Source organism: Gallinula chloropus (genome assembly GCF_964237585.1).
Source record: "Gallinula chloropus genome assembly, chromosome: 16".
Taxonomy (NCBI): domain Eukaryota; kingdom Metazoa; phylum Chordata; class Aves; order Gruiformes; family Rallidae; genus Gallinula; species Gallinula chloropus.
Window position 1 is genome coordinate 10233636 of NC_140101.1, and position 131961 is coordinate 10365596.

Below are 131961 nucleotides of genomic sequence, written 5' to 3' on the forward strand. Positions count from 1 at the left end.
GTCAGTAATTGCTGCCAGGTTCTTTGCACTGAGCACACAGATGGGGGTTTGGGACCAAACTCATTTCTGACATAACTTTGGACATGGGTGATGTTTCACCATGGGTGAGTGTGGCCAGTCTTAGGATTGTGAGGTTGACTCACTCGTGAGTGACCCCGCTGAGTCACGGGTCAGTGGGCGAGTTGCATTGGAATATTATTGACATTTCTGACAAATAGGTATTGATTCTTAACATCTTTTAAAATCAGATTCCTTGGGTACTTTCAATGAAAGCATTGCACATTGACTGTGATTTTAATCACCTTTTTATCTGTTTTTTTTTTTTAATTTTCTGTAAAAATCTAAAAAAATGTAATTTAAAAGATCAGCTATTGAAATGGATGGATTGAAAGATGAAAGAGATGATTCTTGGCTTAGGGAAGGTGATTGACCGGCTCCCTGTGCTGGGACAGATTTCTCTGACAGTGTAAACTGGTTGGAGCTGACAAGGTGGACTGGCCCAGGGTAGGGATCCAGCTCATCCCCCCTGCTCCTGTGCTGCTGATAAACCTGGGGCCAGGTGGGAGAGTGGGCAGGGTGATGCTCACCAGCCACAACTGCTGTGGGCTGCGGGGAGTACCCCAGAGTCACCTGCTAGGTGAGGACTTGTGGGGGTTGAACCGAAACTGCCAAAACCAATTGAATGTAGAACTTTGATCAAGCAAGTTCAACGAAATCCTTAATGATTGTGGAAATTGTCCAATAAAGCACAGTTGTTAGCATGTCACATCGTCCTGTTTGCTCTGTAGATCAAGAGGAGAAAAGCCAAGCCCCAGCTTCGCCCCCTGATTTGGGCAGTGGTTGCCCAGGAGGAGCAGGAGGGCAGTGAGCTCTCCCTCCCAGCCTGAGCTGAAGCAGAGCCCTGTTCAGCAGAGAAGTAATGAGACTGGGGGTGGGGGGTGCGCTCCCAGCCCAGCCTCTCAGGGATGCTGCACTAAGCAGGTGCAGCCCAAGCAGCTGCCTTTGCCGGGGATACTCCCTGTCACTGTCCCACTTCCACGGGGCAGCTCCACACCGGCTGCGTTCTGGGTTTGGGCACCATTGTTCTGCATGGGTGCTCCTTGTCGTGCCTTGGAGAAGATGTGCTGAATGGCGAAGGGAAAATTGCTCCCTGCAGTTCCCTTTCCCAGCCAGCCAGCCCATGAACAGCTCGGCCTGGCTGTCCTGGGGCCAGGCAATGAGCTGTACCTGGCGCGGCCAGGAGCTGCGGGAAGGAGCCTCGCAGTCCCGCTGTGGCCAGAGCTGCTGCTGCATGGGACTGGAGTGGGTCACTGGAACAGAGCTGCCTCTGCCCTCGAAGACACACAGTGAGGACCTTTGGATTGCTAATTGTAAGGTTCAAAGGGTAATGTCCAGTCCAGAGCTGTTGCAGATGAAGGGGCTACAGGTTTACTTATGGTCTCAGCTCTGGCTTGGTGCATCCTAGTTGAATCCAGGACTGTTTTAACTGGGCATGAAAACAGAACTGAGACCACGAAGTTTGTGTAAAAGTCTCTAGAAATCACTGCCAGCATCCTGGCATGTCTGTGGCACTGACTGTCCAGAGATCAGAAAGTATTTCACAAGTGCAGCCAGGGAAGGTTGATTACATCTGTGCAGACATGGGAAACTGAGGCAGGGAAGGGACCAGTGACTTACCCAAGGTCACACACCAGGGCCTTGGCAGACCTGGGAAAGGTTTGGAGGAGCATCTGGATGCTAAACCTCTACTTTAGTCAAAGACCTGGCTCTGCAACCTCTATCAGCAGCCTCTGTATTTCCCAGGGCTCCTGAAAGGATCTGGTCCAAGGTTTGTGGGTGACAGCAGTGCCTAGTTCTGCCTTTTCATATCCAGGCATCTGTGAGAGCAAGAGGGGTCTGGAATGCTTGTTTTAATTTATGGTTTTTAAAACAGAGATTTTTAAGATTCAGTATTTCTGGGGTTCAAGGGTGACCTGGCCTCTGTGATTAATTTCTGATTCCATTTATTGTTGCTAGTACTAAAATTTGCCCAAAGCTGCTTTTAAGGGTAAGTAAATCAGCCCTGTGATTCTTGAAGGGTCTGTGATGTGAGTAGAGATAGGAAAATTCCCAGGAAAAGGCATTTCAAGCACTGGACTAAACTTCTACGAGTTGGGCTGTGTTATTTTAAAGGAACTTTGCTTGCCTATGCACTGTTTCTCTAGGAACCTAAAAATCCAACAACCACCACAAAAGCCATTCACATTAGCAGCCTGCTTGTGAATTTTAATTAGCCGGAAATGCCACTCATGCATTGAAATTCAGCATCCAGGACATCTCTACTTTACTCCTTTGATGTTCCCCATCTAATCCCAGACCAACATCCACATGTTCTCCTGAGACACTTGGAGAAAAAAAAAGGTTTGGTTTATTTACAGTAGGGAAGTATTTTGTAGCATCGTTTGTCCCAGCAGCGTTTGAGCTGCTTTACAAACTGTTCACACAGAAGAGCTGCTCTACTGCACAGCAGTGAGTGAGTCCAGGGCTGCACTCAGCCCATTTGCACCCAGCAGCGATGCTGGAAGTTCAGGAGAGAGGGAAAGATTCCCAAAACAAGTGAAAGCCCGGCAGAAAAGGGGAAATTCAGTTGTTGCAGGTTAGGGAGCCCTGGGTCTCTTATGACATTTATCCCTCATCAATCACAGAAAGGATATTGCTGGGAATTTTCTGTATTTCCACAGGAGAGACCTAAGAAGGCATGACCTGGCTGTGTCATCCATTTGCATGTGTTTTTAACAAAGAAACACCAATGGGCTAATCTTTCCCACACCTTCAGTTCCTTGAACTGGCAGAATAACATGATCAGCAGGTGCTGCTGCGATTGCCACAGAGAAGGATCTTCAGCCCTAAATTTTTAGCCCTTTATTTATTAATCTTCTTTGCCTACTCACTTTATTAAGCTGCACAGTTCATGAGCCCCATGCTCTACCCATGATACTCCTTGCGTTGCCCCCTTTCCAACATCGTCACTGCTGCAGCGTTGGCCTCTCACTACAGGGTGAATCTGCAGGACTCCCAGCAAGGGGCTCCTGTTTGGACAGCCCTGAGACCCACCCCAAGAGCACTGTGGCTGTGACAAGGGAAGGGGTTAAAATCTGTGTCCTGGGAGGGTACCAGCTCGCTCAGCACCCCAGGTCAGAGCACAGGTGGGCCATGCTTTCTGCTGTGATACAAATGAATCTCTCTGTTGTCCTCCTGTAGTTACAGCGCGCTCGTTCCAGGCACGTGTCTCTCTTCTTGAGCCCCTACTGTGGTGCTAAAACAGCTGTATCAGGGATGTTGGGAAATTTTAGAGCTTGAGCTCTAGAGAGAACGGAGCTTGTCAAGAAAGCAAAGTCCCTTTATGCCACCCAGGAGCTGGGCCACAGTGTCCTCGGTGACACAAGGTGGGAAAAGGCACCTCGGAGCATCCGGAGCAGACACACCGTACGCATCCCATCACCGGCCGGCCACCTCCTCTTTCTCCTTCTCTCCCTCAGTTTTCCTTAAAACTCTCCCACCCACAGCCCAGCCTATGAGCTGAAGGGAAGCCAGACCTTGAGGCACTTTAGCAGAAGGTGACCGCCAGATGTCACAGTTGCTTCACGGAGAAGCTCGGTCAGGCCGTGTCCTGCTCCCCAGCAGCCCCCGGTTCTTCCCGTCTGTCTACAGACACACACTGTCTTGCTGGCAAAGCAAACCCGTTCGTTGCGTCCTGGGGAAAGCTGGTTCTAGCTCGATTACAGTTTATCCGTTCGGGGTATAAGATATCCTAGGTTTAGCCTCTCCTTACACCGCAGCCCCCCACCCCCCCTTCCTGTCCCTCTTTGGTCCAGATCAATTTTGAGTTGAGCCAAAAGAAAACTCCAGGTTTGGCTTTGCATGCAGATCCTTCTTGGTGCTGCCCAGTTACTGGTCACACACAGCTCCCCAGACTTCAGCTCCCCTTTAATGATGTGGGAGGCTCAGCAAACCCTCACTGCTGTGTCATGGACATGAGGAGGGGGGGTTAGTTCTTTGTGGTCTCTGTCACTAACATTTTTTGCTGTGCAGCAAGCTGCCTGCTTTGCCTGGATGGGGTCTCAGGGACTGATGCAAATAGCAGTTAGCGCTGAAACACCGACAGAAAGAAGTTCAGTCTCAGAAGAGCAACTGAGGAGAACCTGATGAGTTTTGCAGGATACAGCTATGGGCCTTTTGAGGTTGTCCTTTATAGTCTGCAAGCTGAATTCAAGACCTAATTCATGGCTCGTACAGGCAATTGCTATGGATGCTCCAAACAAACAGCACTTTCTTTCACACCCGACTGGCTGGTGCCTCTTCCCAGCTGGAGCCAGTCAAAGTCTCTCACTTGGCATCTGTGCCCTCTGCACAAGCTCCAGGGCACCAGGAGGGAACCTTTGCTCTACCAGCCACATGAGAACAAGGAAAACTTCAGCAATAAAGCAGAGCTGTGGAGTGGAGCAGCAAGGGCGGAAAGGATCTTGTCTGGTACCTGCAGGAAGAGCTGAGGAAGTGGAAGGAGTTTTGCTCTGCCCGCTTGTGCTGATGATTGCGCATCCTCCAACAGCTGATGCTGCCGTGGGTCCCTTCCCCCTGGGGAAGGCACTGCTCTCCCACCACACACTGCAGAGCAGATCCTTGCATGCTCCATCCCCTGGGACAGCCAGGGTAGGCTGACCTCCAGCCCTTTGCCCTCTCCCGCTCAGGGGAGCATGAGAACATCCTGAGAGCCCAGCAGTTTCCATCCCGAGGGAGAGCTCAGGTTGTCTAAGAGTGGGACAGCAGGTCCTGGTAAGGAGTAGACACAGTGGTGGCTGGGTGAGCTGTGTTGCCTTTGCTCACAAGCAGTGGCTTAACATGAGAGTGTCAGGAAAAGGGACAAACCTGGTGGGGCCAGGGAAGGCTCCTGTAACACAGGAGCTTGGTGCAAGGGGGTAAGTACGTGGTTTCTGGTGCGTCAGCTGGTCAGAGGAGGGACAATCCTCTTTGGAAATGCCAACTGAAGAGCAAACTCCATGGGCTGATCCTCATCTCCCAGCAAGTGGGATTGGTGGCTGGAGCTCTGTGCCCTACACATCCCAGAAGTCAGGCGACTTGGTCCCATGGGGACCACCTGTCCTGGCTTGCACATCTGGGAGCTTCTCAGTGCTTTGGGAATCCTGGCTGTGACAGATCTCTCTTTGCAGTGGATTTGCAGGCTATAGGCAACAGGGAAAGATTCTAGTGTGAAGCTTCATCTTCCTCTGCTTGAACTATGAGATGAGCCTTTAATTTGTGTACCCTACACATTGGCTCACAGTTTCAGCAGGGAGCAGGAGCCTGCCAGCAAAGATTAACAATTATCAGCACATGGTCTGCTGGATCCCACATGCCCTTTGTGCCTTGACTGGTGTCTGAAAGAGGGAAAGGTCCCTAACTTTGAGAGAAATCCCCACCTTGCTGCTCACTGGCAGGCAGTGGGAAAAAGATGTAGCTGGGATGAGACAGCTGATTTCCCCATGAGGGATGGTGACACCCCATGTTCCACGTGATGCTTGTTCCATCTTTATCAGTCCATATGTCATTGACTCATATTTTTTTTCTGCTTCGTGTCATGAAAAGAAACCTTCTCTGCTGCAGCAGTGAGATCAGCAGTGTGAAGCCAAAGCAGAACTGTGCATCCCAGCTCTGTGCCATAGTTGGTCTCATCCCCAGGCTTCACACACCAGGTCTGCCCACCGACTCCAGTAATTGCCAGCATTGCTGAATTGCCTGAAAAACATCTTTTCTTTTGAGTCCTGGGTCTCTGGTGCCAGCTGCCTTGGTTTCCTATCCTGTATCTTCCAGCCATTGCATCCAGGATCCTCACTCAGAGCAATAAGGCACTGGAGGATGGAGAGTTTTCAAGCAAGCCTGGGACACCTCTCTGCCACTGGGTATGTAGTGTCTGCTTTAATCCCTCTCTTTGCCTCTGCCTTGATAGCTGTTGAATATTTTTTTCTCACTGAAAAGCCTCCTTTGCAAGTCTAAATTCCCCCTCAAAGGAGAGGCTGCTGTTGGGCAGGGGGAGATAGGGATCGCCTGGCTGGGTCTAATCCTGGGGAGAGGCTGCTTCTGCCCAGCAGGTTTTCTGGTCCCTGGAGAGTCGCTCCAGATGTGAGTCCTGAGAAATTATATCCCTTCCCAGTGTTTGTTTTCATTAGACATTTAAATAGCTTTACAGGATATTTCATCCTGTCTGCAGTGGCCAAATTCTTATCCTTGGAGATTTCTTTTGGCACTGGAGCTTCACTATGAAGCTGTTTTCTCTGATCAGTTCCGTGTTTATCACCCTTAAAACCTGCATATTTTTGTTTGGTCTCCTCTTAAGAGGCAGGGAGATCAGAAAGTCCCACTCAGCTGCCTCTTAGCTATTGAATACCTTGTAATTACAGAGCTGGTCTAACAATTTCCACAGCAGCCAGGAGCTGCCTCTTTCTCCCTCCAGCATCCTCTAAATAACCACTAAAACCACTCTTAGCCACTGCCAACAACTTGACCGCTCTGAATGACTTTATTATGATTTTTATGGAGCAGTGAGATGCTTTCCTGTGCTTGCACCAGAGGAGGAGCTGTCACATTGCACTTGGTATTTGATCTTTCAAGAGATGCCTTAGACTTCCCTGTCCTGCATGCTTCCAGGGAAAAAACAGTCCCAGCTACTCAGGTTAGCAGAGAAGAGGGAGATCAGAAGCACTCAGAGAAGGGTAGTGAAGACCTCTGAGTGATCATCTTGAGAAAGCCCTAATAAGTACATTTCCATACTTCCTCTGCTAACGCCCACATACTTGCACTTTGTACAGGATGAGAGCCCGTGTCTACTGTGAAGATATCCTGTTCCCAAATGTGCACAGGACCATGTCAGACCAGTGGTCCATTTACTCCAAGCCTGTCCCAGCCAACAGCAGAGAGCTGTGGACCTTGCTTCTGCAGTGTTCCTGCATTACAGCGGTGATAGGAGGCCTCTTCTACAACTGGATGTTTGCTTCCCTGGAGTACTCCTGGCACCTGTCCGTTGCCATGGCTGTCTCCTTCAGTCTGCTCCTTCTCCTCACCCTTTTCTTAGTGCATCCTGCCCGTTGTGTCTTCAGCATGATCATGCCAACGTTGGGCACCAAACAAGGCCGGAAGGTTCTCTTGTCAGCCTGCACCATGATAGTTGTGGTCAACATAACACCCAACATCCTAAGCAACATTAAAACCATACTGCAGCTTATTAAGTGCATCTCCAAGAATTCTTCTGAGAGTCTTTTGAACTCAACTGCTCTGCTACAGACAGCTTCCTGGGAGGTTGGGGATGCAATACAGGAAAATATTAATTCCATTAATAGCTATCGGCCTATGAATGGGCATTTTCGGTTTTCACTGCTTGAGAACAGCTCCTGGGTTTACCAACAAATGCACCTTGCTGGTGAGAAAATTAGGAAGGACTTTTTGATTTTTGAGGTACTGGTCAAAGACTCTGTACGAGTAGGCAACAAGCTGTTTGCTGGCTTCTCCATGTTCTACCTCTGTTTTGAGTCCGCCTGGTACTTGAAAAATTATCTCACCAACCTCCACTTTGACAATTGTTACATAACCAAGAAGCTGGAGTGTTTAGCAGGGGACAGAAAAGCAGCTCACCTGCTGGTGGGCTCATCCAAAACCCTCATCCAACCAACAGGCTTGAAGCTGTCCCGGGAAGAAGTGGCGCTGTGCTTCATACAAGCCATGGGCCTCACCGTGGCCCTGATGCTGATGCTGGTGGTCGTGGCAATAGACCACTTTGCCTTCAGCATGGCAGACACTGTGATGAGGAAGACAGCCCAGTTCCCCACGGTGCCTGTCAGTCTCAACGTCAATTACAGTGTAAGTGCTGGGGTCCCCTTCCCTGCACGGGGACCCCGCCGTGTATCACATCCTAAGTGGCAGCAGTGGGCATTGCAGTCTTTGTAGCCTTATTTACACAACCCTTCCTTCCCTCCCCAGCAGCCAGCTGGACAAGCAGCCTAACAGATTTGGAGGGGAGGAGGTAGAGGCACAACTTCAGTTGGTCCTTCCAGAGCATCAAATAGCAGCACCTACCTGCTCCACAATACAGCTCCTTGGGAGCCAGAAGGGGAGCAAATAGTGCCTCATGCTGCAAAGATGTGGTGTCTCTGGGTCCCTGCCCTAAGCAGAGTGGAGGAATGGGCATCCCTGTGGCATTGACCCCCCCCCCTCCCCCCCCCCATCACAGAGTGGGTGCAAGCACAAAAGGACAGGGTAGCAGGTTACTGCACATCTCAGCTGTGAGAAAGTCTCCTCTCCTTATTGCAGTGGCTGTTCTCTACAAAGAAAGCTCTGCTCACTGGCTTTGTTGTCACCCCGTGCAATCCTTTTGACAAGCCTCCCCAGGTTCTGTCTATTTTAATATCCTTTATCTGGACTAGTTTGGGTTTAGTTTTTCAGCTTTCCTGTTCAACCATGGAGCCTCCTCCCCTCCCCAGCCAGAGGGTTCCTTAGCTCGGATACCCACCTAGAGTGAATTAAAGAAAAATAATCAGGGCTTGGGAAAAAAACCCTCAATTCAACTACACAGCCACCAATACCACTGTCTGTGTCACTGTGCCACTGAAAGTCTCTCACAGTGATGCCTGTGTGGTCTCTGCAATAGCAGGTACAGATGGATGGCGTGCAGGGCTGGGGCTCACCATGCCTCACAGTGCCAACACATGCTGCTATTCCCACTCAGCCTGAAGTCTATAGGCACTTCAGTGTCCTTCTCTTATTGCACCCAAAATAGCTGCACAGTGATTCCACACCCCCAAGCTGATGCTCCTGTAGCAACCAGGTTTGCTCATACCCCATTTAACTTTTAACTCTTTATTTCAGGCTAAACTAGAGATCCTGCCCTTTCTTTCGACAATTTTACATCTTCCTTACCAAGAATCGCCACTTCTAGACTTCAAAAGAAGCTACCAGCATTACCTGGTCTTCAGCTCTGCCCGCTGCAGCATCAGCCCCCCGACACCTCCCAACCCCTCTGTGCTGCTCGTCGTGGGGCTGCTCTTCTGCATCCTCTATGCCACCGTGTTCCTGGAGACCTACGCACAGCGCCTGCGCAGGACAATCACAGGCTCCTTCTTCGAGAGCTGGGAGGAGAAGCGGGCACTTCACCTCTACAAGAAACTGTCCAGGAAACACAAGGAGGAAAAAAACCCAGGTACTTTTGGGAATGCAGGGGATGCCTGAGAACTATGGCAGTGGCCAGGCTCAGCCTTCTGGAGTGGGATCATGCTTTTAGTTTTCCAGTCAAAGAAGTGAAGTCTGGGGGGGAAATATATATATATATATACATAAATAAATTGAAATGTCACATTTTGCATTAATTCAAGAAAAACAGGCTAAATTTATTTTCCTGTTCCCCCTATTTATTTATTTTTAATCTAGAAGGTCTATAGTCAGCCATTCCAGGAATGATGAGAGATCGATAGCTCATATGACTTGGAGGATACCTGCAGTATTGGGAAAGGCTAACTGGAAAATCTGTGGGAGCTGAGGTGGGGAAGAGCTCGTTTACCTCCCCCACCACATCCATGCTGGAAAAGTTCTTTCTCAAGTTATCCCTTCAGGCAGCAAGAAAGGAAGCTCATTTGAATGGATTTATTTAATTTTCAGGGAGTTTTTCCTTTCAGGTTCCAAGCACAGAAACCTGGGTTGACTGGATAAGGATTAGCCTTTAGAAGACAGTTTGTTCACCTATAAAGGTCTCATTTCAGCCCACTGAAATAAATTCAAGACCAATATGACCATGACATGCACAAGTATGGGTGATGGTGGAAATCAGAACTTTATAAAATCACTTCACAAGGACTCTTCAAAGTCAAATATACATAAAATAGCTGAAGGACCTGAGAAGAGGATGAGACCAGCCGGTGAAGGTCATTTGTAACTTCATTGGATCACCAGTTGCTAGGTGATCAAGTTGTGCCAGGGAGGTTTAGATTGGATTTTAGGAAAAATGTCTTCATCAAAAGGGGGGTCAGGCACAAGAGCCCAGGGAAGTGGTGGAGTCATCATCCCTGGAGGTGTTAAAAAGACGTAGATGTGGTGGTCAGGGACATGGTTTAGTGGTACAGTTGGCAGTGCTGGGTTAAATGGTCTTAAAGGTCTTTTCCAACATAAATGATCCGGTGATTCTAATCCAGACCAACATCCTGGAGGACTTTGAAAGCGGGAGACAGAAACTTGATGTTTGAGTCAGTGCTCTGCAGGGAACAGGGAAGCAGCAGGGTTTGGAGGGATGGATATACCTGAAGTGAGAGCTGGTTTTATGTGTTGGGTTGTTTCAAACTCAGAAACTGTGGGACTGTATCCAAGACATAAAAATCCATTACTGGGGCAGCATCAGAAACCTGTTACTTTAGAAAGAGAGGCAGGTTGGATGTCTTTGTAAGGGCCAGAGCCAGAGGAGCAGGAGCTAAATCAGTGCCAGGCTAAAAACAAAGGAACTTCATAGATTTATCTCTTCAAACCATCTCTATGATTTTCCTCCCTTCTCCCATTAGAGTCTTCATTAAAGTAATTATTTGACATAATGCACCTCAATGTGATTAAATTACAGAAGTGAAGTGGCAGCTGCAGCCAGATGCACTGAATTCTCTCAGCTTCTGAGGTGCTTGAAACAAAGTCTGGATTATATTTTTAAAAGCATCTATCTGACAAAACCTGGTGCATTCACCTCCCTGGGTTCCTTAATTCCCTGCGCTTCTGATGATTAATCCAAGAACCTTTCTGCCTCTACAGCAACTGGGGGATTCTGTCATAAGGTTTCTGTAGAAAATTTGTTCTGTTAGGTTTCCATGTGCCAATTAAGTAGCCAAAATTACCTGGAGCCAGGGGTTAAAAGCTGGGAGGAGAACTGACGAACCCTTCAGCCAGCAAACCACCCCAACAGCATGTTGCCTCCCAACAAGCAAGTACATCTTTAAAAAAAGTTTTTTTTCTTTCAGGAGACTCATCTTTTTGTCAAGAGATGAGCATTAATCTTTAAGAAATATTTTTTTTATGGCCAGCAGCATTTGGGGACACACCTTCCCCTCTTCTTCCCCCACCCCAAGCAATGTCTGGTTCCTCTCCCTGCCTTCTGAGGGAGGTCTTCATAGGAGATTAGGGCACGGGGCAAGGTGGCAGAGATGGTGAAGTGTTGGGGACTGGCTTTGCTTTAGAGATGGGGTCCCCAGGTTCAGATGGGGATTCAGAGTGGATGAGATGACAGAGACGGAGCAAGAGGACTAAGTACCACCCTGACTGTCCCATTGCATCCTTGAGCCAGGTGCTGCCCAGCCACCAGCCAGGGCAGTGGAGCAGTGTGTGAGGCAGCTCCTGAAACTCTCTTCAGCCTCAAAATATTTATTAGGAGAAGCTGACCCCAGAGCAGTTCTTCCTGTCTTGGCTAGAATCTCCTTCACCTCCCACTAAAGTCTAACTACTAGTCCTGGGTGCTTTGTGCTGCTAAATTGTAAAATGCAGCATCAGACAAGCCTTGATTAGTGTAATTACATCTGCTTGAAAGGATAATAATGTGTGAGGTACTGCTGCTCTGCCCCCAGAGTCGCAGCCTTCATAAGCTCTTCATGAAGGGGAGATGTGCTCCCACTTCCATTTTTTGGAAGAGCCTATGGACAAGGCTTTTACCAAGTTCTTTGGTGTGTGTCACACCAGTTTCCATGTCCCTGAGCCACAGAGCCCTTGTTGTCTGATGCATCTAGGTGTCAATTCTCCTGTCCTCATCTGGCCATCTGCCATAGGAAGCAGTGGATTGTGTCCCATACACCATCCATCTCCACAGCCTTGTGACCCTCACACCTGGTTTTTTGCTTTAATAGCCATGTAGAGATCAGTAAGGGAAGAATTTGGGTTTGGAAGGTGAAGACCTTGTGAAGCACTGGAGATGAGAGTTGGGTAATAGCTGAGGAACTGGCTTTTACCGTACTGATGCTGCAGTTTGTTACTTGGAAAGGATGGCAGTAAAAGTTACATGGTGCTGGGAAGTGCCATCTCATTAGTGTCAGAAGGGGGTTTAATATAGGAAGGAAAAAGTCACTTTGATTCCCATTACAGTTATTTTAGAGGTGAAGTTGTACTGATGTATGTGTATGCTGAAGGCTGGTGTACTTGCACATTGATGAGCAATTGATGCCCATTAAATGGTGATAACACTAGAGTCCCACTGCTGGAGTTGATGTCATCAAATACAGGTACATGTCATGCATGGTTAGGGATGAACCTGTTTTGAGGAGAAAAGGGGTGCTGAAAGCCAAGGGATGCTGAAAGGTGGCTCTTTGCCATTAGGCCACTTAACCCAGAGCCCAGAAACTGTGGCAAACGTGACACTGGAGTGGGAGACTTGGGGCAGGAAGAGCTCTGGGTGGTTTCTAGCCTGCAGAACCAGCAAGAGGGGTCATGGGGAAACCACAGGCATGGAGTTAAACCTCAAGTGTGTGGCAGTAGACAACACCCAGGGCAGCCTCCGTGGGGTGAGCAGAGGGGACCCGCCAGCATGTCTAAGAGCTTAACCCCTGCAGTAACCAGGATTTCCACCTCCCTGGGAGAGTCAGCAGGACCCCAGGAACAGCAATGAGAAGGGAGGCCCTGAGGAGTGGAGGATGCTCCGACAGTCCCTGCTTTGGCAGCACATCAGGCACATTGTCCCCAGCACTGAATTGAGCTGCGATGCTTTCACTGTGCCAGGGGGATGGTGGGAGGCAGAGCTGCTGGAAATTGCTTTGCTCTCCTGTGAGGTGTTGTTCCTCAGCAAGATAAAGGCATGACAAAAGAGAAAATGTCACCTATTACAGATAGTGCCACATTATGTGCTTGAGAGGTAAGCTGCCTTGCCAGCCTCTGCCTAATGGTGCATCAGAGAAATACTGAGCGGATTTAACCAGCAGGCAAAGTTAATTTATTCACATGTTTTCATCAAGTAGGACTAATTTACAAGCATCATTATTTGCTTGGGGATTTTCATCCCTCAGAGCCCCTCCATACTCCCATCCTCACTTCTGCCCATTGCAGCTCTCAGAATCACAGAATGATCAGGGTTGGAAGGGACCTCAAAAGATCCTCTAGTCCAACCCCTGCCAGAGCAGGATCACCTGGATTCGGTCTCACAGGAACACACCCAGGTGGGTTTGAATGTCTCTAGAGAAGGAGACTCCACAACCTCTCTGGGCAGCCTGTCCCAGGGCTCCGGCACCCTCACAGTGAAAAAAATTTCTCCTTATATTCCCATGGAACTTCCTCTGCTCCAGCTTGCACCCCACTGCCCCTTGTCCTATTGCTGCCACCACTGAGAAGAGCCTGGCTCTGTCCTCCTGACTCTTGCCCTTTACATATTTATAAACATTAGTCACAGAATCACAGAATCACAAGGTTGGAAGAGACCTTTGAAGATCAAGTCCAACCATTCCCATCCTATGCTAAACCATATCCCCAAGTACCTCATCAACCCTTTTTTTGAACACATCCAGGGTTGGTGACTCAAACCCCTCCCTGGGCAGCCTGTTCCAGGCCCTGACAACTCTTTCAGTAAAACCTTTTTTTTCTAATATCCAATCTGTCCCTGCCCTGGCCCAGCTTCATGCCATTGCCCTTGTTCTATCTCCTGTCACCTGGCTGAAGAGACCATCGCCCACCTCTCTACAACCTCCCTTCAGGTAGTTGTAGGTGGTGATAAGGTCTCCCCTCAGCCTCCTCTTCTCCAGGCTGAACACCCCCAGCTCCCTCAGCCGTTCCTCATATGATTTGCCCTCCAGCCCCTTCCCCAGCCTGGCTGCCCTTCTCTGGACTCGCTCCAGGACCTCAATGTCCTTCTTATGGTGGGGAGCCCAGAACTGCAGACAGCACTCGAGGTACAGGGGCACAATCACCTCCCCAGACCTACTGCCCACACTGTTTTTGATACAAGCCAGGATGCCATTGGCCTTCTTGGCCGCCCAGGCACACTGCTGGCTCATACTCAGCCTGCAGTCTTGCAGTCTTGTTTCCTTGTTTTCATCCCACACCACCCCTGTGTCTCCCAGGCAGGATGAGGCTGTGCCCTCTGCCACTGTGCGTGTCACTTCCACCCACAAACCCCAGGATGCTGTGTCTGGAGCCCTCGGGGCGGGTCCTGCATGTCCACATCCTCTGCAGGGGAAATTCCTGTTGGTCAACGCTGCTCCTGCACTGGTGACAGTGACTTATGTCCTGCCTCTACATGTTCTCTGTGGGGAGGGATTTCCTCACAGCTGGTTTCTGGTTTTGGAAAATCATGAAGTTGAATGTTTCAGGGTCAGATGTTTGTGTGCAATGAGGCAGAGTGGGGCTGGGGTACTCCAGGTTGGGGGGGGAGGGGGTTGCTCAGCAGCATTTGGTGTTGGGAGCCAAACTCCTTTGCTGTTGCTCATTAGTGGCAATGTTGCTTCTGATTCTGGGGAGCCAGGGCAGCTGGCTGGAGCTGGAGGTGCCCTGCCCTGCTGCTTGCTGTTGTAGAGCTGGATGCTGCAGTATCCCACCGGGGACACAGGATCCAGAGAAGGTTTCTGGAGGGAGGGACCTGCAACTGCCACAGCTCCCAACAGCTCTCCCTGGAGCTCCCATCAGAGTGGGACTTGTTGCTGAGGGTGGAAAAATCCTTTAGTTTGGCCTTGACATGGGGGTGACCCTATCTGGAGCCATGTCACCCACCAGGTCACCCCAAGGCCATTTTTCCCACGTGTTACCACCACGTGCTGCCTGCAGACATGTTTGTTTGGCAGGACATACAGGAGTGGATCACACACAGCTGTTCTCCTCCTTGCACTTGATGGGGTTTGAGACTTCTTAATTACCTAGAGAAAGATGTTAATTACAAGAGAGAAAGGCATGGGGATTACTCTTTCCTCTACCTGACCCCCATACATGGGACAGGATCCACCCCAAAGCTTCCCTTGGGGGTTTGTTGTAATTCCAGGTTTGGAAACTCGGGGGGTTGGACTGGATGATCTCTGGAGGTCCCTTCCAGCCCCTACAATTCTGTGAGTCTGGTTTTAAGCAAATTCCATTTTCATCGCACTCACCCCTGTACAGAATTTGCACTGTAATTGCAACAAAGAAGCAAGAATTACATGCACCAAGCTTCAGAAAAAGGAAATATTAATGAACATAAAGACATGGAGCTGTTGGAGCAAGTCCAGAGGAGGCCACAAAGTTAATCGGAGGCTGGAGCACCTCCCCTGGGAAGACAGGCTGAGTTGGGCTGGTTCAACCTGGAGAGGAGAAGGCTCTAGGGAGAGCTAATTACAGTCTTCCAATACTTAAAGGGGTCCTTAAAGTGGGAGAGGGGCCGCTCACCGGGGAGTGCAGGGACAGGACAAGGGGCGATGGCTTCAAGCTGAAGAGTGTAGGAAGAAATTCTTCACTGTGAGGATGGTGAGGCCCTGGCACAGGCTGCCCAGAGAGGCTGTGGAAGCCCCATCCCTGGAGGCGTTTAAGGCCAGGTTGGATGGGGCTTTGGGCACCCTGGTCTAGTGAGGGTGTCCCTGGCCATGGCAGGGGGGTTGGAACTGGATGACCTTTGAGGTCCCGTCCAGCCCAAAGCATTCTATGGTTCTGTGATAAATAGAAGCATTGTGCACGCTCTGCCCTTGCTCGCAGTGCCCTGCAGCGTACCCAAGAAGCACCCCTCCCTGTGGAAAGCTCCCCCCAGGGTGTGAGGTGCTGGTCATTTGGACCACGGTCAGAGGTGTCAAATGAAGCATGACTTCAGTGAGGGAAAGCAAAGGACTGTTGATGTGAAGCCTTCTAGAAGGGAAGATCTTCTCTTTCTTTGGGTTGACTGCTGAAGTCTCTTGCTTTGCAGAAGCTGATGCTGTGGGCGGCCACGGAAAATGACCAGAGCTGCCATTGCAGCACGGCTGGTGGCACAGGGCCAACTGGCACCAAATGGTGAAAATCATCAGCAGCTTCCACAGAAATGTGAAACACTCCCAGCAGTGATTCAGTACTGATGCATTTTGTCAGCCTAATTCTGAGTGCCGCTGAGATGGGCAAGCCTGAGCCTTCAGGAGCTGTGCCAGGCGCAGGAACAGCTGAGGTCATATTTATTTCAGAGTCTTTTGAGCCCCATCTGAAGGTACTTCTACGTGGCCACCCAGCAAAGGCAGCTTTGGCCCAAGGAATCTACCTTGTAGACAATGTTGGGAGAGACGAGGAAATTCCTTGAAGCCTCAAAGACAGTCAGTACATGGGAAAGCCTCTTTCAGATGGGGTTCTTCCTGCCTTTCCTCCAAGGACAACCTACTCTAACGTCTTGGCTGGGCTGGGAGATGCTGATGCCAAAACAAGAGGTAAGTAAAAGAGGCAAGATTACCTTCAGAAGTAAGAGGTGATAAACAAAGTGCTAAGTACAAAGGTTGCCAGAGGTTGATTTGAAGTGGCAAAGAGATGTCAGCACCATGTTATCCTGAACCGATGCCCAGTACTGGTGAAAAGAGACTGTTTCCTGACATGGGGCTGGAAGCATGGATTCATAAACCCCACCAGGACCACTGCACTCATGCAGTGTCTGGCATCTGCACTGGGCCGGCAGATATGATCCACGACTATCAGGACCAGTAGCTGATGACCTGGCATCCTATCACTCCTTGCTTGTAGCAACTCCAAGAGATTTCATGCAAACCAGGAGCTGGCACCACATCTGGTTCTTGTTCTTCTAAGTAAATTCTCTTAGAGAACAGTGTTTTTTCCAAGGAGGAACAAAAATGTATCAAAATGAGTTGGAGACATGAGACAGCTGCAGAGGGAAGGGGAGAGATTTAGAGACTTGCATTTCCTAGAGAGAGTTTCCCTAGTCCTGCCCCTGTCCAATGCAGATGGTGTCACAATTTCATCTGAACTCACATTTTGCAATAGAAAATTTCCCAATTAGATGTAACAGGCCTTGAGCCTGCAAGTAAAGGGGTGGGAATGAGCAAGAAGCAATGCTGTTTATCCAAGAAGACTCCTAAAAGCCAGGATGGTGGTACAGAAGCCCAGGCACCTTTCTCAGACCCTGGCTGCCAGGACTCTGTGCACATCACTGATTTCTGAAGGTGGTGGGAGATTCAACCACCAGCTCATTCTTCAGGCACTCAGAAGCCCTGAGACACATGATTACAGTCAGTGACTCAGGGCTTCACAGGACGCATGAGGTTTGGGGCACATTGAGGAGATGCTGAGGAAATCGAGTCAGCCAGAGGGTCACCTCCTCCACTTTGCAGCCCATCCCAAGGATCAGGGCAGAAGCATTTCTGGGCTTCTTTAGAGATGCACAACTGAGGAAATTAAACCACCAGAAGAGATGTTTTCAATATGCAAACATAAGGTGGAAAAATGTACCACGTTTACGCATGAAAAATGTGCTGTTCCAGTTGAACCTCCTAGAATTCTTAATCCTAGCTGCAAAGAGCCGGGGAGATGCTTTCATATCAGAGAAGGGGAAGAAGTCAATTAATTCTGTGGATTTATTTCCCAAGAGATTATAATAATAAAACCCCCAAAGCACAGCAGTATGACTTGCTGGGGTGATCCATGGCTTGGAGAGGAGAGTTTCCTTTGAAGTAGATTGAGAAACTGAAAAGGACAAGTTGAGAGGCTGAAAGCTTCCTCTTGCATTAGTGGGCAATACGCTGTGTCTGTTCAGACAATAAAGCAGGAACTCAGCAAATCACAGGAAGGAGAAGGTCATAGCCAAGGGCTCAGCTGAGCTGGGCTGAGTCACCTTTTCTTTTCACCAGGATAGAGAAAAAATTGCTCCATGTGCCCGATGCTTCACGCTCCACAGTACCGGGGCATTGGCAAGCCCAGGTGGGTGTGAGGATGGGGGCAACTTTGGTCCTATCTACCCCTTTCCAAAAAAATAAAAGGTGCCTAAAGCCAGTGTGGATTTTGATGTCCCAGGAGCAGATGATGTTGCACGCGAGGTCCTGGGCTTGGTGGGAGGTGAGCACTGTGCTCTGATGGGGCTGGTGGGAGGAAGGAGTTTTGTCTGGCATTTAAACAGGTTTATCTCAGAGCAGGGAGAGCTTTTTCCTCTGGCTGGGCACTGCGATGAGCAGGAGAAATTGAAAAGTGTTCAAGCAGCTGGAACTCTGTGAAAGCAGTAATGGGGTGGGGGAGCTGCCCAGCAGGAAGAGCTGCTGCCACTTCACCCACTCTGCTTTGGGACTAACCGCAGGGGCAGGATGAGTGGGTACAGCACGATCCGTGCAGCACCGAGGCACGAAGGCAGACGGGTTAGAGGTACTTGTTCCCAGGGAGCATCTGTGACAGCAGGACCAGGAAGGTGAGCATCAGCCAGGCATTCCTCTGCACTTTCATGCCCATGGTGGTTTGGCAGGACGCAGTGATGGAGTTCAGTGATGGAGAACGTTATGGACACCAGTTCAGGTGGGTTCCTGGATATCTGCATCACTGACTAAGAGCTCAGAGCATTTTGCCATCCCCATGGTGGACGTACTGTCATTGCCTGGACACTTCTGCTGGGAAAGGTGAAGGCACACTGCTTGGTGTGGGGCACAATGCTTGATGTGGGCCCCCCCAGTCACAGTGTGAGCCCCCAGACCTGGGGGCAATTTTGACAGAACTTCTCCTTCCTTTTTCTTTCTGAGCAACCAAAACCCATTGCTTTTAACAGACTGACTCATACCCCATCTCTAATAGCACCTGTCAGCCATCAGGATGCTATGCAGAGCCGCTGAGCACCTTCCTCCCCCTCCATGCTGAACTGCAGGGGTGCAGAGGTGGGACCACTTCCTCACAATTGCCAAATTCAAAATTTGGCCCTAAATCCTCTAACCCAGCCCCCTAAAACCACTTGTGGACTCTGTGATTCAGCTTCTCTACGTTCACCAGCACCGCGTGGATGCAGCCTCTGTGCCCCAGCTCTAACAGCAGAAGTTTTATGGGCTTAATATTTGTAGGTTATGAAGCACCAGAGAATGCAGAAGTGTTTATCACAGCTTTGGGTAAGATTTAGATTTCTCCGAGCCTTGATTATCAAATATCCTGAGCCTCTGAGGTGTCTTCTGTTCCTAGGACTAAATGAGCTGCCCAGTGAGGCTGGGTGAGAGGGATGAGCTGCGTGAGTAGCACAGGCAGACACTGAAGCTGGCCCTGAACTTCCTGAGCATCTATCCTGGGTGCAGGGTTGCTAACCCAGCTACCCTTGCCCAGAAACAGCCCTTTCACAGCTGAGCCCAGGAACACAGCCATTCCCATTAAAAAGCTCCCCAGAAAATGAAGATCTCTCTTTCCTGATGTTTCAGGTGGTGGGTGATGGCAGGTGTCCACAGGGGACAGCAGCTCAAGGCAGTGCTAGGAGAGAAGGAAACCTAACATGGAATGTTAGTTAAAAGAATCAGCGTCTTTGAAGACCAAAATACTAAAATTTGAGAAAATATTTTATCTAAGTGCCCAAAAAGTAAGCTGGAGAAATCTTTCCTCTCTTCTGGTTGGCTTCATCTTAAACATCTTGAACACCTTAGCCCTGTCCTGAACGGTGCAGCTGTTGAAGGGGTCTGAATGGGAAGCACTAATCAGTCTTCAGAGCAATCCTGGCCATTTTGGCAACATATCAGAGATGTGTCAGAATCACAGAATCACAGAATCGTAGGGGTTGGAAGGGACCTCCAGAGCCCATCGGGTCCAACCCCCCTGCCAAAACAGGGTCCCTAGGACAGGTCACACAGGTCGGTGTCCAGACGGATCTTGAATATCTCCAGAGAAGGAGACTCCACACCCCCTGGGCAGCCTGTCCCAGGGCTTGTCACCCACACCACGAGGAAGTTCTTCTGCATATTGTGTGGAACTCCCTGTGCTCCAACTTGAGGCCATCACCCCTTGTCCTGTCCCCACAGACACTAGAAGAGGCTGGCCATTTCCCCCTGTGTCCCACCCTTCAGATGCTGATAAACATTGATCAGATCCCCTCTCAGGCTTCTTTTCATTGAGTCCAACTCCATTGTCACCCATGGGCGTGCGTGGCACAGACAGCCCAGCCCCCCTAAGCCTCAGCCTTGGGGTTGGGCACACAGATTTACCTCTGGGACTGGTGCAGGAGGAGCTGCTTCAGCCTGGTGGTTTAATGCTGTTGTTATTGCTGTGCTAATAACTCCTGAATTGCCAGTGCCACAAAGCAAGGTGTCAGGGGAAATAATTATCTGCAACGATCCGACACGATGTTCCAGGTCTGAACCAAAACAAAAACTTTCTCTGGTCTCTGTGAGAGTTGGTTTTATTTTTGTTTCCTGATCACATAAAGCCAATTCCTAGAATGAGTTGGAGGAAGCAGACGAACCCCAAGTTGCCCCTCAGGAAGTTCATGTAGGGTCTGTGCTTCCCCCTCACACGCACGGTGCCACCACGCCGGCAGCTGGCACAGCCCTGCTTTGGAGTCAGGGATGTGCCAGGAATGAGGGTTTTACCCATTGGGAAGAGCAGCTCTGTCTCTCGGCACAACCTGCTGCAGAGGGCTTTGGCAGAATGACTGATGGGCAGGGATCAGCTTGGGGCTGCTCTGCCACGTGCTGCCTCTGAATGCCACATCTAGTGCCTCAGCACATCAAATAGAGGTGAGGAAAGGGCAAGCATCACCTTGTGGTCCAAGCAGAGGACTAAATTGCAAGCTGGGTCTCACTTTCAGCTCTGCTCCTGCTCAGCTGAGAGATCTCAGGGGACTGAAAGGTCTCAAATCCTGGTGAAAAGCAGAGCACTGAGGATGTGGCTGTCTCACAAGTGCCTGTCCTCTCGGAGATGAATTTATTGGAAGCAAGGATTCAGATTTTGGTGCTTGGAGACATCTCTCTGTACCTCTTTTGGTGTCTTTCTGAAAAACTGTGGGAGCTTTTACTGTGGTGAAATTGTGCCTGGAAGAGGAGGGTCTGTTAGACATGAACCCGGGCAGGACTGTCACTCTGTGCAGAGCAGGGCAGCTTCAGTCAAGGTGTGGTCATATCCCAGGGACAGGGGTTCTTCTCCCTCAGAGAGATGCTCTGAACATCTTCTTCTCCCAGCCAGTCCATCCGCTTCTTGAGAACAGGATTTACAGGTCAGAGAATCCCAAATCCAATTGAGATATGTATCTTGTTTTCCATAAGCTCACAAAAAGCTGGCACTAGTGGTTGTATTTCTGGGGCCTCAGCTGTCCTGGCCACAGCCTGCATCCAGAGGACCCCCAGCATCACTACGATACAGCCTGACGAACACTGGAAGCCTGTCTGTATTAGACTCACTCCAGAGCAGTGGAGTATGCAAACCCTCGAATTATATGAGCAAATACACATGCCCACACTCCCCATCCTTCCCACAAACACATGCAACAAGATCAAATCTTGTAATTACTCCTTCATCTCCTGTGATGTGCTGCTTCACAACTAACTCCAAGTGCCAAGCAGCAGCGGAGGCCAGATCCTGACCACCACTGTGCTCAGGCCTGGGTGTTTCCCAGCAGGATCCATCAGGGCCAGAGCTGCTGGCACTGACAGATTACCATCTGTTGAGATTAACTGTGGGCTGACCACAGTGAGTAATCTGCTGGAATAAGGTATTTTTTTTCAGCTTGGAGAAGGGCCAAGGCAGATGGGAGTGACAGTGGAGCCGGGAGGCAACTTCAGAGAGGGATAATGTCTTGCAGCTCTGCTAATGACATGGGATAAAGCAACCAGGATGCTGCACACGTAAGAACCGGGCTGTGCTCTTGCCAGAGGACCGTGATGTTGGTTTTGGTGGAATTGTAGTAATGCCTTTTGCCCAGCAGCTCCCTGAGCCTCACAAAACATGTGTGTGATGGATGCCATCGGGCTGGTCCGTACGTGGAGGCAGGTGATGGGTGTTTCTGTAACGTGTGCTGGAATGACTGCAGGTGCAAGGGCTTGGGTGGTGGGCTCCTGGTGAGAGGCTGCAGGATGATGCAAAGAGAAACAAGGGAATTTGGGCTAAAGGAGGCATTGCCCGGCTCCTGAAGAGGTGACTGCCAGCTCAGGTATGTGAGTGCAGCCCAAATAGTATCATCTCACAGCTGTCATTTCAATGGGGATTTTAAAGTGCATCTATTTTTTAAAAAGGGGGTTAGGGCACCCTTAGCACTTTATCTCTGCAAACACAATTGCTCTTTCAATTTAAAAATGCATTTTCTGCCAGACTGCAGAGATGTCAGGAGCAAGCACAGAGCTGGCAGCGAAGTCTGACTTCTGCTGATCATCAGGGAGGTACTGGATCTCCCAGCCTGACCATCAGGGAGATACCAGACATCCCAGTTCACCACTGGGAAGATAAGGGATGTCCCACGCTGGACTGGGTAAGCCTTTCCCCAAAGGAGTGACACTAATGTGCTTGTTTGGGATGGGGTGGAGGTAGAAAAGATGACATAAAGAGGTCACTAACCCCTGTTTAATGATCCCCAGGGAAGTAATTCCTCTACCCTAGCCCAAGGGAAATGGGAAAGGCCATGGGTCTCCGTGGCATAGCTCTGGTCCCATCCTCCTGAGGATGAGAAAGGATGGAGTCCTTGCCCACAGAGCAACCTGTTGCTCAGCTGGGGAAACAAGGCACCCACAGGCCTGGGTCCTGGAGCAGAACACTTGTTGCTGGGATGCTCTCAGCCCCTGAGCCTCTCCACCCCCTGGGTCTCCAATCTGCTTCCCCCATCCCCTGCCTGAGCTGCTTCTTCCTCCTCCTCCTCTTCGGCTCAGCAGTGCGCTAGGACCCGGCGGGCGCAGGCGGGGAATGCGGGCAGGAGGCTGATGGGGAGGGGTGTCCCGGGGCTGGGGTAGCCCTTGGGGGCTGTCGCGGACGGTCCTGGGGAGGTCCTGGTGGTTCCCGGGGGCGTCTCGGCTCCTGGGAGGGTCCTCGAGGGTCCTGGGAGCTGGGGGTCCTAGGGCTGGGGCTCTTAGGCGGTGATTCTCTGGGCTGAATCACCTCTGAGGGGTGTCCCGGCCGCTCCCTGCCTCTCCCGGTGGAGACTCCGTGGGGAAATTTGCAGGGGAGGTGGGTGCAAGAATCGGGGCGGCTGCCAGACTTGATGTGAATAGGGAAAACAAGGGGAGGGAGGAGCCCGGGCGGGCGGGAGGGCGGGGAGGGGGCGCGGGGGGCAGCGGGGCTCCGCGGCGCGGCTCCCGGCTCCCCGTTCTCCCCGCCGCAGGGTGCGCGGAGCTCGGTCGGGGACGGGGCCGATGGAGAACGGCTCGGCCAGCCCGGGAGCCGCGCTGGGCGGCAGCGGCAACCAGACCCTGGGCAGGATGCCCCGGCAGCCCCTGGAGCTGCAGGTGGTCACCATCCTGCTGGTGCTGCTCATCTGCGGCGTGGGCATCGTGGGCAACGTGATGGTGGTGCTGGTGGTGCTGCGCACCAAGCACATGGTGACCCCCACCAACTGCTACCTGGTGAGCCTGGCAGTGGCCGACCTCATCGTGCTGCTGGCGGCCGGGCTGCCCAACATCTCGGAAGTGGTGGCTTCCTGGGTGTACGGCTACGCCGGCTGCCTCTGCATCACCTACTTGCAGTACCTGGGCATCAACATCTCCGCCTGGTCCATCACTGCCTTCACGGTGGAGCGGTACATCGCCATCTGCCACGCCATCAAAGCGCAGCTCCTCTGCACCGTGTCCCGCGCCAAGCGCATCATCTCCTCGCTGTGGCTCTTCACCTCCCTCTATTGCCTCATGTGGTTCTTCCTGGTGGACACGACCCAGGTCACCTTCTCGGATGGGGCACAGGTCAGCTGCGGCTACCGGGTCTCCAGAAGCCTTTACATGCCCATTTACTTCTTGGATTTTGCCGTCTTCTACATCATCCCGCTGGGGCTGGCAACCGTCCTCTACGGCCTCATTGCCCGCATCCTCTTCATGAGCCCCCTGCCCGCCACCCCTCAGCACTCCTGCCTGGGCTCCACGCACCAGGGTGGCTCCGTGAAGCTTTCCTGCCGGGGCAACAAGGGGGCCCTGAGCTCCCGCAAGCAGGTAGGGCACCCCGCCGGGCTGGGGCATGCTGGGCTGCAGGCAGTGCTGTCAGGGGATTGGTTCTTTGAGGGGTGTCCTGGCAAGGAATAGGGTGTCCCAAAGTTTTTTTTGTGGGGGGTGTGAGGAGGGTTGATTTGCTGCACAGAAGCCCCTCCATCAAGTCCAGTTGGGGTCTGGCAGCACAGATGGGCTCTTCCTGCTTTGGCTGAGCTTGGTAGAGCAGGACAGGGCTCCAGCATCACTCAGAAGAGGCAGGAGTGCAGGGATGTTTGCTGGATAATTAATTACTGACTGCCTCTCTGAGGAGGGGAGCATTGGGTTACATCATGCCAGCAGGAATCACCTCTCAGGCACAGTCCTGGACAGGTGACCTTGCATTTAGAGGAGCAAAGGGAGGGGAGAGCTGGCATGAACCCCGTTCTCTGAGCCCAGCCCTGGCTGCAGCCCCCTGGTCCCTGAAGCTGGGGAAGACACCTTGGTGTCACAGTGGTGTGTTTGCCTCTCAGTGACTCCTCTGTCATTCAGCTGCCTGCTCGGTCCCCATCTCCTTCTCCTCCCATCTCCTCCACTAGTTCCTCCTCTTTCTCTGTCCATGTGGACAATTACTGTGTCTCCCCTCATGTCCTTGAATAGGTCAGCATTTGGACATGGGACACCCTTGCCTGCCCACTGGTCATTGGCAGGAGACCATCCTGCTCCAGTTTCCAACTTTGCATAGGCAGAGACATGGGCTGTTTTAAAGGAAAGGGCTGAATCTGGGAGACTGGTTTAAGTTCCTGAAATCACCACTTCTGTTGTGATTTTGAGTGAGCAGGACCTGATTTCCAAGCAGCCTGAAACAGGCTTCAGACTGTCTTCGAGTCCTGGTTTTTCCAACTCAGTATCTCAGTGCCCGACTGTCACAGGATCCTCCATTCCCCAGGAGGGATGATGCAGTTGCAGAGGGGAAGGAAACAGCCCACAGAACGTGTACTTCTTCACAAACTTCTAAGTCTTTCCAGTTGAGCTTTTTCTCCCTTTTGCTCCAGCGCAGGAAGGTTTGAAGCAGGTCCTGACTTCTGCAAAAGTACTTCCCTGCTCTCCCAGGGCCACTGGCTGCTGTGGGAGCCTCAGGCAGGGTGTTTGGCACAGTGTGCTCCAGCGTCATTAGGACAAGTGGTCATTAGTCCTGATGGGGCTGGATGACAGGCACTTCAGCTCCTGGAAACATCTTGTGCTCTCTTTTCTGTTGCACTGTTTTCTCAGCATCATCATTACCTCCTGAAAGCTCTAAGCATGCAAACACTTCCCTGGCTGGCTTGGCATAGTTAGGAATAAGGACAGCACTGAGTTGTTAAACCATAAAGTGGTTTTGTAGGGCTTCCAGCTCTGGTTTGTTGAATGATTCCTCCTGATTTCACACCAGCAGCTCTTCAAAGCAAGCTGTGTTGAGACAGATGGAGGAAGGAACACTAGTTGTGCCACCTGGCTAGGTGGCAGCACGGGTTGGTGGCTGTGGGATGGATGCAGCACTGCACCCCAGAGGTGGCTGCAATCCAGGTTTTTCCATAAACATCTTTCATGAGTTGGATATGACATAGGACACGATTTCTTCATTTTACATATAACCATTGGGAAGTTTATATGACTGTCCATAAAATCAGAGGGGACAAAACCACGGTCTGTGTGTCCAACTTGAACCATTTGATGTGTTGCTGAGGGGATCTGCCTGATGCTCAGTGCAGAAATAAGTTATCTGTGCCCAGTAAAACCCCACAGCTATTTTGACAAGACTTTTGGGCAGCATGAACAGAAATGCTTGGAGAAAACAAATCCAGGTCCTGTCAGAGCACCCACCTGAGCACTACATGAAATCCAGCCAGAGGTTTTTGCTGGCCGTACGATGGATTGAGGAGCAGAAGCTGCAGTGATTCTGCATCTAGTTATGAGAAAAAAACCCCAATAACCCAACCACCCAGGGATGAAAGGGGCCTCTGGAGACCCCACTGGATTCTGCCTGGACTTTGTCTCCCTGAGCAGGGGCAGCCATGGCCACAGGAATGATCTTTTCAGGGAGATGCTGGGCATGCAGGGTACCAGAGGGGTGATGGGAGTAAAGCAGAGGCAAAGTGTGGGCTGTGTGCAGAGGAATGGGTGCTTAAGCTCATTAAAGAAGAGATTTTAACATGAGAAAGAAGGTAGCTTAACCCATTCATGTCAGCAGAGCTGGCAGGTGGAGAGGCTGGATAGGAGAAGGGGGTTAAAAGTGAGCAGAGGAGAGCATTTCCATGAGCAATGAGAAATGTGGGTGATGGAGACAGAGGTACCTACATCCATGTGAAGGGTAGGGCAGTGTCCAAAGAGCTACGGCTCCCACAACACCTGGGTCCATGGGACACCTTGCCAGCTTGGCCTTAGCAAAGTTGGGAGAGGCATAGAAGGAACCTTAGTGGTCTTCTCTAGGCAAGGTTAATTTCCAAGGAAATCAATGGCAAAAAGCCCCTGTGCAATGCCCCCCTTCAAGAGAGCAGCCTGGACACTGGTGTCCTGTGTTATCTTGGCCAGAAGAAAGCTTCTCCGATTTTCTGATAGCCACAGCATCACTGTCCTCAAAGCCAGAGGAAACTTGCTGAAAGTTGGATCCACAGATGGATCTCAACTCAGACCACTGGACACTGCTTTGCAATAGTTGATGCTGGCTGAGGAGCTCATAAGCAGGTTTTCTTGCTCATTAATCACCACAGCTCAGGTGGACAGGAAAGGACACCCTGAAAGGTAATGCCATGGACTTCTCACACTCTCCCGGAGGAGGCTCTGAAAGTGATACCTGTGCTACCACTGGGGAAAACTGAAATGAGGGTGCAGCTGCTTTAAAATGCAATTGCCATGCAGACTAAACCACTGGAGACACTGTTAGAAATCATGCTTGCAAGTTTGGTCCAAAACAGCCACAGCATTGCTGTCTAACAGGCTTCCAGTGAGCAGCAAGAGCTTCACAAGACCCTGTAGAAGTAGATTGTGTCCCAGTGAGCACGACCTCAACCCAGCAAACACCTTTGAGTTCACTGGTGCCCAGGTCGGTGTTTCTCCTCTGGCTTCTCTTTACAGTCAGAAGAGAACCAACCCTGGGAGTTCTAGGCTCCAGGAACCCAAAAGGGGCTACCCCAGAGGTGTCTCCCTCCACTCTAGAGGGTCTAGAGGGCTGGGGGTGTTTTGCTGTGGAGGTGCAGAGTTTGGCAGTACGATTCTCAGTGTGTACTTGTAAGCCCCGGCGCTGCCCTGCTTGCTTTTCAGAGCATGAAGATGCTGCTGTTCCCTCACTGGTGTCTCTAAAACACCCAGGGCCAGAGCAGGACAACACGAGGTGTGAGGTTTTGCTGCGTTCATCATCCGCAGAAGCAAAGCAGCAGAGGTACAAGCACCAGCCACCTCCGAGCACGCCTCTCTCCTGCCAGACAGGGACCGCTAGAGGGAGCGGGATTCCTAAAAACGGGCGCTGCAGCTCGGGAGGGAGGTGTCTGCACAAGAAGGGGTGACACTGGCCGGGGAGAAGCGCCTGTGGCCTCGGGAACGGGGCAGAGGCTGGGTTGGAAAGAGCGTGCAGGGATGGGAAACACCAAGCACCTCGTATGGAGCGAGAAGGATGCTCGGTGTGGGTTTGCTCTGGGAGTAACGCTGGGCTTGGTCCACTGAGGCACTTGGTGGAAGATGAGACACCCTTTAGCTTTGGTATAAGGACCCAGGATGTAGTCAGAGGTCTGGATAGCAGATATCCTTGGCTATCCAGCAACAACTCCTGCTTACATGCCCAAAACTGGTTTTCAGCTCAATACCAACAATTCTAGTGAAACATCCCTCTGCCCTCTGGCTTTTGCCCGCAGCTGCTTTGCTGGTGTGTGCACACACTACATGTAACAGACAGACCTGCTGCAAACCACTTGTCAGAAAAAATGTTGTTCTTGAACTGGTGCTTCCTTAAGAGATGCTTTGAGGAGACAGCACAACTCTGGGTTTTTTGGGTACAGCTGGTTTTTTGGGACCATGATTCAGGACTAGTCCCATTAGGGATAAATGTCCTCGGCTCTCCTCAGGGCCCATTCATTTCATTTTTCACAAGAGTACCAGGAGTAGGTTCAGAGCATCTCAGGTGTGCTATAGTCACTTGCCCCAGCAAGGCAGAGCAAGGAAAGGCATGGAGACAGGCTTCAGCCATGCATGCAGGTGACAATGGAGATGTCTTTCCCCATGATGGAGACAGGAGGATGAGTTTGGAAGAAACCATTAGATTTTATCCAGAGGAGACATCCTGTGTCAGCACAACTTTGCTAATGTCAACACCATCTGTACAGGTCTTCTAGAAGGCAAACTTACAGTCTTACAGAAAGCTCAGGTATGGCAGCTCATCCCAGCCTGTGGTCCAGATGCAGCATCCTTGGGGAGCACTGAAGGCATTTAGTGAGGCAGAGGCAATACATCCTCACAGTGCTGCTTCCAGAAGGTTTCCCTTCCCAAGACAGACAGCTGTTCTGCAGCACTGTAGGACGTGTAGCACCAAAGAGTCCTCAAATGATGGCACTTTGTAGTCTTCTATGGTCTGCAGGGAGGTGTCAGGATCTTGCAGGAGGTGGCAAGGGCTTGCTGGCATTCCCGTAACAGCCAGCCGAAAAGCAGGGACCGTTATGCCTCAGAAGCAGATGAATCACTGGCTCTTTTCCAGGCTACATTGTTTTGGTCTCAGAAAGGACAGGAATGAACTTGTTTTTCGGCCTTATTAGGATACACTCTCCTGGTGGTGTCACTTGGATGCGGAGTGCAGATCGCTGTTCACAACCATTGTGGGTTCCCGGACACTAAACCAAGGCAGAGTTACAACAGAGAAAAGGCCAAGGGTGTTTCAGTCTCAGGAGCACACAAGTGGTGTGAGTGTGCTTCAGAGGAGACACTTCCCATACAGGAACCTCCCAGCCAGAAGACACCTGTCCCTGGGCAGAGCTAAGGGTGTAAAAGCTCAGGGGTTTATTCTCCCCAGCTTTGCAGGGGGATAAATTTGCGTCTCCAAGACAAGCACTGAGCAAAAGTGCCTGTGTCTCAGGGGGACCCCTGCAGCCCTGCCCTATTTCCCTTCCCCACAACACACCTTGCAGCAATCCTGCTGCTTAGGACTGCTGAAGTTGATGGAAAGACTCCCACCAAACAAGACAGCCCTTTAACACAGACCCTTCCTGGCAGGACAGGGACATGTTCAGTCCCTGCATGAGATGGAAAAGCACCGAGCCTGTGCTCATCTCCCAGGGGGAATACACTGCTTCATGGAGGGGAACGGAGTCCTGAATGAAGTGGTCTGTAGGATCACTTAGCTGAGGAGTTGGTTGCATTTTGCTGTGGGGCTCAGCTATTAGCAGTTTTCTTCAGAACAATTTAATTCAGGTTCTCAGGAAATAAGCCTCGGCTGCATTAAAAATATGGCAAAAGCAATTTTCTCTGCAAACCTGAGCAGCAGGTCTGGGGAAGGCAGGAGGCTGGTTCAGTGCTCCATTGTGACTGTGCCAATTTTCTGTAAAGATGCTTAGAACAGTCCAGAACACAGATCCTGGGCACACACACTGCTCCTGGGGTGTACAGCACTGAAGCAAAACCTGCTCCTTCCTGGGCTAGCTGGTGCCTGGGAGCTCACTGCTCCCTGCTCTCATGGTGCAGACCACAGCAGCACAAACTCACCACTGCTGCCAGCGCTCAGCACCCTCCCTGGATTGCCCTGCCAGCCTTAGTGGTTATGACCATCCTGGTACATAGGGATTTTCTTCATGGTCAACTGTGCACTGGGCAGCTGCTGTCTGCTCCCAGCTTATCTGTGCAGGAATATTTCTGTAAACCAAATTATCAGCCTAGAAATTGCACACAAGATAGGGTGGCTTGAAACCAAAAGCTTGTGAGATGGCTCTCAGTCTTGTGGATCCTGCCAGCCCTTGTAAAAGGCATTGGAAAGCTCTGAAGCTGCCTTCTACTGACGTGACTTGTACAGTCCCTCATATCTTTCCCAAAAGGCAACAAACTGCAGCAGCAAACAAGCTGCCATCCTCACAACAGCCTCAGCACTCACCACACCACTGCAAGATCTTATTCTGGGAAGTGTCCTCACATTTGCATTAAGCCACAAAGCACAAAACAGTTCTATTTTGGCCTCAACCCAGTAACAGTCCCTTTCTTGTAGGGAAAGTTTTGTTGCCACCAACAACCACCCCTGGTTTCCACTCTCAGATTACAGGAAGGCACAGTTTCTTGTGATGAAACAGAAAAAACACTCCAAGAAAAACCAAGAGGCTCTGAGTGGGATCTAAGTGCTTTTTCCACACAGAGCTCAGAGTCATTGCACACCTCCCTTTCTGACGTTTGAAATGCCACTGCCTTAATATGTGCACAGCATCAATGTCTACTCATACTTTGCTCCTTGGGGACACATGTATTCTGTAAGTATTTGTTGGAGGGTGATTGTCACCTCCCAGAAATAGTTGTTGAAATTATCAGGATCACTGGAGTATCAGTACAAACCCCCATTTTCTTAAACAAGCTTGAGTCAGGCTGAGGGCAATTACAGCTGACTTCTGAATTTTCAATATCTTCTTGTTCCTAATATGCTCCTGTAGTACTTCCCTAGTGTGCTGCAAATTAAAATAAGCCATTCCAATTAGCTAGCATTCCACCAGCACAAGTAGGAATTTGTGTAAGACTCCAGAGAGTCTTCTCTGCTCCCAGTGCTGCTCTGTACCAGGAGCCTGCTCCCTGGATGATTATAGCTGATGAAAGAAACCATGAGATCTGAGGCAGAAGATTCAGAGAGTAGCAGCCCCATGGTTTGGGCACCTATTTGACACGCTTAAAGGGAGATGTAAGCAAAGTACAGTCTGAATTAGCTGCCTGTCCCATTTCTCCAGGTAGCAAAGCTCTCCTGGAGATTTAGCATCATCTGACTATTTCTCTTTTTGCATATCCCCACCTGCAAGGTGACCAAAATGCTGGCTGTCGTGGTGGTCCTCTTCGCCCTTCTGTGGATGCCTTATCGCACACTGGTGGTGGTAAACTCCTTCATGGACCCTCCCTACCTGAACATCTGGCTCCTTCTCTTCTGCCGCATGTGCATCTACCTGAACAGTGCCATCAACCCCATCATCTACAACCTCATGTCACAGAAGTTCCGGGCTGCCTTTAGGAAGCTGTGTCACTGCGAAGAGAAGAGTGCCGAGAACCCCACGCCACACACCGCCCCGGTGTACTACAGCGTTACGAAGGACTGTTCTCACGACAGCTCCGATCACAACATCACCCAGCAGGAAGATCTGAACAGTCTCCCAGCACCTGCAAAGAACAAGAAGCCTGCCAAATAAATCCTGGGACCCTGAAAGAGCACAGGCAGCAGGAGCTATGTGGCTGTACACACTGCGGTGGGAGAGTGCCAACAGAAATTACTTTGGCACTGCAGCAAGCTTAATTTAATACCTCTTCAGGGCATTTCACAAAAGAGATTCTTAGAGGCAAATTGATTTGCTTTTCCTTCATGCTAATTTATTCTTGTTTGGTGAAGTGTTAGTCACAGGTCAACATGCAGCATCCTTTAAAACCTGTCGTTAAACGTAGCAGTGCAACGTTATTCTGTGTTACGTGCGAGTGCAACTGTTTGGTGAGTTGAGCCAGAACACTGAAAGGAAATCCAGGAAGAGAAGGGCATTCAAGGGAAAAAAAACCCACACCACCACCTTTCTGTTGGACCAGTTTTCTTGCAGACTGAGGTTCACCCACCCAAATTTATATGCCATTAACACAGACACCCCTCTAGAGTCCTTCCAGAGTAATGGGAACAGTTCAGCACTTCAGAGAGGTCTCATCTCAGAATAGCCCTCTGAGGAAGGCTACCTCAGGAGATGAAGAATGCCTTTGAGATGTGACTATTCTGTCCATTAGCTGTAAAGGGACTCTCTCAGACGGAGACTCTGATGTCTGAACAACTGCAGTTGGGTGCCATGAACTTCTCCCCATGCTTCTGGAAATACCACAGTGCTGGATACATCCAAGGTCCAGACCAGTTGAATTTGTTACAGAAAAATGAACAAACTAATATTGTGTTAAGGATGTTCCTTAAGGTGACAGTAATATTCCCAACACTGTGGAGTGAGCTTCTTTTAAATAACTTTACCTTTTCCTTGCTTCAGCTGAATACCATAGCTCTGTCTTGCATGCCCTGGCGTGGTGTAGCTGTGTTCTGTCAAGCAGCATTGCTCTTTGCCCCAGCTGCAGTTGCATTTCCATGGCAGATGAAGCAATCCTCTTATTTCCTGAAAATAGTTTGTGAAAGTCCATCAAGTGTTTTGTGATGACACGCTGACTGTAAGACATTAACAACACTCACTGCTGCTATCATCTTGTGAGTGAAGTGGATGTTCATAACCTGAAGTGTCCAAGAAACCTGCACAAGGACACTTGTCCCAGGCTTGCAAGAAACCATCTGGACTAGGAGTAAAATGTAGGAGACTACATGTGACCCAGACGCTGAGGCACTTGCCAAATGAAACACGTCTCAGCCAGCAGTAACCCTCAAGTGACTACAAAACTCTTTGGACATCCAATTTGGACTCACTCTTCAACACCATTTTTCACTGAACTGTAGTGTTAAATAACCTTAGAATTTTGCATACACTTTGGAAAATATCTGTGTGACATCGTTATGAACACAAGACAGGCAGTTTCCAGTCAATGTTTATGGGAAATGGCTTCCCTGGGCGAGTTAGAACAGGACCTCACCTCCCACTGATGTGTTTGGAACCATCCCAGATCAGTTTTACTTTGGTGTAGGGTGGCTTTGCATGTATGATTTTGTTGTCAATTATTAAACAATCTATTTTGGCCCCCAAAACTTCTGAAGGATGAGGGAAGAGAATATTGGGTTTGCAATTGCTTCAGACAGCACGTGTCTGGAATTTAAGGCTTCGTGCCATTTTCACACTCTTGTGAATATTGGGAACTTATTTCCTAAGTTCATCTTCACTGCTGTTAAAGCAGTCCTGCACAGACATCTGGGAATGCTACTTGACTAAAACAGAAGTGGGTTTAGTGAGAAAATTGTTCCACTTAAAAGAAACTGGGACACAAAACAATTTGCTTGTTACAATCTTTTCTCTCGTAGAGATGTTTTTCCCCTCCTTCAAACAGGTTTTTCCTTAGCAGCCATTGACAAAAGCATCTGCAGACAAACCAGAGCAGCAAGGACCAGCATGTCTCAAAGTAACACACAAGGTAAGGTGGAGGAGGACAAAGAGGAGCCCTGGGGCAGCTGCTGGTCCCCTGGACATGGCAAAGCCCAGGGCTGAGGTTTGGGTGTGTCAGCTCTTACACAGGCTGTGTTGAGGCTAACAGGAAAAGCTTACTGCATGGCTCAGCTGGGCTCTGCTGCTAATGAGCCCTTCTTCCAACCCATCAGAGTCACCACCTCAAAACACAACAGCTTTTCCCCCTTCAGCCATGTCCATACCATTTAGCCACCACAGGAATTACCTTTATTTTCACAGCCAAATGCAGCTTCCAGCTCCCTGGGTGCCCTGGCACCTCTGGGTGCCCACATGCCATTACCAGCCCCACAGAGACATGCAGCAGCCCACCATCACCTCTTTCCCTCCTTGCCAGCTAATCTGTACAGCTGTAACAGGACAGAGGATGGCAAGGGAGGGAGGAGCAAATTAACTGTTCTTAGCAGTGCAGTAAACTGGTAATGGCCCATAAGCATGGTGGGGTTGAAGAGGAGGAAGAGCTGGGACTCTTAGCTCCATGCCATGTGCTTTGGTACAGTAACCACATCATCCAGCTGCCTTTGGTGCTGAGGGGCTATGAATGATGCAGCCCCCCTAGGTCCATCAAGCATGGACAGTGTTCCTCCTCCCAGACAGTGCAGAGAGCAGCAGGAAAGCCAGCTTTGCCCTGCGGCTGCCTGGGAAGGGGATTTACTGCCAGAGCTTAGAAACCCACCTGCACCCTGACCCAAGGCATTTCTCAGGTCAGGGTTGTGCAGTTTGACAGACAGCCTAGATCACTGCAAACCGAGTAGCAACTCGACTCTGAAGCATCTCTAGCAGGATCTTTTTGCCTACCCATCACATTTCCAGTCTTCACTGTTCTCCTTCATGCTTTTTTACCTCTGACAGGAACATCCTAAAAGCACTATTCTCTTAATTAAATTTTAGCCCCAGGCCAACAGCTAATTGATAGTTGAAATTTTTGTTCAACATACTTGGGATTCAATTAAAGCCCAGTTCTCTTCTCCCCTTTCTGCCCTTATCTGCCAAGAACTGTGTGACCCTTTGTTATCTTTCAAGAAGTAATTGGCAGATAAATTCCCCCAGCACCACGAGATCTCCAGCAAATGCAACAGAGCATTAAACACTGTTGGTAAGGAATGAGTTCCTGCTCCTTCTCCCCACATGTATTCTGACACGTTAGGTGGATTTGAGAGAGTTTTAGGTTGAAGCTGAGGTGGAAGGTCAGTGCTCTGCTTGCTAAGGAGATGCTGGTTGAGAGGTTAGGCAGCTGCATGCTGCTGGGAAAATAAATCACCAACAAAAAGGAATTAAAAGAAATAACTCATCACTGTAACTTCCTCTGCATATCCAAGGTTTGAATAAAACCCTTAATTTCTTATAAGGAATCAAAGATCCCCCTTCAAGCTTGAGCCTGGATTGCCTTGTAGCACTCCACTCTGTTCATGAAGTCTGATGCTGCATTTTACGCTCAGCACTTATTTACCCTTAACAGCACAAACACAGGCTGTGAGTTTATAAATATGGCACCAAATAAAGAATTTATTACTCCTAAATAGTAAGTCAGAGACAGACAGCATAGGAGACACCACATCTAGCATGTTACCTGAATCTAGCTGGTCTGAAAGCATTGGTGGGAGAGGCCACACAGTGATCACCTCTACACAGCGCACAGATGTGTCCCCAGCAAGGGTTACTTATGCAAAACACAGAAGTTTTAAAAACTTACCATACTCTTCAGTTTAAGCCCCAGTCAGGTTGTCTTCTCATCTCTAGATTTCAGCGGTGGAAAAGGTACTTTTGGGGCTGAAAGTAGCTCTCAGGCAACCTGCCACAGGGCTACATTAGCAAGTGACCCAGAAAACACACACAGGTCCACCCCCAAAAAAAACAAGCAAAAAAAGACTACAAGAGCACCCAGCACCTCCCTGCAATCAGAGCAGGCAATCCAAGCTTGGCTTACAACTCTGTGGTACAAGCCTGTAAAGAGCACAAGAGTAAAACTAACCCAGGGGTACCTTCAAATCAGCAATACTGAAGAGGATGCTGAGCAACTGCTTAAATTCACCAGACACAAGAGAGGGTGGAGCACCCATTAGGGAATTAATTCAATCGGTCTGGCCCCCAGGTGCTTCTTTGAACTAAGAAGTTCAAGCAGGCATCAATTAAGGAGCTGCTAATAAGGCCCTGGGGGGATAGTCCTCCAGCAATATTAATGTAATCACTCAGCAGTTATTTGTTTATGTTGCAATCTGTGTTTCCTAAGACTTCTGGAGGGCTCTTAGGCCAGCGCTGCTACCCCAGAACTTGTCTCCTCTCTACTTGCTCAGAGGTTGCTCCTCAGGTCTCTTCAAACCAAGGCATTTTGGGGGCTGCACTGTGATACGCAGCAGATAGAAGCTTGCCAAACCCACAAGACTGACTTTAATTTACTAAAACACCCCCTGTGTAGCAGTTAGCCAGCCCTGCCAGGGTTTAAATGCAGCCCCTGATGGGAGGGTATTGCTGGCATTGTCTGTGCCCCAAACCAGGAGCTGCTTCCAGGGCTGAGAGAGGGAAAGTGATTGCAATGCTACAGGTCCCCCATGCCGTGGGTGATGGGCAGAAGTATTAAGGACAATCTGTGTTTTATAATTGCTGAATTTTCTTTAATAACCACCCTGTGAATTGTGCTCTGAGTGTGCCGTTTCTATAGAGACAGGATGCTGCGAGTGCACCGGCGGCCGATTGTTGTTCCTCCAAAAGGGCATGCCTGAAGCCACAGGCTGGGAGGCCGTTAAAAGCTCTCTGCTCTCCAAGAGAACATCCTGGGGTGGTCCCAGTGCTAATATGATTTTGAGATAGCTCTGGCTGAGCCTGTCTGCCCTCACGGGCACAGCGTGGGTGGCTGCTCAGAAGAAGTAAGATAAAAGCAGCTGTTTTCCAAGCATGTGGTGCCAGTGTCTGTGGCAGAAGAGGACAGGAGCCACCACAGGCTGCTGCCAGTCCTGAGCTGGGCATGGTCTGCCCCTGGCTTGGCAAGGCAGGAGGGAAAAGCCAGCGCTTTCAGGGCTGGGGGCTAAGCCCTGGCCAGGCATAGGAAACTATTTTGCTGGAGCTGCTAATGATGGCTGTTCCCTGATGCATTAATGCTCCTGGGACTCGCTTTGGCTTCCTCCAGGAAGAGTCCCACAGCAAAAGCAGTGGTGCAGAGCCAGCCCCCATTCCTGGCTCCTGGGCCAGAAAGGAGCACAGTAACCCCTCTGCTCCTCCCAACACCTATTCGCTGCTGGGGCCACCTTTGCCCCAGTTCTGGCCCTTCCTCTTGTGTGAAGATGAAGGCCAAGAGAGGGGACTGCTCCCAAGAGCCCCCAAGCCCTGCAAGGGCAGTGGAGGGCAGCACGGCTGTCCCCAGGACGCCTGGGCAGGTCACTCTCAAAGGACACTGGGGCTCAGATTGCACCTTCCCTCCCACCATGGGGGCTAAGGCTGCTGCACTCGGTCACAGGATCAGGCCAGTCCTTTATCCTGCTTCTCACATATCGGACACCTCCCTGCCCATGGCCAGAGATGTTACCCCTGAAACCAGCAGGTCCCAAGGCAGAGACCCAGCACTGTCCCCCCTATCCTGGGGAAGGGACAGGCTTCTTGTTTTGCCTTTATTAATATTTTTGAAACAATACATCACTGCAAACCCACCTTCCTCCCTGCTGCCTTTGCCACACATGGGCCAAAGATCTGCTCCATTCATCAGCCTGAGATTTATGAGGTGCAAAGAGCTCTGGTTACCCTGCTGCCCCCAGCCTCCTCCCAGGGACTGGAATGGGACACTGCAGGTTCCTCCCATACCAGAAGCAAATCAAGCCCAAAAGACAGTTAAAGCCATCATTTCACTGAACTTGGCTCTTTAAGTCTCTACCAGAGCACAAAATCTCCTGCCATGAGACTGTTAGTGTGCTGCAGAAGCTGGGGGAGACCCTGCTGCCCGCAGAGGCTTGGTCCACGCCCTGCCAGACCCTCTGCACAGCCCAGCTTTGCTCATGTGAGACACTCCAGAAATAGAAAAGGGATTGAAGGTTTTGGCTACTCTGGATTCCTCAGGCCCCCAAGCCCTGCTGCCCCTGGCTGGTGCTGAGCTCTGCTCTCCCATCCATCCTGCCCCATAAATCACTCTTCCCCCAGCTGCCATTTCCCTGTCCCTTGTGCCTGGCTTTCCTCTCACTTGGGCCATTTCAAGGGGTTGAGCAAGAGGACGGGCCACAGGTAGAAGAGAATCACTCCTCCCCAAACCAATGAGGACCATGGTGCCAGAGGAGCAGGAGGCAACACACAGCTTGGAAGAAATCCTGGCCACAGCCCTGGGGCTGGAAGGCAGTGAAGGGGCCTGTCAGCGGCTGTCTGCATCACCCAGGCAGGCTTTGGGCCAGCAAGCTGCCTTTCCTCTCACCCCCATGCAACCTCTGGCACCCAGACCTTGCACAGACAGGCAGAGGTGTCCTCAAACATCTAGCACCAAACTTCTAAAAAGCACTAAATGAAAACAATTTGCTTTGCAAAGTAGCCCCCACCAACAAAAACCACAAGATTTTGAAATAGGGATTGTGAAACAGCTAAAAACCATTCAGATGCCACCTATTAAATCCTCCACCACATGTTGATGAGCTCGCCTTGAGGACTGGAGTGAATATATCAACCTGGAGAGAAACACAGAGATTCCCTGCAAAGATCCACATGGATACAGTGAGCAGATAACTGTTTATTATTGCACGTAATCCAGCAGAACAATGGACAGAAAACTCCGGACAGTAGTACACAGATTGTAGTAAACAGCTTGCAAAATCTGTGATGAAGGTATTTTTGTGTGAAGAGTGAAACGTATCTGCATCTTTGTAAGACCTGAAAAGTATAACACAATATCCTAGTCAGTTTTGAAAGCATGCAGTTTGAGGTAAATCTGTTATTTTGCATCTAAGAAAACAAAATCCCTAAGGGGCTAGATATATATGTGTATATATATATCCATATCTCAGCACAGTATGGATATATTTATACACCACATAAAAGCAACTCTACCTACTTTTCTCAGAAGGTTACTAGGAGGAAAGCACATTACCAAGTGCACATCACATGCATAAAAAATTGGGGGATGGGGGGGGGAAGGATTACCTTAGCACGGTGGAAAAAGATCCAATTTTGTGCTTAGTGATAAATAAAAGCCCCTCAGGTCTCTCAATGGAAATTGTCTTGGTGGTTAATAAAAGCAGTTGGCATCTTCAAACTGCAGAGCTGGCGAGCGAGCGCCAGCAAACGGAGATAAAACGTCAAAGGCAGCAGAGCCTGGGGTCTGCGATACATTGATGCTTAAGAAAAAAAAAAGCAGCAGCAAATTGCTACTAAATTATGCTCTGTGGAAGTGTAGATGATGCTGCACAGCTTTCTCAGGACTGGTACAGCCACATGGCTTTTAGGAAGGGATCACATTCACTTCTCCCACAGTTAACACCACGTATTTGCTACTGTGGCAACGTTCCTGAGCTGAATAAGGTTTAAAAAATAAACTTGGTTCACAAAGAAAAGTACTGTATTATTCTCACTTTCTTATGCCATAATTAGAGCAGATAAATTAGGCAGGTTTTGCCCTGTATCTCCAGTCAGTGTAAACCCCTGCCTGTCTGCCACCCCATCTCTGAAATCCTTTCAGATTGACCTTCGGAGCAGACTGGGAATCTGTTTTTTTCCTTAACCATCATTTCCCCATTCTTTCCAGTCCCTCAGGTTTTCCCACCCAGTCCTGTGCTGTGGGACTTCAGGATACACAGAGGTGCACAACCGACTATAAATAACATTTCCGATTATCTTAACATGGGATAGAAAATACACATTGCTCCTAAAAGAAGGAAGAAACATGTCCAAGCACTCAGCCTCACACTAAACTGTTAACTTCATCTGTGCTGACGTTCTAAGCTCGCACTGCTAAGGATCAGAGCAGATCATGGTGGAAACATCTCCTTCATAAGGTCACTCTCTGTCGCAGCTTTGGGAAGAATCGGTGCGTATCACCCAGGTCGCTAAGCCTCACACACAAGAACAGCAGCTAGAATTGCCCCACTGTACTCTGCCACTGCTGAAAGCCTGGCTTTTTGAGTATTTTTTGAGCCTAAAGCCCAAATACACTGGAGTCACTTGGGTCTCTGCACCTTTCCTTTCAGGAATAACGTAACCTCTTCCCGTGACAGCCAGCCTGCATCCTCTGGCTGGAAAGTCTGTTCACTCTGTTGCAATGAGAGAGCCCAGGAGCCTCCCCACAGCCCAGCACACCAAGGGGAGGAACCTGCAGGCCTACGGAGGTATTTTTCACTAAGTTCCTCCTTGTCCTTGTAATTTGCAAGGTTTCCATAGAAAAAAAAGGGGGTAAAGGGACAAATTCAGCACACCTATTTCCTTTCCCATTACAGCAGGGAGTCTCCCACTGCAAGACACATCTGTGCAGAGCATTGCCAGTGGCAGGAAAGCGCTCAGTCAGCGCCTGGTCCCCAAAAATGGGCACCGTATCCACTCACAGAACCCCCTGCACACATGAACCACAAACAACCTTGGATCAGCCAGGCCCTTGCACCCCACCCCATGGCCCCCATCCACGGCACATCCACAGGTGTGGGCAGGACTCTGGTCACACTTCAACAAGCCCAATTTCAACTTGCTCCCTCTCTCAGTCCTCCATACATGGAAAATGATGGGGAAAGGAAAGACTTTTTGTTCGTCCCTTTGGATGACTTCCAAGCATGGAGGGTGACGCTGTCCACCCCTAGCTGTGGCACGGCTCTCATGAGTCATTTTGTTTGCTGTGTATTGCTTCATCTTCATGCCATGGATGATGTTCTTTGAGAAATATCTCGCACTGAGTCAACCAAGGGAGTTACAAAACGCATCAGTGTACACACACAAGACCTTCTCACTCGTTTTCCTACAACTACAGATAAATCCCTCATCCCTGGCATGACAGGACAGTGGATGGCTTCGGTGAGAACAATTTAAGGCAACTGCTATTTTATAACAAGAAGAGAAGGAGGCTGAGTTGCAGAAACCCTGGCTTTTCCTTGGTAGATTGCAGAGGCCAGCCACAGCCTGGGAGCAGGGAGACTGAACTGATCTTCAGGCGCTTTTGTTCAAGGTTGATGTTTGCAGTGCAACCTTGGGATCTCAAGTCCTCCTCTTAGGTGTTTCCAGGTGGCTAAGATTTAATCCCCGCCAAGGTCTGTGGTCTCCATCAGCAGCAACGCCTGTCCCAGACACAGAGGAACGGGAGAGTCAAGGGGGAGCAGCAAAACACACGAGCAACATGTAATCACAGCTGTCTGCAAGGCTTTTGCCTGCACAGGATGTATGGGGACTAGTAAAACAGTGCCCAGAGGAGTGTTTACATCCCCCAGGAAGCCCTGGGAAGGCAGCCCAATACCTCCACAGCGCTTTGAGGGGTGCCTCTCACATTATATTCACATAAGGCCCAAGGGTCAGGTTCAGCCTTGATGCTGGGGTGTGGGGTTTTTTTCAATATTTGAGCCCAAGGCAAGAGAAATCTTGTGCAAACCCATGTTGTGTTCCTGTGTGCAGGCACCCCACAAGCACAAAATACTCACAAGATTTTATTGCCACCAAATCCAAATCCACACCCTCATCCCACTTCAAGTGGAAGACCTGAGCGAGCTCCAGTTTAAGCTTAGTCAGATACACATCTCCTCACCTATTTATCTTCAGTAAACAGCTACACAACAGCAGCAGCAGAGCTAGCAATCAGAGCTGCAATTAGCACTGCAAATTGGAGCTAGCAATTAGAGCTGCAAATTTCACAGTTTCGCATCCCCTTTAGTGCTCCAGCCTCTTGCTGGGCTGACTGACAAGAAATATTGCAATACACAAGTCACTGGGCAGCATCAGCCACCAACAGCAAATTGGAAGCATTTCTTGCAGGAAACAAATTTCAGATTTAACATCACACATTCTTCCACTGGAAGTCCCACTCCATGAATTATGTCTGTCTAGCTAGGAAGGCAAAACTATACTGTGGGATTGCATCCGAGCAACACAGTTCAATCTTTTTAGCTTGGAGGAAATCATTTTATGAATAGACTCGAGAACTATTCACTGAAATGACACCACAAATTTAGAATGGGCAAAGGGTAACTGAGAATTCTCAACACTTGGCACAAGGTAATTGCATCTACTGAATAAATGCCCCATGCATTTTTGTCACAAGGGCATTGTAGCAAAGCTAGTCAACCCTAAAAAATCCACAGTGAGGAGAAACTCCAATGCCTTTCTTACCTTGTCCAAGGGCACATCATGTCAAAAAATGTACAAATAGGATGGCCAGACCAATGTTCAGTAAGATGACCATGCAGATCACGATTGTGTTAGGTCCCTGAGGGAAAAACCCAAAAGAGAGTATTATACACCACAGCTCCAGGCAAGGAGACAGATATAGATTGATTGTGGTCTTCAAAAATACCAACATCACCCGCTCCTGACACATATAAATCTGGGACTTAACCAGTCTGCATTTCAAACTAGCTGAATATCTAACAATCCATATTCCCATTTCTTCCCTGCAATCTCCTTCTAAGGGGGCTAAATCAGGCTTCTTTCTTCTGAGGCTATGTGAGATTAAAAGACACCCTGACTCCAGGCACATGAACTGCTGAACCCATGTCAAGCTGCTCCTCCCATTTCCTTTCTCCAACCCACATTTCCCATGTTTGTTAAGTTACTGGTTTTAACATGTACAAATGCACCCATGTGAGATTTCCCTAATTTCAAACCAAAATATTTCCAAACTGTGCTTTTCTAAAGTCACATCAGAATTATTCATGTTCAAAGGGGCTGCAAGATGAGAGCTAATAAACGTCTGTTTTTACAGCTGTATTTGCTGACAGCAAAACTGAATTGAATTCTGTGATTGTATTTTAAACCTGGGAAATGAGCTGGTGATTTGCTACCACAGCTGAGCTCATGAGGTACCCCTACTGCAAAGGTAAAACCAAAACCCCACTCAGCTTCTTCTTCCCTGTCCTACATTCCCCCCTCAGCTTCTCAGATCCATGTTGGCTGGTAAAGGAGTGGGAAAAGATGGGGAGAAAAGTGTAAGAAATTAATCAGAAGATGCCTGCTCTCCTCAGAGTTGAATTAGGGAAGTGACTGAAAGCAGTGTCTGTCTCGGTGCAGAGATGAAGTTGAAATAAGGGTTGCGAACGCCCAGAGGATCTTTTGGGATCCCAAAAGAGCCTCTGGGCACCATCAGGTGCCAGCAGCAGCCCTGAGGCCACGGGCTCCACATCCCTCTGAGCCCTTCTCTGGACCTGCCAGGGAAAAATAAACAAAAACCCCCCAGAAGTAAAGACAGCTCCCAGGTGTGCCTCCCGGGCTGTGCCCACATCACCTCTTCACACTCCTCAGCCTCCTGCGCTGCTGCTGCCACTGCCAACGGGGCCAGGCCCCGCTTGGCCCCCATCTTGGGCTCCGTCCGCCCCAGTGCCCTGGCCTCAGTCTTCCTGTCGGTGGCTGGCTCAGCCCGGCCCACGGCCCTGCGCTCAGGGCTGGGGCGCTGCTTCGGCTCCTTGGCCCGGGCCGGTTCTGGCTTGGCCTCTGCCTTGGGCACTGGCTTCTCCTCCTGCTCTTGCGGCGGGGAAGAGGTACCTCCCCGGCGCTGGGGGTCCCCCCGGGGCTCAGGGGAGGGCAGCTCGGGCTCGGGGAGCGGCTCCTCCTCATAGTCCGCCGTGGGGGAGACCGAGGAGGTCCGGACGGCGTAGCTGTGGTAGCCCTTGAAGTGCTCGACGTCGGGCTCTCGTGACATCCTCTGCAGTGGTGCGATCGCCATCTGCTCAGCAGGACGGCCCCAGCCTCGGGAGGGTGGGCGGCCCTCGCCCTCAGGGGGTGCGGGGCTGCTGCCGCCCGCCCGTCCCCCTACCTCAGCCCAGCTGCCTGGACGGAGGGCTCCATCCTGGCGGGGGGCTGTCTTGGCCCGCTTGGCTTCAGGTGGGGTGACAGCAGGGCTGGGGGCTGGGCTGGCACGGCGGTGGGCTTCATCCTGCTCATGGAGCTGGGGGCTCTCTGGGGGCGTGGGGGGTGGCGGGGCACCCTCAGGCCGCGGTGCCTCCTCCTCCATGTTGACATTGTGCTCTGCGTTCTCGATGATCTCCTGCAGCAGCTTCCGCTTCTGGTACTCGGGGCCTGTGGAGAGACGGGTTCAGGCAAGGAGCTTCCCCCACGGCAGGAGGGACAGCAGGACACCCCAGCTCCATGCCACCATCATGCCTTTGGTAGCCATGTCCCCAGCCCCGATGTGTTTGGGGACAACCACAAGATGGTCGGGGCTGGAGCCATCATGGCTGGGAGAGGAGCTGCTCCTAAATCATAGCCTGTTTCCAGAAGGGATTTCCCCAGGAGCAGCTGGAGGCTCTGAGCCCCACCTGTGTTGTCCAGCTGGGAAAAGCCAAAGGAACAGGAGCGGACCTCGGGATGAAGGTAGAGATGAGCAAAAACCTGCAGCCCACCTTTTTGAGGTCAGACAGATGGGTTATCCTGGGGCTAAAGAGGCTCAAGCTCCCATCCAAGTTTGGGGTTTGTTTTTTTTTTAGACTCTTCCTTTATTGATGTCTAATAGCATAGCAAACTCACAAGCAATACATGGGATGCCCAATCTCCTCAGGAAGGGCAGGGATCCCCAAAAGACCTTCCTGTCATCTCTCATGATGGGAAAAATACATTTCTCGTGTGGAGCAAGGCTGGCAATCTTACTGGCCTCCTTCTCTGCACTAAGCCCCACAACAGTAGCAATATTACCTGGTACCATCACATGAGGTGACTCAGGGCTTTAGCTTTCATTCTGAGCTCATCTTTCATGCTGGCTTGTCAGCTCTTAGCAACACTTCCTTCACTTCAATTATTCACCTATCATTAAATCTTACTAACCCTAGGCTGTGCTTGCAAAGCAAATCACAGCCCAGCTAGGGCCTGGGGAAGTAAAACAGAGTCAAAACTGAAGATACCCATTGTACTCGGCGGCTGGCTGAGCAAAATCCACCACTGAACAACTGGAAGTATCTTTTGGAATAACAGCCCTGCACACTGGGACCTGTGCTGATCAAGGGGCCCCGCACGTCACCACGATGCTCATAGCAAGTAAAAACAACAACGTGGTCCTTAGGCACAGTGTGAGGTTGCAAAGCAGCTTGTTTGAAAGCAAAGCACCTGCTTTTCAAAGGGGCTTTGGCTTCATTCTGCCGCATTCAAGCGATGCTGAGGGTGGAGATGTAGAGGACTTGGTCTGTGCTCCTGCATGGCGCAGGTCCTGGAGCTACATTGTTCCCAGCTCCTGCAAGGTTCTTCCCCTCATCTCCTCAACCCCAAGGACTAACACAGATTTGAGCCTGGACAGGAAATGGGAGTTGGTGCTCTCCTTTCCCTCTAATAAATCAGCAGTGCAATTTGCACACTACCTCCTGCCCATGCAGGCAAGGTCTCTGCTCAGAGTGGGCAGTGGGGAGAAAGAGAGCACTGATTTTAGCTGCTCTGCCCTGCCTGCACGCTCCTGTCAATCAACAGGTGACCCATTCAGGGCCATTTATTTCTGGCTGCAAGTGGATTATTTGGAAGCCATTTCAACAGTTGTTCAGACTCCTCAAAATAGGCTGCCTGCAGCTCCAGGCTCCTTGCTCTCTCCTGCTGCTTTCTTCTCCTGAATTATTCACACCAAAAAAACCTAACTGCCTGGAGGGCACTGCACAGCCCAATCCTCCTCACCTCCCCACCCCACTTTCACCTCCCAGTAGGATACTTCAGCAAGGACTTTGGCTTATATCCCTCTCCTCTAAGCTATTAGGGTTAATATCCTGAATAAAACTCAGGCTAACTACTTGATAGAAAGGTGAGGCTTGCTGAGCAGGATTGCCATACCAAACCCGGGGATAGCAGGGGGAAACACAGCTGGTGAACACTGCTGGGTTCTCCTGCAGCCAGCATCTCTAAATCCTAGCAAAATCCAAGGCTGGAGTTTTATCAACTTGCTACAGGATGGTGCAGCTATGAAAGGAGAGATACTTCCCCTTGTTGTGCACTTACTGAATTAAAGAGATTTAAGAGAATCATGGAAGAAAAACATGTGCCAGCAGCTTACAAGGCCATTGAGAGAGGCCAGGACCCAAGCAAAGCCCGAAGTAAAAGCAGTGTGAAGATCGAGGAGCAAGAGTGGAGGCCAGGCATTTTGCAGAGACTCTTTCAGTTGTCTCATTCAACTGCCACGGGTGGAAAAAATAATCTGGTCAAAAACCTCGCACCAGGAATTCCAGTTTCCTTTGGCTCCAAGCTATAAATACCCCAGTGTGCAAAGGGTGAATGCAGAGCAGTGAGCGGCAGCTGGGGGGCTTATGTCAGGATAAAGCGCTATTTAGCTATTGTTAATGAAGTGCCACACGCTGGCTCACACCCATGCCTGGGCACTGTGGTGGTTCCCCATGCAAAGCCAGCTCCAGCGGGCCTTGCTGGGCTGTGGGGAGGAATGGGCATGGCCCTCCAGCAAGGCATCTCCCCAGCTTCTTGGTGCAGGGCAAGATCAGGAAGTTTAGGCAAATCTGGCAGCATGATTCTCCCCCTTCCCACTGCCTGCCTGGTGTTGGGGTGTAGTACCAGAGACCTGGAGGCACTGAAATCAAGAGCAGGAGCAGGTGGCAGGTTCTTCTGAGCACCTTTGGCTCCCACCCACTTTGCTACTATGATCCTGCCTCAGCAGCCATGGGGCATTTGTTCCAGGTAACAAAGTCAGATAAGAACAAAGACAGGATAAAAATATAGGCACTTGGATCTTTGTTTTCTGTTTTCATCGATTTGTTTTCTGCTCTGCTATCACCTTTCCTCTCTGGAAGGGAAAGCTTTCCAGGAAGAACATATCTCTAGCTAACTTGGTCTAGGGAAAGGTAATGGCATTCACAATGCTGCTTCTAGTATTACACTTCCTATCTACTAATCCTCAGTGCTTGTCTCACATAAAGAACCTCCCAAGTGTTTTTCAAGCCAAATGATCAGTGGTGACACTAAAAAAATAAATAGAGAATCAGGAAAGTAGTATTTTGCATTAGCAACTTTCTTACCAGGTATTACAGCCCCTAATTAGCCAAGACTGATTGTACCCTCGTGCAGTGGGGGGACCCAAAGGGTAGTGGGTCACGGACAAAGCTGTTCCAAAGAAAAGCCACAAGGGATGTATCTACAGGAGTGCTGCACACAGACCCAAGCTCGCTGTCTGCCCTGCCTGATGGTGGCTGGGCTTCAGCATGTGGAGAAACACAAGGGGAAGTTGAGGGACTGTGGGTTTTTCCTTTGGGCTACAGTAACATATTCCAGCAGGTAGAACAGTGGTGTAAGGAGTACAGCAAATCCTCCAGGGTAGGATGCTTTCTGAGCTCATGCAAAAGAGGATTTAGGATAGACATGAAGGCAATCTGTGGAGTTATAAAGTAGGTGAAGCATTTGAGGTGATTCCCCAAAGAAATTGCAAAGTTCCTCTTACCTGGCTGGTAAAAGTCTGGGGAGAGCTCCCTGGCCATCATCCTGGCTATGCCTGATTCATTGTTAGCTGCCTGAGCTGCCTGCTCAGACCCTTCAGCCTTGGCTTTGGCATGAGCTGTCCTGTGGAGGGAAGAGGGGACCAGTGAGTACCATCTGAGCTGAGATCAGCCTGGCTTGAGCAGCCAGCCCTGTCCAGGAACAAAACCAAATCAGCCTGTCTGGTACAACACAGCATTCAGAGCCTGCCCTCTCAACCCAAAAATTCCGTACTCAAGGAGAATTGATGAGCTTTTCCAATAAGCAAGGGGCACAGATGCTTAAGGCTAAGGCATGGAGGCTGAACTTAGCCACACGAGGAAACAGGGCAGGTGTACCTGCAAACACAAGCACGCTCATGTGTTGCAGTGAGGCAGCAGGTACTCCAAGACAAGCTTCCCACCACGCTGCAAAAGACTGATGCCTAGCTCAGAGCAATGCCCGAAGCATTGTCACAGGCATCTTCAGAGCATAAGGGACAATAACGTGATGGCTGAACATGGCTGTGCTGTCACCAGGCCTGAGCTGCACCTGGCCAGCAGCAGCATGCCCCTGCCCAGCACACCAGAATCATTTTACCCCAAATGCTTCTCCTGAAGCTCTCCAGCAAACAGCAAAGCTCGTCCAAGGGATAACTTTACTCACTGCAGCCCGAGGGGCTGCTCTCACCGCTGCTAGGAAAGGCAGAGCTACTCCCCGGGTCCTCTCTGCTCCTCCCCAGCACATCTACTCCTTGATAGTAGGGCTAGTGGAGTTATTTTGCTGGCTGGCTGTCATATTCCTTGCATGCCTCGCAGTCGGGCCCCTGTGATCTTTATGCTAAAAGCAGGGCTGGCTTTGCAGCCCAGCTGCTCACAGTCTGGGAAGGAGCTGACTTCAAACAGCAAAATCGCACCTTAAAAATAAGGGAGGGCAAAGTGCCGTATGTTCAGCTGCTTTGTTCCACCCGGGGCTTACAGCGAGCTCCTCTCCCCATGCTCTCACTATCACGTTTGCTGAGGCTCCCCACATCTCTCCCTTGCTGCACGTGATGGGGCATACACTGGCTGCACATGCAAACCCACACATTCTTCTGTGGACAGTTAGGTAAGCACTTAGCAGCCCTGCAACGCCAAGTCACTACGAATTACAACCTTTAATGTGGTCTTACGGTGTCTGATGAGCCTGTTTCAGACTCGGGTTGGTATCTGGTTTTAGGACCAAAAAAATGAGGAATGATGCAGTTCTCATCCCTGCAGTGAAAATGCTCCAGAGGAATTTTTGGACTGTCAATCATGAAATCAGGATTCATTCTTTCCCATTAAACCGAGATGCAGTATGCAGACAAGACTAGTGTTAGTCTGAAGAGTTGGTAGGTGCAGTGAAAAGGCGATGGAAATGCTGTTGAGACCCTTAGAAGGTAGAAGATATATGTACACACATATGTAATACATACACACACATACACCATTTTGAATAGCTGTGGGGAAAGAGCTACCACAGGGCATTAATCCCAACTGATACAGGCAACAGCGTGACTTGACAGGGAGCTGAAAACACTGTTCAGGACCCTGCGATAGGGAAGAGGGTGCAGAGGTGCTGTAGCTCAGCCCATCTCTCCCTGGGACGACATCCCGCTCTGCCAGAGCCATGCATGATTCACCTCCCTGCCCACACTCACACGTTATCTCCCCACTTTCTGTGCAGGCTGAGCTGCCTGGGATTGCTGTCATTCTTGGTCTTTTTATCCAAAAAATATTACAGCTCCTGAAAAACCCAGAGACAAGACACGATGAAGCAGAAAACAGCAATTTTAAGCCGCTGCTCGCAAGCAGGAGGTCTGAGGCAGCTCTCAACAGAGAAAGCACCTCCTTTTTTGGTAGCATATAATCAGTGTGATTAATTCCACTATAATCTGGCAGGGGCCAAGGGGGATGTTTCTGTGCTCTCCATGCCTGGGGGACCAGAGGAGGCTGGGTGTGCTGCGCGTGGGGAGCACAGCCTGCCTGGCGCCGGCCCTGGGACGAAGCTTGCAAAGTGAGGATCCAGCTTTTCACCCCAGCAGGACGTGCTCAGACCCCTGGTTTTGTCTTGCTGCTCTTGGAGAACGGAATTCACCATAGAGAGCTAAATCCTCCCTTTCAGCCGCTCACTGAGCCAGGCAGAGGCTATCCCCTGCCTCTGCCCAGCCAGATGACCAGCTCACCAGGGGAGCAGCCACATCTCCTGGTGTGTGGGTGGATGCTTTCCTAAAGGTGACTTCCAAAAAAGCAGTCTGGAAGTGAACTGGACGTGAGGTCTGCTCTCTCTGCAAGTAAGGAGAGAGCCAGATTCATGCAGATGTGTTACAAATAGGGTGCAGATGGTTCCTGCACCTTCTGCTCTTCCCCAGCATCTGGGGCCAAGACAAGGGAACAGCGTGAGGCTGTTGGAGGTATCAAGGCAGCTCCCAGTTGCCCTCTTCTGCCAGAGAGTTCCTTCAGAGAAGCTACTGGATGCTACCTGGCTGCCATGTAGGACTTGGGCACTGCATTTCCTGCAGATGAAGACATGGTGATGCCAGGAAGGCCCCAACCTGGGCTGCAAAGGCTGCAGTGAGGATGCCAAGGGTGGTGAGGGGCTGAGCTGGCTGGGCTCAGCCATTGCTGCAAGCCACCATGGCCTCAAGGCTAGCAGGGCTCTACTAGGAGTCCTGGGCACAGAGGGGTCTGAGGCCATGGGACAGCTCCCAGGATCCACACTGTGACAGCAAGCTGAACGGCATGACTTTGGGATCCCTGACTACCCTGGGGATCTCCCTCAGCAGGACACACCTAATCTCTGCTCCTGTCTCCTGCTTGCAAAGTTGTCTAGAAGCACTTGATCTGGGGGGGACTGAGGTCAGTGCAGCTGCAGCTCCAAATCTGGCACCCCAGCACACCACATGCTGGCCCTGCCTGCATCCTGAGGAAGCCATGGGGCAAGGCTGAGCACTGCCCTCCCCCAGCCAGCAGCCTGGCCCCTGGCAGGGATGCTGACACCCTGCGCTGGGTCCCACCATCACTGAGAACACTTATTACAGCATTATCCAGGTGATGAACATCTGGCTTATGGAGACACAGCATGGTGTTTGTCTTCCCCAGTTTCCCTGGCTGTGCTGTGCATCCCTGGGGTGCACAGGGATGCTGCTGCTTGGAGTCCTCCAAAAACCTGTGCCGAGGGTTTAGTAACACCGTGACAAAGCCCAGCCTGGAGGAAAGGGCCCAGCCATAACAATAACATCCAACTTGCCTGGAGTATTTCTGAACCCATTATTTATCTGCATGGCTGGCAGTGCCTGGGAGCTCAACGCAGAGCAAAACTTGGCCCTGGCTGCAAAGCAGGAGACAAATACCAGCCACCCTGGGAGAGGCCAGTGCGTACAGCCAGCAGAACAAAAGCCACCTCCAGCCCATGGCCCGGGGCCTGCTGGGCATAGTGATTAAATAAAAAGCTCAGGCAGGTCTGAGGGGGTCAAGAAGGTGATCTTCAAACCTTAGACCTGAATCACAGACTGGTTTGGATTGGAAGGGACCTCAAAGTCCATCTAGTTCCACCCCCTGCCATGGGCAGGGACAACCTCCACTAGCCCAGGGTGCCCAAAGCCCCATCTAACACAGCCTTGAATGCTGCCAGGGATGCAGGGGCATCCAGACTTTCTCTGGGCAGCCAGTGCCAGGGCCTCACCAACCTCACCAGGAAGAATTTCATCCTAGTATCTAATCTAAATCTCCCCTCCTTCAGCTTAAAGCCATTACCCTTTGTCCTGTCCCTCCTTTCCCGTATAACCAGTCCCTCTCCAGCTTTTCTGGAGCCCCTTTAGGGATTGGAAGGGGCTCTAAGATCTTCCTGGAGCCTTCTCCAGGCTGAACAAGCCCGACTCAGCCTGCCTCCATAGCAGAGGTGCTCCAGCCCTCTGCTCATCTTGGTGGCCTTTGGACTTGCTCCTACAGCTCCATGTCCTTCTTAGGTTGGGGGTCCCAGAGCTGGATGCAGTTCTCCATGAGAATGGAGAAGAGGGAGAGAACCCCCTCCTTTGACCTGGTGGTCACGCTGCTTTTAATGCAGCCCAGGACACAGTTGGCTTTATGGGCTGCCAGCGTACACTGCTGGGCCATGTTGAGCCCAACACCCCCAAGTCCTCCTTAGAACTGCTCTTAGTCCAGTGAAATCAATGAAGTACACGAGTTAAAATTTCTTCCATGGTAAGATTTGCTCAGACACCAGATCAGCTTTAGCAAAAAGGAAACTGCTGGTCTTTTGTTGTACACATAGAAATCAGATACTTCTTCAGGCTGCACTTGAATCGCTCCCAGCACCTCTGCAGCCAGTGCAAAAAACAGCAGAGGGGAAAGTCTGGACATGGAGGAGGTCGGGGTGAAACTGAAACACACCCAAGAATTTTACAGTACTCAGCATCAGAATCCAATTCAGGGCAGTGCTGGAAAACAAACCACGAACATAAACACATCCCAACACAAAGAGGGGCCTTGACAAGCCAGCACCAGTGCTCCCCGTCCCAAGCCAGGCAGTGCTGCCTGGGATGGGAGCTTCCCAGTCTCACCCTGAGCCATCTTCCCAGGCAGCACCATCAAAAACAGCTCTGATGGATTCTTTGCACAGAGGAGCAGCAGCCCCACACCAAGCTGAGGGGAGATACGTGGGCAATGCCTGCAGCCCCCATCCCAGCCCCGCTGCTTCTGCCTCCTGGAAGTACCGCCTGGGTCATGGTGGCTGCTCCGGGGCTGCCCTGGGCAGGGAGTCTCTGCACCCCGGCTGGACGGGTGGGAGAAGAAGGGTTAAATGCATCTGCTGTTTTATTTGCTCCTCTGGCACAGCTCTAATGCTCTAATTGTTTTTGTACTACTGCAGGACAGAGCAGTGCTCCTGTCCTTCCTGGCTGTGTCCCAGAAACACTGTCCCAAATCATTCCTCCGACTGCTACTAAAATCCCCTGTGGATACACGAGCCGCAGCTGAGCACCGTGCTAACAGGTGAGACCCAAAGCCAAGCCAGCGTGCCCGGCTCTTTGGACAGGTTATGTGGTTTTGCACATCCACATTGGATTAGACTGTAAATGAGATTGGAATTAGCAGAGAATACTGCAAACACCAGACAGGGCTGGGGTGCCCGCAGGTGCAGCGATGACCTTGGGGCTAGAAACAGGGGAAAAGCTCAGCTCGCTGCCCAAACTATTGCACGTTTGCTTGTTAAGGGAAAGACAGATCCAGCCGGAGCTGTCCGTCCTTCCTTCTCCCCATCCCACTGATTCAGCAAATACTGAGGAAGGGCTAACTGAGCACCTTGTTCTTGCCATTCTCAATATCATAAAGTGCAAAAAAGGTCATTAAGCAAATAAAACTCACCAGTCAGCTCTAGGAAGGATGATTTCTGCTAAAGTCCCTTCTCCTGGAAACTTTTTCCACTCCCAGCCAAACTCCTGCTCTAGCAGGAATCATTTTGTCCTTCTGAAGAAACTGAAGATAATTGTGTCTTGGCAGGAATGTTTGCAGCACTCAAAAGGGATAAGGGAAATGTGCACAAGTGCTTTTGCTGACTGTGACATGGTCCCCTCTGTGTTCACACTGCAAAGGGCAAGGGCACAACAGACCCATCCAACACAGACCTGTGCTGATGGTTGGACTGGATGACCTTTAAAGCTCCCTTCCAATCCAAACCATTCTATATGACCTCACCAGGACAGATGCTTTCTGGCTTCTGCAACTTCCACACTATCTTAGAACTTGTGTTACCTCTATAGCTGGAACATCCTTTTCTCCCTGCTCAGTCCCAACCTATCTCCTTTGTGCTTCTCCATGCGCACACGACCCTCATTTCCCTGTAACCAGCCCATGGGACTGAATATCCCCTTTCAGTTCATCACCAGTGCCACACGTTCAAACCCATCCCTGTGTCCCACCCCATGGGTGTCCAGCCCCAAGAGCTGGACATACCTTTTACCCTCCTTATGCTCTTTTTGCTCCCTCACTTGTGTGTACATACCCACTCAGAGATTAGACTCGGACATCCATGTGGTGCATGAGTCTTTGCTGATTACATTACGGACTCCGCACCTGCAAGGTGTGATCTAAGCTGTGAATTAAGACTAGATCAATGTGAACTGCCTCCACAAGGAAACACCTCCATACCATTGTAAAAGAAATCCAGAAAGAGAAACCAGTCTGGCCTCACAGAGCAGCTCTGCCCTCCAGCCTCCCTTCCCTTGCAGCCAGCTGACAAGATGCCCCAGGCTTTTTGCTCATGGTACCAGCACTTGCACAGAAGTGGTGGCATTATGTACACGCTCAGGCTACTTAGCTGGATAATTTGGACCTTTTCTCCTTCCTTCCACAGAAAGGGCACAAACAAGCCGTTCAGCCACGAGTAAAGCATCCTTTTCTGCGCAGTGCTTCAGGAGCACAGGCCTGGCAGAGCTCCCTGCCACCTAACGAGCTCAGCAAGCATTAGCCTTTATGATTACTTGGTGAATTTTTAAAATACCGAAATGTTATCCTCAGCTCTAAATAGCTCAGAGCCACTTGCATCTTTCACCAAGGGATACTTCCCCTCGGAACAGTTAAAGTGATATTAATCTTACAGCAGACAGATCTGCAGCTGTCTTCAATAAGACGACAACCTACACATCCCGTCCCTGCGTACGGGAGATTTGCTCAATTAATCTCCACCACCCTGATTGCCCCGTGAGCCAAGTAGGGCCGGGCTGGCAGCTAGCTGGCATGGCCAAGCCCTGCCAGCCTGCACGGGAGCCCATGGGCTGCGACAAGCTGGCGAGGCCAGCACAGACCACAGCTGCTCCCTGCTTCCCCCACGGCCCTCAGATGCCAGCCAGCAGCTGTCCAGAGACGGCTCTAAATAGAGCTGTGCAAGCCAGAGCCTGTGGGTCCAAAGGCTGCTGGCCACCGGCATGGCTCTGGGGCCACTGCACTGGCCATGGACAGGCAGGACAGGCAGCTCCTTGCCCTGCCAGAGCCCATCCTGCCAGCACAGCCAGGCTGGGAGCTGCTCATGAGAGCATCCATGGATGTATCTTTGAAGGGGAAAAAGGGGAAATCTGCAGCTGCCAACAGGACTCCCTCCTCCTGCACCTCAGTTTTCAGGTCTGGTCACTTCTGTGCTGCCCCGGGTGCAAATCAAGCAGAGGCTGGAGGAGCGAGTCCCCCAGAGCAGCACAGATTTGGGACTATGCACAAACTCCACTAGCTTATTCCAGCTTCCACCACACCATTACCAAGGCACTCAGCTAATGCTCTGGAGACCCCTGTTAAATTAGCTACCACAACAAGTTCAAAGCAGCCATGTTATCCCACCGATAAGCACATAAAATTTCTTTACAGCAGACAGGGATCTGCTGGAAAGGTCTTACAGGTCTTCCAAGACATTTGCTACGTGCCTGCTCCTGCCTCCCTGCCTGCACCTGACTAAGCAGGCAGGGGCTGCTCCCTGCCCTGCCCAGCAGAATGAATTCCCACCCCCAAGTGCAGGCTGCAGCAGTCATTGGTTTCGAGGGAGCCCAGACTGACCGAGGAGCTGTCATCCAGCCCCTCATCCAGCCCCAAGCTCTCCAAGCAGGCAGCATCCACAGTCAGCCTGTTTTACCCAATTGCCAGCTCTGCCACTGCTCAAATGGGGCAGAAAGTGTGTTTTCTCTCCAAGGTTGTTGTTTTCAATGAAAAGTTTTAGAAAGTTTTTCAGATTTCAGCAATCCAAGGCAAAAGCCTGAAGAGCCGCAGTATCTGTTTGGTTCCCTTTTTCTCTTCTCAGTCAAAAAAGGAAAGCAGGAACTTTAATATATATATATATTCTTAAGGAAATGAAAGCAGGCAGATTTCTTAAAATACTTCATTTGGTCAGAAGCCCAATTATTCATCAAAATTCAAGGCAGAAGCATATTTCTCCCAGCTGTATAGGTGTCCTGAGTAGGTATTCATGGATTTGAAGCTTGGGACAAGCAAGAGAGGGAGCTGCAAGAGCTGCCAACCGGCTGCCCCAGTGGCAGCACCCATGTCCTCCGGACCTGCACCCAAGGCTGCTGTGGGCACCCAGGCAGGTGGGAACACCAGGGCCTTCCTGGAACTCACTGAATGCTCAGCAGGCCCAAAACAACAAAATCTTTGACTCAGAAAGGGAAAGGGCTCTGGCTCAGCACCACCAGAAGGAGGGAGGGGCTCTGTATCACAGGTTTTGTATTGAAATCAGACGTTCTACTTAAATATTGTTTTAGTTTTCAGGATAAGCCTATTTCACATGCCACTGGAATGAGGATAACCTCTGAGCAAAGAATCAGATGATTCTAAAGCCCGGCTCCCTGCCAGCTGATTTCAAGCATTTGGATGGCAGTCAAAGCCCTCCTGCTGCAGGCAGCACAGATCAATTGAGCGAGAAGCTACCATTTTCCACAGTCATTTTTACAGATTAAAAATCACACTTTGTTTTTCCCTTTCTGAATTTGTAAGCTGTTGAGACAAGGATTTCCCACAAGGTCAGGACAAACAGCCCATCAATTCCACTATCCCCACCTGGCCAGCTAGCTGAGTCCTGCCATCCCGACTCCGCTCCTCCAGGGATCCCTGCAAGCCACAGCCCCACTTACTTCAACCCCCAAAAGACCTGGGAAGCCCTGGAGAAGGCAGTCTGCTGTCCAACAGATGCTTTCTCCTTGGAGCTACTAAAAGTCCGTGCTCCCTCTTACCCTAATAGGGCATGAAAGCGCCTAAGGAAATTCGTGCGAGGCGGGTGGAAAACAGATAAAGCCGTGTGCACCCTCCTCGAGTCAGAACGCATCAGCACAACGAGCACAGCAGGCCAAAAATGTGTCAGCACTGAGCAGCAGCCAGCCTGGGCTGGAGATGAGGCAGTTCTGGGAAAGGGCTGAAAGAAAGGGGTGAAGGCATCACACCATCCCTCATTTTATGGCACCAACCCCCTCCAGCTCACAAAGCCATGGTGAGACCAGGTATCTGATGCTGCCACTGGCCCCTAACCCTGGGCTCGCTGTCCATGGGACCAGGACCAGAGTGGGGCTCACCTGAACACTGCAGCCTGCTCCCTGCCCAGCTCCAGTGACAGCAGGGTTGAGCTAGGAGGAGGGGAAGTCCAAGGGCCTTTAGGGGTGGGATGAGGGTCAGAAACAGGCAACACTGCTATGGAGCTGGAGACTGGTGTTTTGGGGCAGCAAACCAACAAAACCCCAGCCCTACAAAGCCCAAATCAGCCCTGCTCAGTCCCGACCATGAGGCTCCAGGACAGGAGCTGGATGTCCATCACCTCTGAGACATGAGTAACACAAAGTCCCTGGGTGTGCAGAGGCTGGGGTGGAAGTACTCCTCCTAACTGAACCGCCCGTGGTGACAACACAACACCGCTGCACAAGGCAGCTGAGGACAGTCTTGCCCCAAAAGCTGTGAGGGAAACCCAAGCCAAAGTGGTCCTGGGCACAGTGGCATAGATGAGGCAGGCTTCCCCATGGATGCCTATCCTGGTTACTGACCTTGGTTTAAGGTGACAAGCCTGGTGGAGGAGGTCACACCTGCTCAGGAGCCGCAAGGGGAAAAGGTCTTTATTGACCTGGTTTCATGGGAAGGAGTGAGCGCTGCTGGCACTACTGCTGTGCACAAAGCAGGAGAGGCCCAGCCCCGGCTTTGGCTGGTGCAGAAATAGATGCCAGCGAGTGGGTTTCTATTAACTGAGAGTGAATGAAACAAGATTATCCTCTTTATAAACACATCAAGCTCTGTGAGAAACACCTTGGCTGAAAGAGCAGGACCGAGGAGCGTGTCCTCATCACCATGTCCTGGCACCCAGCTATGGCAGGACCTGCACGGCTGCCCTCATTTCTCCCTGCCCACGTGCACGCCGGCTCTCCCCCAGCCCTGCCTGCGGAAGCACTGAGCTGCTGGTTCCCACTGTGGGGGCTGTGGGGCAGCCAGAATACCCAGATGGCAAGGACCTGCCCTCAGCTCCTGTGCTTGCCTGCCTCCAGGTATGGCTCCACCTTGCTTGGAAGTCTGGGGGACACTTTAATGAAGCCCACTTTGCTCTGTCCCCTGCTTCGCCTGCACCCACCCATCTTTTTGGCCACCCAAGGGCTCAGGCTGCGGCACCTGCAGTGTCTGATCATACAGGTGTAGAGAAGCTGCTCCCAGCTCCCATGTCTCGGGCAGCTCCTGCTCAGAGGCAAATCACAGCCAGTATCCCACCAGGATGGGCTATGCCCTTCTCCTGCCTGCTGCTTCCTCCTCCTCACACACCCATCCATCACACAGGGCTATGCACTCCTGCAGCAAAGAGACCATGGAGCTGGGACGGCAGAGGAGGATCAGCTGCTCTCCCAAGCAGGGACTGCCTGAACCACCTCTGCTGCTCGCTCTCACAGGACTGCCACAAGCATCCTGCCTTCCGGCCTCAGACCTAAAGATCAGGGAATACCCACACCTTGGCTTGTTAAAAGCCCAAGGAAAGCAGAAAGCTAAGGATCTTTTTAAAACAAATCCTAAACCTCTTTCAGAGTGAACTCTGGGCAAGGAGGCTAAACAGACCTGAAAATCCCAGGTGCAAATGGGGATTCTCAGGAAAATCCCAGGCTTGGTCTGCCCCAAGGAAACCAAGCTGCACTGCCAGCCCCAGGATGGCCAAGGTGGCTACCAGCCCAGCTCTGGACACTGTCCGTGTCTCCCCATAGAGGTGCACTGGGAAAACATCCCTTCAGCTGCCCACCTGCCCCAGCCCTGGCATAACCCCTGGGGCGGGAGGGCAGAGCCATGCCAAATAAAGCCCCTTATCGGCGTCAGCACGCAGCCGAGCTCAGCAGCGTGGGCTGCCACGGCCTCGGCGCTCAGCTGTCGCGCTCGGGCAGCGCTGATAAAGCCCTGCTCTGCCTGCCCTTATTTAGTCAGGAGGCTCTGCTGACTCCGGCGATTTCAGGACGTCATTTGCACCACGCACCCGCGTTCCCCGAGGAGACGCTCGCTGCCGCCTGGCCACGCGGGCTGGAAACGCTGAGCGCAGGGTGACGGCGGCAGCGCTGCTGGGAATGCGCCCGGGCAGAGGAGTTGGGAAAGCGATACGGGAGCTGTCGAGCACTCTTGTTATGTGAGGGGAGAGCTAAGCCTGCCCCACAGACACGGGTACGGACAGAAAAATAACTTCAGATTGAAACCGGGGCAGGACCTCACAGCATGAACAGTGCTCGCGTGCTGCTGCTGCCGGGAAGGCGCGCTGACGTCACTTCTGAAGCCAAGTGCCCCCCGCAGCTCCACGGCACTTTAACCCAGCCCAGGCTGACTGTGGTGTGTAAACCCCCCAGTGACAGGAATTACCGCCCAGCATTTCACAACGCTTACGGATACCTACCCGAGCAGCAGTGCCACAGGACCTCTGCAGATAAAACATTAGGAGTTGGACTTGATGATCCTCACAGGTCCCTTCCAACTCAGTCTGTTCTATGATTAACAATAAAAATAAATCCAAAACGTATTCATTTTCAGTTGTAGTCACCAGGCATACAGCACCCAGCTGCGCAGAGGCTGCAGCCATTCCTGCCTCTTACACCTTGCTTTCCCACCAGTCCTGGGACATCTGGGGTGCTGTTTACAGGACATGCATCTGTCAGACGATCTCAGAGCATGGCCAGACCCGTGCCTTGCAGGACACCCAGCCAAGTCCCTCCATTGATTTTGGTCCAAGTCACTAGGAAGCACAACCCCGTGCAGAGGCAGACCACAGCAGACACTGCTGGACTGGGGATTTGCAGCATTTACACTCATTTCATTCCCCAAAAAGCACCCCAGAAGGAAATCCCCTGTGTGAGCTGCCTGCCTACTGAGTGTTTAGCTTTCAAAAAACATCAAGGGTTTCTCCTGCAGCTGGCCCTGCCCTGCTTCTTGATCTTTACTTCATTTGATTAAAATCTGCCCTGAAGAGATGAAAGCTGACCACTTCCACGCTCCTTCTCCTTGCTTTTGGTGGGACCATGCATCCCATGTGACAGGTGGGCAGCACTCCGGGTACCACTGCTCCCCAAGCACACAGGGATGCAGACCACCCTGTTCAGCACCAACCCATGCACCCATGAAACCCCAGGGCAGCCACTACATGCTTCAGGGTGGTTTTTAAATGGCTCACTCACAGCTTGGTGGTGGCTGTCCCTCCTTGTGGGGGCTGGTGGGGCACAGAGCTGCTGGCTGTCCTCAAGCCAGCTTCTCTGCTTAAGCACCAGGGAAATGACATCCTGGCTGCGATCCCAGGTATTCACTGCCCTTCCCACTCACCCCAAAGTTTTTCCAAAGGAGCCCCCAGAAAGGGTGGAGGGTGGGAAAGGGGAAGGCTGGAGGGACTCAGCAGGTGCCTTTACCTGGCACTGCGGGAACAGCTGCGTTCCAGATCTGACAGAAATCCCATGGGATCACAGCAAGAAAGTCCTGGGGCACCAGCAGTACCGGGCACCACTAATGACATCATATGGCACTTGGTAACCCCCATGGCCACCCATGGGTACCCCTGGGCAGGGGCAAAGCCATTACCACTGGCTGCCACAGAGGCTGCACTCCAATGGGACACATCTCCTGAGTGACAGCAGCCTGGGGAGGATTCAGCATAGTGTAACTTCCATCAGCTCCATCCTGTTACCTGATTCCCAGTGCTCTGGGGACAGGCTCTGGGTTCTAACCAGTTGTCTGGGGACTTTACCTGGAGTGAGGGGCCATCTGTGATCAGGACAATGTGTCCCCATGGCAAATGACTGTCACTAAAATCAAGAAAAAAGAATTAAAATAAAAATAGTAAATTGCTGTTCCCTCAGCCAGTGGCGAGGCAAAGCCAGCTCCATCCTCAGCCACTTGCACAACAGGGATGTTGCCAACCCAGGAGGATTTGGGAGGGAGCTGAGGCCGAGGCAGCGCCGCTCGGCTCGACAGGACAGGCAGCATCTGGCACTGCCCGTGGCGCTGGCTGGAAAGCCCGACAGAGCAGGCAGGAAGGGCAGGAGCTGCACATCATCTCCATCCCTCGGCTGCCCTCGCAGCAGACGAGGGCTTGCTGTGGGTGCTGAGCACTGCTCTCCCACCCGTCTCTGCAGGGTGGCTCACAGGCAGGACAGATGCCGGCACTGCCGCAGCCTCCTGCCCCCAGAGCTTGGGTGCGTGCCTGGGATTCCTGTGGTGCAGCTGGAAGGCAGCTCCCAGTGCTTGGCCTTGTTTTCCTCAGGATTTCCATCCCTAAAGAGCCTTTTATGGTGCAAAAGTGTGAAATCTGGTCTTCTCCTAATGCTCTGCCCCCAAGCAGCAGAAAGCTGGTTATGACGGCAGTTCAGCTCTGCACTGGGCTCCCCTGAGAGCCAGAAGCAAATGAAACTCAAACACCCACAGATGACAGCTCAGGTATGTGGAGACAGTCGGGTGCCTGCACGACCCGGCTGCTGCATCCTGCTAATTAGTTCCTAGCAATAATCTTACATGTCACACCTTCCCCCAAAAAGGGTTTGTGTAACCTCAAAGCAATTTCTTTGACACACTGCCATCCGAGGAGCAGGCTAAGTGCTCCATCTCCAAGGCTCCACCTCTCGGTTACGAGCTAGGGCAATGCCAGTGACAGCACAGCCCTTTTATAAACGGTAATCATTGATTTTTCACAATCTGTCTGGAATTACTCTCTGTCCTGGGTGTGGAAACTGAGGCAAGGTTCAAGGCCAAAGAGAAAGTCAGTGGCAGAGCTGGGATTTAACCTAAGAACTCTCTCGAGGCAAAGTTGTCTCTGCTCTCAGCTGCGAAACTGCGCTGAAGGGAAGAGGAAGGAGGGCATGAGGCATTTGCAGAAGGCAGCGGGTAGAGAGCAGCTCTGCTCAGAGCAACACATGCCAGGAATAACGGAAGAACACTGGTGGAAACGGCGAGTTACAGTTTATAGGATGGAGGAGCCCAAACCCTCCTCCTCACAGCAGGTCCGGCTCTGCCGCAGGGATGGGGAAAGCGATGTCCGCTTCCCCTGCCGCAACGCTCAGACCCGGCCTGCGATGGGAGGACTCCCCGGAGGAAACCAGCTTTAACATCTTATTTCCTCCAGCGCCGAGGTTTCCTTAATAGGAAATTCTTCCCCATCCGCGCTGGGGGCGGGAGTGGGGGGGGTGTGCAGGCCCCGGGCAGGGCGGCGAGCGCATTCCAGCCCCTGATGGAAAACACTGCAGAGCCGCTTTTGATCCCAAGTGTAAATAGTGTATAATAAAGAGAGGCTTGTGTAAACCCGCCAGGCTCTCGGGGCGCAGCTTTCACAGCTCCAGCCTCCTTATTTACGAGCACCCAGCGCCGCGGCCACACGCTTCTCCCCAGCACGGCGAGGCCGGTGTCAGGCCCAGCCTGCGCTGCCGGGACGCTCCGGTGGGCCCCACGCCGTCCCAGCCTGTTATTTTTATCCTGGCTGGCCCTGCACAGCCCTTCACTTGCAGTGCCATTGGGTTTTCTCTGCCGGTCCCTGAGGCAACCAGGTTTTGCTAAAAATCCAGCCGCACTCCCGCCCAAAAAACTTTGGAGAGCAGAGCTGGGGTTTCTTGGGAGGGAGGGATGGATGGGGTTTGGGAACAGGTGCCCTCCCTGCTGCTGTTATTTCCCATCTCTGCTTGGTAATGAAGGAGCTTTGAACATTAAACCACACTAGAAAGGAGCGAGGCAGGAGAGCCCTGGAGTAGGGTCCAGCCACTGCCCAGCAGCTCAGCAAAGCCTGCGCAGGGCAGGGAGAGGCAAGGTGAAACCTTGAGGTCTTTCATAACCATGGTTCTCCAAGGGAGAGGAGCAAAGGCTCCAACCCTGCCTGACCATCTCCAGTCTCTGCCAGGCTGGCTCTGAGACTGGCAGAGATGCTGTGGCAGGAGGGGTGTGCTGCTGGCACAGCCCAGACACAGGCAGGGATGTGAGCAGAAGGAGGTTTTCCCCTGTCCTTCCCAGGCAGAGCCCAGACCCCCTCTTATCTCCTCCCTCCTCCATCCCAGGAGGGACAACAGAGCACTTGGTGTTCGGCTGATTTCTAACGCAGTTAATCCTGAGCAGAGCCCGCTGGCCTGTCCCAGTGACCAGGCAGTGCAAGGACAATGCAGAGCCCACATGTGCTGCTGCAAGGGACCTCAGTGCAGCAAGAGATTGCCACATGCTCTGGGCAGCCCCTGGCACAGCCCTCCCCTTGCACACCCCTGCTGCACACATCCCTGGGCACGCTGCTGCTCACTCGCTGCCCCCTTCTCACCCCTGGGGTCTGGTCAGGGCAAACTGGCGGGACAGGAGGAGACAAACCTGACTGACCCCTCCCCAGTTCTTCCTCTCCTGGCACCCCAGAGCATCGCAGGCTGCGGGATGTGGCTGTGTGCTGCAGGATCAGGGATGTGGCTGTGTGCTGTAGGATCAGGCTCAGCCAGCCACCATGGACTCAGCCATCTGTCCTGGCTCTGGCCACCACTTCCCTCATGGCAGAAATGCTTGCTCAAAAACTAGCTGAGGGCACCTGGGGGAGACAGGGCTCCCCATGGCAGCCTTATCCTTGGTTGAGTACCCACCACAGGTCCTTCCTCCTGGTTCACAGTGTCCCCACACAGCATTGCTTGTTTCAGAGAGCCTGCTACACCAAGCTGCTAAAATTAAGCGACCACCCTAATGCATCTCATAAACTCCCCACAGAGATTGGGACCTCCGGGGTCAAGCCATAGTCTGCTGCAGACCCAAGTCACCTAGAACATGTCACAAGTCTGTCGGGTTTACCACAGCCAAACACACAGCAGCTCCAGCAGCCTGGCACAGCACAGTGCTGCTCCCCATCCCACTGGCTCATGCTCCCTATCCTGCTGAGCACTGGGGCTGGCACCAGTGCCTGCTGTCCAGCAGTGCTCCCCAGACCAGGGCTGCAGGGATATAGGAGAAGGGGAGAGAAACAGGACATGTCCTGAACACCCTGGAGCTGCACAAGAGCTCAGCTCTGCTCCTCCAGCACCAAGTCCAAAGAATTAAATAGGAATTGTGAGAAGCCACATCTGACTGCACTGGTGGTGCACAGCAAGGAGACACACAGCAAGGCTCCAGAGGGACACGTGGGATGGGGACCACCACCACCACAGGGACCCATACGTTGGAGACCAAAGCACCTACCTGGATGCCGCAATCTCTGACTTCTGCCGGGCAATGGCTGCAGCCCTCTGAGCCCCCTCAACGCTCCTGTCCACCTTCTGCCGGATCTTGGCGCTCTTGAGTGGTATCACACGCTTCTTCATGCCCTTGATGAGGACGTTGTGACGGTACTTGCCCTCTTCCTTCTTGCCATCGGGCAGCGTGGTGCAGCCGTAGCCGTGCCGCAGGTTGTCCAGCCATTCCCCCTCGTACTTCAGCCCGCTGGAGCGCTCGCTGACGCCGAAGCCGGCGCGCTTGTCGTTCTTCCACTCGCCCATGTAGGTCTCCGTGGTGGTGGCATCAATATCGGACTCAAAGGGGGGGTACTCCTCACCCTCAGCACCCTCACCCAGGCTGACAGTGGAGGTGGCATCACTAGCAGCTGAGCTGATCCCACTCTCGCTCTTGAGGAAACTGACACGGCTCTTCTGGCTGGCCAGGGATGACTTGGACTCGGACTTCTTCAGCTTCCCCAGCAAGGAGCCCCTGCGGAAGAGCCCCCCCTTCTTGGGCTTGCCGGCCTCCACGTCCGCATAGAGGCTGAGGGCGAAGCCCCCGCGGGTGATGGTGGGCGAGAGGGCCAGGTTCTCGGGGTTGGCAGCAGGGGAGTCCTGCTGGGGCAGGGTGCCGTTGCTGTGCTCGCTCCGCAGGGAGGAGAGGGAGGTGCGCAGCGGGGAGCGGACCACAGAGGCCATGCCGTAGGGCACGCTCTGCCGCACGCCGTAGCCGTGCCGCATGCCGTTGGTGAACTGGCCCTGGTAGGTGCCTGCAGGAGAGAAGAGGGATGGTGTGAAAAGGCAGCTCATTCCTGGGTGAGCCAGCAAATGAAGGCAGGCTGGGGGGGTAGCGCTGCCCTGGGGCAGACATACCCACCTTCCCTCAAAGAGAGGAGACCCGACCCAGCTCGTGCTCTCCCACGTGCAGCGTAGCGGTGCCGAGGGAGCAGAGGACACAAGCCCGAGAGAGGCTGTGGCCATGGGAAGGGGCTGGGGCACCAGGGGACTCAGGCGCAAACCCAAAGCCACTTACCAGACGTGGTTTGGATTTGCATCTGGAGGCAGCCCCACGGTGCCAGGGTTTGTGCCGTGCAGGGGTCCGTAGCCCCCACAGACATGCAAGCTGCAGTGGCACAGCTCTCTTTGGCTCAGTGACAGTCCCTTACAGCCCATTCTGCAGTTCATCACTCACGGGCTGCCAGGACTGGCTCTCGACCCCCGTGATAGGTGCCTGGCTGCAGCCCAGCCTGCCCTCATGCCTCCTTCCACCCTGATATACAGCTTGTCCGTGGTCCCAAGACCAGGGTTTGTGCCACACTGCACAAAGTAAGAGATGGGCAAGAAAGGGAGAAGAGGAGCAGAGCACATCTCCAGCTCTGCCCCAAACAACACTGCCCCTCCCACACTCCTCCAGACCCAGCTTGAGAGGACACACAGAGTAGAATGATGGGGGGACACAGGGAGGATCCCCCCATCATATCCATAGCTCCAGGACACAAGACCCCGCTAAGTGACAGCAGAACCTTGGCAGCGACAACCTTGTAGGACTGGGAAAAGCTCATCGCTCCACTCCAGGCCCCTTCCAGAGCTGCACTTTGCAGGCTCCAGAACTGGAGTGAACTGGAGACCACCACTCTGACTTTTCTCACCAGGATGTCAAGAGACTTAACTCAGTAGCAGCAAAGTGCCCTGCAAGAGCTTCCAGAGTGGCAGGAGCCATGCCTGTGGCACATGCACTCCCATGCCAGCACAGTGGCCCCGCAGAGCATCCCCACTGAGCCCTGTCAGCACCAGGATGGGTTGGGACGAGCTGTTTCTGCATGCTGGTGGCCTCCCAGCCTGGCTCTCCTCACTCTGTAGATGCAGTTGCCTCAGGAACCAACCCAAGGAGCAGCAATATTCAGGTCCACTCCATCAGCGGGCAGCAGACCCCCATCCCAGGGAACGGGCAGAAGGTGCTGGGAGAACACCAACACCCTTGGAAAGGCCACCCCACTCCTTTACTCTCCCAGGATCTGCTCCATGTGAGCAAAGGGCCAGCCCTGCCAGAGGCATTTTGACAGGCATCTGTCCTAAAGGTGGCTTTCATTAAGCATTGACCTACCAGAAGACACCAAATTTTGGGGGAGCAAGCACTCCCAGAGTCCCAGGAAGGCTCAGCAGGGATGGGCTGAGGCAGAAGGGGGTGACCTAGCTTCAAGGCATTCATCTACCCCTCAGACCCGTTACTCAGACCAGGGATGACCCTGCTCCCCAGGGAGCAAATCCAGCTCCTTCTTTGGTGATTGTGGGAGTGCATATTTTACGGTCTCCCAAACCACTTCTGCAGCATAATCTCTCCTCCCAAGCTTCAGGTTTCACTGAAATCCTCTTTGGACCTGCCTGAGGGGTGTTAACTTACAGGGCTGGAAAGACAAGAAGTGCCCGAGCAGCAGCTGCTGCCCCAGTGTGAGCCGCCCCCCGCCAGCCCTTGCCCACTGGCAGAGCAGGAGAGGGAGCCAAGGACCATTGTTGGAGATGCCCAGGCATCTGGGCATGTTCCTCACCCTGCTCCCCATCCCCTCTCTGTAAAACCTTGATGAGTTCTTCTACCACAAAATGACATTATGGAGACCCCCGTAGTGCCCCCACATCTCCATCCCCACTTGCCCAGTCAGCGAGCCAGGCTGACACACGATCAGGGTGACATTGGAGACCTCCTCCTAGGACAAGACAACCTCTCACATAGCAGGCTGCAGCCCATACTGCTGCTGTGTTAACCCCCTGGAAAGGTCTCGCAGGTTTAGGGGACTCAGCTGCTCCTGGAGGGTCAGTCAGAGCAGACGCTGCCCTCCAGCAAGTCCTGTCCCCTCCTCCCTGAGCAGCACTGGGGCCAGCTGGATGGGAAGAGCCGTGTGGCACAGTCTTCAGGAGCAGAGACGGGGGTGCCACTTCTCAGGGGTACACGTGCCGCCCTCAACACGAGGCTGCACACCAGCTCTTCAGCCCGGGCTCAGCTGCCTGGTTTCAGCCCCTACAGCACAAGCAACATCGTCCCTCAGCGCCTGGTGTGACCGAATGCCAACCCTGCACCATGCTGCCCAGCCAAGGCAGGGCAAGCAGTCACTGCCACGTCCTGCCACGCTGCAGCCCAGCGCCCAGCTGAGCCTGCTTGCCAGGGCAGAGCCATAGACCACCCCTGGAGTGGAGCCAGAGTGGCTGGAGATGCCAGCGGCCATGCATCAGGGCACAGAAGGTTTGAACCATCCACCCCATCAGGGTGAGATTACTGGGGGACAGGACCCTGATAATCCTTTATTGCCAGTGTTTTTTCATGCTTCAATGATGAAAAATGCTGTTTCCTCTGCAAACCCCTGCTCATCCACTCCCAAAATAAGGACGCTCCCCATCTGCCTGTCTTCAAAAGATGGGAAGAACTAAATTGTGGGATTGATGAAAACTGTATCCTGGTAGCCTTCTCCTCTAAAGACACCAGCTCCCCACAGATGGGCTGGTAGCACCCCCATTTCTTCCTGCCAGCAGCTGGCAGCAGGATGTGATGATGCCCAATGGCATCAGAGGCGATGGCTTCAGCTCCTGGTGCACATCCTGCTCGGCTGTGAGCGCCCGCTGTCAGCAGCATCACACCCCCCCCTTCCCAGCCTGCCCGTAAGCTCCAGTATAATTAGCAGTGAATGTAAATAATACAAACAGCCAGGTAAATAATGCAAACAACTCAAATTGTAGCACTGCCCTACAATCCTCTGCTGTTACACAGATACTGTGATGACAGACGTGTTAGGAGAACTCAGTGTAAAAGGCCAGGGACGTTAAGTCGGTGCACAGCACCGTGTGTGAGACAGGCCAGAGAAAACCTAGTGCTGCTTTTTGGTGCCAACAGGATTATCTGGCAGTTTCTGTTGGAAAAGGAAGGCAGAAAAAAACCCAGGAGGGGGCAAAAAATAATTCACAGGGCAAATTCAGACACACGGGATCTTTGCTGGTCTTTTCCAACCTTGTGATTCTGTGACACAAGCCAGCACCATCTCGGCTCACCCAGAGCCCGTTCCTGCTTCCCTGGCCACAGTCCCACAGGTGCTGCTCCCCCTGCCCAGCCCAGGCCCCTTCCCACCTCGCTCCCCGTGCCCCAGGCACCCAAAGGGCTGACTCAGATCCCATCACCCCACTTTGTCTCTCCTACTAACACACACTTCTGCATTTCTTTTCCCCTGCCTCTGCGGTCTCATGATCACTGAACGCTCTAACAGTTTCCACACGCTATTGATTGACACCACTGGTTTCTCTTAGAGCCCCAGGGACCAAACTGCAGCGTCAGTGAGAAGCTGGGTTTAGGCTGCTTCCATTGCAGGTGAGTTTCCCCACTCCCACGTAGATTTACGTAAGCGGTTATGTGTACAGCAAAGCCTGGTCTTGGGTCCAGAGCCTGCACACTGTGTGACTCTGCATCTACACTGAGATGTGACTGGGTGACACACTCAAGAGAAGCATAAAAGTATCCAAAAAATGAACCCTTCCTTACAGCAGAGACAAATCTTACAGGTGAAAGCCAAATAACTCAGTGTTTACTCATAGCTTAGGTTGCAAAATGACGAGTTGCTTCATGTTGTGCCTTCCACAGCCCCCCAGTCACTGCCAACTTCAGCGAGTGCATCCCGCTGCTGCAAAGGCTCTGAGCTACGCAGCCACATACACACACACCTCAGTTCAGCTTGGACACCCAAGGAAAAACATCTCAGTGTCACTTGCTGGCCGCACCAGGAGCTCCGAACCCCTTGTCTGCCTTCAATCCCCATTACAAAAAGCTCTTTAAGCCATTGGTCTCCCGTAGTTTTCACAAAAATGGGCACTCAAGGGCAGAGGGAAGAAGCAAAAACCCCACACAGTGCCCATGACGAACCTCACCATGAGTCCACTTCTCAGACACCAAAAATCCACCCATGATTTCCAAAAGCTGTGCTGCACATTTGGGCTTTAGTTAGCCACCAACCTCAGCCAGCCACAAGATAAAATACATTTATAGGGTTTTTTGTGATTTTTAAGTGCATTTTAAAGGAGTTTTGGATTGGGTTTTGGTTGGGTTTTTGTGTGTGTGTGTGTGTGTGTGTATATCTAAAAAGTTAATTTGAATTCTATTTTTAACCATTAGAATCAGCTACATCCCCTGAAACCTGCATGCAGCCCAGATATGACAAAAGCTTCTAGGGACCTGGCAAGAGGCACATGTTCCCAGGGCCCTCTTCCTCCTGTGGCTGGCTTCCAGGGGGCTTGGGAATCACGTCCCCTACTCGAGACATGGCAGATTCCCAAGGCCTTTCCAGATGTTTATCTTGGCAACCTCAAAATCAAATTATCATCAGGTGTAATTAACAGCCTGGCCACATCAGGATCTTGCAGATAGTTACTGGGCATGGGTGAGGAGTCAGAACAGGAGTGGATCCTACACGTGAGATCATTCCACCCTGTCCTCCACACACGATGCTGGCCGGTGATGCCCACCTTGTCTTTGGATGCAGCTCTCTGTGTGTTCCCACACCATGGGAAAAGCTGATGTGTTGAAGGGACAGCTTCGCCCAGCCAGGACACGATCGCCCAGCGCAAGGAGCAGCTGGAGAGTACATGGCACAGCCCTCGTGAGCTGGGGCTCGAGGGGGGCTCGGCTCAGCGCTGCCCAGGGTGGCTTTGGCAGGGCACATCTTCAGAGCAGGGCTGAAGTGCCAACCCTGGGCATCACACAGACAGCACGTTCTTGGGCGTGAGACAACGCCCTGGGGAGCACTGTGCTGACCAAAGCAGCGGCTTCTATATCCTTACAGGAGAACAGCTTGACTCGTTCTGTCCCAAGTTTCAGTCCATGATCTAATCAAATTCAAGCTCCTACATGAAGCTTGGCCTCTCAAAATTCTCCTCTACAACGTTAACTGGAAATCCAGCCACCCTGCACCCTTAGAAGGTGATTCATTTTGAGAAGCAGCCATGCAAACGCACAAGAGACCTTGACATCTCCAGAAGGGAAGTCCCAACAGCAGCCAGCACTGACAGGTACCTGCTGGGTGCTTGTTACTCATCAGAACACACCTTACACATAACCTATGCATGAAGTTTGTGCTGTGCACAAGCGCACACGTACACGTTAGCCTGGATTCACGCTGCCGCGGCGCAGCTGGCACAGCTCAGCATGTAACTGTTCCATGGGGCCAGGGAGCTGGGGAGAGAACATTTAAGGAGCTGGAGGGACACATTGGTTTGTGTCTGTACCTACAACCTCCAAGGGCACAAAGGAAATGAGTCAACCTCAAGACTGTATTCCCAGGCTTCAAGCTAGCCAGGGACCGAGCGAACTCGTGGAGAAGTTACGTAAAGCACAGCCCTGCCAGCCCGGCGTGAATCAGTCTGTTTTGCTCATCTCCATTCGCCCCATGTTTTTCATTCTGAAGATTTGTACCATTATCATTATTTTTTCTTCAGAAAGTAACTCTATTGCCTGTCCTAGATAAATATAGATGCAATTCTGATCCATATTTTGAAGGCTATTTCTTTCCAATCACCCTCTCTATTTAGCTATCCTAACTATGGCAGCCTGGAACATCACAGCACTGAAGAGCTACAGAATGACTTGCAGAGAGATTCTTGCAATGTTTCTAACCCCAAGAACACCATTAGACCGAGCGTTTACAGAGCACAACAAACATCTAACTACGTGGTGCATTCATGTACTAGCAGGAGTTGAGAGCTTCCAAGTAATCAAAGGGATTTATTTTAGGGAAAGACGCATGACTACGTATTCCAAACAGCTTAGATGAGCTCAACCAAAACGGTTCAGCAAAGCAGACATCCCGGCAGCGTGTCAGAGACACACGAGCAGTGTTCAATGCATAGGCACAGCTTATATCTGAGGTGAAAGCATTCACAGCTCACTGCCTGGCGAGCGCGTGAGCGGCTCGCTGCGGTCACGCACCGGTGGGGAGTCTCTGGTTTGGTTCAGTGAACTGCAATAACCAGTCCCTGGGGAACCGGGAGTCACAGACTACACAAATCGCCTCTGCTGGTGTTAACTATTGATAGGGACACTCAAGAGGAGCTCCCGAGGGAGGGACAGCAGGGGGGACAACGCTCCTGCTGCTCCTCCCTCGTGTCTGCAGATGGCGAGCTGCACACGCTGCACCCGACAGCCGGGAGCGGGATGCACGCGTGCGTTTATGAGGTGGTTGAACCCCAAGCCCTGTGTCTTGACTGAAGCAGCCCAATGGCTTGCTGCAGACCACTGTGCCTGTCAGGAGTTCACTACTGGGGACAGGATCAGGTCACCCACCGTAGGTGAGGACAACGCGCAGCCTCTGCTGTTGCCGGCTGGGTATCGTGCTGTCCATCCCCCTCCCAGCCCCTCTGGAGCCACCCTTACCTCCGTCAGCGTAGGTCTCGGTGCCATAGCCATCCTGCAGGCCGTTATTCCAGGTACCTTCGTACTTGGCTCCACTGCTCATGCTCTGCCTCGCGCCATACCGTCCCTTGAAGCCATGGGTCCACTCGCCTCTGTAAACCCACCGTCCTTTGGTCTCGATTCCTAAGCCGTGCCTCTTTCCTTGGGACCAGTAGCCTTCGTAGGTGTTACCGCTGGGCCACGTGTATATGCCCACCACTTCAAAGCCGTAGTTCCAGGAGCCCGAGTACTCGCCCTGGCCCTTGGGGCCGGTGCAGATGCCGTGCCCGTGGGCTTTGCCCCCTTCCCAGCCCCCGCAATAGGCGCCTCCATCATCGAAATCAAACCTGCCGCCGCTCATAGTTCTCCCCCCCCCGGTGCCCCCTCAGCCGGGCAGCTCTCCCAGGGGCAGAGCTCCGGGGCGCGGGGGCGGCTGCCGCATCCCCGAATGAGCCGGGCCGGGCGCCGGGAGCGGCCGAGGGGCCGAGGCGCGGGAGGAAGGAGCAATTGGAGGGAGGGGAGAGGGGCGGGCCGGGCCCGAACCCCCCCCCTCCCAGGCAGGGTCAGCCGAGCCGCACCGCTACCTGCCCCGCCGCCGCGGGCATGGAGCCGCGCCCGGGGAGCCGAGCTGAGCCCCGCGGCGAGGACGGGGGTCCCGAGCCGGCCGCTCTCCCCAGCCGCCGCTGCCCGTCCCGTCCCGTCCCGCCGCCCCGCTCCGCTCTCCTCCCCCGCCGGGAAAAAGGTCAGCGCTGCCCTAACAAGGCCATCGGATCCCAGGAGCTGCTCCCAAAAATAACCCCCCCGGAGCCCGGCCTCCGCCTCGGGGCCCTTTTATGAAGGAGGGAAGAGCCACAACCCCCCCGTCCCCCGCCCCGGGCAGGGATCCAGGCGGAGAAGAGGCTGGGAAAGTAGATGTCTGCTTAAAATAGACCCTGGGAAGGGGGCGCGTCGCTCCCTCCACGCCGCCCGCCCGGGAGCACCGGCAGCCGCCCCGGGAGAGGAGGGAGGGAGCGGCCGGGCCGGGCCGGGCACCACTCCGCCCGAGCCCCCGGGAGCGATGGCCGGGAAGGGAGCACGCTGCGGGGCTGCTCGCACCGCCTTTGAGCGGGCAGAGTTAGAGCAGGGAGCGTGACAGCGTACGTCCTACTCACCTACGGCAGCCCAGCTCCCCTCCCTGCCCGGTGAACTTCCAGAGCTGCTCTAAGGCAGGATCCAGAGTCATCCCCCCACCTCCCACACGACACCCAACTCGCCACCCCCCCACCCCCCTCTGTTTAACGACTGGCAGCATAATTTACTATGCGTTTGGAAAAGGAAGGTGAGACCCTGCCCTTGGGCCAGGAGGAGACATGGGGAGTAGCAACTGCCCATCTTGCTTGTAATGAGCCTGGTCATCAAATAGGGATGGCAGAGAGACCAAGGAATGAAGCACCAGGTATCAGGTGAATCCATGCCCTCCCTTCTTCCAGCTGCATCCATCCCATCTCCTAAAGACATTGTCACACCAGAACCTTGCCCTCACTGACCATGAGCTGCCGTGAGGTGAGACTGTGGCATCAGCAGGCTGTGCTCTGCCCTGGAATGAGCTCCTAGGACCCACTGCAAGCTCATGGGCAAAGCTGCCCCAGACAACAGCTGAGTGTCAGGCTCATGTACACAATTTCCAACTTGGACAGCCTCCCCATCAGTGTTTCTACACAGAGGCACAGAAAAAGCCCTATGGTCTCTAACTGCAAGAAGAGCTGGGCACGTACACACAGCACAAACTCCAAAGTACCTGCAGGCACAGGTGAGAAGGACCAACTGCCCACTATAAAAGCAGTTACAAAAGGCCACAGGAAGGAATGGGCACTTCAGAAGGACCTCTGACATGACTGAGAAGTGCTGCTAGGCAGAGCCAGCCACTAATGTGCTTTTTTAAGTCAGATTTTTAAACTGGATTTTTTTAAGCTAAGCTTTTAGACTACTCAGTCATGTTCTCAAGGTTCTCTCTGCACAGTTAAGGGTTGGAAATTCCTATTTTCTCAAAGCAAAACCAGAGGGGTTTGGTTTGTGGTTTCTGGGTAGACCAAAACATCCTAAAACACCCTGTAGTAACAGAAGGGGAAATGTTAAAGCAGCAAGTTGCAGCTACTCATGGTCTTCTATCACTATGGTGTTCCAGCACTTAACAGCCCACAGATGTTGTAACGGGCCTAAGGAGGATGCCAAGCTCAGGACCACGTAATTATTTACTTAGCAACTTCTCCTGACTACACAGCAGAGTCCTGGCCTGACACCACGCTGCTTCAGTGCTAACAGCTTGTGCAGATGGTGGCAGTAAACGAGCTTTTGCTGCCCGTGAACACAACCACTCTCCAGAAAGCTCTGAGCACCACCCAGAGCTGCTCCTCTTCATTTCTTCTGTTTGGCAAGGAAGAGAATCCAACATCCTCTTGAAAGGGAGACGACGCTCCGAGGAGCCCACTGCGCCCACCGGCCTGGGAGTGACCTCTAGCGGCCCAGCACCGCACCATCCCAGTCTGCACCAGTTCACACTGCTGCCCGGCCCAGTTTGCACCAGTTTGTATTTCTACTCTTTTTTTGTTGTTGCTGGGTTTTTTGGGGGGTTGTTACTATGTTTTGGGGTTTTTTTCCCCATTTCTGCCTGGCTCTCAATCCACTCTCTGTAGCACTGAGCACCTGATGCTGCAGCCCTAAGCCCTGTCTGCAGTAACCAGAAAGCAATACAGTGTTGAAAGGCATTCTCAGCCCCCTGAGGGTGCTGTGGCTGTTGCCTGCATGCATTTGGGACAGTAAAGTGTAGTTATTTGAGAATTAAGGTCATTTTGCACTTTGCAGCCCATTCCTGCAGACAACAGTTACCCAACAAGTGCCTTGAACTGAGAACAGAGGGGGCAGAAACTCAGCTACTGCAGAGCAGGGACACTGAAGGGAGGTGTCAAACCCAAGCGTGCTCAGCACGGGGCAGATGACACTTCAGAACTGGCACAACAGGTTAATTTGCACTTAGCTCTAAGGTACTAGGGGCTGCCAGAGAAAGGACAAAGCCAACCCCAAACCTCAAGCATAACACCAAAGGATTTCAGAGAGAAAGGTTTGTCTCCATTGCTTCTCCAGACCTTACAGGTCAGAAACATTTCGGTACTCCAAAGAGCAAAGGCAGACTACACTCACCTCTCCCTCAACAAATCACGTTATTTGATGGGATGCTCTGAAGTGAGCAAATGCTGGTTTGACCTTCATAAAACACATGGGGCAGAGTTCATCTCATTTTTCCTTTGGTTACCTGCAGAAGCAACTCCCCTGAAGAAAACGGGGTCTCTCTCCTGCTGCAGACAAGTCTCTAAGGGCTGCTGGACATCCCATAAAAACTTACACTTGCTTTATGTTTTCCACTAACCAACGCTAGTGAGATCAGAATAACCTGAAACAATCTTGCTTTGATCATCTGGGTTTCTTTTCTCATCAGGCAGCCCAGCAAGCAAATGTTACGTTAACCTCACAGCATCTGACATTACCAAAGGTAGGGCAGGATCAGAAATAAAGCTTGAGAGGCTATTGGCACAAAGAAGTAACAATGCCTCCACCCAAGAAGACACACCTGTGTCCCCTGAATTTGCCTAGAGCAGTTATAGTAACAAGGGGAGTGAGAGATGATCACACTCCTTTATGAAATAAAATCAGAGGCAGAAGTATTCCAAAATACAAGCATAAGTGTTACAACCTGAGGTCAGAGTTTTCAAAGAAGCTGAATTAGACCGGGTTTCTCTCAATAAAACCTCTAATCACCAAGCAATCTAGAGACTTTTCCTCCAACAAACTGAAAAAAGAGGCTTCTGAAAACAAAGCAGCATTTCCCAAGTGCCAGATCTCCTCAGATTAGGCAGATATGCCCTAAACACGACCACTGTGTTTACTTCATTATCCAAGCTTAAATTATAATGCTTCAGCTAAACTGTTTGTCCATCTTAAATAACAAACATTAGCTAAGATGCAGAGAAGTGTTTTTATTGCAAGCACAGAGAGCAAGGAGTGGGTTGCATCTCACACCAGTGTGACGGAGGGCAAATTTAAACCACCCAACCCTTCTGTTTTCAGTGCTCACTGCTGTCAGGTGTACATCATTTCTGCCATGTGAGACATTTTCTTGGGAATATACAGGTAGTACTCCATGTATCCCGACAGATCTTCAATTGTCACATCATCCACAAAAGCCCTGGCTTGCTCAGAGCAAGAGCGTGGAGAACTTGAGGGAGTTCTTGATGACAAAGACTGGGAGTGATCCTCAGAAACTGTTCTTCTATCAGGTGCCAGTGGAAGGGTGTTCTGCAAGCCAGAGAATTTGTACACCTCCATTTCCTGCCATCGTTTGCACTGACAGGCTTTACCTGCACACGCACACGGCTCGTTCGTGTTCAGCCTGGACATGGATCGGAAGTCAGAAAGCTCTGCAGTCGTTAGGCTTGATTTGGATACCAGAGAAACAGCAGCTGGAGGGTTCTCCTGTCTGATCTCTGACACCAACCGTGTAACAGAAGATCCCAGAGACTCCACGTCGGCTCCGTTCTGGCTGTCGGGAGCCACGCTGCATCGTTCGTGCACACAAGGTTCCTTTGGGAGCGGCATCCCAAACCCGTTGCTGTCATCCTGGGCATCGATCTGGCTCTGGTGCACGAGCTGGTTGCACGTGGAATGTGATTTTGTGCTGCAGTGGATAAACTTTGGGGGATGGAGAATTGGAGACTTGGAACGTCTGCGACGCTGGGTTCTCACGACTCCTCTGGAAGGCTTCTTCACAGACCTACCAGGGAAAGAAGGGTATGAGAGGGAGTGAAGAGTCACTGAAAGACTTATTGCCAGATCACCAACAGCATCAGGCAAAACCTCTCCTGCATTTATATCACATGCAAGAGCTTTAAACTCAGAATATTTGCTCAGGGTACTCTGCTGTCCTGGAACTTGACTTAGTTCTAGTCAAGCAGCTGTATAAAATATAAAGGAAACACATGAGAAATGAAACCCAAAGGTCAGAAAATGAGTAAAGCATGTGAAACATGACAAAATAACCTCAAAGGACAAAGCACAAGGGGACAGCACAAAACTGATGAATCAAGGGCAAAGGGTGGCTTTGTTTCAGAAGGAGATGAGCGTGAAGTTCTGCATAGACACTCCAGAAACCAATTCTTTATTCTCATCTAGCTCCCAAGGCACAGTGACAGCTTCCACAATGTCACACGACTGAAAGAGATGCATTCATGACTGACTTGAAAAAAGCAGTTCACTTTTATATTAAGAAACATCTATAATGCTTAGCAATCTATAGCTGAACAGCATTCCCTTTCACGTCACATAATCATAAATAATAGTAGCAATGTATGAACAGAAGAAGGTGGTGTGGAGTATTTTAAATAGACCTTTAATAAAGAAAACTCAGGCCCTCTGTTTAGGGGTGTAGTTACTAAAACCTTGTCTATTTAAAATTCTCCTTCAAGGCCAGTGGTGTACTGCACACTGGGTAAACAATCCCACTTTTGTGACAACTCTATCATTTCAAGTAGCTTGATAACCTCAAGCTTCTCTTACCCATGCCAGGCTTCCTTGGGAGTACAGACGTTCTTAGGTTTGGGTTCCTCTGCCACTGTCCTGATGAGTGCTCTTGGATTGGTCCCTTCACCCACAGAGAGAGAAGTAGATCTGCAAAGACAGAATGCAAAGTTAACAGCCTAGACTGGTTAGCATCAGCAACTGAAAAAGAGCTATAAATTGTCTTTCCTGGAAAAGACTGCTCCAAATCATTTACAATGCAGCTTGAGATCTGCCCAGAAAGACCCCAATCAGGAGTGTGCAAACACTGTCCTTCTATCACAGACCTTTGTGTAACAGCCTCTCCCACCAGACATGATGCCATTCAGCAGCTAGACTGCACATCTGAACTCCACGTGTCAAGGACAAAGCACACACACACACACACACAGTGGCTCAGCTTCAGTTTCCCAGGAGAGGGGAAAAACACCATCACTGAGGAGACACGTCTCTTTTTCCAGAGACAAATAAGCCATTCTTTCCTAAAAATAAATGTTCTTTGGACATAAATAGACTTTGTATAACTGAAGAACACTTAAGCCTCTGTCTCACACAGCATAAGCTAAAACTCTTCATACTGTTGCAAGTTCAGCCACTTGAGCAACAGAGTTGTGACAAACTTTCAACTGGTATTCAAGCCAGGGACTTTAGAAAATTTACTATTTTTTTTGGTACTAAGAATTCACCCCAAACTCCCATTTTCAAAGAGCTGTAGCAATCTGAAGAAGAGTTTTTCCAAGTTGTGACTTCACATATTACACTGGAATCCAGAAATAAATTATTTTTCAAATCCTCTATTAAATTAGTTTGTAAGCAGGGCAGATTCCCTGAAAAGGGAAAACCAGTCCCCACACCCTGATCTGGGATAGGGTTACCTGATTTAAGAGCCCACAGTATTAGTCAAACATCTGCTATTTTCCATTTACAGGATAATGATCACAGAGCAAAAAACTGAAGTAAAAACTCCAAAGTAACTAAGTATGTCTGACCAGGGAGCAGGAGGAGAGATGCTGAAGAAATGAGAGGCATTTACATGGTGATTAGTTTCTAATGGGTGCAATTACTTAAATGAAAGATAACTTCAGACACCCATCTACTCACAGTCTAAGTTCTAGGTAATTCTAGCCCACCATGATATTTACACATTGCTTTACCTACACTTTCATGTCACTTACCTGAACTGCATCACGCAAAATAGCTTACTGAAACACAGTACTAAACAAGTAATATGTAACAGTGCACATTTTTCAGAGGAAAAAACATTCTGTAGAAGCTTTCTGCCTCTCCTCCCCACTCAAATGAAAAAGACCATCACCAAGAGAAGACACATGCTCCCCAGGACAGGGAGGGCAAGTGCCACGTGTTGGATTTCCCACAAAACAAGACAACACAAAAAACATTCTTTCCTATTTAGTGTTTTTGGTTATAAATAGGAAATCTGTGAGGGACAGCACTGAAAATAATTTATGTGGGAATCAGGCACTGAATCTATGGCTCTCCTTTACTGACATGGAAAGAACGTTTCTCTCCTGGGAAAAGAAGGGAGTTTGTTCTCATGACAGGCCTCTGGAGCCATGACAACATGGTAACTTCAAGCACAGACTCCTAGTGCCATGGATGTAACCTCTGGCAGCCAGATTCATGCCAAAATTCATTTCAAGCACATTGTCAAACCTGACTATTGTCAGGTTTCCTTCAGGCCTGTTGGGAGCTGACAGGACTCAAACCAATGGCAGTTCCTTGAGAAGCACCATCCACAGCTACTGACCTTGATGGGTTTAACCAGAACGAAGGCTTTCAGTGCCTCACCTTTTGCAGCCCCCTCATTCCTTCAAATTTAACAGCAAGGGTGTTCCCTTCAAGTCCACATGAGTAATGTTAACCCTGTACCTCCCTGAGGTGTTACCTACCCTGCAGTGTCAACCCTTAGCTTCTTGAATGCTGTCTGCAGGCTTTCCTCTTCTCCGTCCTTAGCTTCCGTTTTCATTATTGGGGTGGCCAGAAGGTGACAGTTACCACACACTGCTTCAGGCAGGAGAAAGAGAGACATGAGAACGTAAGGACTGGTGCCTTGTTAAAACATTAGTTGCCCAGCAGCACAAAACATGAAAATAAACTCCAAGCAGCACGCTGAGCACACTGAGGTCAGCCCAGCAGAACATTTCTGAAAGTTGATTCAGAAGCAGCTTTACAATACCCAAGGATGGAACAAACAGTCTCTTGTACAACTGCAGAGGTAAGTTAGCAATTTAAAGTAAAATTTGGTGTCAATAGCATCTTGCACATCCATCACAGTCCAGACAGACTCTTCTGTTTGTCTTACAGTATTACATGCACACCTTCCACCAGCCACACTCCTGCTAAAAAATACTCCAAGGTTTGGTTCCTTAGCACAGGCTCTGCTTTTGCTGAGCAGAAACCACTGAGACAAGTGTCAGTTCTACACCAGACCACCTCCAGCTCAGTATTTAAGTTCAACCAGCTGGCACAAAGTCTAGTGGGAGCTCAGTAACTAGCAGTGTACCCCGGGGGTCAGTACAGTATCCAGTCCTGATTACATCTTCATCAATCACAGAATGTCAGGAGTTGGAAGGGACCTTGAAAGATCACCTAGTCCAAACCCCCCTGCCAGTGCAGGATCACCCAGACTAAATCACACAGGAATGCATCCAGGTGGGGTTTGAATGCCTCCAGAGAAGGGAGACCACCTCTCTGGGCAGTCTGTTCCAGGGCTCCATCACCCCTTACATTCATATGGAACTTCCTCTGCTCCAGCTGCATCCATTGCCCCTTGTCCTATCGCTGCCAGCGCTGAGAAGAGCCTGGCTCTGTCCTCCTGAGTCTAACCCTTTATATATTTATAAACATTAATAAGGTCACCCCTCAGTCTCCTCCAAGCTAAAGAGGCCCAGCCCCCTCAGCCTCTCCTCATAAGGAATGTGCTCCACTCCATCACCTTGGTGGCCCTGTGCTGGGCTCTTTCAAGGAGTTCTGTGTCCTTCTTGAACTGAGGGGTCCAGAACTGGACACAATATTCCAGGTGTGGTCTCACCAGGGCAGAGCAGAGGGGTAGAAGGACCTCTCTTGACATACTAACCACCCCTTCTAATACACCCCTGGATGCCACTGGCCTTCTTATCCACGAGGGCACATTGCTGGCTCATGGTCATCCTGCTGTCCCCCAGGAACCCCAGTCATCCAATGATCTGGATGACGTGGCAGAGTGTAACTTCAGCAAGTCTGCTGACAACACTGAACTGGGGTAAGTGGCTGATGCACCAGTGGGTCGTGCTGCCATCCAGAGGGACCTCGACAGGCTGGAGAAAGGGGCTGAAAGGAACCCCATGAACTTCAGCAAGGTGAAGCACAAAGCCTGGCCTGGGGAGGAGGAACAAGCCCATGCCAGGTTTGCAGCAGAGGCTCTACATGTCCTGGTGGACACTGGGATGGACACGAGCCGGCACTGCACCCTTGTGGCAAAGGGACTAACGGTGCCCTGGGCTGTGGGACCTGACCTGTGCGGATTCTCACCTGTGTATACAAATACCTGAAGGGTGGTCACAAAGTGGACTGAGCCTGGCTCTTCTCTATGGTGCCCAGCAACAGGACCAGAGGCCACGGGCACACATTGAAACACAGGAGGTGCTGTCTGAGCACCAGGAAACTTTGCTGTGGGGGTGACCGAGCACTGGCACAGGCTGCCCAGGGAGGCTGTGGAGCTTCTCTCCCTCCCTGCAGATATTCAAGCGACAGGTGATGGGATGAGGGGGAATGGCCTCAGGCTGCACCAGGGCAGGGTCAGATCAGACCTTCACCGAAAGAGTTGTCAGGCACTGGAACAGGCTGCCCAGGGAGGGGGCTGACTCGCCGACCCTGGATGTATTTAGAAGACAGGTAGATGAGGTGTTTTAGGGTTATGGTTTAGTAGAGGACAGGTACAGTTGGACTCCATCTCAGAGGTCTTTTCCAACCTAGTGATTCTGTGAAAAGCCATCTGGACATGGTCCCTGACAACCACAGTGGGGTGACCCTCCTTGAGCAGGAGGTTGGGCCTCCAGCATCCCTGCTAACCTCAACCCTTCTGAGCTTCAGTAGTTCCCTGAAGCTCCAAGAACCTGTTACAAAGGTAACTATCCAAACCCAGCACATAACAGCTCCTGAAACATGAACACACTTCCATGGAGCACTAAGTCTACCTAAAAACACAGCAGTAATGCCTGCCTTAGTGCTACCTTACCAACTAAGCACTAGCTTTGCTGTAACAGGGGAAGAAAAGACCTTGGTGAAGAGAGAGAGAGGGGTAATCAGAACCTCTGCAGCTCAGTTTCCTATGCAGACACAGAGCGGGAATTTCTACTCCTTCACAACCTCATTCCAGCTGGAGGTGGCAGCTCTCCCCGCGGTTGTTTCGGCTGCTCGCTCTGCGATGATTTCATCCGCACGCCCTGTATTGCAGGCGGCTATTATGACACACGCAGGAGGATAATGTATCATAACAACTTCAAGGCACACGTTGTCTGGTGAGTCAGACAGCAAGTAAACACGAGAGGCTGGAGCGACTGACAGCAGGATGCCCAACTGAGAATGGGATTCTTTCAGATTCTCTCCTAGTTAAACACTGCTGCTCCTAGTTAGACACTGCTGCTCCTAGTTAGACACTGCTGCTCCTAGTTAGACACTGCTGCTCCTAGTTAGACACTGCTGCTCCTAGTTAGACACTGCTGCTCCTAGTTAGACACTGCTGCTCCTAGTTAGACACTGCTGCTCCTAGTTAGACACTGCTGCTCCTAGTTAGACACTGCTGCTCCTAGTTAGACACTGCTGCTCTGGTGGAATACACGGTCACTGTGACCCCAGCAGGCTGTGCTTTAAAATGAAACATGCAGCCCACAAGCTTTTCTTTTTTAAATGCCACCCCCCTGTTATCTCACCCTAGCACAAAAAATGACAGCAAAGCACTTGAAATCACTGTACTCCCAGTCTCGGACTACACGTTCCCGTGCTGCCCTTCAACACTGATGCAGTGACCCCTCCAGACGGTGCAGAATTCACTCACACACCCCCTCCCTCACTCTGCAATAACTAAGCACACGTTTAAGTGCACCAGCGCCCAGAAAAACCCCAGTCTCCCCGAAAACCAGCCCCAGTTTAACGGTGTGTCAGGAGCCGCTCTCTGTCCATCCCCGCTCCTCCCCAACGGCTCAGACCGCGAGCCCAGCGCGGGGCGCGCAGCCACCCCCCGCGGCGGGACAAGGCCCCGACACCCGCGCCCGCCTCGGAAGACGGGCCCGCAGAGGGATTACGGGCTCCCGGACACCGCCGGCCCGCAGCAACCCGGGGACGCAGCGCGGCCGTTGGGCGGCACACGGGCGGAGGGACCACCGGCGGCCCCGGGCCAGCCCTCCGGCAGCTTCACGGGCTTTCCCGCCCCGCGCCCTCGCCCACCCTCGGCCCCCGGGGAGCCCCCAGGCCCGGCCGCCCCGGCGCCGTGACGCCCCGGTCCCGCGGCTCCGGGCCCGCCCCGGCACAGGGGCTCGACCCCGGCTCTCAGCGGGCGGTGGGGGTGACTCAGCACAGGCCCGGGCCCCACCGGGGCTCCCCCGGAGCTCTCTAACCCCGCGGCGGGACCGGCGGCGGCCCCGGGGACCCGCGGGGGAGGGCCCCGCCGGCACTCACCGCCGGGCGGGAAGGGGGAAAGGGAAGGAGGGGCCCGCGCGGCGGGTGGGGGGGCCGCCCGCACTCACTCACCGCGCCCGCAGACAGGCCCGTCCCGGCTCCCCGCCGCCTCCCGCCGGGCCACACCGCCCGGGTGAACCCCCCCTCCCGCTTCGACCCCCCAACGGAAGCAACGGCGGCCGGGCGGGGGCGGGGCCAGCGCGGCTCGCGCACGCGCCCCCGGCAGGGGCGGAGGCGCTGGCAGGCTCGGCGGGGTGGAGCGCCCGCGCATGCGCTTCCGAGCGGGCAGCGACCTCACTTCCTGTTGTGTTCCGCGCCTCGCCGAGCGCGGGCCGGGTGTGGCGGTGAGTGGCGCTGCCGGGGCGGGCGCCGAGCGGGGCGGCCGGGGCAGGGCTGGGGGCACCGGGGGGCGGGGGGGAGCCGCGGCCCCGGCCCCGCCGCTGGGCGGGCAGCAGAGGCCTCGCGGGAGCCGCGTCGGGGCGCGGGTGGCGCGGACCTGCGAGGGGGAGCGTTGCGCTGCCGGGGCCGCGGCGGCAGCGAGGCCCGGCCTCGGCCCCTTCGCCCGCGCTGGTGCCAGGGACCGCCGGATCCCGGCTGCCCCCGCTGTGCCTGTGGCGAGACGCGCGGTGACGAGCGCGGGGCAGCCCCGGTCAGGCGGCGGGGAGCGCGTGGGGGTCGCCCCCAGAGGAACGAGCTCCCGTTCTTCGTGCCCTTTCCCCCCCCCGTCTGTGCCCCCCAGCTGCCTGTGCTCAGGCCTCCCCATCCAATCCTAACGCCCGTGTTTGCTCTGGCACAGGTGGTTACACACTGAGGGCCCGTCAATGGACTTGGAAGCTAAAGATGAAGAGGAAGAGAGTCTGCAAACGGCTTTCAAAAAGCTGAGAGTGGACGCAGCAGGGTAAGAGAGCCCCGGGAAGGACCCTGGGATCTGACAGTTGCTCACTGGGGGACTTGGGTTGGGTTTTGTAAACAAATGCTCCTGGTTGGTGACAGGTTTCTTGCTGTCCAGGAGCAGACAACTGCACCGCTTCCCAGGCAATGCAGTTGTCATAACATCTAATAGGCAAAGCTGTACGTTATCATGGATTGTTTTTGACACAGCATCTAACTGAAATTAGATGAAGTGACCCTCCTGAAGCAGTGAGCCCGCTGTTAACTGCCCCTGGTAGCCAGAGTCACCTCGTGTGATACAGAACTTGTTTGTCCATTCATGTAGCATTACATGATCACATTTTGCAGATGTGTTTTGAACAGCTCAAGGCTTGTGGCAAATTCATTAAGATCAACTTTAGGCAGGGTGCTTGGGCTCTTCTGCTAGAATTTCAGCCTAGTTTCTTACAATTTCCTATCCTGTGTTCCAAATCACACATAGCACCATCATAAATAGAGATTCATGTGCTGAGGCATTTATATTTCTTGTCTGGACCTCCAGGGCCAGGTGGGTTTTTAAGTCATGTTTATCTGAGAAATTTAATGAAAGATTAGCAATATGTCCTTGTGTGCTGTCCTTATCCACATCTCCACCAGCTCCTCAGCCTGCTGCTGCTGTGGGTCCCTGACTTTGCGTTTTAGATGAGTTGGAGTCTATCTTTAACAACTATTGTCTGACAAGAACATTTGGAACCTGAGTTTACATGCCTTTAACGTGTCGTTCTGGTCCAAATAGGGCATGACATCAGCCCCTGGGCATTTTGGCCTCCTTTCATTTCATCTCACCTATCTTTAGACACTTGACTGAGGTCAGTGCTGTAAGAGTGGCTGGATAGATCCCTGTTTCTAACCACTGACTGTAGATGAACTCAAGGCTGCAGACTTAAACATCATAGTGAAGCCTCTGAAGGCAATAGGCTGGATCTTGCCCTCTGAAGCAGCCTGTCCAGGCACTGCTGTAACGTGGCGTTTCCCTCTTCACCCAGATGTACGGCAGCTCTGTCTGTGGGCGACGGGGCGGTTCCCAGAACACCAAGAGCAGCCGTGGATGGAGCCAAGCAACAGGCTGTCTGCTCAAAGGAAGCCTGGCATGGGTAAAGCTTACCATTCGCTGCGCTGTGCCTGTGGTTCTGCTGTGAGGCATTTAACACTTGCATGCTGTTTCCAGTGAAATTTGTTAATCAGTTGCTTCAATATAACTTTTCTCTCCTTTCTGTTACAAAACTATACCATAGCTGATTGCTGTGATGCTTTTTAAGGGGCTTTCATCAAAGATGTCCATATTGCCTCTTAGAGAGGGTACCTAAAACTTTTATCTTCCACTGGTTTTCCTCAGAAGTCCTTTTCTTCAAGTCTTACACCTCTGTAACCCCCCTCTCATCTCTTTCTTGGGTAATTTTATTTCTGTATTGAAGTACCTGGATCCTCACTACAATTCTGCCAGCAGCTCTAACTGATGCTCAAGTTCTGCGCCATAGTTCAGTTCAGAATGACAAAGTTTCATTTGATTTACACCAAAGATTTGGGAGGGAAGTACCTTCAAGTAAGGGCTGTTTGTGGCCTTCCCTTAGGGGACCCTCAGTTTCTTGACTCATCCGCTGCTCTGTCAGACTGTGACCAGACACCTGCTTTTTTAAGTGGATGGGAAAAAAAATTCTTAAGTGTTTTTGGCCACATTTTAGAGCTTATTGAGCTGTGGTGTAGCTTGTGGAATTACCTACTTTGCTTACCTGTTACAACCCTGCAGGTGTGTGAGAAAACCTTCCAGAGGATCCGCAAGAGTCCCACGTCGCAGACGCTCCAAGTCTCCCGTCCTGCATCCTCCCAAGTTCACGTATTGCAATGTTAAAGCCACCAGCCAGCTGAAACACAAAACCCAGGCAGACACCTCTAAGAGCAACATCACTGCAGACATTTTTGTTCCAGCAGAGCACGGTACGAAGGACAGGCACGATTCTCACTTTGAGGTCAGCGATGACAGAACTGAACCTTTGGAAGCTTTCACCACCAAGGAGCCTTCGGAAAAATCAAGAGAGAACTGCCCTGCTCTCTCCTCATCCTTTGAAACCAGCTTGCATTCTAGCCAAACCTCAGATTTCCAGTCCTTATCCATGCTTAGCAACGGCAAGCAGTGCCCTTGTACGGACAAGAAATGCCAGTGCAAGCAGTGGAGAACCATGGAGGTGTACTCCTTCTCTGGCCTGCGCAGCGTCCTGTCCGAGTGCGAGAAGGCCGTCCTGGGAGCCCACGCCCAGTCCCTTCAGAGCAGGGCCCCGTGTGGGGCAGCCTCGTCAGGTTCTCCCAGGTCTTGTTCTGAGCAAGCTCGAGCCTTTGTGGATGACGTGACTATTGAAGACCTGTCGGGATACATGGAGTACTACCTGTATATTCCCAAGAAGATGTCTCACATGGCAGAAATGATGTACACCTGACTGGGAGCAACAGCGAATCCCGAATCGAGAGTTTGTGGTGACAGTGGGGTTAAACGCCTTGTCAGTGCCACGTTTTCACTGTTGTGTGTTTGATCAAACGTTTCTTTGCCTCATACAGTTTAGTTTTCTAATAAAATGAAAAATGGAAGATAGTTTCCAAGCTTAGTTCTAAAACAAATGCACTAAAGTCTCTGAACACCTTAACAAAAGCACTGTAGATCAGATTACCTCCCTCTGGTTTTTTTGGTTTGTGCTGTGGATATTCAAGCTCTGGAGGCTGTTTTCACTGTTTTGAGGGGGGAAAAAGAAAAAAAGGAAGCCTTTTAGGTTTTGTTCTGAACTTTTGCAGTGTTTGGAAGGTTCATTCTTAACGTGTCCAATTCTTAGAGAAATGTTTCACAGCTACAGCTCTGTCGTGCTCGAGAGAGAAGAATGAGAAGGCATTCAGTATTTTATTAGTGTTTTCATTCAATGCTATCTGGCTCCTTTTTAGCTGGATCAAATCATGAATGCTTTTTCCTCAGACTTGTTGGGAGGCCCAGGGTGGGTGCTTGGGCCCTTTCATAATCTAACTAGCTCACCCTTAAGCAGTTCTATTTTTCTGCAGATAAGTGAAGCTCTTAGAAGCAAAAATATATTTTGTTATTTGTGCTTTACAGGTGGGATAGTGTAGGGGTGAGTGACACAGGCTCGGGTGTTTTGGCCAGGCTGTCTCAGAAGATTGTAGAGCCACCTATACAGGTTATTTCCAAGTATGTTTGATACACAAAGCAGCATGGAAAGAGGTTGAAGAAGTGGTGTGTGTGTCATACAAGCTTTGTAGTATAGAGCTATAACATTCCTTCTGGTTGGAAATACTGCAATAATTTTTGTTGCTGAGACTTGCATTAATAAACGTTTGTCAAAACCCAGCAAATTAAAGCCTGAATATTTTGACTTACCTCTTGAAAAACACAACTCTGCTTTCAGTGTCAGTTATACACACGTGCTAAACAGCTGTGTTGGAGTAAAATACCGTGGTTTTTACTTACACACTTAAGAACTAGTGAACAGCAGGGCAAGAAGTCACAAGCAAGTCGTATAAAAATAGATTAGAGCAGATGTAGACAGTTGGCCTTGTATTTTGTGCTAGGGAGGGCTCATGCATTCAGGATGGTAGTTGCTGGCTGCAGTTTCTTTAATCATCCCTAAAATTTACTCTGAATCCAGGAAGTTCAGGTTTAAAGTTCAAATAAATCCAAGTAAGTTAGCTTAAGAACACAACCAAAACTGTTTAGCTATTAAGGCTCATGCAGTTACTTAGCACGTGATGCTGGCTCATACTCACAAATTTAACTGACTTCTAAATTTTCTCAGATTAGTACTTCACTGTCCCCTTCACCTTCCTCTTCCAGCGCTGTCCGTTGTACCTACATGAAGTTGTGGTTGTGCTTGTTTCTCCTTCCTCCCTTTGGTAGATCTGGTATAAAGAGCACTTGGCTTTTAAATGTAAATATTTAGTGCTAGTTCTCTGCTGCATGTGCTTCAAGACAGGTGGCGAAGGGGGGGAAGGAAGGCAAGGGGGAGAACAAGACATTAACTCTGCTTTTGTATTCTGCTGACATTCACATGGTTCAAACCATCCCATTTTAGGGAAGTGACAAGCTCTAGGAGAGGACCCAATCCCAAGCCTACCATTTCCTTCAAAGCCTGCCCAGTTCAGCTCACCTGCTGCCCTCCCCTGACAGCTCCATGTCTCCCGCTTGCTGCCTGCTTGAAGGGCATCTTCTGTGGGGAGCCTGTAGAGCACCGTGTGCTTGACTGGCAAGCATCAGGGCTCATCCTCAGAGGTGGCTGGATACAAGCAGAGCAGAGCTCAGCCCAGCCCAGCCTTGCTGCCCCAGCCAGCTGCTGTACCTGCCCTGAGAGCCTGGGGAGGTTTTTCTGTCTGGGAATGCTCTGGGATGTGCTCACAGTCAGTCTACAGAAGAGTATCTCTGAAGTAGAGTGCTGGTGGACTTTTGTAGTGCTCCCAGGACTTTCCTTACACCAGGTCCCAACACTCTACTCTGTATCTCAGCAGATCCCAAGTGGTTTGGTTGGTTTGTTTTCCCCTCACCCCAGCACTTCACAAGTTCCTTGCCTGTCTGGTTTCAGGACTAGTTCAACCAAAGCAGGATGCAGAAGGACACCCTGGATCAATGACATTTAATTCTCACCTTACAGAAGGCAAATTGAGCCCAGCTGAGCTTTACATGGGCAGATGCTGAATCAGGCTGCCAGGGGGAGGAATGAAAAGATAGAAAAAATACAATCAATGGAGCTGATTTTACAGCCAGATTTCCACCCGCTCCTTAAAAAGGGAAGGTGGTTCTGTGCCTGCAAAGCCCATGACCAAGCTCAGCTGCCTGCTCTCCTCTGTGATGTCTGAGATGAGACACCCCAGGCTGTGTACTGCCAAACAGCCAGCACCCACAGTCTGCCCCAATGGCACCTTCTCCAAGGCTCCGCTGCTGCCAGCACATCTCAGCACACAGCCACATCCCCCTTTGGGCAGCCCAGCATCCACCCCTTTGGCATGCAGGGAGCCTGAGGACAAGAGATGGGGCGTGATCTCAAGGTCACACAAGGTCAGGGCAGCCCTAAAGGCAGCTGGCACCAATCCTGCCCCGCAAGCCTCGGTCACTTCAGCAAGTCGAGACCCAGCTAAATAAAGATGTGGCTCCAGAGGCACCACGTACTGCAGGGCAACGGCCTGTTATTTGTTATTCCCAGCATCGCATCAGGGGTTCATTACAGAACACGCCACTAGATGGGGCTTTCTGGACACCAATCCACAGGAGAACCACTGCTGCTTGGCCAACTGCTCCTTTCCTAAACCTGAAGGTGAAGGGAGCCCCAGAAGGTGCTTCCTGGGTGGCGAGGGCTCTCCTGCGCAGAGCAGCTGGGAGAGGAGGCTGCAGAGCAGAGGGCAGGGCGGCACCAGCCCTCCCTTCAAAGCCCAGTTGGCTCCAAGCTTGCAGCAGTGGGGGCCGCCACCCTGACTTTGCCACCCCAAAGCAGAGAGCAAGCAAGAAGACCCTTTCCCCATGGGCATCCCCAAGACCAGCTTGGGAAGTCCTGGGCTGGCAGGGGGCTGTTTTGGGGGCTGTTGCCTATAGGGGAGAAGGCAGGGAGGAAGCAGGGCAGGGCATAGCACAGCACTTCCCAGCCTCACCCCTCTGCCATCACGCTCCTTCACACCCCCAGGAGCAATACAGCACCAATAGATTCATTTTCACCTCCCAGTATGCAGAAGATTGGTCCTTTCACTCTGCTCATGGGGCTGGGTTTTGCCCCACTCCCTCCCAGTACTCTTTGGGAAAGCATGCCTCAGTTTCCCCACTTGAACCAGCTCTCCCAAACCTTTTCTCTCCATGTCTGGGGTAACCTCACCAACTCTCATGTGGGCAGAGGTGGAAGTAACACATGGAGACTTGGCATTCACACCCAGAGCCCATTTGCAACCCCAAGATGCGAGCTGCCACCTGCAGACCCCCCCTCCTCCATCCTCTCCAAAGCCTGCTCCTGCAATCCCCATAACCGGGCTGGTTTTACACACCATCCCCCAGCACTGGCATCTAGTCCCACGTGTGGGAGGTTATCTCCAGGCTGCCAGATTGCTGGAGATGGAGCGTGACATGACACTTGGCTTTAACACAGGCACAGATATCCAGGTTGCCATGCCCAGAAAGGTGTCAGCTGCCTGCACACCCCTGGGTGATGCCCATAGTGCCTGGCAAGCAGCAGCTCCAGAAGCCCCAGCGCTCCCCAGGCAGCAGAAACCAGGCCAGTTTGCAATTGTGCCACACCGTGCTAATTTGGAAATGCCCCTCAACTGCGCCTGCGCTGGTGCAGGAGGGCTTATCTGGTATGGCCAGGCACCCTAGGGCTCCAGTATGCAGCAAGGGCTCCTGGGCTCTACCCTGGAGCAGGCAACATCACACCTATTAGGCAGTAATTAACCTGCACTCTCCAAAAAAACCCCACAACCACCAAGCAAATCACTGAATACCTTTAAAGAGCCATTACTGCTGCTTTCCATGCGGGTCACAAGGCAGAGGAGACACCTGCTAGGCATTTGAAAGCCAGTATCCATCAATGTAGCTGTTTAGGACGCATCTGCCTTATCTAAACCAGTCACAAAATCTTAATCTCTGCTGCAAAATATTCCTCAGGAGCCGCAGGGGTTGGAGCTGCCCCGGATTGCCGAGCTGGCAGGCAGGCAGCAGGAGCCTCCGCTGCCCACTCGCCTACGGAAGGGATGCCTGCACATTTCCGTGGGAGCCCCGCCACGAGCCGGGTCGGGCTGCGATCTCACCCACCTCGCTGTCATCATCTTCTCCTGTGACCTCCCTGCGCCCACCGCCCTGCGCTGCCCACCCTAGCCGGGGAGATGGAGCTGCCCCGGGAGTGATGCTGCTGGCAGGAGCCCATGTGATGCTGGGCTAGCGCTGCTCGCTCCCTCATCCCTCTCCCCGCTCACTCTCAGGCTGTCATGGCGACTCCCAATAATGTTACTCCCACCAACTGCAGCTGGTGGCCCATCTCGGCGCTGGAGAACGACGCAGGGAAATCCACGGAGGGGGAGGAAAACCAGGACCCGACAGACCCCGCTCTCAAATCCCAGGACAGACTGGTTTTGTACCACTGGACTCAGTCCTTCAGCTCACAAAAGGTAACAAACAAAAACCGCTCAGCCGGGCCCCCGGGGAAGAATCACCTCGGGTCCCCAGGGCATCCCCTGGCCTGGGGAGGACAGATGCACTCTCCAGGGGAGCAAGGGGCTTATCCCCAGGGCTGGCAGCGTGTGGCTGGGCAGCAGTTCCATACCGCGGTTCTGCTTTTTAACAGCATCTGCCTGGGGAGGGGATGGAGATGTGTGTGTTCGGGGGGAGGGCGGGGGGGGGGGTCAGCCAAATCCTACTTTTGCCTTGGGATCACGGCTTGCATCGGGACCCACCTCGCCTTTGTGCTTGCTCGCAGCCCCACTCCAGCGTGGCCAGCAGTGCAGACAAAGGCAGAGACAGGCCCTGGGACCACCCTGCTGCCGGGAGAGCGGGAGGCAGCCCCCCAGCAGCCCCCAGTGCGCAGCAATGCTTTGCCCGTGACATTGCAGCTGCACCCTGGAAATCCTATTCCCGGGGTGCCTCAGCTTCGTGCCAGGCTCGTGGGGCTGACAGGGAGAAATCCCATTTCCCAGGCAATAGTAAACGCTCCCCGTGCAGTGCAGCAGCTGTATAGCAAACCCAGCCTTCTCCGGGCCCCAGCCCCCTGTCACTCCCGTGCCATTACATGGGGAAGAGCCATTTCAGAGGGGTGGGGGGAACACAAAAGTTCCCCCGGTGCACGGGCTCCCTCCAGCCCTGCAGAGAAGGAGGCCAAGGGCAGAGCCGCGCGCTGCTGCTCGCGGGCACAAAGAGAGGGGAGGACGCCCATCGCAGCAGGGTGGCCCCACTTGGGAGCCTAACAGGCTTCCGACCCACACCAGTGAGGGATGCTCAGCCCCAGCTCCCCCACCTCACGCTCAGCCTGCTGCTATTGTTTGTCTCGCTCGCTGGGCCACCAGCAGCGCAAGGCCAGGGTGAAGGTGCTTTTTGTATGGGGTGGGGGCTTCCTCCAGCCTACCTGGCCTCTGCAGGGCTGGGGCTGGGGCAGGGCACACTGAGAGCCCCAGCGCCCGCTGGCTCTGCTGTGAGCCTTGCTTTTGAGGTCACGGGCAAGGGAAGAGCGCTTGCTGGAAGGCGGGTGAGCACGAGCTGGTGTGATGGACGTGGTGGGGTGGGAAGCAGCAGGGGCTGAACAGGAACCCTCTGCAGGGGGGTTTACTGGGAGCTGGCTGCAAGCAAAGCTTTTTGGACGCAGCCTCCAGGGTGCTGGTGGGGTGAGGCTGTGGGAAGAACCCTGAGCTTCCCCCCCCCCCCCCCCTCCAAGATCTGGCCATCCCTGCAAGGGGATTTGTGGAGTTTTACAGCCAGCATTGGGTTTTAATGCAAGATGCTTCATTGCAGCTGTGTCAGCACCAGCCAGACTGTCTGGGCAACATTTCATCACCCCTGGCTGGGACCCTTCCTCATGGTGCTGCCAGGGGCTCCCCTCATCCACAAGCACCAGGGGTATCCCAGAAGCTGATGCCCTCCTACCTCCTGAGGTAGGAGGTAGGAGTCTCCTACCTTTGGCCTCAGCTCTTGGTAACAAAGCAGGGAGTTTAGAGACAGCCACCCTGGGTGGTCCTGCCCGGGTTTATCCATCAGCCAGGAGGAAAAGGCCAAGAGCAAGTTACAGCTGAGGGACCCAGCTTTTCCTTGTTTGGCTTTAAAAGGAAAAATTAATTTGCCAGCCCTGTAAATAATTAATGACTAATTCCCTAGGAACTCTGAAGTACTCATAGAAAAGCTTATATTTGTTAAGTTGTATTTTTAGCTGCTGCTAGTTGGAGGAAAGCAAGCACTTGTCCCTCATTCAGCAGTTCTGTGAAACATGGCTGTATCACATCCCCCAAGGGCTTTCTGTGGCCTGTTTGAGATACTTAGCTTACAACAGCACTCAGGCTTTTATAACCCAGGAGCCTAAAATGCCATCCCTAAGCTTACATTCACCACTGCCTCAAGCATAGAGCAGAGCATCAGGACCAGCCTCAAGGGCTGGCCACAGGCAGCAAGGATGGTGCCCCACATCCAGCCCCACTCCCACTCCCACCCCCTCCTGCCCCTCCATAGCCCTGGACCCAGCTTTTCCACCCGTGAGATGGGTGGGTACCACTCCAGCAATGCCACTCACCAGCCTGGGGCTGGGGGAGCGCAGTGACAGGCAACACCCCAGGCCAGCAGCAGCACAGAGCAGGAAGGATGACACACAGGGGCTGCCTGAAAGCCCTCATAATACAGAGCCTTCCCCCTGACCAAAGCACACCTTATAAAGCCAGTGTCCCCATTCAAGCACAAGACATACCTGAGTTAGCATTCAGACTTCCCTCAGCCAAGCAGCAACACTCCCTAAGCACAAAACACACTTACCACAACGTCTACTCCCTCCTCTTCCTCCTGGGTTAAATGCTGAGTGATGCTGCCCCCATCAGCATCACTGATCCTCCTCAGCTGAGGAGCTGCTGCCTCCCCCTACTACCTGCTGCAGAGGGGGCCTGTCAGCCCCCATCCCCCTGCCAGCACCAGTGACCAGAGGGAGGAAGATCCTGCAAAGTTAGGATGGGTTCAGGTCTCCCCCATTTGCTGGGAAGGGGGATCCTCACTTGGCTGCCTGGACTTTGCAGCTGTCCCATGCTAATTGCTGCTTGGCTTCTCACAGGATGAGCTGTGTCCTGGTGCATCGCTGGGCGTAAGCGATAGGGGAGGCCCAGGGAGCTGTGATGGGGTGGTGGTGGAGCTTGCAGGGTGCACTGAGGGCTCTCAGGGGCTGGCTCAGTGTGTGGGGCTGAGCCCTTTCTCCCCGGCCTCTTGCCCCAGGTGCGGTTGGTCATCGCGGAGAAGGGGCTGCCCTGCGAGGAGCGGGATGTCAGCATGCCGCTGATGGAGCACAAGGAGCCCTGGTTCATGCGCCTCAACCTGGGGGAGGAGGTGCCCGTCATCATCCACAGGGACAACATCATCAGTGATTACAACCAGATCATCGACTACATGGAGAAGAACTTCACGGGAGGTAAGGGAGTGGGTGGGCTGTGCCTCAGGGGAGACTCAGGACTAATGCAAGTGCTGTTTGCCAAATGCACCCACAGGAGCAGCAAACTACCAACCCTCCCCAGACTTACATTTTTCCATGAAAATGAAGGATTTCCAGCAGAAATTCTCAAATGTCCCTTGACAGTGCTGTTGGGGGACTGTGGAGGGGTCATAGCAGGGTCCCTCCTTTTTCTGCCTTGGAGGCCATGCTGCCAAACCAGACTATTTCCATGGTGATTCACCAGAGCCATGGCTGGGGTATGGCCTGTGGGAATGCTTCTGGGTTTGGCCACCCTTGTACTTTAGCTTAGGGCAACCGTATAACCCCCCAGTGATGCCCAGTAAGTGGCCCTGTGGGGAGAAGGTGGGTTTGAGTGGGGTGCTGCTGCCCCTCTCCCCTTTCTTGATGAGCCCCAGGCTGTGGGCAAGGGACTTTGTCATCCCCAGTGCCACTGTGCCTCAGAGAAAACTGCCTCCTTGAAGTCAACCAAAGCCAGTGGTGCTGGGAACCATGGGAGGATGATGTGACACAAACCCAAAGGAAGGGACAGCTGGGAGAGGGAAGCTCGTATTCCCCCCAGAGCAGGGCTGCAGTCAGCGGCCGGGCGAGGCCAGCGCACAGGGATGCTGAGACAGCGCTGGAAGGCGGCTCTTTGCAGGGCTGCTGCGGCAGGCAGCCTCTGCCCAGCATCTCACACCCCATCGCCCTCATTTCCCCAAACCTGCGGGCTGGCAGGCTGGGATGCTCCGCTGGGGAGGCTTCAAAGCTGAGCAGGGAACTCGGGCTGTGCCGTCATGATGCTCGCCCCAGCATCCATTCCCCTTGCAACAGAGACATCAAAAACATCTCAAAATAACTCCTGAAGCAAGGGCGTCTTGCCAGCTCAGCTGCTGTCCTCTCCCGGCCCCGTTGCGGTGGTGCTGCTCGGCAGAGGCGTGATGCTCGCTCGCTGGTGGGGCAGCAGGGACAGGGCAGCCAGGAGGAGCCCGTGCTGGCAGCAGCTCCTGGGAAATGGGAGCCAATTCCCAGCCCAGTGTCATCCCAAGGGCCAAGGGACAGTGGGGATCATCGATCGATGGGGTTGCAGTCCCCACATCGCTTTGCCCGGTCTCTGCGAAGGGCAGGTGGTCCGGCATATGTGACAACAGGCTGTCCCCAGCAGGAGAGGGACACAGCGCTGCCGTGTGCTGGGAAACTCCTGTCATTGAGATTACCCAGCCAGGTGCAGTTTCTGTACCTTTCTGCTGAGAAACAGAGCAGGGAAGCTGCTGGGAAGAGGGGGCAGAGCATCACTCCCTGGGAAGCTGCTGGGAAGGGGGTACGGAGCATCACCCCCTGCTGCCATGGTGTTGGTCCGAGGGGGAATCACCCACCTCCCCAGAACATGCAGAGCTTGAAAATGTCTTTGCAAGAAGGAGTTTTCACTGAGTTGTGCTTTCCCCTGGGCTGACAGCATGCTTACACACGCACTGAGGGGTGGCTGTCCACAGAGGGTGATGTGACGAGCAATGGCTTGTTTTTCACCAGCAAAGCAGTGAGCAGTGGTAATAAGCTGCCTTTGAGGGTGCCTCCCACTGGGGCTCAGCCCAGCAGCCCCAAGAAAACACTGATGGGTCAGCTGGTGGCAAGGCATCTTGGAGCCTGGACAAGGGGCTCCTGCCAAGGCCTGCAGCCCCCAGCTTGTCCTTCTGAGCATCCCCCATCCCACCTCTGCAACAGCAGCCTGAAAGGGCAGGTCTGCTGTGACATGCAAAGGCAGAGTGAGCACTGTCCCACTGAAACACCTCCCTGGGACATGCTGAAGGACATGGAGCAGTGGCCAGCACACTGCTACTTGTGGGTGCTCTGTGTCACTGCTGGACGGTGTAGTCACCCTGTGGATGTGCTGGTTCCCAGCCTTGGCACCAGCCCATCAGGAAGAATCACTCAGTGTGTAGGTCAGTCGTTACTGTTTGTTCAGCCAGTCGCTTTTCTTGGGTGGAAAATCCCTGCTCACAGAGCTGGACTCCAGGCAGCGCAGGCAGCCAGCAGCCTGTGAGCAGGCAGGAGGCACCAAAACCTCCCCTTGCTCAGGACACAGAGTGATCCTTGTCAGTCAGAACAACTTTACAGGGCCTACCAGCAGACACAGCCTCAAATTAGAGCTGCTATGATGTTTGCAACACAGGAGCTGCCAAAATTTCCCTGGCTCCCGCCCAGCTGTAGGTGCTGGCTGGCACGATGCTGCCTAGCCCAGGGCATCGCCAGTGCCCGCAGCCTTCCTCCTGCCACCGGCCACGGGACTGGGCAGGACTGTCACTTTGGGCTCCTAATCAAGGAGCTGTGTTGGTTGTGTCAGCCAAAGGCTGTGTCCATGTGCTGCTGTTCCTTAACTCAGCCGGAGATGCTGGTGTGCGGTGAGCCCTGCACTGCGGATGGCACACGGGCAACCGGCTTTACTGAGTCCTGGTGGTAAATTTACTCACTATTAACCGCTAGCTGAGAATGCCATAAACATTTATGATCCCATAAAAAAAAGACCTGATATCCTTGGGGGAGCCAAGAGCAATGTTTTGCTCCTTGTGGTGTCATCTGCTGGGTATTTTGAGCTGAAAGTGTAATAAAAAGATCAGGATACAAACTGCCATCCACAAAAGATTAATAAAAGCCAACAAGGCAAGGAGGAGCAGAGCTGGCTGGGCTGGGAGATGCTCCTGTGGATGAGCAGAAGCTGAGCACAGACTGAAGATGCTGGGCTCTTTGGTCATCAGCTCCCTGATTATCCATTTTAAACGTGGTTTTCAATGAAGCCCCGGAGAATTGGGTGCCTCGTTGCCACTGGTGTGAGGAGTGTGTAACCCAGGAGTTCCCAAACTCACATCTCCATGCTTTAGCTCTTTTCAGCTGAACAGGAAGGTTTTGTTCCCCTCTGGAGGGGAACCACGTTGTACAGATTCAGGGGTTGCAGGTTTGCTGTGCTGAGCTCCGGGGGATGCAGAGGCTGCGGGGCTGCGTAACGACACGCAGACACATCCCTGGGGTCCTGTGGGTTTCCCATCTCTGGGCGCGGGTGCTGCCTGGCCAGGACGGGCTGCAGGGAGGGAGCAGAGCCGAGAGTGCAGAGTATGGCCTTGAGTCCCTGCTCAGGGGCAGCTCGAGCCAGGGCTGCACGCCGGTGTCCCACACAGGCGAAGGAGAGTGTCCTGGTAACACCTTTCCCGTGTCCCCTGCAGAAAACGTCACCCAGCTGATCCCCGAGCCGGGCAGCCTGCTGCACTCGCGGGTGCTGCAGTACCGGGAGCTGCTGGACTCGCTCCCCATGGACGCCTACACACACGGCTGCATCCTGCACCCGGAGCTCACCACCGACTCCATGATCCCAAAGTACGCCACCACTGAGATCCGCAGTAAGTCACCTCTCCAGGGGGGCTGCCCAGGGCCGGCACCAGTGGGTCAGCTCCCCCAGCCCTTCATTTAGGCTCCTCGTGGCTCCACAGCCTGGCCAGTCTCCCCTTTCCACCAAGGTGGGCAGGGACAGAGCCAGGAAATGACAGAGCACAGCAAATCTGGGAGCTGCATGCACCCTCTAGAGCCTTTCGAAGCTTGGGGGTCTCCAGGCTCCCACGGGCCATGCACACTTCTCATCCAGCTCTTCCTGGGCCACATCCATTTGTTCCCTCTCCCTCCCATCATTCTAAGGGCAAAGGTGGGTGACTGCACCCAGGCTGGGTTGCCAACAGTGGATGAATCGGCGTAAGATGGTACCTGACCTTCAAGTGCTCATGAAACATTGATGATGCTTAATATAACTCAACAGCAAGGATTGCTCCTGGAGAGAGTCCCTTACCAAACCAGTGCCCTTGTTGGGAGGGCACTGGAATGTCCCATCTCTCCCCTCCTTTGGGCTGTGGCCCCAAGCAGCGCCCGTAGCAAACACCATTCTTTCACCACTGTCCCTTCGGCCGTGTGGGTCATGGTTGGTCCCTCCAAAACGGGATGCACTCATGCACAAAGAAATAGGCTGCTCTAGAGGTGCGTCTCATGGGCTGCTCTACCTCTGCTGGCACCCTGCACAAGGTGACGCTGGGAAAGCAGCAAGTGTCACCTCCTCCTCCAGACCTATCCCTTCCCTAAAGGGGGCTGCTGGGATGGCTCCAGAGCCACCTGCCTCACATCACTGCCCCAGAGCTTTGTCAGGGTTCTTAAAAACAGCTTGCCATCCAAACCTCCTTGCTGGTGGCATTGCAAAGGAGGGACTGTGGGCAGGGAATGGGATGCCCTAGTTCCTCCCTAGCATGTCTCCTACACCCAGGCAATGGCTGGGCTTCCCTGTTGCCGTGGATGCAAGGCAAATCCTTGTAGTTGTGTCCCAAGGAGAAGGTGAACCGAGGGCAAGGGTCTCCCAAGGGAAACAGGGGATGAAACCAGGGTGATATCCAGGCTTCCCTTCAAGTTACAGCCCCAGGAGAGCTGGCTGGGAGCATGAGCTTCAAGGCTTGTGGTAGAAAATTGGGAGTTTCACCATTTTGTGGCAGCCACAGCCAGCCACAGCACCTCCCGCACCTGTGTGTCAGCAAAGCCAAGCCCTTGTTGGAGGGCACAAGGAGGGAGAGATGGATGGTCCCTGCCAGGAAAAGATTAGCCCAGCATCAGGTAATTTACATCCTCTTTAGGGTGTTACTCTGCAACTTGTATTCTCTTCTTCCATCTACTCTGCCTCTTCTCTCCCTTGCACAAAGGCCTTCACATCCTCCCCGTGCCCTTGGAGAGTGGGGGGTGCATCTCTCCTGTGCTCACAATGGGCTCCATGCTACCAAACTGTATCCCCTGACACTGAGACAGGGTGGGATAGCTTCATTTGGGAGGGAAGCATCCCCTCTGTGTGCCCACACATGAGCAGCTGGCTTGGGCATCCCAAAGGATCGACCTGCTGGGGATGGAGCTGCAGGAACCGGGTTATGGGGAAGCTCAGGGATGTTCTTAAAACAGTAACAGCCAGACACAGATCTGCTGGCAGCTCCAATATGAATCCAGCAGAGGAAATAAAGAGCCGAACACCAACGACCCAAAACCCACAGAGCTGGGACTCACCAAGGTCAGGGAGAGGAATCTGCCCTACCCTCTGCCCTGCTGTGAGTGGAGGGGAAGGCTGAAGGAGCCACCCACACTTGGAAGGGTGTGCAGTGCCCCGGTCACCTGCCTCTGTGGTGGCATGGTGGCAGAAAGCCATGAATTTGTCCCACTGTAGCTCTCGGGGGTATTCTTCTTGGTGCCACACCACAGTCTTATATGTGGGACAAGGTGCTTTGCCACCTTCCCCAAGCCATGCCTACCCATCACACACAGCTCCCACAGTCCCTCTGTCTGTCTGTCTCCTGCCAGGACATTTAGCTAATGCCAGCACAGAGCTGATGAAGCTAGATCATGAAGAGGAGCCACAGCTATCAGAGCCCTACCTCTCCAAGCAGAAGAAGCTCATGGTGAGTGGGCCAAAGCCACACACATGTCTGGGCGGGAGGAGCATGGGCAACTGCTGCCTTGTGTCCCTGCATAGTTGCAGGGACATGTGTCCATCTGTCCATCCATCACCTATCCTAACCCCACTCTCCACCCAGGCCAAGATCCTGGAGCACGACAATGTGAACTACTTGAAGAAGATCCTTGGTGAGCTGGCGATGGTGCTAGACCAGATTGAGGCCGAGCTGGAGAAGAGAAAGCTGGAGTACCAAGGTAGGAGCAGGTCTGCCTTTGTGGGGTGTTTTCCAACACGAGGCCGGGGTGCAACACCAGGAACAGCCGATGGCTTTGTACCTGATGACCATCCCCCACAGGGCAAGCACCAGGGCTGCCACTGGGCTTTCCTGGTTGTGGGTGCACCCATGGTGTTGCTGTGGTCTTATTAACCTCTGGCAAAGCACCCCTGCTCCAGGGAGCCCACGCACCCCTTGCCACAGGGACAGCAGGACCCCTGTCCTCATGGCTGCTCAGTGCAAGCTCTGAAGTCATTACGGGGTAGGTCCCCTCCATGCCAGCGAGGGGCTGACAGTGGCAGATGCCTTGGCTGGTTCAGGACTGATCAGGCTGGCCTTGGGCTCCTCTGCTGTGAGGAGCTCAGGCCTGGGGACATGTCCTGATGCAAAGCCCCCTCCAGCCATGGGGCTGCCACACGTCTGAGCAGAGCGAGGCCAGGGAAACCCACAGGGAACTTGAGGGGCCTGGGCGGGTGGGAGCCTTCACAGGACCTGCGTCAAACACCAGCAGGTGGGAGAGAGCGACACCAGCCATCCCCGACATCAAGTCCATACTGCCCCTTGCCTGCCAAGAGCCGTCCCAGTGCCCTAGCAGACAGGGGTGTGGGGGCACAGCTGGGCACTGCTTGTCCTGCTGTCACCCCAGGATGATGCCGTCATCCTCCCGTCCCCGCCGCCGGCAAGGCGCAGAACCCCAGCCCTGGGACAGCCGGTAGCTGCCAGCACCATGGTGCCAGGTCCAGAGCAGAACCTAGACACAGTTAATCAGGTTAATTGGGGGGGGGGGGGGGGGGGGGCACGGCTGTCCCTGCCCCTCAGGGCAGCCTTGCCCATGGGGAGCCGTGCGTCATGCTCCAGGCCACACTGAAGGGCCCTGGGAGGTGCCAGAGCTGGGCCCTGCACGGCACTGGGTCAGGGACCTGCTGAGAGCCCTGATGCATTCACAGTGACACCCGGCACTGCCCTAATTGCCTCCAATCAACACCCTCATTAACTGAGCTGAGAGCTGGGATAGCTCAGCAGAACTCAGCCTAATGAGGGGCCCTTGGAGGGCATCTGGGGTGCCTGGAGCAGAGGGGTGACTGCTGCTGCCAGCACCCAGGCACTCCACTGCCTGCACTCCTTGTGCTTCTCCTGCCCAGGGCCAGGTGAGGCTCTCAGCAGTGGGCACAAGCACCAGCCCTTTGGCAACTTCCCAGGAGCCGCAGTGCAGCAGCTCTCCTCCCACGCAGCCCCAGCAATGCAAGCAGGGAAGGCAGGCAGAGGGTGGGAGATGCTGCAGGAGCCCAGGGTGACCCCCTGGCACAGGCACCCTGTGTGGCTAGGACAGGCTGATTCATGCAGGAGCTGTTGGGGATGCAAAGGGGACAAGTTGCCCTTGCCCAGGGCTTTGCCCCAGGGCACCCCACAGCCAGGCAAGCCCCCCACAGAGACTGCAAGCCCAGAGCCAGGAGGGGCAGGGCAGGTCACCTTCTCTCCCAAAGCCACCATCCTCCTTCACCCACAACAGTGCCAGGAGCCAGGCAAACACTTCAGTCCCACTTACCTCCAAGCCAAGCATCCTCAGGCTCCCCAACATACCCAAAAGATCCTGATTACAACACCCACACAATCCCTTAGCCACTGAAAACATTTATTCACTAATTAGGCACAGGCAATCTGTCCACTTGGGCTGTGCCTCTGGCAGGATCAGGCTGGCTGCCAAGCTGCTACAAACAAGGGCTACTAATTACCTGTTATTGCCCTGGCCTGGCCCCACAGGCAGCACCATTGGGGCAGTGAAGGTGCTGTTCTCTCCCTTCCAGATACAGCAGCCACAGAACACTGGAAGAGCCCTAAAATTAGAGGTCTGGTGCAAAGCCAGTAGCTCAGGCTGGGTTGGGCCAGGTTTTATGACCCTTCTGTTATTCTTCCTTAACTTCACCTCCCTTCATCTGCCTCAGCTCCATCCCAGCCCTGCTCCTTATCCTTGAAAGGGCATCAGCACAACATTTAACACTATCCTGCTTCTCCCAGCTTGGTTTGTTCCTGGACATCTCTCTGGTGAGGTTGCTTCCAGGGTCACCCCTTATCAGGGGCTGTCAGTGCCCAGCAATCACACCTGGCTCTCGGCATGGATGTGCTGCCAGGTTTGGTGTCCCAGAGCTGGGTCCCTGCTGCAGGAGAGGCCGCAGAGGCAGCACCTTCCCAGCAGCACACTGGGAGAACAGCTAGGCCAGGCCAGCAAACGTTTTTGATTCCTGAGGATTTCTTACACCCCTAAAATAGGACAAGTTAACATGACACTCCCAAAAGAGCTGCCAGCACAGCCAAGGACAAACGCTGCTGCTCTAACACAGCACAAGGGGTCCCTGCACTGCACCTTCCCTCAAGTGGGGCCAAGGGCCCTTTTCCAGGGACCTCCTGGGTACTGGAAGATGCCATCTCCTCCTGCTCTAGACTTGGGAGAGAGGCACAGCTGGTTTGTAGACAGTGATTTGTATCTTCACATGAGCTATAAATGATCATCATGTATTCCCACCTTTGCTGCCCCACATGCCCCACATCATGAAGCCTGGAAGATGGGGCCTGAACTCTTGGGGTATCAGAAAGCTGAGAAAAACCACCCCCAGGCTACTGCACATGCTCCTGTCTTCCTGGGTCTTTTAAGCAAGCCCTTAGGTGCCCACCCAAGGGTTTCCTCTGACCCTACCCTGTCGCTCCTCTCTCCAGGGCAGAAGTGTGAACTGTGGCTCTGCGGATGCGTCTTTACTTTGGCCGATGTGTTGTTAGGAGCTACCCTGCACCGCCTCAAGTTTCTGGGACTCTCTAAGAAATACTGGGAAGATGGCAGCAGACCCAACCTACGGTCCTTCTTTGACAGGATACAAAAACGCTTCGCCTTCAGGAAAGTTTTGGGAGATATACATACCACGCTCCTCTCAGCAGTGGTACCCAACGCCTTCAGGCTGGTCAAGCGGAAACCTCCCTCCTTCTTCGGAGCCTCCTTCCTGATGGGATCTCTGGGGGGAATGGGATACTTTGCTTATTGGTACTTAAAGAAAAAATACATCTAGTGCTGGCTGCTTGGTGTTTAGTTTGGTGTCTCTGTGCTGTGTGAAATTATGATGAAGCCTCAGTAACTGTAATGAAATTTGAAGCAAGGTAATGAATAATTATATTGTTTAATGTAACATTCCATAGTCTAGAAGTAGAAACGTATACTGCAAGGAAATAAGACAACAACAACAACGTGTCAACTTGTAAATGCCTTTTTTAGGTTTAAGTATTCAACTCCAGCGAGAGGCTCAGGGCTTCACGGGCTCTGCCTGTACCCACCGGGAAGCGCCGCCACCCCCGGCACCAGCCGAGCTCCAGTGGGAGAGACTGGAACCCCGGGGAGTTTCCTGACGCCCAGGTTAACTAAGGGGACTCGGAGACTCGGTCCCGTTCCTTTGTGTTCGCTGGCCACATTTCACACATGCAGGTAGTGGGGACTTTCTTCTTCTAGGAGGTGTCGTGTTGTGGTGTTCGGAGGCTGTCCTGGGAGCAGGGTGCAGTAGCTGGTCACGGTCAAGGTGGATTTGCATTCTTCCAAGTATCCATTTTTTCAAATTCTTTTCATTAAGAGGAATATTTTTTATTGAGCTGCTCTTAGAATGTACCCACTTTCTACGCCTGGGTTCGGTGGGCTTTTTTTTAAGGGATTTAATGTCTGTCTTTAACTGCTGCACTTTTTTCCTGAGCTAAATCATTTTGACTTCCACCCTGAATTTTGGCACGCGGAGGAGATTATTGTTTTAAGCCTTTTTGGCTCCGTCCCTTGAGTTTTCTTTCACGGATTTGCAAAGCCATCTCTCACCGACTGAGCCTGTCTGGACTCTGAAAAAGTACGACCATTTTCAGAACTCTGCAGCACTTTCCTGAAGGCACTTTGGCTTTCATGTCCATCGGGGGCTCTTTTCTGGTCATTTCCTCGCTGTGTGTTTTCTTAGAGACACTTTGCACAGAATCACATCGATGACTTTTCTTGTGCCTTTTGCATGTGGGAAAGAATAACGGGCCTCACTGCTACTCGTGCTTTGGAAACTGAGATCCTCAATAAACCGTATGGGAGGAGTAACGGCTTCACATTTCTGAACGTGTTCAACGTCCTTCTAGCCTCATGTGAAAGCATGGCCACGGGCAGAGGGATGGGCAGGTGGTTTGTGCTTTTTCTTGCGTGCTCCTTTGGTATAAAACTTGCATGGAAACAATGTGCATTCCTCTCCCAAAGCTCATTTCTGTAAGCGCTCAGCCTGCTAGGACCTCCTCTGGCTGGTTTTCCAAGCACTCTGGAGATCCCTAGCAAGTCACCCTGCATCTCTAGGCTCGGGAGTGCGTGCCAAGCGTGGCCGAAGCAACACCAATTGCATTCACCTCCGACTCCCAAATTATCCTTGTGTATTTGAGAGCAGCAGGACTTCCCAGGAGCTTTGGTTCTTGACACAACCTGGCAGCCATGGAATCGTATTTAGCAGGAGCTACAAGGGACGAGCACCCAGAGCTCAGACAATGCACAAGTGCTGTGCTTGTCAGATCTGTGTAGCTGGCCTGGCATACTTCTGGTACAGCGCCCTGTGTAGCTGCAGAGGTGCTGTGTTACCCACATTACCCCCCAGCGATTAGGGTCACCCTCAGAACTGGCGTGTGAGACCCCAGACCCACCACGTGCACACTCAGACCAGGCTCCAGTGGCTGAGGCTGCCGAGTGAGACGGTGCAGACACACGTTCCCCCACCCCAGTGATGTATTTACTGCACAGTATCAATGACTTGGGGAGAAATAGTCACTTTGCTTCTTTTTGAAGAGGGAGCCAAGAAGGGCCCCTGGGGTCACCCCATTTGCTGAATCCAAAGGATGTCAGAACATACACGATGACCCATAGCTCATCTGGTCCGCTGGCTGATATTGAACCGTCCCCACAAGAATTTATAAAGACAGACTGACACAACACCCTCACCAGGATTTCATCCTCTTACCTTTGTTACCTTTGCCTGTTGTCCTACACACACATTCCCTGGTCACTTCCAAAAGCTGGTGAAATGCACCAGGAGTAGGGAGGAATATTAATGGGGTACAAGGCCAGGAAACCCAGAGAGAACAAGAGCAAACACTCGCTCTGTTCCCAGGATTTCCAGGATTTCAGCTTGAGGATGAGGCAGAAAGATGCTGCTTTACAGGGCTGCTGCTTGCTTTGCTCCTTTTGTCTCTCTCTTTTTTTTTTTTAAAGCAAATCAGAATGCTAAATGCTGGGGAAAAGAGGTGATTGTTTAGTTTTTGAGCACAGGGTTTAAATACAACAGTGGTAAGGAAGCCAGGCAGAGCCAGCAGCGGGAACAAGGCACGGGGCAGTCTGGACCATCCTGTGGGAGCTGTCAGTCCTGTCTCATCGAGGGCTGCTGGGGGCCACAGATGCCATAGCAATGAGTTTGGTAGAGGCTCTCAGCTGGGGCTGTTCACTTACAAGCCTTTGGTTTGGACCAATAAAAAGAAAAAAGCAAAAGTCAGCAAAGACAGCGCTGCTCCCTTCCACCAGCCTTGGTTCCCTGCTGCGGCAATGAAATAACAGCAGGACTTTGCTCCAGGGAAAAGCAATCTGTGAGAGCGATAAAGGACAATTACTGTGCCAGGCAGGGGCTGGATTGATGTTGAAACCACGCTGAAACGAACCGGGAGACGAATGTCACCACCCTGATCGATCCAGACGAGCGAGTTAGTGTAAGCAGCCCTGGGTGATTACAGGCTGTCAGCATACAACGCTGCTTTCACTCCAGCTTGTCCGAGCCTAATCAGACCTTTTCCACTCTGGTTCCATTTGAAAGACCAGACCATGGCCCTACACAGCCAGCAGCTGGGCACTGGCCTGCCATTTGCTGCCCAAGGTGCTTTCTGTGCACAGATACATGAGAATGACAGCAAACAATGTGGGTTTTCTCTCTGAGGACTTTATGCTTTGCTCTCAGCAAGGTGTGGGGTAACAGCAGCACCCCAGGGGCAGGGCTGGAAGGTGAGAGACAATATTTGGAGCAAATGTCCACCCTGGGACACCTTACAATTTGATACTGAGCAATTCTGTGTCAAAGTGCCATCACTGAAGCACTTGGCTGCACCAGGCAGAGGGAATGGCTTGTGCCGTACCTTGCACCAAGCACTTCTCTACCTGACCCCAGTCAGGGCACTTCTCGGGCTTCTCCCTGTAGGTATGTATTTACCCAAGCAACTACAGTCTTCAAAACCTCTGGGGTTGAGAGAAAAATGTGCCTTTAGGCACCTCAGGGCTTGTATCTGCACTGAGCTGCTGAAGGTGTCATTACCAAAGCAGCACTACGTGCCGAGATGGAGCCTCCCGGCACAGAGCGAGCTGTGGGTACCCACACGCCAGGAGTGGTTGCTCCCTCCTCCCTGCCAAGCCTGCTGTCCAACAGCCAGAGCTGTAGAACTACAGCTTCTCAAATGCTTTTACTCCTATAGACTCAACGATGAAACCTGAAAACGTGTGTCTGTTGGGCTGCTCCTTTGCTTGTCAAGGGATGGAGAAAACCTCTCCGTGCAGAATAAAGGGTTTCAAACCCAAGCATGCCAGAGGACAGGGAACACGCCATGGAGTGAGTCTGTCCCAGGTTGCCAAAGAAATCAAGGACAAGGGCTGCCCAAGAACACCTAGTGACCATCTCGTGGCCTTCTCAGATATTAATTGCTGAGTCTTGTTCTCATCCTGACCACCTGGCTGCAATCTCAGGATCCTGGCTAAGGAGGAAAGGGGGATGGAGTAAGAGCTGCTCCCTCAAGCGAGGAGAAGCTTGCTTTGTGCTGTGAAAGTCAATGAAGGACTTCCCACCTGAGAACAGCACACAGAGAGCCTTAAAGCTTGTGAAAATATTTGTGTTTTGTGGCATTCTCTGCTGTCATCAAGATCAAAGCCAAGCAGCCAGACCGGATCCACAGCGCAGGCAACAATAGCAACTAAAGCTCTGCGGTTCCCGAGGGATATACAGGATGAAAATACCACGGGGCACGATAATAGTACTTTGAGAGGGCCAGGGATAAGACAAAACATGCTAATAATGGATTTAAAAACTAAATAACCAAAGAACCACAAAACCACGCACAACCTAAAAGCTAACTGCTGTAACTCCACCCCTGCAGCTGCCGGGGGCACAGCGGAGGGTAAGAGCAACATCACATCTGTGCACACCATCAGCGAGGCTGCTCTTACCACACAAGTCTCTAGAGAAAGCTTTGTCTGCCTCGGTGGGACAGCATCCAGTCCCCAGCCCATGGTCTGTAGGCTGCACCCAGCCACAAACCCAAACCCACGGGTATGCACAGGAAGGAAAACCTCTCAACACCCACACTCTGTATGCCTAAGGCACACCCTCAGCGATGGGTCGGAGATTTCACACCGAGCCGTTTCAATACCAAATCTGAGGCTTCCAGCAGTACTGAGAGCACACCAGGACATGTATGCTCAGACAAAGCCCATTCCCAACTGAGAAACCTCCTGTCTGTCCCCTCACACTGATCTCCAGGTATGCCCAATGACTGACTGACTGCCACAGCCTGCTCTGAAGGATTAAACAGCCTGCTTGAAACGCCTGGCCGCGGCAGGAAGGCCGCACACGCCGTAGGTAGTTCGGATGAGAACTGCTCTGTCAGGACACAGATGTCTCTCTCTGCGGCTGCAGCGGGAGGCAGAGGCTGCAGACTGCAGTAACCCGCGGGCTGCAGCCCACGGCTCTACCTGCAGACGGCAGCTGCGGTTGCCAAAGCAGATGATTTCTGTTCCCATGCGATTTTGTTGCTGAAGAGTGTTGATGAGCAAAGGGTCACCCTCACCCACTCCTCGGGAGCTCACAGGTTTTTTTCTTCCCTTGTGGCTTTCTCCTCTGCACAATGATTTACTCTCAACTCTTTTCCTCCTGTCCCACTCCTTACTCTCCCCTGGTTCACTCCCCTGCTGTACCAACCAGGGGTTACATGACCATTTCCAGAGACTTCTCTGTGGTCGGGAGCCCAGGGGTTGCAACCTGCACCGGTGGATGCAGCACCTCCCATTTCCACCTCCTGAGAAAAGACTGCTGAGAGATGATGAAAGGGACTCAGTTTGCTAGAAAGCTCCTCACAGCACAGACCAACAACAGCTTTGAAGCTATTCTGTAAAAATAACCCAGTCTGACCCCCTACTTTCTCTGCCTCCTGTCTCAGCCCTTTCCTACCGGCACCTCATCGCTCCCACAACCTAAATCCCTTTTAGCTCCAGGAGGGTTACTCAAATAAAGCTACTTTGGGATCAGGACGGAGTGTAACCAGGTTGGAGGGTGCCTCACAATGCTGCAGGTGCTTCTTGACACACTCTGCGTAGTTAAGCGCTGTTTCACACATGCTCTTTACATCACAAGGTCGTGTCACTTCACTGCAAGCCTCCTGGAGCACTTCTATTTTTGCTTACCAAAAGCAGCTTCTTCCCATTCCTTGCCCTCAGAGCCAACCACTACGGGACAGAAATAGGGAGGATTCTTGGCCATAAGCAAGCAAAAAAGAAAAAAAAAAATATAAAACCCCCAGGCAACAAAATAAAACAAAAAACCACCCTGGGATAAGTTTTTTCTCTTAACTCCCAAATCATGACAACCAACAAAAAATATTTAATTCTTCAAAAACTCAAACCTCTGTCACTCCCATTCTTCTAAAAACCAAACCAGTCAGGTGAGGCTATGGCAAAGCTGGAGCGATGGTGCACAGTGCTGGGCAAAGCTGTGGTCTGCAATGAGACCCTATCAAGCACATATCAAATCTGTGCTTCTTTCCATTGTTTGCAAAACGCAGAGGAGGGACCCCAAGTTCCCTTCTGAATGAGCCTGATCCTGCTGGGCTTGGAAGCAACAGCCACATGTCTGGGACGAGGCTAATGGGCTCCATGGGCTTAGTTCCCTCTGCATCTTCAATTAATTGTGCACGGATCTCTCTGTCACAACTATTTTAAGCCACAATCTATTTAGCTGAATTTTCCCCAGCACTGAGTCATGCTGTCAAGCCTGTCACTGGCAGTGTCACAGCACGGGTAGCCTCTCATGCAGCTCTTCTCCCCAGTTGTGCCCCCCCTCCAACAGAGGCAGTGAGCTGACATTTACATCGAGGATACTCCTATTTATTGCTCTGACATCGACCATGTTTCCCACAGATTAAATGCACTGACTCACAGGACTGAGGGAATACATGACCTAAAAGTGTGACATGAGCCCAGGCTGCACACAGGGACAAGCTTCAGGGATGAGAAACAACAAAAAGCAATCATTGTTTCACCAACTGTATTTGCTTTTGCTCCACACTTGCCTTTCCCCAGCCCCACTCCATGAGAAAGACAGAACTGTAGGTCTCCTACCGCTGGGCATGGTGTCACAAAAAGCAGGATTGAGAGAGAAATTGAGGGATTTTTCTGAGTACTTCTTTCCCTTGATACTCAACCCTCTGACAGGCTGGCAAAGCTCTTCACCTACTGCTTATTCCCTGTGACATATTACAGCTCCAAAGCTCTACAGCTGGTTGCACGGCACACGGCATTGCCCAGGTTGTGTGCTGGACAGCAAGTGGTTTAAAAGTAAATGATCATTCACACTAAGTATTACTGGGAAATTGCCTGACATCCCAAGGACTGCACTCAGTCCCCACAGGCCACTTCCATTTCTGCTTTCCCAGCTTGTAACCTCTACGCTCACTGTACACATCATTTAAGCACCGACGTTCCCTTCCCACACTCAAACCAACCACTGATTTCCTACCAAACACCCAGGGGAACCTACTCATCACAGAAAAGGCTGAAGCCAACTCCACCGACCACTCAATGGCCCCATCGCGTTGCCTTCTCTTTCCTTCCCTGGGTTCCAGCACACCAGGCATAGTCCTACTTCAATAAAGCAAGCACATGCTTTTTCCCAGGTCAACCTCATTACAGTGACAGACCAACTCCTTTTAACGATGGTTAATTATGAGCTCAGAGTCATCAGAGCCCCTTTTTCTAGCGTTAATTGCTTTCATCTCAAGCTTTGGCAAAATACTTCAAAAAGGGGAAGACAAGACCCAGAGAAAGCACACATCTAGCAGAGGTAAAGAGCATTTATTACTAATCTGCGCTCCAGTGAGCGGGAGGAAGCTATGAAAAGAAATAATCCCAGGAAGCGGGTTTGAGAGTGAAGAGAGAAAAGCACGGGCTGATCAAAGGGGAAGAGCTGGCAAAGGCTGACAGCAGAGAAGCTGCAGGGATCCACTTTAAGCTACAGATACTATTTCACTAAGAAAAGTGACTGCAGACTTAAGAAAAGTGACCACAGACCTGTGTTCATAACTAAACCCCTATTTTCTGAAACATTTAATGTATCACGTTAGTTTTTCTCCATTAAAACCCACCACAGGGCACTACCAGGTGTTTTGCACTTGGACATGACAACAGGCTTCTCTTGGTGCACCACCCGAGCTCCAGTACACACAAATAAACCAGCAAACCAAGAACACCATCTAGTACTGGTGAAGTGTTCCCAAGTTGGCTTTCAACCAAGACTCAGAGGACAAATCAAACCCCAGTTCGATACAGTTGAAGCCTCAGCTGCTCAGATGGATCTTACGAAAGATCTGAACTTTCCTGTTTGCCTGACCTCGCCTCCCGTTGCACAAACATCTGACAGAGTCCCAGGTAAGTGAAGAGTGAAATGAATCCCAGTCCAGTTAATCTTCTGGCCCCAGCAGAGGAAAATGTTGCAGGCACTGAGATCAAGAAGTGCCTCAGCCAAAGGCGGCTTCTGGGAAAGTACAGGCAAACTAGAGAAACCCAGGCAATGAAAAACCAGCAAACATCTTGCAATATGTCATGTGCCAGTGAGATGTTGGAGACAAAAGTTCCCTAAATAATTCTACAGACCCAGAAGAATAGCTCTGAGGGAAGAAGGGGAATACTGATTCTGCATTAAAGTTAATTCCATAAGCAAACCAAAAGATAGGCCAAGTGTTTCTTGTGACTGCAGGTGTTGGAATCCACTACAAGATGTGAACAATTATCCTTTAAAACGTTGCACTTACTTAAAAAACACCTTGTATTAACAGTAAGAGTTGACAGCTGAAAGAAAGGATTTGTCCCTTTGGCCAAGGACAACACACCCAGCTGCTCACAGCACTGTTTCTCTTTGGGCACAGACCTGTTGTAGAGAGGCCACATTTTAATTGTGATGATAGAAGTTTATATGGGGGAGGGAAGGAACTCAGACAAAGGTGCTGGCAGCGTGTGAGCAGAAAAGCTGGAACCTCTGATTTGTGAGGCATTTGTGAAAGCACAAGGAAACAAAGCCCAACTCTGAAACAGTGTCAAGAAAACAGACTTTTTTAAAAAAGGGCATTGAGCAGGAGGGAACCCTCTAAGCCAGCAGCTGGCACGTGGTCTCTGTGCACTGAGACGTGGATGCCAGGATTTCCAAACTCCTAAAGAGCATTACAGCCCACAAGAGCTCTCCCACAGATTGCCACGGATTAGGGTCTCGCTTGGCTACAACAAGCGACTGTCCGTGTCTACAAAGCCAGCTGCCTGATGTAACGGGCTCACATCAGAAGGCTTGCTTTTGCCAGGCACTGGGTTCTTCTTGATTTGCCTTTGTGGTTTCTTTTTACACCCTGTACTTTTGAGAATCTGTTTGATTAAGCTATTCAAATCCTGCAGAATTGTCAATGCCAGGATGAGCATGCATCTGGGAGTCACACTGTGAGGCTGGATCATTCAAGGAACCGAAGAGCAACAGCAGTTATCTGTACAGGCATCAGAAACACTCGCAGACACAAACACTGATAAAGTTTTCAGGTGTTTAAATAAAAGTTTGCTTTCACTGTATAAATACAATCTTTGCAAATAACCATCTCCCACATCATTTCCAGGATAACAAAAGCTGTATGACACTGGTGAAAAGTGGACAGAACCATCCATATAGTGATTGCACAGAAGATTTGTGGCACCACAGATAATTTCAGCCAGTCAGATGGTTTAAATAAATAGCATTTTCTGTTCCAAGGCTTCTCTATATGGCAAAGTTACATAAAGATAACTTAAACCAGAAATTTAAATCTAATTAAATTAATCACAAAACCTTCTGGGTATATAATCCTTTTCCATAGCCAAAGTGCCTTGCAGTCTCGCTTCTCTATGGGGAGCAGGCTTACATTACATAAAAAGAATGTCTGCAAATGAATTTGCATAGTTTAAACAAATTTAGTTAAACCCAATATGAGTTAATCAGTGCAAGTTTTCCAAAAAGTCAGCTTAAAAGGCAATTTATTGCAAAAAAACCCAAAAAACCCGAGAGGAGGAGCTTGACAGAAAATACATAACCTCCTGAAACAGCTTCTTTCTGTGAGGTGATCTGTACTTTCTGTGGGCACACAACTCCCACCTGCCACCAAATTCAGTGAAGGTTCAGGTGACTTCACCTCTCCTCCAAGGCAGACCACAGGCATGGAACCAACACTGCTCTATTTATTGCAACCGATGCCGCTCTCTTGCTGAAAGAGAGCTGGTGAGATGACAAAAAGAAACGCTCTGAGATTAGATTACAGTGCATCCTACCCTATATTCAGCAAAATAATCACCTTAGAGTCCAATACTACAGTCAGATCAAGCCTGCTCTTGGATGAGCAGACGTTGCCTGCAGCCTCACAGCCCTTTTGGGATGTCTTGCTCATCACTCCAACCACCAAACACATTTTTGTTTGCCTTATTTTTGGATAAGCCTTTAGGAAATAATAAAAAGCTTTTATCTTGAAAAACTATGCTAAATGTCTGATTGGTATGATGAGTAAACCCATCCCACCTCATAGCTATTCACGACACAGCAGTAGTGTTTTATCCAGTAGCAGGTTTCCAGCCACATCAAAAGCAGCCACAGCTTCATATGCAAACAAAATCAAGTTGGTTATTGATATTGCTGGATAATCAAGAATAAATATTGCTTCAAGCACACTGCTTTGCAGCTCTTAGGATAAACATGGTGTTTCATTCATTACCAAGTAGACTATTTGGGAAAGAGCAGGTTAAGCTGACTTGTTCCTAACAAGTTTCATTGTACTTCTAGAAGGAACACACCACAAAGTACCACTTGTTGCAAAGCATGCAACTTCTCTAAGATTAAAAAAAAAAAAAACAACCAATTAAAACCCCAATTCTTGTATTAGACTTTTTAGCAAAACTGGAAAGGGGTTGTTTTTTGGGTCAATAAAATAACAAAATATTATTATTACAGATACTTCACCTAAGGAGAAAGTTAAGGCTTGTTTTTTAAGAGTTTCCTTTCCAAAGGCAGGCGAGAACTCGAAGTCACAGTCTGCTTAAGACATTACATCTCAGATTTACTCTTTTTGTTGCAGAAGGTGCAGACAGCTAGGAGGTGTTTATGTCAAGTTAGTGTATTTAACACTTGGTAACATGAGACGTTCTAGTTTCAAACAGAACTTCAATACTGCTTCAACGAGTATGGGTATTTTTGCAGCTCAGCAGCATTATTAGTGTTCCCATAAGGCAATAGAGACACGAGTATTAAAAACCAGAAACAGGTTTGGATCACCCACAGTATTTTGACACATATAAACCCAAGAGAGGGAGAATTAATCTGAGATCAGTCAAGCTCTTAAAGAGCAAAGGCCTCTGTCAGCCTTGGATCTGCTCCTCTGCTTGTTTGTAAGAGAAACGGATCCAACTTCTAATTTCTTTGCTGAGAAAGGCAGTCAGCAGTTCCTGAACAAGAGCAGAGCTCTTCTGATACGCCTTTTTTTTTTCTTCCTCCCAAGGAAGAAGCTCATTACCACCTGCCAGCCATCAGCTAGTACAGATCTGCTTTCCTCCTGCCCATCACCTTGTTCCTTACAGTGGAAATAACGTCAACATTCCTACATTCAACTACCATGAACTTTCAGTACTGAAAGCAAAATCCAAACATTTTAAAACTTGTTTTATCTGCTGTAACTATATTTCTTTGAACTCGAAGGTATATTTGGAAGAGGCAGTCCAGGAGAAAAGGGTTTCAAATACCAAAACCTGTACGTCCCATACCAAGCCGACAGACCTATCAGCACACCGAGCAGCTTTTGACTGAAGTCATGGAAGTACAGGGCAGTGCAGAGAAACATGAACACCCAGACCATGGTGAGAAAGCACAAGGAAACGAACAGGCCGTTGACCACAACACGCAGCTTCGAGTTCTGGTCTATGGACAAGCTTTCCAGCACAGCCACTTCCTCCACAATCATCAGAGCACAGTAGGAGAGCAGGAAACAGTGCCCTGAGATATCAAAACCGTCCCAGACCCCGCTGTCCTGGTGGCACTCCTGCTTGGTGGCGTACAGCCGGCGAGGCTCGCCGGCTTTGCCCGGGGCGGAGCAGGCGCCGGTGAGGTTCTCGATGTAGATGAAGAGGCGGGTGCAGAGGTACCAGATGGCAGTACCCACCAGCAGGGCGCTGAGACGCCGCAGCACCACCAAGATGCTCTTTGTGGGACCGTAGAGGAACGTGCTCTTGGCAAACTGGTAGGTGGTGAGGGCGATGAAGGGCAGCAGGAGCCAGAACGTCCATGCCCAAGCCACTTTGACAAAGTACCTGCCAGAGAAAAGCCAAGAGAGAAACATGCAGGTGTGAAACTTCACAGGAGATGAGCTAAGTGGTGGTGCTTGATGGAGGAGGTTTTCAAGGTCAGTGTTTAGAGCTAAATCAGACACTCACGCCCTCCCCTCAAAGTAAAGCACAGCTATAAACTTAACCCTCTCCTCACTACTTCTCTCAGGCCCAACACCTGAATCCTCCCTCAACCAGGTATTTCAACAGTTTCCCACACAGTGTTCTCTCAGACCTAGAGCCCTTGTTCAGACTTGCAGTTCAGTTTTGCAATCCCTTTTGCCCTACAAACCCGCTCAACTTTGCCCTACTCTGAGTGCAGCTGCAAAGAAGGTATTTTTAGCTTGCCACCCCAGCCACAGTAACCCTTTCTCTGACCCTCCTCCTCCATCTCAATTATCTGTGCTTCCCAACATCACCCTCTAATACTGAATAAGACAGTTAGGAGAAAGGCTGGCTTTTCTTTCCCCAAATCAACCCATGAAACTTTTACTCCGTTATCACTGTATGAAATAAAGGAAGCAGCATGATGTGTTTGCTTCTTTGCCATCCATCCAGCTGCTGAGAGCTTTCCTTTGGCAAACACAAATCCTTCCATCTCTAAATTCACTCTCCACCTTGACAATTTTTGCTGTGATGCCTATAAAATGTTGAAAACCATCTAGTGATGTGCTGATATCCTGATTAGGAGGAGACAGTATTGCATAACTAGTCGTCTCTGCAAATCTTAAAGTGGAGGAGGTACAAGTGAATTTACTAGTGAGTTAAGGAGACCACAGCCTATGACCCTCTTTCTCCCCTTAGGGCCTTCCAACACAGCTTGCTTCCTATCGGCTGGTGGGAGAGGGGAACTGTGCAGCCCCCTCTTTACCCACATCCCACCTTGAAAAACAGAGATGGTAGGCTTCTGGTCTGTGGCTGAGCTACACACGGTCATCACCTACTCATCACCTTGGCATCCAAGACAAAACCAAGTAGGAACAGAGTTCTGAATCCTCACCAATAGCCTAAGAGGAAGTGTCAGGGCCTTGCCCAGGATTTTGAGGAGTACCTCCTGTATTCTTCATTTGACAGTAGAAGGGAGATCTGTGGGGCAACTGTGGCTGCTTCTACGGGAGAATATTTGAAAGTTAAATATTTCTTTTATTGAGACAGTTAAGAGCAAAGAACTACACTGACATCATTGCTGTGGGCAAAGCAAGTAATCTGCAGGGAAAATAACTGCTTCAAAAGCTGTCAGTACACACAGACCTGCTCTGTTCAAAGAGGGGGAGCTGAACTGCAGGATGCTTTCACTGCAACATCAATTTCTCCCTTTGAGCACTCCTGCCAGTCCTCTTCACTCACACTAAAGCAGCTCCTCTCCCTCACACCGCTGAAAGGCAAATCCAAACCAAGGAAGCACGAGGACCCCCAAGTCACAGGGCACTCACAATCTTCACTTTGCTTTCTGGCCTGGGGCAGGTAAAGCACACACACTGTGACAGCTCCTCACTGACCCCATGCCCTCCTTCTCCACCAGAACCCGGCCACACATAGCTACAACACACAAGCAGCCCCGAGCAATGGTGAAGCCATGAAACCACCGCCCAGGCACCACAAAGCACTTGCTGTAACTGCTGCTACAGAAGGCGCTGGGAGAGTTGTTTTCTTCAGCTTGCTTTCAGAGCCATTCAGTAACTACACATTTACTCTAACCTGAGGGATTCCCTGGGAGCTAAAGGGGGAAGAAGAATAAACCCGGGGGAGACTCTCCAGCGCCCCGAAACCCTGAGCCGACTGGCTCAGGCACCACACGTGGACACACAGAATCACTAGGATGGAAAAGACCTTTAAGCTCATTGAGTGCAACCGTTCCCGTCCTATGCTAAACCGTATCACCTCATCTGCCCTTTTTTAAACACACCCAGTTACGGTGACTCAGCCCCCTCCCTGGGCAGCCTGTTCCACAGCCCCACAACTCTGCCAGGGAAGAACTTTCCCCTCACACCTGATCTTACCCTGCCCTGGCCCAGCTTGAGGCCGTTTCCCCTTGTCCCATCTCCTGTCCCCTGGCTGAAGAGACCATCGCCCACCTCTCTGCACCCTCCTGGCAGGGCAGTGTAGGTGGTGATAAGGTCTCCCCTCAGCCTCCTCTTCTCCAGGCTGAACACCCCCAGCTCCCTCAGCCGCCCCTCACACGATTTGCCCTCCAGCCCCTTCCCCAGCCTGGCTGCCCTTCTCTGGACTCGCTCCAGGACCTTGATGCCCTTCTGGTAGTGAGGGGTCCCGCCCTGGACACAGCACTCGAGGCTCCGGCCCGGCACCGGCAGCTCCCCGAGCGCCCGTGCCCCGCGCCCGCGGGGCTGGGGCCCGCCCGGTGCCTCCAGCCCCCTCCTCTGCCCCGCCGGGGAGCGCCCGGGGCAGGGCCCGGCTCCCGCTGAGACCTCAGCCGCCCCCCGCGCCCGCCCCGCGGCTCTCCTCACACGTTGAGCGGGTTACGCTTGTTCTGCATGGGCGTCTCGGGCACCAGGTCGCTGTCCTTGAGGGCGGACCCGAGGAGGACGATGGCGAGCAGCAGCCAGGGCAGCCGGCCGCGCACTCGCCCGGCGGCCAGCCCGGCCCGCAGCCCGCGGCCGCACCGCTCCAACCGCTCCATCGCTCCCCGCCGCCACCCGCATCCGCCCGGCCGCCGTAGCGCGTCACGCACCGGCTCCTCCCTCCGCACCGCGCGGCCGCCCCCTGGCGGCGCCCTCCAAGCTGGGACGCAGGCACGGGCCGGGGGGGGGGGGAAACGAGGAGGGGGGGACGGGGGGGAAGCTGTGCGCGTGCGTAGTGCGGGGAGGGGGGGGGGACGGGACGGGGACGGGAGGGCGCCCCCTGGAGGGCGCGGGGGAGGCCGGTGGCGCAGCGGCTCCGTCCCGGCACGGCCCCGGCGGCGGCGCTTTGAGATCCCCGAGCCCGCCCGTCACCCCGCGCCCGCCCGTCTTTCAAACCCCCCGGGTGAGGGGCGCTGACCCCGCCAGTCCCCGGGCAGCCCGCTCCTGGCCCCGACCGCCTTCTGGGGAAGGCGTTTCCCCGTTATCCCACCTCCCCTCCCCGGCACAGCCCTGGGGAAGGCGTTTCCCCGTTATCCCACCTCCCCTCCCCGGCACAGCCCTGGGGAAGGCGTTTCCCCGTTATCCCACCTCCCCTCCCCGGCACAGCCCCTCCGCGGGACAGCGGCACAGCGCCCGCCCGCAGCGCTCCGGAGGAGAACGGAGGGGAGTTAAGAGCGGAGGGGGCGGGGTCTCTGAAGAGAGTTCTTAAGAGAATTTAGGAGTAACTTAAGAGAGTTGTGGGGGCTCTGAAGGCTCCAGCCCCTTTTCACCCTCCAGCTGAGGGGTGCCCGAGCACCCTCGCTGGGGTATTTGATATGTTTCACCCATCGAACCGCTGCCACGGTCATTTCACCCCCCCTTAAAAAAACCCCACAACCCCCCCAGCATCAGTAAAGCTGAGAACTGGGGAAACCAACAGCAAGGCGGTACCCACCCCAACAGCCCCAGCAGGGAGAAGGTGAGAGTGGGAGAGAAAGAAGGGCCCTAGCGCTGCCAGCGCGTCGCAAAGCCGGCTCGCAGGGGTCGTCATCCAACCTGTGGCAATGCCTGGGCTGGAAGAGCAGGAGGACACATCAAAGCAGCTGCGGCAGATAACAGGGAGTTTGGGCTGAGGAGGTTATCCAGGGTAAACGGCATTTGGCAATTTATTATGATGTTGTTTCTAACGAGAGCACCCACGGCCACGTCTAGCACCCCCGAACTCGGAAAGACAGGCAGCTGCGTTCACTCACACGAGCGAGGACGAGAGGGGGCTGGGAGCAGGTTTCACAGCGCCCGGCATTGTCTGCCTAAATCCCCCTCTGCCTTTGAAACCTCGCCTCCTTTGCCTCCCAGGTCTGGGGCTCTTGATCTCCAGACTGTGTGCAACGCCCGCGAGCCGGAGGCGGCGGGCGGCTCGGCGGGCCGCTAATGAAGCATGCTGTGGCGTCCACCGCACGGCAGGAACATTTCATAAGCTCGGCACCTGTTCCAGATGAATGGAGTTGATGGCACGGGCTGGAAATGTGTCTATCCTCAGCCCAGCTGGAAATGTCTGAGGATTATCTCTGTGAATCGCGGATCCTGGCCAGCGCGGTGAGCAAAGCTCAGCTGGGTCCAGGTGTCCTGCAGATTTAGAGTCAATCTCCGCTTTCAGGCCGCGCATTTGCTGCCGTGCGTGTCGGCCAAGGCCAGCAGCCCGTTTGAGGAGCGGATCGCAGCTCCCCTTGGGATGAATTGCAGAAGTTAGGTCTTTTAAACCCACAGAAAGGGCTTTTACTCTTAAGCACAGAATGGGGGTTGTTTAGGCGGGTTGTGGAAGGTGCCCAAAGAGTTTTCACAGACACCCAGTGGAGCTGCATCAGGTATAAACCATACTGAACGGCTTGGATTCATCAGGTATAGCAGATGTGGCTGTCCTTGTTATCTTTTGCCTTAACCTCACCAAACCACTGCTTGATTCCAGCTGAAATCTTCCAGGCTAACTGGTCTTAAAAAATGAAATAATTTCTTTCTTCTGGTTTAATTAGAACCAAGGCCACCAACAAATCGTTTCACTTTCACTGAGAAATCCCACGTTGCCTCTAAAGTAAGCAGGGATCGATTCCCATTAGGGCTATAGAACCAGTTTCAGAGCTGAAGAGTGGTTGGTAAACCTCAAGCCTGCGTGCCCAATCACCCAGAGCTTAAGGTGCTTGTTTGAAGAGGCGATGTGGAGATCCCAGCTGCCTGAGCAGAGGTTTGAGGTAAGATCCAACATGAAGAGCATCCTTCTTCCTGAGCTGCAGCAGGTTTGGAGGAAATCTTTCCTGGTCCGTGAGTTCATGTTGTATCAGGTATTTCACTATTCATTGGTGCAAGAAGAGTGCCAAGGAGTTGTTAATCATTTAAAATAATTAAGTTGCTTAGAAAATTAATTTGCCTCCTTTTGGTGAGTCTGATAACTGCCTGTTAATCAGTGATCACAATGAAGCCAGCCTTGATGATGTGAGATTACAGCAAGGATGCCTTCTGCAGAAACCAGGATCCTCACCTGCAAACGAAGTCACCCCAGTCTCAGGATGCAGACAGAGAAAGAACAACCTCAGCAACCCTTGCCAAGATCCCTGGGCATCTGTACACCCAGTTTAACATTTGTTGTGGAGAAACTCAGGCCTTCTTCTAAGAGAGTGGCAGTTTGCCCCAGCTCACAGTGCTGGTCTGCTGTCACCGTGATGCTGGGGAAATGGTGATGTATGCCAACATGCCACAGCAGCATCACAACCTCGCACAAGAGGCTGCGTCATGAGACCCCTGTGCACAAGTTCTTCCAGCTAAAGACACTTAGAAGGCAGCAAGATCATTCCCGAATCCCTGGCTGCTCCTTAAAGCCATTCGCAGGCTGAGCCACGGGCGTTTAGTTCTTCAGCCCTTCGTCAGAGCCCCGCAGGACCGAGAACTTTGAACCGAATTCTCAGTCACACTGTCCAGCGAAGCCTCTTGACTGGCTTGGGGGGTTTTTTTGGCCAGATTTCTGGGTCCACCACTCCCTGCTGCAATCACAGTAAAATGCCTGGAGGAGGGGGGAGAGCAACGTACCCAATGTCCTTCACAAAACCCAAGCGAGGGTTCCTTTCTGACCCGAGGTAGGGGTAAGGTGGGTTCTCACAGCCCAGTCACACTGCAGCAAATTCGAACTCCAGCGGGTGCCACCCCAGGCACGCTGCCCAGCAGCACCCCTGGGGCTGTGTTACCCCATTGGCAATGGCCTATTTGGACTCAGGAGACCTCTTCTCTTTCCTGCTTGTCCTCCTGCCTCACAGCAGCTCCCACACTCCCCTGGCACCTGCCTGCCCACCACGGGCCAGCTGTGCCCTCGCCAGCCCCCCAGCCCTTCCCTTTGGAAGCCAGGTGCTCATTCTTGCCGAGCTTCCCCCTGCTCTCTGTTTTCATTGGTGAACGCTGCTCACATCTCCATGATTGATTGTGTTTGAGTTTGATCGTGGAACATCCTGGGATGTTTGCATGAGAGGTGCTACATAAGCATAATTTGTGCCGTATTTTCTTTGCCTAATGGAAGCTTAAGCTTGGAGTTTAAGATCGTTTTGGCCCTTTGCTGAGACATTGTTCATCAACCTCAGCGCTTTCAGCTCCACAGTCTTCTCTATTCACCGCCAGCTTTAAAGAAATAATAATTAAAGAAAAATATTGTGCTCTGTTCCCTTATGTCAGTGATGCCTTTGAAGCACAGCCTGGGGCAGAGGTGTAGCAGCCTTCCCCTCATCACTGGCCTAGATGTGTGCTGCCCATCTCCAATGGGAAGGATGCTCTTCCTACGACCTCAGTCTTGTCCTTGGTCTGCACAGAACCAGGGCTGAGCCTTGCTCCCACAAGCGGATGCTGCGTTATTTGCAGCAGAGATGCTGAAGCTGGAGACAGAAGAGACATGATGGTAACTCACCACCTGTGTGGCTACCCAAACAAATGGGAAAGGTCTTTCCCAGTCTTGAAACCCCAAGAATTTTGGAAAAAAAAGATGTGGAAATTAACCCCAGAGAATTTGTACAGTCTGAACCATTGCTGGACACAGCCTGAAAACCTCTGCAGGTCCCACATTTCCCCTCTGACTCTCCTCAAGTGAATAGGAAGGGTATGATCTGAGCTGCGGGGAATTTTCAGCATATTTGGTGGTTATATCCAAAGATCAAAATATTTTGGGATACCGGGCAAAGCATAATAAAGAACCAATTCAGTTTTCAGTGGTGCAAATGTTGTTAATGCTACAAATTAATACCCACTGCTGCAAAATATTTACATACCTTGTTCCTCACGGCCAGACTGCAGCAGATCAGACTAATGACAGGGTTTAATTTATGGGAGAGAGTGCTCTTGTGATGAGCAGGGGCTCTGAGGAGCTGTGTTTAATTCATGGTTCTGACAAACTTCCTCTCCAGCCATAGGCAAGTCCCTTAACCTCTGTATCCCCATCCCCTGAGCAGGATACAGGAGAGGTTCTTCACTCCTTCCTAAATTTCTGCCTGAGATAACTGCGAGGGTGCAGAGGGCTACGATAATCAGCCTGAATCACAGAATCACAACGTTGGAAAAGACCTTTAAGATCATCAAGTCCAACCATTCCCATCCTATGCTAAACCATATCCCTGAGCACCTTATCTACCCTTTTTTAAACACATCTGGGGATGGTGACTCAATCCCCTCCCTGGGCAGCCTGTTCCAGGCCCTGACAACTCTTTCAGTGATTTTTTTTTCCTAATATCTAATCTGACCCTGCCCTGGGGCAGCTTGAGGCCATTTCCCCTTGTCCCATCTCCTGTCCCCTGGCTGAAGAGACCATCGCCCACCTCTCTGCACCCTCCTGTCAGGTCAGTGGAGGGGGTGATAAGGTCTCCCCTCAGCCTCCTCTTTTCCAGGCTGAACACCCCCAGCTCCCTCAGCCGCCTCTCAGAGGATTTGCCCTCCAGCCCCTTCCCCAGCCTGGCTGCCCTTCTCTGGACTCACTCCAGGACCTCGATGCCCTTCTGATGGTGAGGAGCCCAGAAATCTGAAGAAGTTTAAAACAACCAGAGTTCAAGAAGATGTAAAATAGTTACTCTTCCTACAGTACAAATTAAACAGCCCATTGGCAGATGAAATGGGGATGAGATTACATATAAAAAGAATATACAGCTCCGCGCTGAAACACTCCCCAGTCTGAGCACAGCATACACCCCACATGCCTGGCTTTGCCAGGGAAAATCCTCACACACACACACAGCCCAGCACCCGTGTATTTTAATTACTATTGGGTGCCTCCCTGCAGGCAGAGCGGGCAGCGCTCCCCGAGCAGCACAGGCACTGGGAAATAACTCCTGCCCAGACAGGCCAACCCTTCTGCCCACCACACGCTGCAAGGGGTCTCTGCTGGTCCCATTTACCCCCTCCCTGTAACGATTGTCAATCACAGATCAAACATCATGCAAAACTCACAATGGCAATTGCCCCAAAACCCTTTGCCTGTGAGCTACTGGATGAAATTATTGGGGTTTTTTTAGACAAAGCAGTTGCTGTTTGTTAGAACTCATCAGATATGGGAAGGAAATGGTCTGTACGTGCTCCTTCACACTCAGAAGTATGAGTTTGGGGAGTATGACTTTACTGGTGTAATTTTAGCTTGTGTAATTGCAGGAAAAAATCCGAATGGTATATTCAGGTGTGAGACTGGCAGCGAGTTTGGGTTGATTAGCTGCAGGGACCACAGTTAATAGTTCTGGTCTTTTGACTGGACACCTGGTAGAGCCACATGGCATGAGTTGTGGCTGTCGCAGTCAAATATAGAATTACAAATATTAAATATAAAACTAAAAAAAAATATACATACACAACATTTAACCTGTGCTGTACTGGCTCAGCTAATTATACAAGGTTGGCTGCCAAGGCAACTTGGATGTGTCCTGACCATAATCACTATTAAAATACTCTGTAGATTAAAAAAATAATAATTACAAGATCCATTCAAAGGATATGCTGAACAGCCCATGTGCTCAAGATGGCCAGTGCCTTAATTTGGATGCTCAAATTAAATTTATTTTATTCTGCAAACAAACTCTTCAGTTTTTACCCACTTACTTGCCACGTTCCACAAGCTGAACATCTCCTGCTCTCCTCACCGTGCTCTTTCACCGTGGGGCTGCCCCACATCTTTGCCTTCCTTGGAGGAAACAGGGATGCCCAAGGCTGTGGGGTTTATCAGTGCCATCATCAACCACCAGTGGCATCTGAAAGGCAAGATGGGCAGAAAGACAGTGGGGTGAGGGGATGTGTCAGCGTGAAGCTTGCTGAGCAACACCCAGGTCACCCACCCCCAGGGTCAAGGCAGTGAAGAAATGAGTTTGCCTCCTGAGATGGACAGACTGGCTGCTCTCAGCTCTCACTGAGGAAGCACATCCCAGTCTGCCAGGAACAGAGCATCTCCCAAAATACAGGGGCCCTGTCTGCTCCTTACCATGGTGGGAGGAAAGTACAGAGGGTGCTCAGTTGTGCACAGAGCAGGGTGGGCACTGACAGCCTGAGGAGGAGGTGGGTGATGAAGGCTGTGCTCCTGCTGCCTGGGCTCTGCCTGTTGTGAGAATAAACACCAACGCTTTCCCCCAGCCTTGAGTTTGATGAAAAATAAAATCAAAGCCAAATCCTAGTGCCACAACTAAATCAGAGCATTTACCAGCTCCACTTAAAGGACCAGGATTACTTTCACAGGTGTTTATTTGTACACTTCAAACAAGCTACTTCTTTTTAATTATGAGCCCAGCACAGATGTGCAACTCAGCACAGTCTCTGTTGACCCCATTCAGAGGTTAGGAAAGAAATGACATGAGAAGCATGTTCTGCCACTTCACTGGAAAAAAGCCTTTCTTTGGGCTGTTTATTTTAAGCAGTCTCCAAACAACTGGCAAAGCAGATCTTACCCTGGTGTGGGGAGGCCAACAGGACCCTGTGAGATGATGGAAGATGCCCTCTGAGGATGGGGGATGCAGTTTCCCTCCTTGCAGAGCAGCATTTCTGCACACCAGTGAAAGCTCAGTCCCCCCAAGACAACACTGCTGGAGCTTTGAACTCCACTTCAAAGCTGGAGTGAGGTTTCTGTAAACCCAGAGAAACAGGTAAATATTTGTCAGGGTCAGTTAACCCTCAGCACCTCAACAGTCAACTGCACGGGATGGCTGGAGGGGTTTCAGCAAGCACAGAGCAGAGCCTTGTTGATACACTGAACCACTTCAGGAGGCAGTGAGACACAAAACACCACCGTGAGGAGACCTGGAGTTTTCCCCTTAGCACAGTCCATGAACTCAAGGAGACATCTCACCCTCTCCATCACTAGAGCAAACAGAGACAACAATCTTTTCCTTGTCTAGAGAGAACAGCCCTACTCCCAGTCCTGCTGCAACTGAAGCTTTATAACCACTTCACTGGCCCTAGTTACTCCAGATGGACATCAGCTGTTCACTGAGGCTGAGGGCTCATTGTATGTCCCACCTGCTATCTCAGGTTTAATGGTGGGTGGATATCATGAGGCATCTATACCAGAAGACATGCCATCATATAGCACCTCCATGAATTTATCAAGTTCCAGTCTCTGACATCACCCCAACCCACTTACAGGGGTCCAGGATGTTGGGTTTGGAAAGAGGGCTTTGCTGGGTGCCTCCATCCCTGGTGTCTGTGCTGCAGCAGCCGGTGGAGGGGGGCAATGAGGACACCCCAGCAGCTAACCCCAGCCACTAAACCACCCACCAGAACCCCCAGGCTGCTTCTCTCTTATCAGCACAACATGAAAAAAACCACCCAACAAAACAGCTTAAATAATAAAAAAGGAAGAGAAACACCAGAAACAGCTGAGAGCCAGATGGGAAGGATGGGGCCAGACTCATTCCTCACCCTCCAGCCCAAACCTGACCCAGCAACCCCTGCTCAGACATGTCCCCTGGGGCAATGCCACCCTCCCATTCTCTCAGCCAGGAACCCGCAGCTGGATGTTGACAACCCCAAAAGGAAGCGCCGGGGCTGTAACAGGGTCCAGCTGGGAACTGCCCGCAGCCCCCACGGGCATCTTTCCCCTCGGCTCCGGGACACGTGCCGGGAAGATGCTGGGGCCGGCGCTGGGGACGGGGTGCTCCTGCATGGCTCTCACCTCCCCCCAGCTTCAAGGCGGGGAAAGCCGGGTGCAGGGGACCCAGCCGCCTCGGCAGGCTCGGCTTTGCAGCCACACATGGGCAGCAGACGGAGCGGCGAGGTGAAACCCTGCTCCGCGTCTGCTGGGGAAGTGGAGCGGGGAGAGGGACGTGCCAAAGGCAACAGCTGTCTTGGTGAGCTCAGTGTTTGCTGTCCTGCGAGACGCCGGCCGCGGGGCAGATGGGCTCTGTCCTTTCCTTCACCGACCACCTCCCTCCCTCCGCCCTGCCAGGTGCCTCTGCGGGAGCTGGCACCGGCGCATCTCCTCGCCAAATGAAGGCTGGATTGTCCTGTGCTTTGCCTGCTCAGCGAGTCAAATCTCCGTGGCAGCATCAGGGAGGATGAGGCAGCATGAGCCTTGTCAGCCATGGTCCTTGTCAACGGCCACAGGCTCAGGTCCCCGTGGGGTGTGTACTCCAGGCACTGGTGTGTGCCCAGCTCTATGCTGTTTCCTCCCTGCCACGGGGGACCTGGGCACGTGGCACGTGGGCAAGGTGGCATCTGCACCTGTGTGTGAGCACAGCACAGCTCCACAGGGCTGCTGTGCTGCTGAGATAACACATCTGGCTGGGCCCTCCAGCTGCACGGCTCCTCACAAGCTTTTACCTCCCTGGAGCAGCAGAATTTATCACTTGTGGCAGACACAGCGTCTGAGTGGGTTCAGGACTGCGGCTCCTTCTTGCAGCGTCCGGCACAGGTTGAGCCAGAGATCTCCTTTCTTTATTGCACCCAGCAAATACTGTGGAGTCAGAGCTCTTGATTTCCTCACACATGCACTTGGCTCAGCCTCAGGTTAGCAATCCAGGAACTGAAGGTTGCTTTTTGGATGGTCAAATGCATGCAGGCCCCCAACATGCACGTTTTGCCATGAGAAGCATGGAGTCCAAGATAAGGAAGGAGCAGACGATGCCTCAGTAAGTCTGGCACAAGGCAGCAGTGATGGTATGTTCACAGGCTCTGCAGTCCCTGCCTGGTGTGCTGCAGATCTGTGTTTGCAGGGAATGTACTCTTCCTTAGGTAAAGGTTAAGAGATAAGGCAGAGAAGAGCACCCCAAGGTCCTTGTTTTCTGCTTTCGCAGCCTTTGTCCAGCTTTGAGTAAATGGTTCTTGCAAACATCTGCACCTCTATGGTTGGACCTGAGAAATTTCATGTCTAGGCAGATGGAAATCTCTGGCTTGGATCCAGCCATCTGGACATGGGAAAGGTTGGAAGTCCCATGAGAAAGGGGAGATTTCTTGGCAAAGGTTCACAATAAATCCTTCCGGGAGAGTGAAGGGAGTGAAAACAGTGTCCATCCAGCAGCTCCTGCTCTCTGGGCAGAAGCCCTGAGCTGTGCTGGTACAGTGACAGATTTTAAGTGTGAGCAAAAATATTTGAGGCTCATCTCAGCTTCACTGCTGGAACAGCTGAATGTTGCAGAAATCCTGCATGGTGCTGCCCTGGAGCTCTGAGGTGGTGCTGGTCATCGGCAACCCTCAAAGCGCTCTGGCTAATGTGGTTGGTACAATAGTACAGATGGAGAAATATGTATGGAAAGTGGTTTTCCTGGTGTCACTCAGGAGACCCAAAGCCTCAGGACTGCAGCTGTCTCACTCCTTAGGTGACCTCTCCACTCCAGCACTGCTGGTCTCCTAGGGGAGCCACAGGAGAGCTGAGCTGAGCTGCTGCTGGTGCTCAGCCTTGTGAAGAGATGTTAATACACTGTATGGGCACACCTTTCCTGCCCAAAGCCTTCCCATCTCCTCCAGATGTCCCTGGGAGTTCCTGTTCTATGTCTTTCCTCCTGTACCACCTTATTGCACTCACCAGGGTCTGCTTTTAAACCCGCCAGGCTTTGAGTGATGACCCCCAACCTGATCCTCATTCCCCTCCCTGCTGGACATGCCCCAAGCAGACTCTGGGGAGAAGGAACACCTTCAGGATGCCCCATCCCAACATTCCACGGAGCGATAAACCACTGCACATATCCCACTCTTCCCACAGAGCCAGGGAGGAACGTAGCCCCACTGGCTTTAATCTGGGCCAAACAAACAAACATTTTTCTGCAGAAAAAAAATCCATTTTGTGGCTGGAGAAAGTGAATGATGCACCAGTGGGGATGGTTGGGGGCTGTTTGCTGGTGCCACAGTAGGGGCCTGGGGCACGTGAGCACCAGGGCCACCCCCGAGAAGAGCAGCAATGGGAACAAGACCTCCCTGTGCAGCCGTGACAAACCCGCCTGTGAACCAGGGCCAGGTACTCAGCGTCTATCTTAATCTGGGTCTTGGAAAAAAAGGGACTGGAGTGAATACACAGGGGCTGCAGTCAAGCTGTGGAGCACACCCGTCCAGCAAGAAAATTACACAGTAAGGCTGCCAGGGTGTCCTGACTTCACTTCACTGGGTCTGGGCTGCCTGGGCTGCGATCCGATAGCCCCCAACCAGCAGCTGGTCCAGCCCATTGCTGGAGCTGCAGCATTTCCCAACCATTGCACAGGTAGTGCTCACCATGTCAGATGCTCAGGAAAGAAAGGATGTCAGCTCGCTCCAGATGATGCCTTTTGCACAGGTTGGTTTTGCCCTGTGGGGTGGTGAGATCCAACTGGGACCCCTGGGTGGGACTGATGGGTTTCCCACCACTGAGACAGCAGTGCAGACAGCAGGCGATAAGCACAGTAAGAAAACCCCACCATCACTGTGTTTCCAGGTCTCTGGTGCATGCCCATGTGTGCAGGCAGAGCTGGGTGCAGGCTGCACCCCCATAAGCAAGTTCTGGGTGTGCAGTGGGGATGGGGAGGGTGATGTAGTGGGCACAGTGCTGCTGTGGGGCAGGGGCTCCTGATCCCCAGCCATGGTTAGGCTGGAGAGGAGGTCCCAGCAGATGTTTGGGTCTATCTCAGTCTCAGCTGACATGCGGTGTGCTGGGCCCCTCTTTCCCTTGACCTGTTAGGTTCTCACGCTGTCAGAGTGCAGTGAGACCATCACACACCCACAACACCAGGCTGAAAAATAAATCATTAGCAAACAGCAAATTAACTCTCTTCTGAACTGTGCTGAGAGGAGCTTCCGTGCTGTTTGTGAAGTGGATTTCTAAACTTAGCAGTTCCCGTAAAAATGCCTCTGCGAGGAACTACCGTCCGCAGCGCTCGACTTCAGAGGCATTTATTTCTAGAACTGGTGGAAAAATTTCTCACCTTTCAAAGGCTCCAATTATCCCTTGGTGCTGACCAGAGGCAGCGGCCCTCACAGATTCCTCGCAGGCAGCCGTGGGCTGCCAGTGGGGACCACAGCTCCAATGGTGCCACAGGGGACAGGGGAGAGGTTGGGGGGCTGACACCCACCTATTGACCAAAGAGGTGGCATGGGATCCAGTTAGCCTTGATGGGCACCTCAGTAAATACCCTGGAATTAGTGGGTTTTGCTTTGCATCACAAAGTCAGTCCTGCCCTGGTTTCAGCCATGGTTGCTGCTTAGCACTGAACACTGCCGGGATCAGGCTGCTATCAGGACCTGGCCAGTTGCACCAGTAAAAGGAGCAAATCACAGCTCAGAGAACTGGGGCAGTGCCCAGGTGGCCTTTGGGGAGCGGGTCCGTAGCCAGGCTGTGGGCAAGGCAGCTCCGTGCCGCCCCGCTGAGCCCAGCCTGGGTGGTCGGGCCCACACGTGCAGGCTCCTGCCTGGGCTCCCAACTGCCGACTCCCTGCACCTTGGCTATATATAAAGTGGGAAAAGACTGGGTTTTTTCATCTCTATTTTTAGTTTTTTCATATCCTAGCAAATACACAAGCAGAACTGGTGGGTTATGAGAGGACACTGCACCTGAAACAGAGGCATGAAAGGCTCCAGGACCACGGGAGAATGCAACCCGCCTGTCCCCGCTGACAGAGCAGTCTGCATTGGCATGGGAACAATCCCGTGGATGGGTTTTGCAGCAACAACCATGGATTGCAAACAGTCCTGTGAATCAGGGAGGTGTTCGATGTTTTTGCATTCAGAAGGAGCAGGAGGGATTAGTGAAGCATCTCACACTGATTAATGGAGATGCTCTGAACACCAGACTTTGGGCTAGGATGTAAAAGCCTGTGCTGGCACTGTGTCTGCCTACTGCTATAGGCAGGCAGTGATGCCTTAAGTAATGAGATAAAGGATGGAGAAGACTTGTTCCTCTCCAACCTGTCCTGCTGACCCCCTCACTGTGATCTGTGCCACCGTGGCTGCACGTTCGGGGTCACGCACGTGGTGCCCCAGCATGAGCCGTGCCCCACAGCCAGCTCAGGCACTCCTCCATCCCTGCCCCCCTGCCGTGATCACAGCCCTGGCAGAGGTGAAGTGTTCACCCTGTGAGAGGCTGGTGGCTGCCAGCTGGCCACGAACAGCACAAACGCTGCCCAGGAGCCACAATCGCTGCCCAAGTGGGTTAGGAGGCAGTCTGCATCGTCAGGGTTCATATGGGGCTGGGGTCAGGATGAAAATCCAGCAGAAATCCAGCACTCCAAAGGTTTGCTCCAAAGGTTCCTGTAAAGCCCAGAGCACGGCAGTTTGCATCACAGCTGCCAGCTGTTGGAGGAGACACTGGTCTCCTGGCCCCCTCCTGTCTCCTGTGCTCCCATGACCCAGATGCCCAGCACACATAGCTGTAGGTGCAAGCTGTACCAAGACACAGTTTGCCTTATACCATGTCCATCATCCTCTTAACGCATGCAACAGGAGAGAGGGACCTACCTGCTAGACCCGAAAGCCAGATTAGCAGGACTGTCATTTACTGGTGATCTTGGGAGCCTGTGCTCAATTTTTCCTCCATCCTGGTGTGACTGTGCTGCACTGGCATGGGGAAGGCAGGTTCTTGGCTGTGGAGATGGCCCAGTAGGTGCAGTGTGGGGGAGTGAGGTGAATGTGCATTGCATCTTGGCTTTCTGCTCTATCCCAGGTTTTAGCAATGAATGGCAGGCAAAGTTCAGGTGAGAAAAATACACTGTGTTCACTACTTCTCATTCAAATGGTGAAATTTACTTTAAGAAACACTCCTCATCCATGTGATGCCTGAGATATCAGGGACAAGAGGGTTGATACTTCTTCAACTTTGATGAAGAAAGGCTGAATTCTTTGGAAAAACCCATCCCAATGTGGTGTCCCCATGTTCTGGCCAAGAAGGCTGCAGTTCTGCTGGCAGCCAGGAATTCATCCCCTGCTTCCCACAGCCTGGGAGGTCACCTCTTCAGCGTGAGATTTGATTTTCCTGCATCCCCTTCCTCCATGGTTCGGCTTGGTTCAGAGAGGAATTCAACATTTCCAATTAGCTGACTGAAATCCTCAGACTTCAGGACTGATCTCAGTTGGGTTACAGCTCAGGAGGGTGTTTTACTCCAGGGAGATTACAGATAAATATGCATGAGTTCAGCCTGGGTTTTCTCATATCACACCACGTGGAGATCAAGTCCTCTGACCTCTAAGTCAGAAGGAAGAGCTCTTTTCATGATGCATGAAGAGAAACCAAGCTCTGGATGCGTTGGACCTCTACAGTGCCCTCAAAATGCAAAACGCCACCAAAAGTCTCACTTTCCTTCCCACCAGGGTGGGCTCCAGGGTAGCTGGAGCTGTTTTGGGTGGTGTTTGGGGCAGGATGGGGAGAAATGAATGGCTTTTAGTGGAGCTGGAAATAAGCCTTTCTGCCAATCCACGAGGGGGGCATTTTACTAGAGCATGAGCTTGTGCCCTACCTGGGAAAACAGCTTTGTTTGAACAGGGCCTTGGCCTGGGTTTGTTTTACCCCAGTTCAGAGGAGGTGCCTGCTATGGAAAGCCACACCGACCTCCTCCATGCCTGGGGATGCTCAGCAGATCCCACCCCTCAGCACAGGGCTGTCTGTGGGCTCACCTCACCGCCAGCTGCCCTGACACATGGGTGATGGGCCATGCCCGAAGCCAACAGACAGGAGAAACAAACAAGGCAGAGGAATCCTGCACGTCCCGTTGTGGCTTATCCTGGAGCAGGCTGCTATGTGTGTCAGTCTTAAAAGCATCAGTGGGCATCTCTGCCAAGAGAGTGCTGTGAACCCAGTGATTTATCTCTCTTTTTCCCCCCTCCCAACGCTCATTAAAACAAGAATTTGCCGTCACTGCTGCCGTACCCAGCCCAACGCATGTGCTTCTTGGCTCCCAGCGAGGTCCTCGCTGCAGATACCGTGTGCTTTGGCAGCCGAGCCAGTCTGGGCTGCAGGATATTACGCCTGGCAGGGAAACAAGCCCCTTCCAGTTCCTGGAATTTGGATTGTCTCGCAGAGTGCTGATTAAGCAGCACTTTCAATCTGCACCCAAGACAAAACCCTTGCCTTGTCTCGGCGCAGAGGCTCGCCACAGCTTGGCTGCTGCGTGGCAGCGGGACCCACAGCAGGTTCATTCTCTCTCTGAGCCCCAGAGAAATGAAAACTCAAAATAAAATTATTAAATGCAAATCTTTGCAGTTCCCAGTGCTGGGCAAGCATTCCCTGCTCAGGGATCCATCTTCTGTGAAGTCAGTCATCAAGAAAAATAATAATTCCTTGCCCTTAGCACAGCCCCAGTGCCCTCGCTGTGCACTTGGTGGCAGCTGCTCCTCCCAGTCTGCCCAGGCCACAATCCCCAGTTTGCCCAGGTGAGATCGCTGCTGCATGTCCTCGTCTGCCTCTCTAATCCACTGGGAATGAAACTGCCTTCACCAGCCTTACTAATGAGAGGTTTGATAACTGGGGTTGAGGGGAGGGAGGCAGCCCCAGCATGTGGCCCTGGTGTGATACAAAGGGCCATCCTGCCATCGTCAGGAACATGTTCAGGTGAACGTAAAATAGTGTCAGCAAACTGGGGATGGTGCTTTGCCCAGTACCTGTGGAGAGGTGACTGGTGTTTGGGGTGGTCTGGTGCCTGAAAGGTGATGCTGAGCTGGTTAGACTCTCTACAATGGGCAGCCTGGAAAGCCGGTGGGCTCTGGCAGCCCCCCTGCCAGCCCAGGCACCCACAGGGCAGCCCCCAGCAGCGTGCCCAGCCCTGCCACCCTTCAGGTGCTGCTGCTCTCCACACAGAGGGGTCCCCTTCTGCAGTACCACAATAGGGCTGGAGATGCCTCAGCAGTGTTTTCCCTGTCTCCTTGCTGGCACAATCCTCATCCCACCTGCTGGGTGGGGAGTGGATGGAAATATTCCTCTGGCACATGTCTCCAGCTGCTCCCCAGGGTCTGCAGCATCTTGAGCTGGAGAGCAGAAGCCAGGAAAAATATACGCGGGGGACTATTCCGGCAGAGGCTCACAGCAGGGTGAGGCTGTACTGATACAGCCCAGCAGCCCAGCACCTTGGTGTTCTTCCTGCTCTACACCCAGATTTGACCCTTCTCGAGTTCCTGGTCAGCTTTGGTTGCATTGCGGGTCTCAGGGGCTGTAGGTGAAGGCAGCTGGGCACTGGGATGTGCCAGCAGTCCCAGCACAGGGCAGGAGCTGTGTGTCCCAGATCCTCGATTCTTATCCCAGTGAGGGTGAGAAGCAGCAATGGGCTGTTACTGTGGGACTGCCTTCTCCCCCCTCCTCCCCAACAGCCTCCTTGTCTCCCTGCCTGAGCACCAGCTCTCCCCCAGGCACTCTGGTCTCAGCTCTGTGCCTCCTGCCAGCTCAGGAGAGGGAGTTTGGCCTCGATGCTCCCTGCCATGCAACAGAAGAGCCAAATCCTCGCTCCTGACCCGGCTGTGCCCTGGCAAACCCAGGCCTGGCGAGGTGCGGGGTGAGCACCTTGCGTACCTGGAGCACCACGCCATGGAACAGCGATGGCAGCGAGCCCTGCTGCAGCGCACACGCAGCTGCTTCCCCTGGCCCCGAGAGCAGCGGGAGGAAGAGATGTGACCGGCATTGCAAGCAGCGCCTCCAGCCTGCCAGGCTCGCGTTTCTGTGACCTGCAGGAATTCGGCTGGCCCCAGGCACTGGGACTGCCGGGATGTTACGGGGAAACATACTTGATGCTGCAGGATTGTCTACAGCTCAGGCTTGTGCAGCCCTTTCCTCCCCCTGGGGACAGACCCCTGGGGAGCACAGCCCACAGAAGGGGGGGCTCTTTCCCCTTGAG

General features: G+C 52.2%; 7 protein-coding genes across 10 annotated transcripts; 4 read left to right on the forward strand and 3 right to left on the reverse strand.

Moving 5' to 3' along the window:
• Window positions 1–5892: 5892 nt before the first annotated feature.
• On the forward strand, window positions 5893–9331 carry OCSTAMP (osteoclast stimulatory transmembrane protein; the record flags this gene model as incomplete). The annotated part of the gene is made up of 3 exons (XM_084271413.1): window positions 5893–5936; window positions 6843–7887; window positions 8893–9331. 3 exons carry the CDS (start codon window positions 5893–5895, stop codon window positions 9250–9252), a joined length of 1449 nt encoding a protein of 482 aa, XP_084127539.1. The 3' UTR covers window positions 9253–9331.
• Window positions 9332–23231: 13900 nt separating this feature from the next.
• LOC311197722 (thyrotropin-releasing hormone receptor-like) lies at window positions 23232–31378 on the forward strand (the record flags this gene model as incomplete). The annotated part of the gene is made up of 2 exons (XM_084271516.1): window positions 23232–24017; window positions 30998–31378. 2 exons carry the CDS (start codon window positions 23232–23234, stop codon window positions 31376–31378), a joined length of 1167 nt encoding a protein of 388 aa, XP_084127642.1.
• A 6638-nt stretch (window positions 31379–38016) lies between these two features.
• JPH2 (junctophilin 2) lies at window positions 38017–71147 on the reverse strand. Its single transcript, XM_084271450.1, has 6 exons — window positions 70417–71147; window positions 63004–63787; window positions 46833–46951; window positions 42708–43498; window positions 41597–41693; window positions 38017–40554 (listed from the first exon to the last, which is right to left on the reverse strand). The coding sequence occupies exons 1-5, from the start codon at window positions 70793–70795 to the stop codon at window positions 41613–41615; spliced, it is 2154 nt and encodes a 717-aa protein (XP_084127576.1). The 5' UTR covers window positions 70796–71147; the 3' UTR covers window positions 38017–40554; window positions 41597–41612.
• Window positions 71148–74455: 3308 nt separating this feature from the next.
• OSER1 (oxidative stress responsive serine rich 1) lies at window positions 74456–81836 on the reverse strand. Its single transcript, XM_084271578.1, has 4 exons — window positions 81769–81836; window positions 77931–78045; window positions 76021–76131; window positions 74456–75238 (listed from the first exon to the last, which is right to left on the reverse strand). The coding sequence occupies exons 2-4, from the start codon at window positions 78005–78007 to the stop codon at window positions 74548–74550; spliced, it is 879 nt and encodes a 292-aa protein (XP_084127704.1). The 5' UTR covers window positions 78008–78045; window positions 81769–81836; the 3' UTR covers window positions 74456–74547.
• A 197-nt stretch (window positions 81837–82033) lies between these two features.
• On the forward strand, window positions 82034–85965 carry LOC311197594 (oxidative stress-responsive serine-rich protein 1-like). Its single transcript, XM_084271373.1, has 4 exons — window positions 82034–82040; window positions 82493–82594; window positions 83613–83720; window positions 84374–85965. The coding sequence occupies exons 2-4, from the start codon at window positions 82518–82520 to the stop codon at window positions 85056–85058; spliced, it is 870 nt and encodes a 289-aa protein (XP_084127499.1). The 5' UTR covers window positions 82034–82040; window positions 82493–82517; the 3' UTR covers window positions 85059–85965.
• A 3609-nt stretch (window positions 85966–89574) lies between these two features.
• GDAP1L1 (ganglioside induced differentiation associated protein 1 like 1) lies at window positions 89575–101538 on the forward strand (the record flags this gene model as incomplete). Of its 4 annotated transcripts, none has more annotated exons than XM_084271560.1 (6): window positions 89575–89754; window positions 92540–92744; window positions 95921–96139; window positions 98115–98212; window positions 98348–98462; window positions 101195–101538. In XM_084271560.1, 6 exons carry the CDS (start codon window positions 89575–89577, stop codon window positions 101536–101538), a joined length of 1161 nt encoding a protein of 386 aa, XP_084127686.1. The 4 variants fall into 4 exon arrangements, with proteins under 4 accessions (XP_084127686.1, XP_084127687.1, XP_084127688.1 ...); XM_084271561.1 differs by having other exon boundaries at window positions 92540–92732; window positions 95966–96139; XM_084271562.1 differs by lacking the exon at window positions 95921–96139 and having other exon boundaries at window positions 92540–92732.
• An 8792-nt stretch (window positions 101539–110330) lies between these two features.
• On the reverse strand, window positions 110331–115791 carry FITM2 (fat storage inducing transmembrane protein 2). The gene is made up of 2 exons (XM_084271370.1): window positions 115604–115791; window positions 110331–113123 (listed from the first exon to the last, which is right to left on the reverse strand). The coding sequence occupies exons 1-2, from the start codon at window positions 115774–115776 to the stop codon at window positions 112481–112483; spliced, it is 816 nt and encodes a 271-aa protein (XP_084127496.1). The 5' UTR covers window positions 115777–115791; the 3' UTR covers window positions 110331–112480.
• Window positions 115792–131961: the final 16170 nt, after the last annotated feature.

What these genes read in the sequence shown, in the direction of transcription:
- JPH2 (XM_084271450.1), bottom strand. Translation starts at nt 70,795, where the DNA reads ATGAGCGGCGGCAGGTTTGATTTCGATGATGGAGGCGCCTATTGCGGG. An exon ending in CCCAGACTTTTACCAGCCAG is followed by an intron (nt 43,499 to 46,832) that starts GTAAGAGGAACT and finishes GTCTCTCCACAG; the next exon opens with GCCCCGAGTACCAGAAGCGG. An exon ending in AGGCTGAGGAGTGTGAAGAG is followed by an intron (nt 41,694 to 42,707) that starts GTGATGTGGGCA and finishes TTTTTCCCTCAG; the next exon opens with GGACCTAACACAATCGTGAT.
- OSER1 (XM_084271578.1), bottom strand. Translation starts at nt 78,007, where the DNA reads ATGAAAACGGAAGCTAAGGACGGAGAAGAGGAAAGCCTGCAGACAGCA. An exon ending in CTAAGGGTTGACACTGCAGG is followed by an intron (nt 76,132 to 77,930) that starts GTAGGTAACACC and finishes CTGTCTTTGCAG; the next exon opens with ATCTACTTCTCTCTCTGTGG. An exon ending in CCCAAGGAAGCCTGGCATGG is followed by an intron (nt 75,239 to 76,020) that starts GTAAGAGAAGCT and finishes TTTCCCTGGTAG; the next exon opens with GTCTGTGAAGAAGCCTTCCA.
- LOC311197594 (XM_084271373.1), top strand. Translation starts at nt 82,518, where the DNA reads ATGGACTTGGAAGCTAAAGATGAAGAGGAAGAGAGTCTGCAAACGGCT. An exon ending in CTGAGAGTGGACGCAGCAGG is followed by an intron (nt 82,595 to 83,612) that starts GTAAGAGAGCCC and finishes CTCTTCACCCAG; the next exon opens with ATGTACGGCAGCTCTGTCTG. An exon ending in TCAAAGGAAGCCTGGCATGG is followed by an intron (nt 83,721 to 84,373) that starts GTAAAGCTTACC and finishes ACAACCCTGCAG; the next exon opens with GTGTGTGAGAAAACCTTCCA.
- FITM2 (XM_084271370.1), bottom strand. Translation starts at nt 115,776, where the DNA reads ATGGAGCGGTTGGAGCGGTGCGGCCGCGGGCTGCGGGCCGGGCTGGCC. An exon ending in AAGCGTAACCCGCTCAACGT is followed by an intron (nt 113,124 to 115,603) that starts GTGAGGAGAGCC and finishes TTTCTCTGGCAG; the next exon opens with GTACTTTGTCAAAGTGGCTT.